General features: G+C 38.2%; 9 protein-coding genes, 2 long non-coding RNA genes and 5 other non-coding genes across 28 annotated transcripts; 10 read left to right on the forward strand and 6 right to left on the reverse strand.

Moving 5' to 3' along the window:
- The first annotated feature begins 13,667 nt into the window (after window positions 1–13,667).
- LOC141620877 (uncharacterized) lies at window positions 13,668–15,140 on the forward strand. Its single transcript, XM_074437633.1, has 3 exons — window positions 13,668–14,029; window positions 14,129–14,598; window positions 14,686–15,140. Exons 1-3 carry the CDS (start codon window positions 13,668–13,670, stop codon window positions 15,138–15,140), a joined length of 1,287 nt encoding a protein of 428 aa, XP_074293734.1.
- Window positions 15,141–21,709: 6,569 nt separating this feature from the next.
- Window positions 21,710–23,598, forward strand: LOC141620878 (uncharacterized). Its single transcript, XM_074437634.1, has 3 exons — window positions 21,710–22,940; window positions 23,135–23,196; window positions 23,344–23,598. The coding sequence occupies exons 1-3, from the start codon at window positions 21,710–21,712 to the stop codon at window positions 23,596–23,598; spliced, it is 1,548 nt and encodes a 515-aa protein (XP_074293735.1).
- A 2,562-nt stretch (window positions 23,599–26,160) lies between these two features.
- LOC141618701 (protein ABA AND ROS SENSITIVE 1) lies at window positions 26,161–32,233 on the forward strand. Of its 2 annotated transcripts, none has more exons than XM_074435785.1 (8): window positions 26,161–26,362; window positions 27,064–27,200; window positions 29,132–29,231; window positions 29,356–29,572; window positions 30,329–30,626; window positions 30,970–31,045; window positions 31,529–31,575; window positions 31,774–32,233. In XM_074435785.1, exons 2-8 carry the CDS (start codon window positions 27,112–27,114, stop codon window positions 31,961–31,963), a joined length of 1,017 nt encoding a protein of 338 aa, XP_074291886.1. In that variant the 5' UTR covers window positions 26,161–26,362; window positions 27,064–27,111; the 3' UTR covers window positions 31,964–32,233. The 2 variants fall into 2 exon arrangements, with proteins under 2 accessions (XP_074291886.1, XP_074291887.1); XM_074435786.1 differs by having other exon boundaries at window positions 26,255–26,362; window positions 30,335–30,626.
- Window positions 32,234–32,763: 530 nt separating this feature from the next.
- Window positions 32,764–34,414, forward strand: LOC141622250 (putative enoyl-CoA hydratase 1, peroxisomal). The gene is made up of 3 exons (XM_074438297.1): window positions 32,764–33,183; window positions 33,826–34,108; window positions 34,201–34,414. The coding sequence occupies exons 1-3, from the start codon at window positions 32,777–32,779 to the stop codon at window positions 34,297–34,299; spliced, it is 789 nt and encodes a 262-aa protein (XP_074294398.1). The 5' UTR covers window positions 32,764–32,776; the 3' UTR covers window positions 34,300–34,414.
- A 1,300-nt stretch (window positions 34,415–35,714) lies between these two features.
- Window positions 35,715–38,704, forward strand: LOC141618702 (putative ubiquitin-conjugating enzyme E2 38). Its single transcript, XM_074435787.1, has 2 exons — window positions 35,715–36,293; window positions 37,879–38,704. The coding sequence occupies exons 1-2, from the start codon at window positions 35,835–35,837 to the stop codon at window positions 38,458–38,460; spliced, it is 1,041 nt and encodes a 346-aa protein (XP_074291888.1). The 5' UTR covers window positions 35,715–35,834; the 3' UTR covers window positions 38,461–38,704.
- Window positions 38,705–40,022: 1,318 nt separating this feature from the next.
- LOC141618703 (serine/threonine-protein phosphatase 7 long form homolog) lies at window positions 40,023–45,356 on the reverse strand. 3 transcript variants are annotated; one of them, XM_074435788.1, is made up of 5 exons: window positions 45,111–45,356; window positions 43,350–43,432; window positions 41,015–42,331; window positions 40,308–40,693; window positions 40,023–40,252 (listed from the first exon to the last, which is right to left on the reverse strand). In XM_074435788.1, the coding sequence occupies exons 2-4, from the start codon at window positions 43,425–43,427 to the stop codon at window positions 40,394–40,396; spliced, it is 1,695 nt and encodes a 564-aa protein (XP_074291889.1). In that variant the 5' UTR covers window positions 43,428–43,432; window positions 45,111–45,356; the 3' UTR covers window positions 40,023–40,252; window positions 40,308–40,393. The 3 variants fall into 3 exon arrangements, with proteins under 3 accessions (XP_074291889.1, XP_074291891.1, XP_074291890.1); XM_074435790.1 differs by lacking the exon at window positions 40,023–40,252 and having other exon boundaries at window positions 40,325–40,693; window positions 41,015–41,713; XM_074435789.1 differs by lacking the exon at window positions 40,023–40,252 and having other exon boundaries at window positions 40,325–40,693; window positions 41,015–41,856.
- An 11,661-nt stretch (window positions 45,357–57,017) lies between these two features.
- Window positions 57,018–57,113, reverse strand: LOC141625735 (small nucleolar RNA Z103). Its single transcript, XR_012535499.1, has one exon. It is a non-coding gene; the product is annotated as a small nucleolar RNA Z103 (small nucleolar RNA).
- Window positions 57,114–57,160: 47 nt separating this feature from the next.
- Window positions 57,161–57,309, reverse strand: LOC141625771 (small nucleolar RNA snoR135). Its single transcript, XR_012535531.1, has one exon. It is a non-coding gene; the product is annotated as a small nucleolar RNA snoR135 (small nucleolar RNA).
- A 75-nt stretch (window positions 57,310–57,384) lies between these two features.
- Window positions 57,385–57,467, reverse strand: LOC141625774 (small nucleolar RNA SNOR75). The gene has a single exon (XR_012535534.1). It is a non-coding gene; the product is annotated as a small nucleolar RNA SNOR75 (small nucleolar RNA).
- Window positions 57,468–57,712: 245 nt separating this feature from the next.
- LOC141625770 (small nucleolar RNA snoR118) lies at window positions 57,713–57,784 on the reverse strand. Its single transcript, XR_012535530.1, has one exon. It is a non-coding gene; the product is annotated as a small nucleolar RNA snoR118 (small nucleolar RNA).
- Window positions 57,785–57,900: 116 nt separating this feature from the next.
- On the reverse strand, window positions 57,901–57,978 carry LOC141625736 (small nucleolar RNA R66). The gene has a single exon (XR_012535500.1). It is a non-coding gene; the product is annotated as a small nucleolar RNA R66 (small nucleolar RNA).
- A 3,259-nt stretch (window positions 57,979–61,237) lies between these two features.
- On the forward strand, window positions 61,238–64,303 carry LOC141620880 (uncharacterized). The gene is made up of 4 exons (XM_074437635.1): window positions 61,238–61,609; window positions 61,706–61,837; window positions 62,187–62,367; window positions 62,616–64,303. Exons 1-4 carry the CDS (start codon window positions 61,238–61,240, stop codon window positions 64,301–64,303), a joined length of 2,373 nt encoding a protein of 790 aa, XP_074293736.1.
- Window positions 64,304–64,764: 461 nt separating this feature from the next.
- On the forward strand, window positions 64,765–66,309 carry LOC141622251 (uncharacterized). Its single transcript, XM_074438298.1, has 2 exons — window positions 64,765–65,774; window positions 66,062–66,309. Exons 1-2 carry the CDS (start codon window positions 64,796–64,798, stop codon window positions 66,091–66,093), a joined length of 1,011 nt encoding a protein of 336 aa, XP_074294399.1. The 5' UTR covers window positions 64,765–64,795; the 3' UTR covers window positions 66,094–66,309.
- A 17,673-nt stretch (window positions 66,310–83,982) lies between these two features.
- On the forward strand, window positions 83,983–85,412 carry LOC141618706 (transcription factor bHLH148). The gene is made up of 2 exons (XM_074435792.1): window positions 83,983–84,095; window positions 84,514–85,412. Exon 2 carries the CDS (start codon window positions 84,566–84,568, stop codon window positions 85,235–85,237), a length of 672 nt encoding a protein of 223 aa, XP_074291893.1. The 5' UTR covers window positions 83,983–84,095; window positions 84,514–84,565; the 3' UTR covers window positions 85,238–85,412.
- A 16,103-nt stretch (window positions 85,413–101,515) lies between these two features.
- LOC141618712 (uncharacterized) lies at window positions 101,516–118,684 on the forward strand. Of its 9 annotated transcripts, none has more exons than XR_012531471.1 (7): window positions 101,516–101,773; window positions 103,093–103,150; window positions 105,394–105,443; window positions 112,740–112,975; window positions 113,139–113,266; window positions 113,352–113,452; window positions 115,276–115,656. It is a non-coding gene; the product is annotated as an uncharacterized LOC141618712 (long non-coding RNA). The 9 variants fall into 9 exon arrangements; XR_012531472.1 differs by having other exon boundaries at window positions 101,517–101,773; window positions 112,780–112,975; XR_012531469.1 differs by lacking the exon at window positions 112,740–112,975 and adding an exon at window positions 115,043–115,190 and having other exon boundaries at window positions 101,519–101,773.
- Window positions 118,685–122,066: 3,382 nt separating this feature from the next.
- Window positions 122,067–124,296, forward strand: LOC141622257 (uncharacterized). Of its 2 annotated transcripts, XR_012532915.1 has the most exons (4): window positions 122,067–122,299; window positions 122,588–122,671; window positions 122,842–122,876; window positions 124,214–124,296. It is a non-coding gene; the product is annotated as an uncharacterized LOC141622257 (long non-coding RNA). The 2 variants fall into 2 exon arrangements; XR_012532914.1 differs by lacking the exon at window positions 122,067–122,299 and having other exon boundaries at window positions 122,333–122,671.
- The last annotated feature ends 19,329 nt before the right edge of the window (window positions 124,297–143,625 follow it).

The following is a 143,625-nucleotide window of genomic DNA, read 5'->3' on the forward strand; positions in this document are numbered from 1 at the left end:
CATGAATGTTAGAGGACTTGTTAGAAAAGAAAGTCATCGAGTTGCCCGAATCCAAGCATCCTAGTGAAGCAGGCCGGACCACGGATCCCAAATACTGCAAATACCACAGGGTTGTTAGTCACCCGTTGGAGAAGTGCATCACACTCAAAGAGAAAATCATGCAGCTCGCTGAAAAGGGGAAAATTCTCTTAGACTTGGACGGTGCCACCGAGTCTAATTTAATTGTGGCTACGGCCAACACTGTTTCCGTCGATGAAGGAGAAGTCCATGGAGAGATGCCATCATCCTCAGTTTGAGAAGTAGAAAACAAGCTCAATGTGATCCTTGATATACTACCAGCAGGTGCAGGATGGCAGAGAATATTTCTCTTGCCAGAGGAAGCACGTCAACAGTTGTCCATTACGATTCAACAACCAGAATTGTATGCAGAAAAATTAGAAGAATCAAATGAACCAGTGGACCAACTGTCCAAATGCGTAGCTTGTAACACCGTTCTAGCCTTCACCGATGAAGATTTGTTGCTGGGATCAAAGCCACACAACCGACCGTTGTTTGTCACAGGATACATCCGTCAACAAAAAGTCAGTCGAATCTTGGTGGATGGAGGTTCAGCCGTTAATATAATGCCCAAGTCAACCATGCTTGAAACTGGAATAACAACGAATGAACTTTCTAAAAGTCGCTTGTTAATTCAAGGCTTCAATCTCGATGGTCAAAGATCAATCGACATGATCCGTGTAGAGCTTGTCATGGGGGAACTATCGACATCCACGCTTTTTCAAGTAATCGATGCAAAAACGTCATACAAACTGTTACTCGGACGACCTTGGTTGCACGAGAATGGCGTGGTCGCATCAACTTTGCATCAATGTCTCAAATACTACCGAAATGGCGAGAATGAAGGTAAATGGAGACGTAAAGCCATTTGCAGAGGCGGAATCTTATTTTGTCGATGCCAAGTTTTACGGTGAACATAAAACTCCAAGCGAGATACTGCCTCCCACAATTGCCTCGACCGGTACAAAGAAAGCACAAGAAATGAATGGTGATAAGACAATTCAATTGGAAGGCCCTGCAGCAAATAAAGATGAAAGGGATGAAACCTCACATACTGGTAAGTCAAATTCACCCATATCCTCGCAAGACGTTCCGTCGTCTTCACCAAAACAAAAGGTTGTTTTAAGATATGTGCCTAAGTCGCGTCGAAAGGAAGGAGAGTCACCATTCACAGAGTGTAAAACACAACACGGAAAAAATGTGTCGCACGGAGGTGAAGATATTCTTCAAGCCTTAAAAATGCATGTTGTTGTTCCATTAACAAGAGGAAAACACCATGTTGTTAGTAAACCACCCCTTCCAGGATTCGTAGTCTCTTCAGGAAAGGAAGAAAAAAGGGCATGTGATGAGTCAACCAAAAGACGATTTGACCCAAATGCATACAAGATTATGTCCAAATCTGGATACGACTTCAAAAATCCAACTCCATTGGGGCAAGTGATAGAAGTAGCTCCGCACGGTCTTAATCAAACTCAGAGGAGGCTACACAAACAAGGAAAGAAGTATGAAATGACAAGAGCTGGAATCGGATTTTCCCCTCCAGAGCCAGTAAGGATTGTTGCACGTCAAAAGGAGAAGCAAGTAGTGTCGCAGCATGTCACCGCAGACCTGGCAGAAAAAGAAGGAAGAGATGCTTCGACACCTTCACAACAAGTGTCTGTTTTTGAAAGATTGAACTCACCTAGTTCCTTATCAAGGCCTTCGGTTTTCAGCAGAGTCGAAGACCGCATAAATGATACCGTGACATCAGTCTTTAGCCGCCTTGGTGCGAAAGGATTAAAGGGGTCAGTTTTCACTCGCGTCACCTTCAATACGTCAAAGGGATCAGTCTTCGATCGCATTGTTGACCCAAAGGAGAAAAGATATGTGCTTAGCCGCATTCATGATGATGTGCAAAGAAATAATAAAGAAAAACTGAATAAGTTGACCAAACTTTCGTTTAAAGGAAATCGAAAGAAAGACATTTAGAGTAATGTTCCGTCTCGCATGAAACGGAGACAAGAGCTAAAAATTACCATGAATGGGTCGCTAAAGGTGAAAGAACACATAGTGGTTGTCACTAGTCGCATCAGAGCATGGAACCTATGGATTTCGCTGCTTCTAACCATGTGACAACTGAGGAATGTCAAGATTTAGTCCTCGACGTAGAGCTAAGCGAGACTCCAAAAACTTTGGAGGATGGGGACCAAGCTACAGTCGATGAGTTGAAAGAAATAAATCTAGGAACAACTGAAGAGCCACGACCAGTCTACATAAGTGCACTTCTGACTAGTGTTGAGCAGGAAGAGTACACGAAACTCCTCATAGAATACAAAGACATCTTTGCATGGAGTTACAAATAAATGCCTGATTTGAGTCCAAATATTGCGGTGCACCGACTGGCCATCGAAAAGGGAGTGTCTCCGAAAAAACAGCCACGGAGACGACTCCGATCAGAAATGCTACCGGAAATTGAAGCAGAAGTAAACAAGCTCATCGATTCAGGGTTTATTCGTGAAGTACGGTATCTGACATGGATTGCCAACATCGTTCCGGTGAGGAAGAATAATGGCCAACTCCATATTTACGTAGATTTCAGAGACTTGAGTGACGCTTGCCCGAAGGATGATTTTCCATTACCAGTAACAGAGCTAATGATCGATGCAACAACGGGACATGAAGCTTTGTCATTTATGGATTGCACGGCTGGGTATAACCAAATTCAAATGGCACCGGAAGACGAGGAAACAACAGGATTCAGAACACCCAAGGGAATATTTTGCTACAAGGTGATGCCGTTTGGGTTGAAAAATGCAGGAGCAACTCATCAACGTGCCATGCAAAAGATTTTCGACGACATGATGCATGATATTGTTGAATGTTATGTAGATGATCTTGTGGTGAAGTCGAAGAAGAGGAGCAATCATGTGGAGGACTTACGAAGAGTTTTCGAAAGATTGCAAACTTGTGAGCTCAAAATGAACCCGTTAAAGTGCGATTTTGGCGTAAGTTCGGGCAAATTCCTAGGCTTCATTGTACGTCATAGGGGAATTGAGATTGACCAATCGAAGATCAAGGCAATTCAAAGCATGCCAGAACCATCAAGTCTCAAGGAGTTACGAGGTCTTCAGGGACGACTGGCCTACATATGCCGATTCATTTCAAATCTTGTGGGGCGATGCCAACCTTTCAGCCACTTTATGAAGAAAGATGCTCCTTTTATCTGGGATGAGTCATGTCGCAAAGCCGTTGAAAACATTAAGAAATATCTGACAACGCCGCATGTGCTGGGGGCACCGATCCAAGGGAAGCCAATCTTGCTGTATATATCGGCACGCTCTACGGGGGCATTATACGCACAACAAAATAAAGAGGGTAAAGAAACAACCTTGTATTACCTGAGTCACACCCTTGTTGGAGCAGAACTAAATTATTCCCGATAGAGAAGATGTGCTTGGCTCTCGTCTTCGCTATCCAAAAGTTGCGACACTACTTCCAAGCGCATACTCTGCATGTGATTTCCAAAGCAGATCCAATCAAGTACATTCTTTCTAGGCCAGTACTATCAGGACGACTAGCTAAATGGGCTGTGCTTCTGAGACAATATGACATCGTCTTCGTACCGGAAAAGGCTATCAAGAGACAAGTATTAGCACACTTTTTAGTAGACCATCCAATACCCTCTAACTGGGATTTTTCAGACGAGTTGCCAGGTGAAGAGGTGTTCAACATTGACATTCTACCACCATGGCAGATGTATTTTGACGCAGCGGCACGCCAAGATGGCGTCGGGGCCGGAGTTTTGTTCGTCTCACTGATAGGCTTATCGTGTACCTATGTAAAGATAATTTCCCTAGACACAAATTAATGTAGTAATAGGGGTCGTACACAAGAAAACGGGAATTACGTCGTGAATTGCTATGGGTAGATTCTTATCAAGGTCGATTTCGATTTTGATTTGATTGGTTTGTTTGATGATTAATAAAAGTTATGATGTAAATTATATAATTAAAAGGGAGTCTAAAGGGTTCGGGTCACACATGCAAAGGTAAACATATGATTATGATAAGTTTGGTACTAATAATTTTGTTAATTGTTTAGGCTTAGAGATACCCACCTTACGGCATTAGTATCAACCATAGACCGGGTCCTAGAGAATCTCTCGTCCATGACTAGGTCGTCCTACCACACATGCTTAGTCTAATTCAATTCCGTGCCTCTCGACTTTAGAATGAATGAACAAACTTAATCTACGATTACGGCCGATAACCAAAGATTAAAGGTAACAATGCAAACATGTGATGGAAACTGATGGGGCATATTCTGCACCCGCTGACCAAGTCAACATACTGAGCAAGGTCAAGGATATTTACAGCAAGTCAACGACTTAGAAACTGACTAACAAGCCCACGCACTGTCGGCTGTCTCTTGTGCCTCGGCTGGGGACAACTAGGCACCGGGGCACATATCCGCGAACTCATATCCAAGACCCCTCGGCGGCGAGTCAACAGGGCCCGCCGGCCTGCCATGGGTCCCTCGGCCGAGGGCAGATCAGTCTTTCCACCTGCTAGCCACTTGGCCACTTGGCCACTACGTGACAAAAGGTGAAAGTCTATAAATACTCCTCAACCCTCATTGAGGAGAGGATCCACAATTTAACCTAAGAATCACTATTCATCTGGTAATATCTTCCTTATCTCTCTACAATATATACTTCGCCAAGTAACAACAACTTACCTCTCTAAGTTACTGACTTGAGCGTCGGAGTGAGTTCGCTCGGTCCAAAGCCGAGCCCTCAGTTTGTTCACTGTTTCAGGAGACCGAAAGGAGAAGTCAACCAAAGACGTCATTCTACAAGCACGGGTGGTAACAAATAACTGCTCTGGAATTACACCCGGAACAATTGGCGCCGTCTGTGGGGAAGAGATACTAGAAGCTAGTCATATTCATTCCCAAACAAAACAAAAACCCACCCAAAAAGCTAAGAAGATGTCGAAACAACAAGAGATATTCGTAACTGACGAAACCGAATTCTGCCAAGATGATACCGTCCAAAATCCTGGGGTTGCGCAGCCCTCCACCGGCCGGGTAACTCAGCCCGAGTACGGGATGGCAATAATACCAGATACGCCGCTGCCTGCCAACCAGGTCACCATCATGGGACATGTGGTTGATGCAGCGAAACTGAAGCTACTCCTGGATATAATTGGTAGTACGCCGGCTCACACTGTCACACCGACAAGAGCGGCGGAACCCGTCCGAGAGACCGGGGCCCGAGAATGTGACTCCAAGAGACTTGAACGGAGCACCGGAGGAAGCGGCCTGTCAAGACGCGGGGAGCCCAAAGCGCTAGTGGTAGACCTTAGTCCTTCCCGCACTCGCGGGAGGACGGCGTCGCCAGCGGCCGACGAGGCACCACCCGGAGGAGTGAAAGAAGTCCGACTCACCGAGTCGGAGAAGAAGCCCGACTCACCGTAGTCGGAGAAGAAGCCCTTCCCGCCACGGGGAGAGGAGCAGGACTAGGGATGTGAGGAGCCGATCGCCGCGTGTCGTTCTACACGTGGTCGACGGCCCCTCGGCGCCACGCCCTAGAGACCCGGTGCCGACTAAGCTAAAGTTGCCACCCATAGCATACAAAGGAGAAGGCGACCCAACCGACCACGTTGAGGCTTACGAGTCTCACATGTCGGTATGGGAGCAACCCGATGAGGTTTGGTGCCGAGTCTTCCCAACGACGCTGCATGGGATGGCACAAAGTTGGTACAAGGGGCTACCCGACGGGTCGGTATCTTTGTTACGCCGACCTAAAGGACACATTCCTAGTGATATTCTTGCAACAAGAGGAGGGCCGTTGAGACCTCGGACCTCGACTATCGACGGGGAGGGAGGCGAGTCTCTCCGAAGTTATGTGAAGAGGTTCGACGCCTTGAGGTTCAGCAGATTCGTGAGTGAGCAATGAACCGCGGCCTTGCGGCGATGAAAGGCCTCCCAAGGGGGGACCTAAAGAATGAGCTCATCAAGTGCGGCGGCTCGAACTCGGACTCCGCCAGAAGATGGCCGATCAGGCCATAAAGGTGGAGGACTACCACAAACCACGGGTAGGCCTCGGCCGAGGCCGAGCACTCGAAAGAAAAAGCCGCCGGGAGGACAACCGGATGAAAGACGCCGTGACAATAATAGGTCACGTCACTCCCAGGTCCACCAGGAAAAGAACTCGGCGGACGCCGGGGAGTTCGGGAACGAACCGCCGAAGCGGTTCAATGGCCACACCCCTTGGTCGTATCTGCGCGCCGAGGTCTTCGCCCGAGCAAGCACGAGGGCCGAAGTGGGAAAGGCCCCCAAGCCGAAGGGAGACGGTGACACGAGCCGATCGTGAGTACCACGGCCACACCGGTCACCTTATCGACAAGCGTCGGCATCCGAAGAATGCCATTGAAGAGCGATCGGAAGGGGAGCCTCGGCAAGTATGTTGCCAAAGGCCAAAAGCGATGCGGCGGCTCAAACAAGAAATCCGTCTTGAACGGATAGGAGTGATCCATGTTGTCATCGGGGCAACGAGAACGGCGAGTCCGCTCATGGGCACAAACGGCACTGAACGAGCCGTATCGGGCCATCAACTTTGTGCCCAAAACTGCGGTCCCCGCTTCCGACATCCCCGACATGACTATTGGGAAGAAGGACTACGAGGGAGTCATCGCCCCTCACAGTGACCCACTTGTAGTCCACTTGGACATATCCAACCACCTGGTCAAGAGGTGCACGATTGACACGGCGCCTACACGAACATCATGTTCGGGAGTGCTTTCTCAACCTCGGTCGAAGGTTGAAGACTTGAGCCCCCGCACCAATCCGTTTACGGTTTTTGGGTTTACTGGTACCCTGGGGTTGATCATATTGCCAGTGATGTTCGACGAGGGGCATGCGGCTAAGAATATCCTAGCTGAGTTCGTGGTCATCGACGGCTCGTCCGCCTACAACGTTCTCATAGGCCGAGTCACTCTGAGCGCGGCCGACGCGGTGATGTCCATCGGGCCCGACAACGATGTATGTCTCGGACCGGGGGGAAGCGCATAAGCTCGTCTCCAAGAACGAGAAGGACGAGGTGGTCAACACCCAGATATCCGCCAGAGGGTGCAACATGCAATCCCTCAAAGTGGCAAAGAAGTCATAGAAGGGGAAGAGCCCATCCTTGCAGCAGGAGGGCGATCCGATGAATACCAACGTCGACATGGTTGAAGGAACCCCGGCCGACCAAGAAGAACCGCATCCCGGCGTATGGGAAATAACTACTGACGGGTCCCCCACGGCGAACACTCGGGAGCCGGCATCCTTATCACCACCCAAACGGGACGTGTTTGAGCACGCCTTGAAATTTACTTTCTCGACCTCAAACAACGAATCCGAATACGAGGCGGTGATAAATGGAGTCGAGTTAGCTAGGACTGCCGGGGCGGAGCACGTCGTGGTGAAAACATGCTCACTATTGGTGGCCAGCCAAATCAGAGGAGAGTATGAGGCTCGAGACGACGGGATAGTAAGATACCTGGAAAGGGTAAAAGCCGACACCGCCAAATTGAAGTCCTTCCAGATACGAGTGCATTCCTGTGTCCGACGCTCTCTCAAGACACAGGGCGACGGACATGGAGGGTGCGCCTTTGATGAGCCTTTAGGACACTGACAATCTCGGAAAAATTTTGTATAGCGGCGGAGGTGCCCAAGACAACTGTGGGCACCCCGACGCATGTTTATATCTAATGAAGAATCGTCCAAGTCTTCCATCAAAGTGTTCATTTCCCCCCATAGTCACTATCAAGAAGCAGACGCCACGACAGTCACCCCAAGAAGTAGACGCTACGGCAGTCACCCCAAGAGGTAGACGCCGCAGCAGTCACTCCAAGAGGTAGACGCCATGGCAGTCACCATCAAGAAATAGGCGCCACGGCAGTCACCCCAAGAAGTAGACGCTACGGCGATCACCCCAAGAGGTAGACGCGCGGCAGAAAGTCACTCCAAGAGGTAGACGCCACGGCAGTCACCATCAAGAAATAGGTGCCACGGCAAACACCCCAAGAAGTAGACGCTACGGCAGTCACCCCAAGAGGTAGACGCCGCAGTAGTCACTCCAAGAGGTAGACGCCACGGCAGTCACTATAAAGAAGCAGGCGTCACGGCAGCCACTACCAGTGCAGTTGATACTCGCGAAAGCGATCAGCATGCCTTAGGAACGTTAAACACAGTTGAGATACGCATTCTAACTGCCTCGGCCAGACCGAGGTAGAAACAAAAGAAGCGCTCAATTAATAACGTAAGAAGACAACTCAGACAAGGACAAGAAAAGACCTCGGCCAAGCCAGAGGCAAAATAAGCAAACTCTTATTAAAAATGATGACAGGTTACAAGTGAGGATAATACAGACGACGGCCATCCCCATGGGGATAAGCCAAAACACAACCTACCAAAGTTGTACAAAATACAGGAAAAGAAAAGCAAAAGGTTACAGATATATCATTTAAGCGTCAAAAGATGGCAGGGAGGAAAGGCTTAATAATTGGCTCCCGAACAGCTGCAGCTATCCGAGACGCCGGGTGAGCCTGGTGACGACCGCCCGTCTCTCTATGCCTGTTGCTGCTTACCATCAGCAGCGTTGGCAGCATCATCTTCGATGGGCGACCCAGAAGCTGTCTTGGCAGCCTCAGCTTCAGCAGCCTCAGCCTCAGCTTTCTTGGCAGCCTCAGCCTCGGTGAGCCTGTTGCCTCATCCTCCTCGGCTTCCTCCTTGGCCGCCCTAGTCTTCTCAAAGAAGAGCGCCTTCTCCGGCCACCTCCTCCTCCCTTTTCACCCTTACCTCCTCCTTGGCTTTCTCCTCCGCGACTTTCTCTTTAGCTGCGAGCTTGTCATCAAACAGCTCGTCAAATTTGTCCCACGGAAAGGAACCATCAAGGGGGAAGAGCTCCTCAATCACTTCCCTGGCAGCTTCTTCGGCCAGGTCCCGGTATTGGGCGCACATGTTAGGAAGGATAACGGTTTGGAGCGTCTCAATGTCCTCCTCCCTTTGGGAGATGATAGCATCCTTGTTCCGAACCACCTTCCCCTGGGCCTGGAACAGACCCCTAAATTCGTCCCTCTGCGTACGGTAAAGGTCGGCGTGCTTCTGAACAAGGTCACGCCCCTCCAGCAGCTTAGCAACTTCAGCCGCCGCGGCCTCGGTCTTGGCTCTCTCAGCAAGGACCTCCTTTTCAAGATCCTCCCGAGTTTTCTCTCAAGACGGACGCCTCTTGACCTCGGCCTTGGCCCTCTTAGCCTCCTTGTTGGCCGCGTCGAGTTCAAGCCTTAGCCGCTCGAGCGTGGGCGGCTTCACCATGGTCTTCTCTTGCTCCACAATAAGAGCACCGGCCCGTATCGCCCACTTCGCCAGTAACTTGATCAAACTTAGGCCCTCCGACTTAATCTGGAGGGGGGTAGGCTTCGGGAAGGAGGTGACAACGGTGGCATCTCGACCACTTGCTTGCGCAGCTTTCCCCTCGGCACACCGTTCAACATTGTGTCCGGTGGACGGCAGCGGTTGATCTACAAAAAATTCAATCAAATCATCTATGTCAACATTCATGGACAAACCAGAGAGCCTGTCATCGAGGAACGCCCAATGAACAGAAGCTAAGTCCGAGCCATAGGATAGATCGGTACCAGGCTTGGGCTTCTTGGTCGGAGGGCCCATTTCCTTGCCGCCCTCGGTAGCGAGCAGCAGATAGCTTGACAGGGTAGACTTTTTCTCTTAAGGACAAGGGGAGACCCTCCGCATCGGAGTCCCCCCCATTGGTGATATCAACGATCACCACCGTCTCCTTCTGGACTGAAGGGATGGGAGGTGGAACTGATGTCGACGCCGTCGCCGCCGAAGACTTTGTTTTCCGCGTTCGGCGCGGCATGTTACTAGCAACCTTCGTCTGGGCCGCCTCCACATTCAGGCTTTTCAGCTGCTGATCCATGAGATCATTCGGCGACGTCCTGCGATCACGGGCCAGAGCCTTAGGGTGCAAGTCAGCAACAGTCTTATCCTTGTGCAGCCCCATTCTTCGGAGGATATCCTCAGACAGGTCCGGTCCAAAGTGATCTGCAAAGGAAACACAGCAAGAGTTAAGTATAAGAACTAAATCAAAATTCAAGAAACAGAAACATTGAGAGCAGAGATGGGCCTCACACCGACCCCACTCACCCTGTGCTAGGGCCGGTATGAGGCCGACATGGCAAAGCAGCTCATCCTGAAGAATGATCTGCGTCGGGGGAATCCATCTTTTCGGCACCCCACTCTTGTCCGCCTCAAAGAGCCTCATCGTGACCTCTCATCCTCATTAAGAGGGACCTTCTTTGGCGTCCATCTTAAGCTTATTCGGGTGACCCATTTGTCATGCTCCGCCTTTAGTCTCGCACCGCAAATTAACTTAGTCTTTGAAAGGACCGGGCGCGGATAGTCATCCGGCACCTCAACGTACACCCACCGATCTTTCCGTCTTTGCGGGAAGTAAGCTTATCAACGGAGACGTAACCCGGCTCCATTTGCCGTTGTACCATCCGACGCGACCAGAAATGAAGGCCGAAGGTGGTGAAGCCGACGGAATAAATTAACCGTTGGGACCTCCCCCTTGAAAAGACAGAGCCAGACAAAGCCGACTATGGTCCTAATAGCCAAGGGGTGCAGTTGGGCCACAGCGACGTTCATGGCTCTAATGATGGCCATAACGTAGTCGTTCAGTGGAAACCGGAGCCTGTACTCCAGGTGCCGGATGTATATGCCAGTGCAACCCTGGGGAGGGCAACAAACGGCCTGACCCTCCTCAGGGACAACAATTTTATATCCCCTGCCAAAGTAGAAATGGCCCTCGAAAAATGTCTCACCGGAACAACTGGCGAACTTATGGGTCCAAGAACGATCAGGGCCGACCTTACAAGGTTCGCCGTGATCCATGACATACTGCCTCCCCTCATTAGGACGAGCCCTTTCAGCATCCTCGCCGACATCATCAAAGTCCTCATCAGTTTCGGCATCATCCTCCCAATCCTCCAAAGCTTTTGGGTCAACTTCGGGAGAAGGAGACCTAGGACCCCCGGACCTTAGCGGGACGGCGGCCAGTGCCTCCTCTTCATCAAGACGCGATGGGGAACCCCCCGGCGCACGGTTACTAGGACCGGCATCAGCAGAAGACATGTTTCACAACGAAAACTTAATGAAAAAATTAAAAATTTGTTTGTTTACCTTGAAGAAAAGTGCTACGCCGGAGTAACAATTCTGAAAGCTAGAGAGAAGTTTCGTCAAAGAGGGCTAGAAAGAAGAGAATTTTAGAGAAAAATGAAATTGGTGGCCAATTTCAGGGACTAACTGCCCTATTTATAGGGGAAAGCCCATGAAGAAGGACCAATCAGGGCACTGACCCATGAAACGTCACCAATCGGCGACGCAGACACGTGTCGGACATGCGACCCACGGAATGTCAATCGTTGCAACAGTTGAACGTCAATCAATGCAATAGTGACCAAGCGTCTTCAACACGCCCCTTCAAATCTCTCTGCCTATTCATCTTCCTCAACAAATTCCTAAGTATCCGTTTCTCCGCCGGCCACATGATCAACCAAGCTTGTCGGACCAGGGTGGGGCAATCAAAAGCACACGTCGCTCACAACCTCGGTCTCGGCCAACACCACTTTCTTTTCCACATCTGATGTCCATTACACATCCATGTGGAGGGGGATATGGTACGGCCTAAGCAGAGCCATGCCGGGGTAGAAGAAGCCTAGGCGGAAAAATTTTGTCTTACGCAGAATATACGATCAAGCATACATCGGAGCCCATACCACGGCATAGACTACGCTGGGGGCAAATTGATGGGGCATATTGCACCCGCGACCAAGTCAACATACCGAGCAAGGTCAAGGATATCTCTGACAAGTCAACGACTTAGACAAACCTGACTACCAAGACGACTGTCGGCTTTGTCTCTTGTGCCTCGGCTGGGACAACTAGCCATCCGGGGCACATATCCGCGAACTCATATCCAAGACCCCTCGGCGGCGAGTCAACAGGGCCCGCCGGCCTGCCATGGGTCCCTCGGCCGAGGGCAGATCAGTCTTTCCACCTGCTAGCCACTTGGCCACTTGGCCACTACGTGACAAAAGGTGAAAGTCTATAAATACTCCTCAACCCTCATTGAGGAGAGGATCCACAATTTAACCTAAGAATCACTATTCATCTGGTAATATCTTCCTTATCTCTCTACAATATATACTTCGCCAAGTAACAACAACTTACCTCTCTAAGTTACTGACTTGAGCGTCGGAGTGAGTTCGCTCGGTCCAAAGCCGAGCCCTCAGTTTGTTCACTGTTTCAGGAGACCGAAAGGAGAAGCCAACCAAAGACGTCATTCTACAAGCACGGGTGGTAATAAATAACTGCTCTGGAATTACACCCGGAACAGAAACAATTGAACAACATTATTATCAACCTATTTAAACATGTTATATATTTGATTTTGCATGGCTCCCCTAGCCTTTAGACTAAGAAATTTAGCTACTCATATTAAAATGCAAATTGTAAACTAAATTATAAGGAATGCTAAACATGGTTGTATGATTTATATGGATTAGATGATATAACATGTAAAAGGAAAAATGCTAATGTAAAATGAAGTACTTAATTATAAACTATGTGGTAACTAAATTAGTAATTAATGTGAAATTGCAAACTTAGAATTAGAAATACCTTATTGGAAGAGAACTTATATGGAAGAACAAATAACAATAACCAAATGCTTGAATAATAGTTTGTAGTACAAATGTTGAAAGATTAACTAATGGAATGCTTAACAACTTGTAAATTAAAATGAGAAAACTAATGAGAGAAAATATAATGCTTTAGGCTATTGTAAGTAAACTTAGACGTGAAAAATGATATGCATAAGCCTTGGAATACCTCTCCTGTTTATAGGAGAGGAGAAGGAAAACGTAAACAATCAATGAGCATGCGGCCCCGATCGGGGTTGGGCGGCCCGGATCGGGGTCGTGGTTATCCGGGTATTTTGGCTTAAATTCTTGTTTAATGCTTGAAGGAATCCAATGTTTCCGATAAATGATCCTTAATGCACCCGGGTAAATGCTTCATCTATCATGTTTAGAGCTCCCAAAAAGTATCCTAAGCATGTTGGAATCTTATGCTTTCCACCTTGACTTGGACTTGAACATTGGGCTTTGACTTTTGCATTAGGCTTCAATTGTAATTCTCACTTCAATCCAACAAATCTTCATGCAAACACCCATTCAAACACTTCCATGCCAGTCCAATATTAGGTCTTGTTTAGCTTAGTGGACTTAGTATACAAAATGATAGGAAAAAGCCTCTAAATGCTTAGATTCCTACAAAAACATGTTAAGACAAGCAAATACACTAGAACAACAAATATTAGCTTATGACACTATGATAAGTGCTAAATAACAAATAAAACGGAGCTAATATAGGGGATGAAAGTATATAAAATATGCACTTATCACTCACCGAAAAAACATATCCTGCCCTACTTTTTCGTACTCTCAGAGTTGTGCTCAAGCAACGTGCCTGAATATCAAGCTCTACTTCTAGGATTGAAAATGGCCGTTGGAATGGGCCTTAAAGACCTGGATATTTATGGAGATTCTGAACTGGTGATTAATCAACTAACAGATGAGTATAAAGTGAAGAAAGAAAATCTCATACCACTCCATAATTTAGCACGTCTGTTGCTGGAAAGGCTGGACTCTATAATTTTAGAGCATGTACCTAGAAGTGACAACAAGATGGCAGACGCTCTCGCAAATCTCGCTGCCACTTTGGCACTGGAGGCAAACATCCCATCTCCAGTCCCAATTTGCGAATGGGTAGTGTCTCTAAAAGATCACAAATCGATGGAAGAGTTTAATGCAATTTTTGTGCACGAAATTGACAAGGAGGATTGGCGCCAACCCATCATCGAGTATTTAGAACATAATAGGTTGCCTGACGATCCGAAGCATAAAACGGAGATTTGACGTCGTTCTGCTCGTTTCATCTGTTATCAAGGCACCTTGTACAGAAGGTCGTTCAATGAACTTTGGCCCCGATGTTTGGACGAAGAAAAGGGACTTCAGGCCATGGAAGAAGCTCATGCTGGAGTATGCGGTGCTCACCAGTCAGGACCAAAACTATGTGACCGGATCAAGAGGATGGGTTATTATTGGCCCACCATGGTCAATGACTATATGAAATATGCAAGAAGATGTGATGCATGTCAATTTCATGGTACTTTCATACACTCGCCACCGGAACCGCTTCATCTTACTGTGACATCTTGGCCATTTGAAGCTTGGAGTCTTGATGTGGTCGGACCAATCATCCCAAAATCATCAGCTGGACATGCCTACATTTTAGCAGGAACAGATTATTTCTCAAAATGGGCAGAAGTTGTCGTCCTTAAAGAAGTAAAAAAAGAAAATGTTGCGGACTTCATCCGTAACTACATCATTTATTGTTATGGTATTCCAAAGTTTATTACCACTGATAACGGTAAGCCTTTCTTTAACAAACTCACAAGGGCGCTTTGAGAGAAATTCAAGTTTGCACATTACAAATCGTCAATGTACAACGCCCCAGCTAACGGCCTCGCTGAAGCTTTTAATAAGACTTTGTCCAACCTACTGAAGAAAGTGGTGTCAAAGAACAAACTAGATTGGCACGAAAGACTAGGCGAAGCAATGTGGGCATACCGAACAACGTGTAGGACCGCTACCCAAGCAACACCATATGCTTTGGTGTATGGAGTTGAAGTTGTTCTCCCTCTCGAGCTGGAAATTCCTTCCCTTCACATCGCGATGCAGATGGAACTGACTGAAGAAGAAAATGACAAACTCCGTCTCGCAGAATTGGAAACTTTAGACGAAAAGAGGCTTGATGCACAACAAAAACTCGAGTGTTATCATGCACGCATGTCAAGAGCTTTCAACAAAAAGGTCCGTCCTCGGGCATTTCAAGTGGGAGATCTTGTATTAGCGGTACGTAGACCCATCATCACAACACACAAGACCGGAAACAAATTTACTTCCAAGTAGGATGGACCGTACGGGGTACATGAAGTTTATACCAACGGCGCATACAAAGTAGTAGACAACGAAGGAGTGCGGGTTGGACCAATAAATGGCAAATTCTTGAAACGTTACTACGCTTGATGTAATTGTTAGTGTCAAAAAAAAAACGTCCAAAAAAAAAGTGTAAAAAAAAAAAGAAAAAAAAACGTCCAAAAAAAAGTGTAAAAAAAAAAAAAACGTCCAAAAAAAAAGTGTCTTTCTTCCAAATAAAAAAGAAGTGTCGAACTACGTTAGCTTGATCTTGTAAGCTGTTATTTAACACTTTATGGGTACGTAGGCAACTTGAGTGAACATGTAGCTCGAGTGCAGCCACACCAAAAAAAAAATCATCATTGCCTTTCGTCAAACTACGTTGGCTTGATCCTGTAAGCTGTTATTTAACACTTTATGGGTACGTAGACAACTTGAGTGAATATGTAGCTCGAGTGCAGCCACAAAAAAAAAATAATTGGTCTCCCTTGTGACGGGTTACCATTTGTGACGGATATTTTATGAGATAAAATGGTAACAAAATGGGTTAGTGGAGAAAGGGGACCACATGAATAGTGTTGCAGAGAGAGAAAAAATGGGTACATTATGAGGTAAAATGGTATCCGTCTTCAGCTTGTGACGGATATGTGATGTCTTCAATGAGAATTTGTGAAAAAAAAAATCATTTCCTTTTGTCGAACTACGTTGGCTTGATCCTGTAAGCTGTTATTTAACACTTCATGGGTACGTAGGCAACTTGAGTGAATATGTAGCTCGAGTGCAGCTACACCAAAAAAAAAAACCGGCCATACCAAAAATGAACAAACAGAGATTCTTGCGGATTAATTTATTAATAGTAATCAAATATCGAATGCTATTAAGATAATTCGAGAGTTGTGATATTTGGAAATCTGGCGTAAAAAAAATTCATGGAAAATATGTTTAAATGTATTACGAAGACCATGCTAAATCTCTAAGTATAGCTTACTCTTCTGTAAATGTTTTCTCAAGGCACGTAAGCTTCTTCAATTCTTCATAAGAGGCAACAAGGGAACCTTCCAAGTAAAATTGTTCACTCGACAAATCTTTCACAACAGCAACGTGATTGGAGAGTTTACTTTCAATAGCGGTTAGAGAGGCACTTAAATCTGTCTGTTCGACCCTTAGCTCCGCTAATTCCTTGGCAAGTTGCTCCATTTCCGACGCAATGTTTCGCAATCTTTCGAGAAGGGACTCTGTCTCGTCACATACTTGTTTGGATGTCGAATGTTTTTCCTTGATTAGGGAAATTTGCTCATGGTACTGTGAAATAGAAGGCTTGTCTAAAGAGCTACGACGGACGGACTGCAACTCTAAACCCAAGGCAAGATATATCTTTACTTGAGCTTGTAACACAAAGACTTCAATGCCTTTGGTGACGACATATTTGAAACATTGTTCCGCCTCTTCTGCGCAATTTGGGAGATCGGACACGAGAGATTTCACGAGCTTTTCCCTCATTGAATTCAGCACAAAAATAGCTGCATGTCTATCGGCCTGACGGATAATGTCTTGGGCATCACAAGAGGACGTCTGTGCTGACAAAGGCCCCGCTTCATCAACTACTTCATTAAGCATAAGGGAGGCAGCGGGTGAAAAATGATCGGGTCGTTGATAGCATCAATCAAGTCTTGGTCAATAACATCAGTCGAAGATAGATTAGAGGCTGCAATTTCAGCATCAACATCCACGTCGTCTTTCAAAGACTGTCAATCAAAAAAAAAAAAAAAACGTGACTCACTACAATATAAGCAGAATCGTCAACGTCAGGTATGTCGTCCTCGAATATACCGAGAATACTTTCTTCTGCGGATTTATCCTTCAAAGTCTGGACGCTAGAGGGCATGCCGGAAGGAGTCGTAGAGCGGCGTTTATTATGCTTGGATCGACTCTCTGAAGGATAGAGGTTCTTATCAGGTGAAAGCCGTGAAGGCTCCACAGACGGTCGAATTTTAAACTTCATAGGGCGTTAAGCTTGAGGGATCTCGGTTACACCATGTGCATCGGAAAACAAAGCTCTTGTATTTTCTGATTTCCTCTTCTCACTCGCTAACGGGCTCTTCTCAACATGGTGGTCATCCATAGATGGCAAGGTTTTGGCACCAAAAAGAGTGGGTGTTACCTTCTTCAACCAAGTATCAAAGGATAAACTAATCCGAGAGCTTCCAGATGGACCGTCGCGTGGAATAATAAATTTCAATTTTGTGCCCAAACCAATTGAAGATTCAAAAAAATGAAACATACGTTCAAGACCGCTGTCACGAACATCGCACTCTAGCTCACCCAGTATGTCTTGGAGAAAGCCAAATTGGCGCACAAACCGATGGGGACTGTAAGGCTCGATCACATGATTGTTTTCATTTCTCAGTGTCAAGTAACACGGCCGTATCACTGTAAAAAACTCACCTGACTGACGAGAAAGACGAGGATCATCATTATGCTTCTCATCCTTCGAGACATCCAATGAAGTGCACCACCATTCTATCTTGCGACTGGAGTAAATAAATCCTTTAGCATCACGGGCATCCAAAGGTAAAAGAGAGTTCTGACCACGAAATGAAGTCATCGAAGCACCAGCAAGCCCAGGTTCTATAACTTTATGAGAACGGTAATACGACGCAAGCCAAGCATATACATAATGTGCAGCAAAGAACGCGGGATTTCTCCCCGGTGAGACGGAGGTAGAAATATCATTCAATCCTTTATAAATACTTGCTAAAGCAGGGATTACGAGCGAAATAGTTTGACCACTGGCAAGTAGTGAAGCGGCTTTGAAGACAGTGACTCGAATATACCCCAAATAGTCAACAGGTAGGGCGAAAGTGCACAACCAGCAAGAAAGGAAAGCGGCCAAGTAAGTTTGTCGGCGATCCGCCTCTGGAATATCTAGAGTTTGAAAGGCGGCATGAATGTCGTCATTCCATGTCTGTACTTTCCCATAGCAGGAAAAGTCTTCTTCGGAATTGGAAGGCGAGGATCCTTTCCAGAGATGGAGTAAATATGTTTCCCTCTGAACCAAAATCGACACCAATCTTCAAACGTAACCTTCACTTTTCCTCTTGTCTTGGATATGATCCTGTGAAAAGCAGTGAACAAATATCTACAACTTGGGGGCAAATGCAGTTTTCCTCCTTTGTCGGAATGTAAAAGCTCAGCATAGGAAGGAACAACTTCATCATAAAACAATCCAGTCACAGGCAAGCCAGTGATAGAACGCATGTCCCAAAGACTAATAGAAACTTCACCCCATACAGACGAGGGTATTTGTTTTCGGACACCAGTGTTCACAAAGGGATTCCATAAGAGGGGTACTGCACTCGTACAAAAATAACAACGTATACACCGCGTCAAGGAGGTGCACAACTCTGAGGGAGGTGCGATAGTTACGAATGATATCCTCCAACCACTCCCAATAATGCGGAATATATGGGAATTCAAACCCAAAGCGTGGGTTCACGCTCCATTTCACTTCTCCGCTAGCAAGACGAGCACGTAGTTTAGGGAATGAAGGCACATCCGTTGTGTCCTTGTGATGAGAAGACCGCAATATTAACTCACGAACTTTAGCACCAGAAGAGTTGTTCTCATAGTCCTGCCACCAGTAGTCCAGAAAAGGGACAAACATTGATGGCCATTTCTCAGCAAAGGAGCCGGTCATAGGACGAAAAACAGCGTGCTTGATGCCACTGTCCACTGCGTCGTTGGCATTACTAAGAGTCACCAAGAACTCTTTCTTGTCTGCCTTTAGATATTTGAAGACCACCATGTTTACATGCGACATGGGCGTCTTAAAACAAATGGAGACCCGGTGCACCGAAAAAAATGAGGCCCCAAATATGAATGAATAAGATACTATACTTCGATTTTTGTACTGAATTTAATCAATATGGCTTATAAATTCGGTGTTAAAAACCGTAGGCCCAGTTCCTCCGCCCACCGCTGTTATAATTTTTTCTTTCACTACTCCCATTGCTGCTAGTATGACTTTCACTATTCTGGTTGCTATTATTGTCGCTTTTACTACTCACATGGGTGGTTACTATCATATCATAGTAATTGATTATCTAATTATATTAGAGTTATATATTTAAATAAATCTGAAATATTATACTAGAATATTATTTAAGAGCAATTATTATTATTTACTAATTAAATTACAATTTTAATGAATTTTGGAATATTATATTTTTTGGAAATCTAAATTGATTTAATTTCCTTTTAATAGTTTCCAAAATATAAAATATTTATATTATATTATATTATATTATATTATATTATATTATATTATATTATATTATATTATATTATATTATATTATATTATATTATATTATATTATATTATATTATATTATATTATATTATATTATATTATATTCATGTATGCTAAATAATTAATTTAAAATAACATATCAGAGACATCGTTTGGAAGATTAGGTATTTTGATTCTTGTATTTACTCGCATGTAAACGGGAAAGTAAACACGTTATTCCTTTGGAGTAACATCAACGTATGTACATGATGATAGACTTGAAATCAACCAAGATGCAGCTGAAATTAATCATTACGCACCTTTTTGGCGTAAAAATACCACTTGAGCAATATAATAAGTCAAACTTCAATCGTAATAACCGTAGATCTTACGTAACCATTAGCTCCATAACTTTTTTCCCAAAGAAACGCATCGGATCAAATTTTAAGAGGAGAAAAAAAAATTTAGACAAAAATCCTAGACCATTTTTCATTCAGGATCTGTGAATTTTGGTTAGATATCTTTAACAGTTAGCCTTTAATTTAACTATGACATCCCGATCAAGAAATAGATGAGTTTGATCAAACGTTTATTAGGTAAAAAGGACTATCTCACTACATTATTTATTAGGCCGATTGATTCAGTCGTATCAAACAAAAACTCGTATAGTGGAGATAGTCCTTTTTACTTAATAAACGTTTGATCAAACTCGCCAATTTCTAGATAGTGGAGTTTGATCAAACGTTTATTAGGTAAAAAGAACTATCTAACTATATTATTTATTAGGCGACTCGTGAATAACTCTAATTCATTGGCGGTGATAAAGTGGAGAGTCAACCATGTAATTTTCTAGGTTGTGTCTTAAACTCTAAGCTTCTACGTAAACAATACTTGAGTCCGTTTTTGAAATAATGCTCAAAAATAAAAGAATTGTCGCTTTGGGTCGGTTTTGAAAATATTTATCGAAATGGTGTCCACGTAGGCTCGGTTTTGACGAGCATGTATGGGGTTTAAACACGCCATACGTATTGGCGTGTTTATTTCAGAAAACACGCCATATCCAATGGCGTGTTTAATCAGTCTAATTAGGGTGAACGATTTATATATTTTAATTGTTGTTTAGGTATGTATTTTAGGGAAATTAGGTTATAGGTAGTTGATTTATACTAAATTTGTTCAATTTTTTTGTATAGAATGGAAATTTGTGATTTTCCTCTTATTTGTTATTGGGATGGAGAAGTGTTGGAGCAAAATGGATGTGTAACTTATAGAGGAGGGAATCAATGTTTTATTATAGCTAGGACATATCTTGAATTAGTTGAAGAGATATATAAGGGAATCGGCGTTCAAAGTTTGGGTACTCAATTGAAGGTAATGATGAAATTTCCAAGTGTCGGGTGTTTCGAAATTGTACCTCTTAATAATCAGGGAGCCTTTAAAGCGTTATGGGCAAGTATTCGTCATTCACATGCTCCTTCAATCGACATATTTGTAGAAGTTTCCACTAGTCAAATTGTCACTCCTACACCAAGTATTAGGCTAGATGATGTTGCTCAATTTGTTTCACTTGAAACTAATGACGTAAATGATGGGGAATTTTATGGTAACTTAGAAGGTGATGAGATTGATGAGGAATTGGCAATACTTGATGAGATTTTGTTGGCAAATGAAAAAGATGGTGATGATGATCTTGTCTTTGCTAGTGCTCCCATTGTTGAGTTTAATAAGATTGATCAATTAGATGAGGATGAATTGAATAGCTGGAAAACTTGGGAAAATATGGTAAGATATGAACATGGGAAAGAGTTTGCGGTTGGACAAGCGTTCCCAAACAAAGCTTCACTTAGCGATGAGGTGACATCATTTTGTGTTAAAGCAAATCAATTTTTCAAAGTTGCCGAATCAAAGCCTAATACTATTACCTTCAAATGTGGCCGGTCTCCTACACCATGTAATTGGCGGTTAAGGGCTACACAAAAAGACTTTCATTCTGAAGTTTTTACCATTGTCACATACAAAGGTCCTCATGATGAGTCTTGTGTTTGTGACATGGTACCTCAAGACCACATGAATTTGAAACGAGCATTCATAAGTCATGAGATTCGTAACCTTGTTGAGGGAGATTGGGGATATAAAGTAAACTCTGTTGTTACTTATATTTTAGATAAGTATGGTTGCACAATTTCATACACCAAAGCTTGGAATGCAAAACAAAGAGAAATTGAGGAAATATTTGGAGATTGAGATAAATCATATGAGTTGCTACCTCGTTTCATGCAAGGCTTAAAAGAATCTAATCCTGGCACTATTGTTCAATTTTATACAACACCAACAACGAACCCAAATGTGCAAAAATTCAAGCGTGTTTTTTGGGTATTTAAACCATGTATTGATGGCTTTGAACATTGTCGGCCAGTTTTAAGCATTGATAGAACTCACTTATATGGAAAGTTCAAGGGAACTATTTTGACAGCTATGTCAATTGATGCTAATAATCAAATTTTCCCGGTTGCTTTTGCTATTGTTGAAGCCGAAAATACCGATAGTTGGCCTTGGTTTATGTCTTGCATAAGAGTATTTGTTACTAAAAGAAGTGGGTTGTGTGTCATTTCCGATAGACACAAAGGGATTATGAAAGCAATGAGTGAAGTTGGTAGTGGGTGGGAGGAGTCGTATGCTTATCATAGAGTTTGCATTCGTCATTTGGCTTCAAATGTTAATACACAATTTAGAAATAATGCAGTTAAAGAAATGTTTGGGTCAACGGCAATGCAATTACAAAACAAGAAGTTTGACATAGGATTTCATCGCCTAGGTGAGTTGAATAGAGAGGCACAACAATATGTTGTTGAAATTGGAATAGAGAAGTGGTCAATTTGCCATGATGGTGGACATAGATATGGAATATTGACTACTAACTTGGCGGAGGCATTTAATAATGTTCTTAAAGGAGCACGTTTTCTACCCGTAACGGCACTCGTAAAGTATGTATTTTTTAGAGTTAATGCATACTTTGTTGAGCGACGTGAGTTTGCAAGGAAACGATTGATGAAGGGGCTTCATTATAGTCCGAAGATTACAACCTTGTTGGAGGAAAATTGCAAAAAAGGAGCATACCATAAGGTTGTGGCTTTTGACCATGTCGGAGGGGTGTACCAAGTCACAACACGTAGAGGTTCACGACCCATGTCACATGGTAACCATTTGCACACCGTTGATTTATCCAAGAGGACATGTACTTGTAACAAGTTCCAAACATACAAGTATCCATGTTCACATGTGTATGCCGTTTGTAAAAAGAAGGGTTTAAATGCTACTCAATTTGTGGACATCGCCTACACTACCGGAGAACACTTAGCTTCATATGCTTCTAAATTTCACCCTTTGAAAGATGAGGCTTATTGGGGTCCTTACAATGGGCCTAAAATAGTGTGCGATGAGCAAAATAAACGGGAAAAAGGAAGACGGAAGAATAAAAGATTTCTTAATGAAATGGATGAGAAGAGTAAGAACAAGGTCACATGTAGTTTGTGCCGTGGTTTAGGCCACAATAAAAAAACTTGTACCATGAGAGTTAACAATTCACAAGGGTATTCTACTACTTACACTTGTCTTTAATTTTTTTTTTTCCATAATTTTTTGTAATTATTTCAACATTTATTTTTATGCTAATCTAATAATCTTCTTTTAAATGTATAGGAATAATGGAACAACATCAACAACAAGGCCCGGTGAACCCGGAAGTTCTCACACAACAAGAGGTACACAGGAGCAAGGCAATATTGGGAGAGGGGGGGGAACGTTGGTTCCCTCCGATGTAGGTCACACTTAGTTTCGCACAAGGGATTTTTGGTAAGTGGTCATGTAGTTAATTTCATTAGGGACACTCAGTTTTTTTTATTCATAAGTTAGTGGGGTTGAAGTTTAATGTGGAATTAATAAGTGCTTTGGTTGAGCGATGGAGGCCGGAAACCCATTCATTTCACTTGACTATTGGCGAGGCTAAAGTGACCTTGCAAGATGTTCAAGTGTTGTTAGGGCTACGGATTAGAGGGGATATTGTTAGTGGAACAACCGCTTATAATTGGCCCTTGTTAGTAACTGAACTCTTAGGCAAAACACCGGGTGTTGGAGACCTTAAGGAGTTAAGGGGACTTCTTTGAGGATTGGTTGGTTGTTAGAACAATTTAGTGGTCTTCCGGAAGATGCAAATGAAGATGTTCTACATCAATATGTGAGGGCATATTTGCTTATCTTAATGGCAACTATCATGTTTCCGAATAAGAGTGGTAATGACATTCAAGTTGTTTATTTGCCTTTGTTGAGGGATTTGACCAACTTAGATAATTACTCTTGGGGAAGTGCCGTACTTGCTACTTTATATCGCAATTTATGTAGAGCAAGCAACGTCAAGTCCAAAGACATTGGAGGTCCCCTTATTCTATTGCAATTGTGGGCATGGGAGAGGATTAGTATTGGTCGACCTACCTCATGGGACCCGTTAATGCTACTCATCATGGACCGAACCCATTAGGTTCTCAACATCAAATAAGGATTGACTCATTGGGTCGTAGGTGGGTAAGTGTGAATCGTAAGAGGCCAAGGGGTGACCACACTAATTGGGTATAAGGATGCTTTCGATTCAATGCGACATGATCAGTTTACATGGCAATCTTACACCCGACAGATTTTGTCTTTTTTGCCCGAGTTTTGTTATGATGACTCCGACGATTGGACAGTGATGGCACTTATGATTTGTTTCGACATTGTTGAGTGACATTTTCCTAATAGGGTAGCTCGTCAATTTGGGTGGAAACAATATATCCCTTTAAATTCTAATACCGAACCTAACTTGCACAAAGTTGACAAAAGGGGTGCCTCTTCACGGAATTGGATAGAAAAACATCAACCCTACATATCAAATTGGGTTAGGAGGGGTGATTTTCGGTTCCGTGGTGTAGAGGATGATAATGAAATGAGCTACTACGACCCTTACATGGTTTGGTACCAGGATCACACTATTCTTCGCTTAAACTCTTTCCCCCAACAAGCTACTTATCAAGCACCATTTGGAGCCATACAATATCTTGTAAGTACACTTAATATACTTGTCTTTTAATTCTTAACCAATATATCATAAAATGTGATTTGCATATACTACTTATTTTGTTTTAGGCGCATGGTTTCGTCAATGTCCATGATACATGTGATAAAGAGCTTCAACAAATGCCTCTTGAGGTGCCTCCTCATTTCCGCTCAATGGTTTCACACCTCCGGGACTACTCCTCTCAATCTCTTGAACATGTAGGCTATTCCCATTTGGTCTGTATTTCGTTTTAATTTGGTATTATTAAGTAATTAATTATGATAGTAAATTTCTACCAAAATATGTCTTGAGTTATCTTTCACCATAGACTTGAAATTAACCAAGGTGCAACTGAAATTAATTAATACGCATCGCTTTTTTAACGTAAAAAAACCACTGGACCAATATCAATACTATATATTAATTCTAGGAACCAAGGGACTTCAATGTAATTAAATAAATTTATACAAATTAATTATACTATATAGTTTTAAATCAATAGCACTGTGCGATGGACCTGAATAAGGGACTTCAATGTAAATATTATATAATTTTGGTTGAAGTATAAATTTAGAGAACATGGAATATGGTAATTTTCCTTAAAATAAACATGGCCCACTTATGGTATTAATTAGTATAAAGATGTTAGTTATTTTAACATAAACAAATATAATATAAGTATATTATATTTTGGAAACTATTAAAAAGTAAATAAATCAAGCTAGATTTCCAAAAAATATAATATTCCATAATTCTTTCGACTTAATTAATTTAATGCATATATGTAATATATTTAATGCATATATGTAATAATATATTTATTTCGAGTAGTGAGAGTAACAAAAGTAACCTTAATTGGATATAGTAATCACTCATTGGATACTTAAAGAGTAAAAGTAATTCTGTTAGTAGTGAAAAGAATTGTAGTAACATTGGATATAGTAATATAATAGTAATCACTCATTTGAATAATCAAAGAAACAATATTAGCAGCGAGCGGGAGTAGTGAAAATAACAGAAGTAACAACGGGAGTAGTGAAATTATCAATATTAATGTACAAGTAGTGAAAGTAACAATAATTACGGCGGGCGTAGTGAAAGTAAAAGTAATAATAACGAACGTAATAAAAGTAACAATAATACTAAGAACAAAAGGAAGTATATATGAAAAATTAGCTAAGCAATCGATTTAAGTAAAATATTAATAGCGGGAGTAGTGAATTTGTCTCATAATTTATTTCACTGTAATTTTAAGATATACTCCGTATCATAGAAAAATATATTAATGATATTTATGAGTTATGCAACTTTAAAATAATTTTAATTAATTAAAAATATATTTTAATGCTAAATACAGGTAGCCCGGGCGAAGCCGGGCACCCATACTAGTAATAAATCAAACCTAGATCGTAATAACCGTAGATCTGTCGTAAACATTAGCTCCAGAACTTTTTTCCCAAAGAAAAATTAGCTACTTTATAGATGAAAATGAGTTAAGGATTAAAATTGGGTCAATCAAAACCCACGCATCGGATTAAATGTTAAAAGTGAAAAAAGAGAACAAAAATATAATTATAAATCGAGCTCGACTCGAGTCGAGTTTCAATTTTTCAAGCTTGACGATTTCCAAATCGGACTCAAACCCAAACTCATAATTCCGAGGGCCAGGCTCAGATTGGTCCAAACACCCCCTCACGCTAATTTTGTTTTGTTTTTGGTTTTGTTTTTTCATACTCAAGAGTACAAAAATACCAAGTTTATCCTCCGTTGTGCAAAATCGTCTTCATCATTCTCCGACGTCGTTCTTTATCTTCATCATCCTCCGCCGTCAATTGCATTTGGTCTGTATTTCGTTTTAATTTGGTATTATTAAGTAATTAATTAACTTTTCGCTGAATTTAATTTCCTGATTTTTTTTACAATTCTTCGAATTTTCCCTATTTCATGTAACAATGATTTTGTCAAATTGATGCACATTTAGGTTTAGTACTTTTTAAATTTTTATTTCTGTTAATTTTTATGCGTTTAATTTGCTGCACATATGATAGGGTTTCGAAGCGCGAGGGTTTGAAATTCAACGATGAATTTTGTACTCCATTCATTTCATTTTGATGCGATTGCTGAAAATATGTGAGGAGAATTGTGAATAAGCGTATGGAAATAAAATGAATAGACGGAGGAACTAGTTTCTGCTTTAACAGTTATTTAGCTGAGTTTAGGCGTTTTGTGGGGGTGAGCTGTGGTAGAAGTTTACCCTATATGACTATTTAGCTGAGTTTATGCGCTCCGTTTTTGTGGGGGTGAGCTGTAGTGGAAGTTTACTCTATGTAACTATTTTCATACGATTGTTCAAAATATGTGAGGAGTATTTTGAGAAACGTATGGAAATGAAATGAATAGACGGAGTAGTTAGATTCTGCTCTAATGGCTTTTTAAGCTGAATTTGGGCACTTCATATTGTGTGCGTGAACAGAGGTGGAAGTTTACTCTTTGATTCTGTATTTTGTGATGTCTGATTGTTATGCTTTTTATTTTGATGCAGAGGGATTAGTTGATTAATTAGCTAGTGTGGGGTTTGTTATCGTATCATATGGCTGATCGAGACAGGAAAAAGGCACTATTTCGCGCTAAATTGAACGAACGACAACAGCAAAAACGCATTGACTCGCCTCTTGTCAGGTAATTTACTAAATTCCTGCAAATTAACCCTAATTCCGGGGTTAGAAGAACCTCCAGATAATACTTTACTGCATAGTTCCTGTTTGAATTTGAATGAAGCATTCTGGTTTAGTATTATTGAATTTTAGTACAACATGGAATTTTTGCGTGCTTGGGAACCATTACATCTGAGACTATTTTCTGTGGGTGGATGCTGCCAGAATTTCTGCTTAGTGGTAGTTTGTGTTTACTTTCTGTTCGGTAGTTTATTACGAATTTTAGGAAGTATGTGCTTCCGAGTTATGGGCATTGGTCTATTAGATGGTTAGGCTGTGTTTTAGTTGCTTTCTTCATAATTAGGTCACATAACCTTGTAGTTTGTCTTCTTTGAAGAATCGTGTAAGTGCTCCTTTTTGCTAGTTATGGCCTTTTTAATAGGCTTGATGGAGGGAATTGAGTAATTGACAGAAAAGGGAGGGGAGGGGGAGAGAGATATTTCTTAATTTGGCTTCACAAATAGGATTGGAAGGAAATATAAGAGAAATGGAGGAATTCATTTCCCCCCTCCATGACAAATAAATTCTTCACAACATAAAATAAATTTGGAGTGGAAACTCTCTTGCTGCATTACCGCTCCCCTCCCTTTTCCTTCCTATCCATCCCCATCTCTCCTTCCCTACTCAAATAGTATCCAAATACACCCTTACATTCTTCTGTCGGTCACAAAATTACTTGGCTGTATAGTAAATTTTGTGCTCACGTGTCATGGATCTTGATAGCAAACATAGTAGGGAATTGTGCTCAAGCTCAATACTATGGCTAAAATGAAAACGTGGTTAATTTTATGGAGAATGACATGATAATATGGAGAAGAAGGCGTTTAGAGATAGTTTTCTGGATAGATGAGTTGGATTAGTTTGTCCCTAATCTTGCTCAACAGATCACGCTTTAAAGTGTGATTTAACTCAGTAACGACATTGATGGGAGGGGAGAGAAAGTGTGAGGTTCCATATCCCTTTCAAGTTTCAAATATTTCCCGCCTTGAAGGAATTAGGCTTATTAAAAACAGAGGGAAATGGGAATCCCCTCTTTCCTTTCCTTTAGTGGTATTCTGTTCTGTTGGTTTAGTACTAGTATTATACATTTGTTCTAACGTCATCATCATTGTGTTAGTAACGACATTGATGGGAAGGGGAGAGAAAGTGTGAGGTTCCATATCCTTTTAAAATCTTTCCAGCCTTGAAGGAATTAGGTATATTAAAGACCGAGGGAAATGGGAATTCCCTCGTCACTTTCCTTTAGGACTTTATTCTGTTCTGTTGGTTTAATACTAGTATTTATAGCTTTATGGCCTTGTGGGGTGGTTTCAGTTAAATAATTAATCAGGGTTCTTTGGTCAGGGGAGGAGAGAATAGTTCATGGGATGAGCTGTGATTTGATATGTAGCCATGTAGGGATGTGTCAAAGGTATGGTTTTGGTCATTTTGCCTGGCACGTCTCTTTGGTGGAACATTGTCATGGCTTTTTTCTTCAGAAATAGATCCCCTTCAACCAATGTTAGTCAAAGCTTGAGGGCGCATTGAGGAATCAATATAAGACATGGCCTAATGTTGTGCTGAAGCTTTGAAGTTTGAGCTCTAGCCCTCACACGTTACTTCGGAGCCGTCTCTTGTCTACTCCATGGTCAAGTAGATGGTGGACATTATTGGGAAGTGGAGGAAGTCTACTTTTGAGAGAAGTTTTACCCTAGGGCAACTTATTTCTATCATTTTCCTATATAAGTTGCCGACTTTACCCCCTCCCTCCTCTTTTGAAAGATATCAGTGTGTCACATGTTGAACGGTTCTTGAATTTTTGTTTTATTTGTCTTATGTTGTCCTGGAAGACTCTAAATTCAGCATATGGTTAATATTTTCTTGTGGTATTTATTTCATTACTATTCTGATATGCAGGTACAATGAACAAGATAAGCCTGTTTGTCGAGTGTGTGAATTCGTATTAAAATCTGATTCTGATTGGATACCCCACCAAGCTTCCCGTAAGCATCGCGAGGTAATGTTTTAAATTCCATTGAGATATGTTTCGACTTAATCATTGTCCTTTTCTGGACCTCTTGCACACACATCTGGTTGTATCATCTCTTCTGGACAGCTAATATATTAGGGTTGTTTTTCAGGCAGTAAATAATATTAAAGCAATTGCTTCAAGGAAAACAGCAGAAAACAGTACAAAATCTGAGACCCCCAGTGAATTGCCTAAACCCCGAGGAGATGATTATCAAAAGTACAATGGTGATAAAACAAGCATGTCCTCAGAGGTAAAGATGTCTCGACCAGCATCTGCACTTCCTGCTGGATTTTTCGACAATCAGGACACAAAGAGGCAAAAAGTTGGTGAGTACCTGTGAATCTTGATGGAACTTGTTGGGTAATGATTTTTAAATAGATCCCTCAATGTATATTACTCTCTCCGTCGTATAGTTAGGTTCTTACTCTCATTTTGAAGGCATACCTTATCAGGGTTCTTGCCTACTTTTTTTTTGTGAATGTCATTTCATTTCTTCCCTAAAATTATTTCTCCCACTACTCATCCTTTAAGTTTCCGTGCAAAAGAAAAGTAGAATCCTTACCATGGGATGATTGGTATTATTTATCTCTGAAACTTGCTACTGCTCCTCCCTCTTCTGAATAGTTAATGCAAACGAATTGTACTGAAAGAGAAGGGAATAGATTTGTGTCTCTTGGGCACTGGGGTAGTCCTATTACCTTGATCACTTGATGATTTGATGCATGTGTGAATGTCTTTCGATTATTGCATGCAATTTCTTCCATGCATACATTGAAGTTTTCAATCTGCACAACTCCCAAGAGCCAGCTCATTTTTGGCTTGGGGGAAGGGATTAGAATGCGACTTAAAACACTAAGGTGATGATTGACTGTCGAGGGATAAATCCAGGAGTCACGGTGAATCGGTGATCCATATTCTGGTGCCTGCCCCCATGGCCATTGAGTTACCTTATACTAATAATGTGAATAATTGCAGCACTATATGATTTACGGTCTTTAAGTTTGCCAGATAGGGTTTTTTCTGATGATCGGCTGATTAAAAAGAAGAAAAAAGAAAACTAATTTTTCTGGGTATATTGTTAGGGTCAGCTCAAGTAGAGCAGGTTAGTGCTTCCAGAACTGCTGTGTCATCTAAACTTTCAAGTATTAATCAAACTCAGCCCACAAGTACTACAGAGAATGTGACTGCTGACACAAGAATTAAGGAGACAAAGGTAGCTCTACCTCCAGCTGAAGGTTCCCTTGGTAACAAAGCTACTGATATACCCACTCCTGACTCAGAAACTAAGCAGACAAAGGGAGCTATACCTGAAGGGTTCTTTGATAACAAAGATGCTGATTTACGGGCACGTGGCATTGAACCTGTGAAACCTAATGTCAAGTGAGTTCCATTTATCCAACTTGTAACTCACAATCTTAGTTTAAGTGGAGATATATATGCTACTCGTTAACGTTTTGGTCAAATTCTTTGGAATAATCTTGACATGCTTATTAATTATTTAGTTCTTATGTACTTGAAAGGCAAGTTAAGTTTTTTGGCTTAAAAATTTATTGATACTTTTCAGGTTCAAAATAAATGTTTTCGTGGTGAGAAGTGATGTTTGTATTTCAGTTTGTAATTTTATCCAATAGGCTGTGCTTTCTTTTTTGCTTTTTAATGGATGCTTCTTCATTTACCTAATTGTCATTATGTTGTTGACTGATAATCTAATAACCATTATCAGAGATGAGTACAAAGAATTTGAGAAATTGATCCAAGAGGACTTGATGGAGGTCGACAACCGTTTTGAAGAAGAGGAGGTTAGCATCTTCACTTGCCTTCGCCATTTTCGTTCATGCTATCTGTTTAGTTCTTTGTCTGTATTGTTTTTGTTGGGTTCACCTACCAACCCGTACATCCTCATCAAGGACCTTAACAACTTCACTCTAATGCCTCCTCGTGTTGGCAGCGCAAGGGGGTTAGATGTATACAACCTTTCTCGTGTATTGAGAACACAAAGAGGTTATTTCCCAATGACATTATTGCAGATTGTATCACTTCGTAGTATATAGTACATGAAGCACTGGTAATCTACCGAGTCATTTTGCTTTTCTTATCATATTTCAAAGCCAAAGAATCCTCTTTGGTTTATTGGAATGGAAACACCATTCTTTCAACACCATTGAGGAAATTAGTTTTGCGGTTTTGCCAACTGTTGGGCTTGACTGCTTGAGTCTACAGCGTGTGGATTTCTTCTTAATCATTTCTTACTTGCCTTCTGTGACATATCTGTATGCTTGCAGATTGATGCAGCAGAGCAAATAGAGGAAGAAGAAACTAGAGAGCAAAGGTAGGTGAATGTTTGAACCTCGTCCCTCCATCTCAGTAAATAATCCCTTTGAGGTTGTTTTTTTTTTTTTTTTTTATCATTTTCTTTTGTATAAAATGGTCAAATGAGGCTTAATGAAATGGAGGAAGTATTACATAAGACTCCGTAAATGTTAAGTTCCTTAAAACTGTTTCTCATCCTTTTGTTCTTTCACTCCAGAGCCTTAATAGAGAGACTGGAGAAGTACAAGAGCATTAAAATGGAATTAATTGCTGCTAGATCTAGAAAAGCTGATAGAGCGTCTGATATTTCACAATCGAAATCCGTCCAAGAAGATGAATCCTCAAGTGAAGACGACGATGAAGATGATAGGAGTTTTGCAGTTGACTGGAGAGCAAAACATATCTGAAAGATTTATATCTACTGAAGGATCTTGAAACGGACAAATTAAGCCATTTGATGCGGCAAGACAAGGGTAATGTTCAACACAGAAATTGCAAGCAATTCATCAATGAGTCCTTTCTTTTAAAGGGAGCCATAATCATAATAGAATTTTGTTGATGGCCGGTTTTTAACTCGAGTCATATGTACGACCACTTTTGACTTTACTAACCGAACTAGAGGACATGTACGGCTTATTGATGAGTTAAGAGTATATATTGGCAGGTTCTTTATTGACATCTCTGGTTGTTTCTGAGGCAGAAAATATTGCTTCCGCTGGAAAAGTAGATCGACAGTCAAGTTTACATTGTACTTTCAAAGTTGTCCCACTTCATCCATTAAAAACAGCTCTTTGTTGTCATCCCACTTCATTTTCGTCGTTGTGGATAACTGTGGTCCATCATTTGTGTTTTCTTCTTGTCATCTCAAAAGATTACCACCGTTGTAGGTGGCCTAAGGCACCCGTCAAGCCATACCATCATTTATCCGTAACTTAAGTCAAGCTATGTTCAACGACGAGCTAGTTGCGTCTGTCTTTGGAAACCGTATAAACATTCCAAAGAAAAAGATACTGGTAACATAACCAAATACATTCCTGTATGCTGATTATATTTGTTGTGATTGCTTTCTATAAACACACATCTTGATTGCTTTCTATAAACATATGAGATTATGAGATTTTAATTGTTTGGTAAAAAAGATTACAGTATGCACACAATCAATAGATCACAGGCAGAAACATCCTGATTCCTATCTAGATCACCCATTTCCGAGCCAGAAAATGAATCCACCATCTGAAAACATCATCCTGGTAACCCGAGAATCCACCGGAATAGCACACATAACCTTAAACAGGCCTAATTCCCTAAATGCACTAAACAAACCCATGTTGACTCGCTTGGCACAAGCCTTCAGGTCACTTGACGCAGATGACACAGTTATGGTCATAATACTGTCGGGTTCAGGGCGAGCCTTCTGCTCAGGGATTGATCTGACAGCTGCTGAGGAAGTGTTCAAGGGAGCGGTTAAGGATACAGAGGTTGACGCCATTGTTCAGATGGAGCGGTGTAGGAAGCCTATTGTAGGGGCTGTCTCTGGTTTCGCTGCCACTGCTGGATTTGAGCTTGCTCTTGGCTGTGACATTCTTGTTGCTTCAATAGGAACTATTTTCATTGATTCTCATGCAAGGTAATATTTTAATTAATTTGGCATTTTGATTGATTTTAACATTCCATAATTTGGCATTTTGATTGATTTGAGCTTGCTCTTGGCTGTGACATTCTTTGGTTATGAATTATAATGAAATAAATCAAAATGGCTCACTAAAGGGGCCGTGTTTCTTTCTTTTGTGAAGTAGCGGTCCTTCGATGCAATTCTCGACGCAATTTTCATCTTGGGTCATTCGGAAACAGCCTCTTTGTGTTGCTAACACAAGGGTAAGGCTGCGTACATCCGACCCCCTCTTACCCCGCAATTTGCAGGAACCATTGAGGCACTAGGGTAATGTTGTTGTTGTTGGCATTTTGATTTTAAGTTATGTTGATCAGGGTTGAAATTTTATGTTAAAATTAAGAAATCAATTGCCTTTCTTATCGATTAAATAAATAAGTTGGACTTTATTGACTGTCAGTCTTGCTGAATGTTGTTAAAGAATATATCGACTGATTGTTGGTCGAGTAAAAAAGGTAATTGACCCTTTAACTTTGTTTAATTTTATACAAAATTGTTGTTATTCACCTCTTTAACTAAATTTCATATTTGAAGTTTGTAATTTGTATTCCGTGTTTGATATCAATGAATTTCATACTATCGCGTATATATCTCCTGCAGACTTGGTATATTCCCATCATGGGGACTGTCACAAAAGCTTTCTCAGATCATAGGACCGAATAAAGCTCGTGAACTCGCGTTTACTGGGGTTCCTTTGACTGCCGAAGAAGGTGAAAAGTTAGGACTTGTAAATCATCTAGTCGAAGCAGGGGAACTAATGACTAAAGCACAAGAAATCGCGGAGGCTATCATAAAGAATAATAAAGACCTTGTCTTAGGATACAAAGCCATCATCAATGACGGTTTGAAGCTCAGTTTAGGCGATGGATTAGCACTCGAAAAGGTATTTAACTCGTCTTTAGCCGATCATTTGCTTAAAGCATGGCGGAATTTAGATGCCTATTCATTCTTTCTTTTTATTTTCGTTTGTAACAGGGAATAGCTCATAAGCATTACCAGGAAATGCCATCGGAAAAGTTCAGGAAATTGCAGGAATTCATAGCAGGCCGAAAAGTAGGCAACTCTAAGCTGTAAACCTTGATTTGGACCGGGTCATGTAGTACCTTTTCGGCCTGTAAACGACCCGGAAAAACTAGATTAGTTATGATGGTTAGTAATTAAGCTGATAAAGATAGTATGCTGAAATTGGTTTGGGACCATTACTCAATTATATAATAATCAAAGTGTTGTAGTTCTTCTCTTACAGTTTTCTGTTTGTGTCCAATTTTGAGTAATCAATCAAAAGACAAAATATAGGAGAAAGGGCCAAATTATAGTTGAGGTATAGTTGTATAAACCTACTTTTTTTTTCTTAGATGACGGGGGAACCCGTTACTGTAACATTTGGTACAAACTCCCTACAAGGCTGCAAACGTCGTATACTAGGTCAACCACCTTTTTATCAAGTGACAATTGACAACCGAGAACTCATAGTCTAGAAGAAATAGTCTCAATTCTCAAACCATGAAGTACCTTATTTTTACAACTCGTATTAAACAGTTTTAACATAATAATTATTTAAACCAAAATAAATAAAAAGTGCGTCATGTTATTTATTTATGTTTGTTGGTGTTGACCAGACGACAGTTGGAGCAATCTCCTTTGGGGTACTGAATCGAACCACTGACCACTTGTTTAAGAGATGAGAGACTTTACCAGTCATATCAGTATTACCAATATTTATTTATGTTTGTAAAGGGGCTTAAGAGAGATTCTACACAACAATTTTTCAAATAGGAGTACGATAATCATAATTTAACAACTTTATTAGCCAACTTAACTATCACTTACAAAAATGAATTAATTCAATGCCTTAAAACAAATTTTCTTGTTTTGCCTTAGTAATTATCTCACACGGTAAAACGATCTATTTGTAAAAAAATCACTCTTATATTCGATAATAATAAATGAATAACTTTTTCTTAAAAAAAAAGACAACCCGGCGGTGTTAGATCGTCTTATTCCACCTTTTACTTTCTTCTATTCAATTTTATTTTTCTTTCGAAATTCACCCTTTTTCCAAATTTTCTATTTTTCCAAAATTTATAATTTACCCTTTAATTTAATTTAATAAGAGTTTTTCTATAAATAAATGAGTTTCTAGTAAAGAAAAGCAAGAGTGGTAGGATATTGCAATTTTCCATAAAAATATTATCTAATTCTTTTTTATTTTGGTTTCTTATCTATGCCTACTTGTCTAGTGGATATAGGTTAGAAAAAACCGATTTAATAATTCAGCTAGTCTTGCTATAGACGGATAACTAAAGACGAGTCAAAAGCTTGAAAGTGGTGATATTTTTGGGCCCTACCATCTCACTTGTTGTTTGTCCTATTAGGAATGTGGTATATTTGTTCCGTTTTTAGTTATAGATGGATATGTGTCGTCTATAATGAGATTTTGTGTTAATAATTACTCTAATCTCTTTAATTTAATAATCTCTATAATCATTTGTTTGACTCCCAACTCTCCTCTAATTCCTCACTCAACAAACTCACCCATAACAACTCCTCCATATAACAATCTCCCTCACTTTCTGATTCTCCCTTCCTCCTTCCCCTTCCAACAAAAAATGACCACAGAAATTACCCCAGAAGTAATTACCGTCGAAAAATTCCCACAATTCGACGTAGTTACCGACGCTTCCGACCACCACTTCTACAGTAACAAAGCAAAATCAACCCTCTCTAAAACTGGGCCGGCCCAACAGAAGATAATGCAAGAATGGAAGTTACTTTCTAAGGATTTACCCGACTCGATTTACGTCCGGGTTTACGAAACCCGGGTCGATTTAATCCGGGCAGCGATTATTGGTGCCCGGGGTACTCCTTACCATGATGGATTGTTTTTCTTTGATATTGCTTTTCCTTCGGATTACCCGGCTCGACCGCCTTCGGTTTATTATTGGAGTTTCGGGTTTCGGATTAACCCGAATTTGTATAGTAGTGGGACGGTTTGTCTTAGTTTGATTCATACTTGGTCTGGTGATAAGTCTGAGAGGTGGGATTCTAATAATTCTACTATTCTTCAGGTATATGCATAATCAATCTCATTTTAGATCGTTTTAAGTTTGAGACGGACTCCTTTTATGCTATGTGGATTATATATTTGTTATAACGCGGTCTATATTTCTAATTATAGTTATTTTTGTGAAAATAAAGTTAATGTCCTTCCTTTTCAGAAAGTTTGCCCCGGACTATAACCTGGTAGACCTGTGCTTAACCCCGTTGCCTGGACGTTACCCCCTCTTATATATAAAACCGTTTTACATAAGCATTATCGTAACATCAATTGATTATTTACCTAAAAACTTCGACAAAAATAATTTTCACCAATCGCCACCGTTATAATAAGGGCATTAAAGTCTTTGTTATATGATTTTACAATGTAGTTTTACAGAAGACTTAACGTGCCAAAGGTTTAATATATTTGTTGTGACACAAATATTGTGTGACGAACTAACTTAACCTTGGAAAAGTACGTTTTACATTATAAAACCGTCTTGTTAAATTTATTTGATTGAAGCATGGAGTTGGAGGACTTCAAATCTTGTGGTCAACCGTAAATTCCTAGATTATTGGTAAAGTAGATGATTAAATCTTGTGGTGAACATTAAAATCCTAGAATCTTGGTAGATTTGTTGATTAAAATTTGGTGTAAGTCATGGGTTTACCACTTTACCGCAATGTCACATGTTAGACAAACTCATACGGCATAAATTTTTCCTTCTTTAGCAGGCAGCAGCTATAGCCTATATGGCTACATGGTCAATTTATCAGTCTTTAACATTTAAAAAATTGGATCATTTAAGTTTTTGGGTGAAATTTTAATTCACAAAATCTCACGACAAATATCCGTCTATAACTAAAGACGGGCCAAATACAATACCACATTTCTAATAGGACGAGCAACTGCAACAAGTGGGTTATTGGGGGCCAAAAATGTCACCACTTTCAAGCTATTTGACCCGTCTTTAGCTATAGACGGATATATCCGTCTATAGCAAGACTAGCTGATTTTAATTATTGTCCGTTATGTATTGTCGATTAGAATACTCTTTACAAAGAATGAAACGTAATCAATTGAGTCGGAGGAGGTATAATATTATCTAAACAAGAATTGGAGGTATATTTTAATTCTACTAATTAAAAATTACAAAGTGGATTTTCTCAAAGTGAAATTGTTTAAGACATTGTATCGTCTTCGTCAATTTAGTGAGACATTATACTCTACGCACTCGATATCAAAGGAGTCTATGGAGAAGGGACCAAACAATAAAAGAGCAAAAGAGGTGGTGGTAGTGTGGTACTGAAGTAGGAGATTAGGTTAATTATAAAGGAATTCATTACCTTAAATTAAATCTCCTATCGTCTTCGTCGCCTTTCACAACACGCCACACGTTGATCGCTTTGATTTTGGCCTATATTACCCTATTAATAATTGCTATATTAGTTTTGTGATTGATAGTGATATATGACCAACTTATTAGTCAAAAGTTTGATGCTAAGCTAACCTTGAACAGAAATTATTGTGTAAGACAGTTTGACAATTTTACTAGAATCGTGTTAGGAACAGACTCGTAAACCACATTGCTAATCCGGTGACTGTTAACGCAGGTACTCCTATCAATCCAGGCATTGGTCTTAAACGAGAGGCCGTACTTTAATGAGCCGGGTTATGGATCATTGTCCGGGACTAAGTTATGGGACAATAAATCCTTAGCGTACAGCGAAGACGCATTTGTCCTTAGTTGCAAGACAATGCTGTGGGTACTCTGGAAGCCACTAAAGAACTTCGAACCCTTGGTTAAACAACATTTCATTGATCGCGCTGAGTTTATACTAAACGCTTGTGACATGTACCGAAAAGGGTTAGTAAAAGTTGGAATGTTTGATGGTGTTGTAAAGGAAGGTAAAGGCGTTGTTTCAAAGAAGTTTGAGCGTTCAATTGATAAGTTGTTTGGGGATTTGGTTGGGGCGTTTGCGAGAAATGGGGCTCCGATTGGGGATTTTGTGGAGCGGGTTAGGAAGAAGGAGGATAATGCGAAGGAGGAAGCCGAAAAGGGAAGGAAAAAGAGTCAAAAGCCGGGTTTAGTGAAGAAGCTCATGGGTATTTTTGCCAGGGTGGTGATGAAGAAGAAATCTAAGACAAGTCCAGTTGTAGTTGTTCCTCAAGACTCAGGTCAAGTTAGTCAATAGTCTAATGTTAGGAAGATAGATTTGACACGGGTTTTCTAACGTGTGTTCTAAGGACACATATTAATAAGTTGGATATGGAAAGATTCAAATGATATTATCATTAACTAGGACTATGCCTATCATTAACTAGGACTATGCCTGCTATGCAATTAGTAAATTATACAACTGGTTGTATGTAGTTTATGTACAACCTTTTTAATGTTGTCGAGTTTTGTTATAAATTTGTCGAGCTTTACTAACAAAATTGTCGAGTTACAATACAAAGTTATTGAGCTTAAGAGGAATAATTATTAAACTCAATAACTTTTTAAACTAGCTCAATAACTTATAAAATAGCTCGACAACTTTGTGTAAAGAACTCAACAACTTTGAGGCGGTTGTACAATGCTAATATACAACTGGTTGTAAGATAGTATTTGTGCCTGCCATGGTAAAAATGAGTTTATAGAAAAACCATCGATTTTTTTATCTAATACTCCCTCCATACCAAACCAATGGTAACATTGAAAATCTTGACACTATTTATGGTCGTAGGGAATTATCGATATTATTCTTAATCGATAAGACAAAATATAGTCATGTGAGATCTTGTTTGATTTATCGACATGAATGTTGTAAGAATATCAAATTTATATAATTTTTAATAATGTGTAACTAAAGATATTCACGTTGCAAAACGTGTCTTGACAAATGTGAAAAAGTCAATGTTACCATTGGTGTGGTGTGGTATGGAGGGAGTAGTAAAATAGTTTGAAATTAGGAATCAATTTTACAAATGGTTTTCGGTTTAAAAAACCCGAATTGGTTTTTTTGCTCACCCTTAGGTGAATAACTGAATATGTATCTTCATCTTCAAGCTTGGTATTTATTTTGATTTGTCTACTGCCTAGAATGTCGTGGAAAAGCAGGTAGAGCAAAACAAAAAAAATGTACGGATCAAGTCGGCATGATAAGAAAATTAATTAGTCAGCTTAAGACGGGTCGGAGCAAGTGACGGATAATGCCACTCACAAAACGAATAAGGGGGGACATGGTGGGGGCACCCCCATGTGCTTCCCTCTCTCCTCTATTTGGGTCATTTGTGACGAAAAATGGTATCCATCACTCCAAAGTGACGGATACATGCCGCCACAAATGAGATTTTGTGTAAGAAAATAGGAAAAACTTTTTGGTACGGAGTATCCACTATCACAAAATTTCATTAGATACGGCACATATCCGTCTATAACTAAAGACGGGTCAAATACAATACCACATTTCTAATAGGACAAACAACAAGTGGGGTGGTGGGGTCAAAAATGTCACCACTTTTAAGCTATTTGACTCGTCTTTAATTATAGACGGATCCACTTTCAAGCTGACTAATCCACGTGACGTACCAAAAAGAGAGAAAGGAAGATGAAGACATGCACTATTTGTTCACCAACTTTTCTTAGTTTTAAGACAATTGTAAACTATAGGTTATACGTCCCTCTCTTGGTTAAGATATTAGCAAATATTCAGAACACCACTATTTTGATAATGTGTGACTTGTCAAATTTGGAAAACCTTGAGAGATACTCTAATAAAGACAACAGGAAGACGTTATAATTCTTTTGAAGACTTTTTTTACATTCGAAATCTTATGATCCCAACGAGCATACCATTCTGGTTTACGCGGTTTGGGAAAGCGACTAGTTATATTCTACTATAGACGGTTGTCTCAGACAGCAACTTGCTATGGTGCTACACAGGCAGACCATTATGTCCTGCTTTGCTTGTGAAATTCACACTAGTCGAGTAGTCATTGTCGCTAGGGTGGGAAAATCTGGAGAAAAAAAGGTAACCGCTCCTGTGAAGTTTAATACAAACCTAATTAAGTCTATTACGGAGTACAATACGATTCATAAGAACCCAAATCAACCACAATAGTCGTGTCTATTACAGTACAATTCTAACGTTCCCCACGACTTCTACCTTTCTTTTGTGGTCTTGAAGATGATTCTCGTCCTTCGCTCTCTTGGCTTGGGTTGTGTTGTTGACGGTGCTCTAATTGGCGGAAGTCATATCTTGGTGGGGTTGACTCTCTCGGCTCTTCATCTCCAATAAGGTGGCCTTGTCTTGTCTTGCGCAAAGCATTAAGCGACATAGTATGCATCTTTTCAATCATAGCGTAATAACCTAAAGGGACATCATCCGGCATGTTGTTGAGCATTGTTGTCGTTGTATTATAGTTGAATATGATACCTTCGGTCTGCAATACGTAAAACAATTTATTAGAAATATAAGCGTAAAAGCTACATAAGTAAATATACAATAAAGTAAATATACAATAAACGATTTGCCCGCACGGGTGGAGTCTAGTGGTTAAAACTTGGGTGAAATTTCCAGAAGACCCAGGTTCAAGCCTCCCCAAGAGCAAAATCTTGTGGAGCATTCTTGGCCTATGTCCATGCCTAATAGACTTCGAGCTTGTCACCCTCGGGTGGCTTGCACACCAAAGGACCAAAGGTAGCGGCTGCGGGTTCCCTCGTCACCCAAAAAAAAAAAAAAAAAAAAGTAAATGAAAACTTACAAGTGTCTGATAGTCGGCCGCAGTAGGGTAGTAGTTATGATGATTTTCGTAATCATCATAAACCATGCTGCTAAGGGGACTAATGAGGCGTCGGGTGATGGCATGGTACCATTTCAAGTACTCGTCGTCATGATCCATCAAACCTGAATATCGATTTCCAGGTTGAACCCTTTTGTTCATTCGATTATTCCATAACCCAATTGATTCTGTATGTATCACGGCATAATTTGTTGTATTATCCCCCTTCCGACTGATTTCATGCAATTCAACACGTGTGTTGCACGGTAAAGGAATTGCTTGATGCCAACCAAATTGGCGAACACACCTATTAGGTAAATGCCATTCAACCACCTCAAAACAAATAAGTGGCGTGATTACAAGCCATTCTTCCTGATTTTCACTACACCTAGGGGATAGATTTTGGAGGACGGTAGTAGTATACGGTACCCACACAAATTGCAACTCCACCATTTTGTCTAATAGGTCCCTTAACACATTAAGTCCAAGTCTATGATCCTTATAATATCGGTGTACCCGAAGCCATTTACACCCTAAAGGATCAACCCCAGCCCGCAGCTGAGACCCGAGTGGATAGTTAACTCCTTCCTCCTCAACGACATGTGACTTGCGGATAATCGGACGTCCAATTGATATTCTCTCCCAACTCCATAACTGTAGTAATAGTATAGGACCAGCAATCTGCCAAACCGATTTCTTGCTTGCCTTGCACATGTTACGATATAGACATGCAAGCACCCCACTTCCCCAACTGATTTCATCTATTTGGGTCAAATCCTCCAAAAGGGGTAAAAATAGCAAACTCACGGTATTTCCACTTTTATCTGGAAATAATACCGCTCCAATCAAGTAAAGCAAGTATGCTCTAACATGGCAATGCAACGTAGCCTCATTTGCATTGTTTGGTAAGTTTTGAAAATTGTCATGAAGCCATGTTAGTTTCAATTTTGAACCTTTCAAAGCCGCGGTACTTGGCCTAAGTCCTAACAATTCCTCACATAATGTGACCCAAACATGGTCACTACTACCCGTAACCGGTCTCCCGTTTACTCCTAACCCGAATAGTACTGCCACATCTTGCAATGTGATTGTTACCTCTCCAAAAGGCAAGTGGAATGTGTGGGTTTCCTCTCTCCACCGCTCAACTAATGCGGTGATTAAGTCATTGTCTATTGGCACGTAACAAAGTCTCTGAATTCCACTAAATTGCGTGTTACTAATGAAATTGGTGACAGGTTCAGGTACCGGAAATGTTGAGAGTATCCTTAAATGGCTTCTACATGTGAGGACACCATACTCCTTCGAGTACAATACAACAACAACAACATCAGAGCCTTAATCCCAAAATAATTTGGGGTCGGCTGACATGAATCATCCTTTCGAACCGTCCATGGGTGAACGCACGCCTCAAAATGCGAATAAAAAGGGGAAGGTAAAAAACAAAAGGGAGAACGAGAATGTAATGGAAAGTCAAGGTGAACTTAGGGGTTTTAAAATCGAATTCCGTCTTTCTTTTATAAAAACTTAAAATTTAAATCGAGAGAAAAGATTAAAACGATTTTTAAAAACCGAAATAGAGTTAAGGATCCGGAATGAACCAGGTAAAATCTATAAGAAAGTGGTTGTTGAAAAAGTGTGTAATAAAGGAGAGAAAAATAAATAAATTAATTTCTTTAAATTAAATAAATAAATAAAAACACTAAATCTGTCAAAAAACATCAAATACTAAAAATCCACATGTATCCTTTCCCTCCATTGTGCCCTCTCCGTCACCATACTCTCCTCAAGCCCCAGAACTCTCATATCGTGCTCTATCACTCTCAACCATGTCTGTCTCGGTCTTCCTCTCCCTCTAGGGACCTTTTTCTGTTTCTCCAAGTCTCCGGCCTCCCTAATCGGGTGCGTCCATAGGTCTCCTTCTCACATGGCCAAACCATCTTAGTCGGTTTTCCATCATCTTGTCCTCTATTGGCGCCACTTTAACCTTTTCCCTAATCACCTCATTCCTTAACCGATCTTTCCTTGTATGTCCGCACATCCACCTCAACATGCGCATCTCCGCCACACTCATCTTTTGAATGTGACAATGTTTCACGGCCCAACACTCAGAGCCGTAAAGTAGGGCAGGCCTAATTGCCGTGCGATAAAATTTTCCCTTTAATCTTTGGGGCATATCTTTATCGCATAGAAACCCTGAAGCACTCTTCCATTTCAACCATCCCGCTTTAAACTCCTTCGAGTACAATAAATGAAAATTTTTAGAGTAATTAAATTAAATGACACTAAAAGATAATTAGTATGACAATGTGATTGTTACCTCTCCTTTCCATATAGCCTCGCTTCTGTGACTTGATTGGAGAGTAAGAATTGTATCATCCTGTGGGCCCGGGTCCATTTAATCTTAAAAAAAAAAAACACAAATACGAATACGACAAACTTCAAAATTGGATGCAAAATCAAAATTTAAATGAAAACTTCAAACTTAAATACAAAATTCACACTTGATAAAAACTCCATAACTCAAATACGAAATCCAAACTTAAGCTAATCTGTTACAAATATATAGTTTACCACAAAGGACCCGAAGAACTTGCTTTTGATGAACAACTATGCTTGTTGTGAACCTTCACCACACAAACTACACATAAGCATTGAGCATGTATCCATTCCATGGTGGACTCTAGATGACTTTGGTCGCCCTCCACCCCTCTTAATATTAAGATTAATACTAGTTTTGGACCATCCCATGATATCCATTAGCCTCGTTCAGAGCTAAGTGGAAACTTAAACGATACTCCCTTTATCCCGCTCATTTGTTGTCCTTTTCCATATTTGGGTGTCTCAATGAGTTGTTATCCTTTCTATTTTAAGAATGAACTTGATGAACAATTTGATCATTCACACTCAATTTGTTCCACTTGTCATTTAGTAATTGGTCCCTTCTTCTTTCCTTGGTTTTTGTGCCAAAACCCAAGGACAAGAATTGACTCGGGACGGAGGGAGTATGAGACATAGAGCTCCACACAAGAGTAGAAGAGGTCAACATATTGGTCTGAACTTCTACTATATGGACGACAAACGCCATTACATGAGCAGCCTAGCAACTATGACGCCATTACATATTTGTGATGGTTGGTGTTCGTAGGGGGAGGAAATGGGTAATTGTTGGATTGTCTTATTCAGTTTGATTGAGGAACCAAACAAGTTAAATTTGGGCTAATCTCATTCCTTTCCCATTATTTTCTTTCTTGATTTTACCCTAGATGAATCAAACGGCAAACGCCCTCCTAATTAGCTTGGATTTTATTATTTGAACTCAATTTAAGCAGAAAAATTCTTCAATTTTTTTTGGGGGGTACATAAGAGGAGTGAAGCCCAAAAAAAAATGAACTAACTAGCGACAGTGTTTGGTACTCAGCAGATTATAACTAGTAGGTTAGATTGGTTAGTGATTAAAAATGACAGATTTGATTGGCATGTTTGACTAAAATATTATAATTAGCAGATTTAGCATAAGTGTTTGATAATTAGCGGGTTTAGGTAAATAGATTGTTGTATACATGTGTAAATTATAGACATTTTCATTTTTTTACAATCTACTAAAGTGAATCGGAAAACAGTAGATTGGAGCTCAATCTACTGTTTCAATATGCCATTTACCAAACATGTACTTTAGTGAATTGTTGAGTCAAACATACTAAAAGCTTGAATATGCTAAAATTTCACCAATCTACTACCCCCAATCTTCTTGGAGGATGGACTGTAGATCATTCGGGGGAGCGTTCAAGTATGAAGTAATCGGGGACGAAGTAACTACTTGATTGGCAAGCCAATCCGCAGCTCGATTAATTTAAGCAGACAAATTCTAATATACCGGCTTCACTCGCCAAACAACCTCCATTAAACCCAGCAAACCCAAGAAAAAAACGACGAACATCACTTAGAATAAAAAGAGTAATTCAATTTACTCAAAGGACAAACGAATATGGAGAAAATGAAGGGGGATTAATTACCGCGGTAATTTTCCATATTTTACCGTGTACAAAAAATGAAGAATTAGGAGAAGTGAGGATTTTACCAAGAGATGTGGCGAAATGGCGAAATGCTAGATACATTGATGAACTTCCTACCCCTTTGCTGGAAATCATTCATGGCTGATACCGTGAACGGTGGCGGTGGCGGCGGCGGTGGTGACGATCAAGGGGTCGTAAGGGATAGGTTGTTTTGGTTTCGAGACGGCGGCGAGAAATGTGCCACCGTATAATTCTCAATGGCTGTTGTTCAGGCTAATCAGATGTTGGAGGATTAGGGTCAGCTTGAGTGTGGGGGATTTGGTACTTATGTTGGTGGATATCATATGGAGTCGCTTGGTTTGAGAAGATTTAAGACGGGTTCGAGAATTTCAAGATATATACTATAACCTTTATCATCATGTGATTTGTTATGTACTCCTATTTGATTAAGTTTAAAATTAGGATAGGTCTCGTGCAAATGCATAGCATTTTAAGTTTTGACATATCTATAGAGTAAATTAAAATATAAAAGTTATATAATTGTATTTAACGCTAAGACATTGCTAAAGGAATTATTGCAGTTATAATGCGGAGAATTCAAATAATGATAGCTCGAGAGTAATATGAACAATAAAAGTTTAGAAAATTCATATTCTTCACACATTTATTTTTGCAACGCAACAAAACAGTACGAACAAATTATATTATTATTATAATTTTAAAGAGGGCAAACAAATATTTAAGGTGGTCGAAAGTTCGAATCTTTAATCATGAACAATAACGGTCTTAAAACAGACAACTTTCTTAAAACAAAAGGTATTGAATTTTTCAATCGAGCAAATAGAACTCTAGAAACGCAATATATTTAATTAGGGTTATAATCGTTATTATGTGATAAAGTTAAATTTTTTCAACTCCGTAATTAATATTCCAATTGAACGCATTTCATCTTCTCTGTTTGTGGGGAAATTGTAAAAGACACGGTTATTTTCAATGAGTAAAAAAAAAGAGAGAAAATTTGATAGTATAATAAAAATGAAAAGAAAAGAAAATGTTATTTGAGGTAGTTTTAAAGAGTAGGTCTCCTGAGAGACGGTCTATTAATAAGCTTTATTGAGAGACCATTGTACAATTTTAAGAAAAAAAGTGGTACTAAATATAATAAAATAGATACAAATCATGATTAATGATAAAATGGGTACATTTATTATGTAAATAGGTACGAAATTACTATGTTACGATCAACAACAAAAGGGGTACAAAATACAAATAAAAGGGTACGAAAGATTGGTCTCTCAATAACTTAGTGAGAGACCGTCTCTCCCAAGTTTTAAAATAGGGAAGGAAATATTATTTAAGATTGTCAATTTATAGCCCATTTGTCAAGGTAATTAGAGTATCTAAAAAAGGCCCAATTAAGAGGATATTTTATTTAGGCGGGAAAATTAAGAGAATTTTTATTCTCTTAGTAGTAGGGGGTGAGTAATGTCGGTGAAATGAAAATTTGTGTGATAGTATTTTAATTGTATTCCTTTTATCCAATTCATTTATTTGTTTAAATTGGTTTAGATCCCGGGCAATATATGCACAGTATTTAAAGTTTAATATTTTTATAAAATTATTTATATACTATTGATACCTTATTATTGTTTACATTTGTCATCATTATATTTTGCTTGAATAAATAAAAGTTAGAACTGAAAATTGGTTAAGAGAATTGAGTCATTAGTTGAAATATATTCTAATGGAGCATAAACTAATGAGTTTCAATTTATATATTTTTTTTTTTCAATTTTCTTTGTCACAAAAGTAATAACAACAATCGTCTTATACAAAATATAGGTCAACTCATCATCTAATAATAGGATTAATAAAAAAATTTAGAAATTTATAGTTTTATATCAAATTTTTTATTTTAATTAAAATAATACTCCCTCCCATAGTAGTCCCATCCATCCTTTTTTTCCCCTTTGAGGTGGGCACGAAGATTAAGGGTGGGGAGTATAATATTGATAAATATATGAGTGGGGTTTGGTAATTGGAGAGAGGTATGAATAATTATGATTAAATATTAATAAAGGAGATGAGTGGGGTTTGGTTATTGGAGAGAGGTAGGAATAATTAGAACTAAATATTAATAAAATATATAGTGAGGTTTGATGAGTGGAAAGAGGTAAGAGTATAATATTAATAAAAACTATCTCAAAAAGGAAAGGGGAAGAAAACCTGAATAATCCGTTTTAGGAAATAAGGAAGAAAAGAGTGGATAGGAGGGAGTATAATTTAGTTCGGGTTTTGACTTTTGAAGAATGTTAATTGAGGGTGAATGAGCCAAGCTCTGCCCCGAGCAGCAAGCTAATAATTCAAATAGGCCAAATGGCTTATAATTTGAAGTTTGAACTCACTTCGTTCGATTGGAATAAGAAATTAAAATCAATTCTCCTACTTTGTCACATTGGTAATTTAGAGCATTCGCAATAATGTGTTTCTCCATATTTCATCTCTTTTTTTCTTATTCGTCCAATCACATTTTTCACTAATTTTTCCATCTACCCTCCCCAATTTAAAACTATATTTATGTAATAATGAGGCTCCCCATTTACATATAAAATTTGGGAATCTCCTCAAAAGGAATACAATTTACCCTTACTTTTATTTGGGAACCTCCTCTAATGAGGGTGGAGCCTCAAATTAGGAGCGAAAAGGCTACATGTACACGGGGTGTACATGGGCCTTGGTACACAGGCCAATCAGCGCACGCCAAGTGGAGTTTGGTAGGGTCCATATGGAATCTTTTTCAAATAAGTTTTTAGAGGGATAAATTTGAAAATTTTGAATTTCAAATTCAAAAAGAGACAACTTATTAATTGCTACACTTTCCAAAGATCATTAGCAATATTAATCTAATTTTCTTATACTAATCTCTATACTAATTAATTTTTGTTTCTTATATTTATTTTATGTTGTTATTTATTTTAACCATCCATTATTCTTTTCTCTAACTAAAAAAAATCGTTTCTCTCACTTAAAAAAATCAGTATATTTTTTTTCCAAATCTAATAATCCATAAAAAAAATCGTTTCTCTCAATTTAAAAAAATCAGTATATTTTTTTTTCCCAAATCTAATAATTCATAAAAAAAAATTAGTATATTTTTTTTCCAAATCTAATAATCATATTTAATTATTAAAATCTCATACTATATTTCAATTGTATCCACACCACCATCATCTTTCAAATATGAGTTTTAGTCAATCTTGTTCTTGCGATTCACATTGTTATCATAACTTGGTTCCAATCCGTCAACTCGTGAAGAAAAATGGACCTAACAAAGGAAGGTTTTTTTATCGTTGTCCCTTATGGAAGGTATATTTATGTTTATAGCTCAAAATAATTTAATTAGTATAATATCTATGTTTATTGCTCTAATTAATTTTTAATGCATCTTTAGAATGAAGATTGTGATTACTTCGTATGAGATGAATGCGTGGAGGTTGATCGGAACATGAACAGGTTGACTGATCTAAACAACTCTCTGGAAGATAGGTTACGCCAATTGACATCGGAAAATATTAAATTGAAATCTCAGAAGTTACGTGCTACTAAATCAGAAAAGTTAGCTCGTCGGTTATTGTATTATTCATGGGTTGTATTTGTATTATTACTATCAATTTGTATTGTGATAATACTACATAAATAAGAGAAGAAGCTTTATTTCTTATTCATTGTTGATCTAAATTTGTATTGTGACGATAGTTGTCCAATATCCGTTGTCGATCAAAAATAATTTCGGTCTCGTTTTGTTATGCTTGATTATTTTGGTGTTAAAAACTTAAAATGAATTAATTGCAAGAAGGAAAAAATTTAATTTGTAATGTGTTAACTTTGCAAATTGCAAATGACATCTACTAACTGACGGCCCAAGTAAATCAATCGATGAAAATGGCCCAAATGAGGAAGTAAATGGGTCGACTAAAATGAATCGATGAAAATGGCCCAATTGAGGAAGTAATAATGGGTCTAGTTACCGAAGGCTCAAGTAAGTTAGTTGATAAATAGAATGACCCCAAATTGTTATATAAGACCTTTATTTTGATTGGGCTTTTCCCCTATTGGGGCCACATTCCTAATGGTCTGGTTTTTTTAACATAGAAACATGGTAAATGAATAATAATGGCCCAAGTGAATAATGGTCAGTCCTACCAAGTTAAATTGCATCATGATTTGTAGCAGCATAAGATCTTGTTGTGGCGTTTGTTACTCGTTTGGCCGTGTTCTACTCATGTACGGGATTGTTTTTGGATTAAATTTAGTCGTCACACATTGGTAAATTACGAGTATTTTTTTAACGAAGAACGTAAGATAGTAATTAAAAAAAATAACATGACTTTGAAAAAGGAAAATGGGTAGTTGATAATCATAGATCCATTGGAAAGTATAAACCAATCTTTTAATCCTTACAAAATACGTACTATATAAACCATATTTAACCTAACTAAAAACCAAGAAATTCAAGTTGATCAAACTCCAACTCAATTTTCCGGATTTCAATCACCACTTGTTCACGATTAGCTTTCACTTCATGTATAAGAGCTTCCATATTTTCCTGCACGTCCTTCATCCCTCTACTTATTGTCCGCTGCCTTATCACCTACGCTCGGTCTATTAGATCGGCCAACTGAGTGTCAATCTCTCGCAACTAGGGATGGCAATAGGTAGGGTCTGGGTAGGGTCCGCCTAGACCCGGACCCGACCCGATATTTTCCCTTTGGACCCGTACCCGACCCAGGCCCGTAAGGGTCTAAAATTTGAGGACCCATACCCGGACCCTATGGGTAAGGGTAGGGTCTGGGTCTACAGTGGTCCGAGTTTGACCACTTTAGTAACAAGATTATGCTATAGGGTCTATAATATAAAAAAAAAAAAAAAAAAATCATACTAATTTAACATTATAAGTTTATTAATCTGTCGTTAATGGTGGTTGTGGTGGCTATTAGAGAGGTGGTTGTCGATCGCGTATCAGTGCTGTTGTCGTGGTTTTCTTGTGTCAGTGATGGAGTGGTGATATTGTCAGAAGAGTTTGGTTGAGTTTTATCATTTTATGGGATGAGAGAAGAGAAATAGACTTTAGTTTTGTTTCTACAGTCTGCCAGTATGAATTCAGAAAAGAAGTAATTTTGAATTTTTTTTCTTTAATAAAGGGTCTAAGGGTCGGGTATGGGTCTCATAACTTAGACCCGGACCCGGACCCGAAATATTTTCTTAAGACCCATACCCGACCCATACCCATTGGGTCTGAAAAAATGAGACCCATACCCGACCCATTAGGATCCGACCCTCAGGGTCTGGGTCGGGTCCCCGACCCACTGCCATCCCTACTCGCTACCGAGCGAGTTTGTTTCTGCGATTGATAGTGTATTGTACTAATATAGGAATGAACTTTCTAACCATCTGAAATTCATACAATTAAAAATAAAACGTTATGTAAAAAGAAAATTGGATGACAACCATTCATATCCCATCGCCAATATGGACATAAACCGTTTATATTCAATTAAAAAATAATTATGATTGACGAGTTATTAAATTGATTGTCACATACATGCAAAAATCGTTTACGGTTTTAAACTTATACAAACGATTTTATTTAAAAGAAAGAATGGTTAAATACCTTAATGAAATGAGTAGTAAAAAAGAAAGAGTGATTAAAATACCTTGATGAATGATGAATGAATTAGTAACAAGGTTGGAGTCCTCCTTACAAGTATATATGAGATCTAGGGTTTGTGTTGTAAAGAGAGTTTTATTTTTGTAGATGAATGTAAAATAGTGCCATTTTTCTTTTATAATAGGGAGAAAGACAATTTTTTTGTTTCTAATTAGTGATGATGTGTTTAAATCCTGTCAACTGGAAGTCAAATCAACATGCATGCATGCTAGATTTCTGTCATTTAGTTGCTTGCTTACACGACACATACAATCAAATCAAATCAATTCTAATTCTAATTCTTTTTGTGTTGTGTTTAGTCAAATCAAAATAATTTATACGGAGTACTTAATAGGAAAATCAACCCACATTTTTAACTATTACTAATAGATATTCATATGTTATATCGAAACCAGAGAAAATCGATGTTAATAAAACTGTTTGAAATGGAAAATATTAAAAACCCAAATTTAATATTTACATACTTAATATAAGTGACATCATGCATGCCCACTAAATTAAATAGAATTGAAACGAGAAATAGAGGCTCTTAGGGAGGCATTCTCTTCCATGATTTTGATCTTCATCTCCCTTGCTAGTTTGAGGTCTTGTAAAGCAGATGCAATATCTGCCTGCATCTTCTCCAACTCCGGAATAAAGCCATGATCTTTGACCACCTTGAGTGGGATCTGAACATTAACAAGGAATAGGTTGTTCTTCCTCTCGATTTCCTCTAAGCGATTTATGAAACATTTGTTGTACTCGATTGTTATCAATGTTTTGGTAATGTTCCGATCCATTATTTTGAAGGAAGTTTTAAGTTTAGGTTTTAAAGGTTTGAGGTTTGGAAATACTGAAAGACAAATCAAATTAGATAATGGTTTGGGTAGTAGATGTGGTTAGGGTTTACTGAATATATGTAGTATATAAATAACAAGTGTAAGTCGTGTCGTTTCATATGCCACACAGGAGGTTTTTTAATTATAAATTAAAATTAACAAGTGGAAGTTGATTTAAAATTAATGTTTATAGGGAATGACAACTTGTCCTTAATTCTTCCGGTACAATGTATTGTATTTTAATAAATCTTACGTAATTAATATAATTCCGAGTATTTTTTGCTTTAATTTTTTTTTACTATGTACTCTATTTAAAACCGATATTTATTTATCAACTCTTGTTCAAGTACGAAATTAAAATGACGTCATATAGTTAACATTCAAAATCGAACAAAATATAAAAGGGGTAGAAGAGAAAACCCAACCATGATAGTACTAAATTGAAGTAATATTAAGATAAACTTAAATAAGAAAAGTACAACATAATAATATTATAAAAATAAAACATGCATAGATATTAATTGGAAATTAAATACATGAATATCTAATTAAGGACTTCTTTTAATCCTTACTAATTTAAGGATTTTAAAGCTTTTAGATCCTCCTCAAATTCTTTCCTAAGGTCGATGCATTTTCCATAAGAAACAAACAAGGATTGTATGAGATCATCCGCTTCCTTTTCAATCACCTTAACGCCCTGTACATAACAATAGTTCCGAGTTTCAATCGCACCAACAATCATCTTCATCGTTCTCAACTCTTGTTCAAGTACTGTTTGAATGTGTTTTTCCAAATTGGCGATCAAACCCATTGACATACCACTTAGGTTTGCCATTTGAAATCTTTTTCAATATGTGCCAAAGGCAGAGCCTGTGGTGAGTGTTGGAGAAGATTTTTTTAATTGCGTTACCAATTGTTCTTTCCTGGTCTGTCAATATAACTGATGGAGCTTTACCCATGCATTCTAAAAACTTGGCAAAAACCCACTCAAAACTTTCTTCATAATCACGCGTAACCAAAGCACAAGCAAAAACAATTGAATTCCCATGTTGATTCACCCCTATGAAAGGGGAAAAAGGCATGCGATACCTGTAACACCATGATTTATTCTATCAGATTAATGATATACTACAAAACTTATACTTACATAACCAAACAAATAAAATCACTAATCATAATAATTTCTATAGTACAATTAAATTGGTAATTTTAATTTTAATTTTATGAATTCTTGAAGCACCGTAAAACACTCCTACTCTTACATAACCAAACAAACAAATACGATTAATCAAAATAAAATTTTAACACAGATAAATTGAGATATAACGCCTTACACATTCGTCAAGAAAGTTGTATCGTACGTCACAGCGTCTCCGTATGATTTAAACATAGCTCGGCAGCGTGAATCACACCAAAAAACATTCATTGGAGCCTCAAAATCATCGAGCTCAATTGCATAGAAATAATTAGGATCCTCCTCTTTCATCTACTCAAAATATGCCTTCAATTCTTTAGCATCGCCATCTATGACGCTACGTCTTCGTTCTTGATTGATGGCGTTTCGACTATCACTAAACTTAAAGCCAAGGTTCTCATTACCTCCCCCCTCCAAGACCAACGACTTGTAAATATTGAAATACCGCATCATTGATCATCATCCTCTTTTTGAAGTAGTCATTTATATGTCTAAACCCAACAAAAAACCGGCTTTTCTTAGGATCCATCTCATGGTTGTGCTCTAAATGGCATTGCGTTATCTTCACTACGTCTTCATCGTCAAAATAACGGGACTCAATGTAAACATTGCAGACATCCGTGGTTTTAGCAGCATGACCACAACAAAGCCTTAATCTTTCATACATATGATACCGCGGTTCATTATTAAAGGAACCTTTTTTTGAAACACCGTCTTCCTTGTACTTTTTAAAGAGTTTATTAGTGCGAATGTACCATGAAAACCCCTTCTTATATGCGTATAAATGGGCGAAAGCTGCGAGTTCTTCAGATGACTTGTAAGCCAAACCTACAACAGATTCAACAATGTTGTCGTTCTCAGCAGCAGTACCGACGGTGTCATCATCATCCACTGGACCGTCGCCATACAACTGGACATACTCTCTCATTAAATCAACATCGCCATTATATTCTGCTTCACCGTTGCCTTTTGTTTCTGCTGCTCGTGAACATTCACCTTCTTCATACAAGTTATTGAGATCAAAATCAAGCGCCATTTAATCAAATGTTAAACGAGTTTTTTTTTGTGTAGATGTTGAACGAGTATTAAAAAATAAGGTTTCGAAAATTTTAATTTTACAATATTAATCATTGTATTTTTTTTGTTCTAGTATAAGTTACTGTATTTAATTTTAATTTTACAGTTGTTTAAGTAATGAAAATAATATGAGAGATAAAGTGTTAATTAAAAAGATTAGATTAAAATAAGTGTTGTTAATTATGGAGATTAGATTAAAATATGTGTTAATTAATATTGGGGTTATTCCCAATACTACTCCCGCCAAAACCGAAAAAATCCCTCCCATTTTTCCCTCCAAACAAAAAAAGAATCTTTGACTCACCTTTACACGTGGCGAGCGCTCATTGGCCCGTGTACCAAGGCCTGGTACACGCCGTGTATTCCTAGCATTTTTGAATTAGGGGGGTGGGGGTGGGTGGGTGGATGTGCGCGCGCTGATTGGTTATGTTCCCTATATAAGGAGAAAAAGTGCATATGTGAAGGTAATTCTACACCTTTGCGGATGCTCTAAAATGTTAGGTTATTTATCTTATCGAATTCAGATCATACGAGCCTACTAGACTTGAGACTCATGTTTTTGGTTACATTATTTTAAAAACATGGTAAGAAAAAAACAAATTATGGTAAAAAAAGCTAGTTGCTCGTGAGATTTTCGAACCGAACTTGAATATTAGTATTATTATAATACTTATTTATATACTCTATATTATTGTTATTATTATTAGTGAAAATTGTAAATTACCACCTACTATTTACCGTATTTTACAAACAACCACCTTGTATTGTGTTTATTACAATTTACCACCTACATTACATGATATATATCCAAACTACCACCGTATTTCATTCCCGATCATCAATTTACTTAAGTCCCGACTCGTTAAGTTAATAAGCTATAAAATGACTAAAATACCCTTACTTTAATTTACTTAAAACCCTTGCTACCCCTAAATTAAAAGATAAACTACTTTATCCATCACCAACACTCTATAATTCATTCATCATCAGTACCTTCATCCTCCAAAAAAGAAAAAAAAAAACCCATAAAAATGAGTTGTGAATTATTGAATTGCAACACAAAACCCCCAAAATTGAAAGAACTCTAAGAATTGGTTGCAACATAAACACAACTAATAGCACCATAAATTAGTATGGAAAACTCTTTCATCATCATCATAATCAACCTTATCCTACTCTCTTTTGTTAATTTCCACCAACCTTATCGACACTACTAAGGCTCAATCTTCGCTGTTCAAACTATAAGCCAAGAATATCACGACACATATTTGCTGAGGTAACTCATCAACCGCCATAAACGGCTAAGAATAGTGAAGATGAAGAAGATGGTAGGTCTGGAGAATATAGATGGCTGGATTGGGAATAAATTAACTCTTCATCTATCACCCGTCTTTGAAAGCGTCTCCACCACCCACTAAATTTGTAGATCTTGGGTTTTCGTGAGAGGGGAGGGGATTTTATGGGTTCGGGTGATGGCGGCGATAACTTGGAGGTCGTGGTGAGAAAGGCGGCAAATCTGGTGGTGCGATGAAATGGCATGTCTAGGATAGCGATGCGGAGGGTGGTGGTCAAGTGGCTACGGTGAAGAAGTTGTGGTGAGAATGTGAGGTGGTGGTGGGAAGGAGATGGTGGGAGGAATGATTGTTGGTTCTCCTAGCTGAAGGTGCTCACAATTTTGCCAGATTGATTTTGATTCTTCAAAATTAATTTGACTTAATTTGATTTTAATTGTATTTTGGGTTCAAAGACTGAGATTTTGTTTGTCTTTTAACTAGAGAGGGTAGCAAGGGTTTTAAGTAAATTAAAGTAAGGGTATTTTAGTCATTTTATAGCTTATTAACTTAACGAGTCGGGACTTAAGTAAATTGATGATCGGGAATAAAATACGGTGGTAGTTTGGATGTATGTCGTGTAATGTAGGTGGTAAGTTGTAATAAACACAATACAAGGTGATTGTTTGTAAAATACGGTAAATAGTAGGTGGTAATTTACAATTTTCACTTATTATTACAATCTTTCTATTATTTTTATTATTTTAGTTCAGCTCAGTTCAAACAATCAGTCTAAAAGAACATGATCATAATTGTATAACCTATATTACTTCTCATGTGTTGTTTTATACATTAAAACTTGTGATTATGTCTTGACTAACAGTGACAAATTAAATTGTTTAATTAGGGTGCAAAAAAATATGGGCATTAAAATAAGGAAAACTCAAAAAAATGAAAGTTTTTAACTAAAAAATTTATATTTTTCATGTTCGTGATTTGGAGAGTGGGAAGTGCTCTGCCAGCCCCCTGGCTCGACCACTGCTCGCTTACTGGTACATTAACAAGTTTTTTTGGCAATTATTTTGTATGTGTTGATTGTTCATATGGTTAGTATGGAGTACCAATTACAAATGTTAGGGTGTCTATTGTACGATTTTGTACGAGTATGCAGCTTTGTTCATATGGTTAGTATGGAGTACAAATTACAAGTGATTGAATTGTCCAATTGACAAGAACTAGTATTGGTGAAATTGCACATTTATTTAACAAATTGGTCTCCCTTGTGACGGATTACCATTTGTGGCGGATATTTTGTGAGTTAAAATGGTAACAAAATGGGTTAGTGGAGAAAGGGAACCACATGAATAGTGTTGCAGAGAAAGAAAAAGTGGATACTTTGTGAGGTAAAATGATATCCGTCACTCAAGAGTGATGGATATGTACCGTCACAAACAAGAATTTGTAGAATTTGTGTTATTTAACAGCCCTTCGAGAGCCAGTCTAGGCGCCAAGGCGAAAAGCACAATGTGGCGTTTGCAAAATTGTCTTTCCTTTGCCCAGTTTCCGATGAAGTAGCAAATAGCAACAGCAGAGTTAAAATATGAGAGAGAGATACATATACTGTGTTACGTATCATCTCTCTTATATTTTCACTCTATAACTATAGGTAATTCTACAGTTTTCCTAAGAATTAGACCAATAATCCGCAATTAGTCATGTAAGAAACAAGTTGCAGGTTAAATGGAAATTACGAATAATCCGCAATTAGTCATGTAGAATACAAGTTTTGTAGTAGATCTGAAGATAATTAGGTGACGAGGAAATTAGTTAAAAGAACAGTAAACATCAATAAAATTGAAATAATTAGTTAAAAAGAAAAAAGAATGGATCAGAATACTGGCTTGGTTCTCAAAAGAGAAACTAAAAATAGCACAGTTTAATCAACTTCGATCATCTGGGGAAATAATCATCATATCCATCTCTATAATTAAATTAAATTAAACATAATTTCAATAAAAAAAATTAAAAATTTGGGGAAGATGATTGTTGAAAAAATCAATTGAAAGAATGAAACACAACTGCCCATCTTCTCCTTAAACTTTAATATTGCAAGGAAATCTTTCGGCTAATTAGCGTATTATAAACCACCACGCCGATACACACAATCCTTGCTTTTATATTATATATAAAAACATAAATTACGAGCAATATTTGAAAAACATATACAATCAAATGTAAACATGTAGTGAATTCTCTCAGACAAATGCCTCGTTTTGTCCTCACGATTTTGAATGGATATCAGACTCGTCATCTTAGTTTAATCATCACCGAGAATTCACCGTTATAATTTACAAAAGGAAAATAAATTGGAATACAATGCAATAGAAGATCCTCAGCTAATGATATAATTTAAATTGTCATCAATTAGATTATCAGTTCTGATGATTCAATTATCACTGGATCGTCTATACATTAAATTAATAAAAGAGTTAGTCTTGTATAAAGCGGTTTCACGACAAATTTGTATAAAACCGCCTTACACAAGTATCTGTGAAATAATACTAACAAGGATAAGAAGAGATCAGAAGTAGCTTTCTAGGCTAGCAATTATGCATCAATAATCAGAGCCCAGTGCATATTCATCTTTTCAATTAATTCAGAAAGTAGAGTAAATAAGTTTAAATTAAAATTAATAAAATTGATATAAAACTCACTCCGTCTGATTGGAGTGGGGGAAGTTTTAATAAAAAAGATGAATTGAAGGGTGACCTCAGAAAACATGCTTGTAAGTTTGTCATCAAAGATTGACAAATCTCAGGTCTCAAAGATTAAAGCATCACAGGACCCTCATGAAAATCAAATCAATTAAACAAACGAATAATTTACGAATTAGAGAAAAACACATACAATAATTAAATTAAAAAGGAGGAAGAGAGGTAAATTTAAAACTCATCGATGAGGAGGCAAGGATGGAGTTGCTATATGACGGTCGCCTTACACTCTGTATATATAGTGAACGGTTTAGGGTTTATATGGAGGTGGAAGATCAAGGTTTGGATGATAGAAGATTTGGAGTTTGGACCTTCTTACTGATGGTGTCAAGTCCAAAACATTTTACTTGTTTGCTAGACAAGCCCAAAGTAGGACTTATTTGTACCAACAACTTTCTTTTAAAATCGTCTTAACTAGAGCATGACAGTGCCACGTGTCACTGAGGGTCGGGTTGGTCTAAACATGGGCTAGGCTTGGTCACCCTAGCCCAGACCGGTCTATGTGGAGAAGCGGGTTGGGTAATGCTAACAAGCGTGGCCCAAGTAGAGATGGACAAGAGTGTGGGTTGGCCCGGCCCACACTAACTCGGCTTGCCCAACGAGGCCAACAATTCCAAGGCCCACTGGCCCGCTCATGTGGCCCGCCCAATGCACTCCTATAATCGGGTCGATCCCGGGCTCCCTCTACCCCGACCCACACTACCCAAACCAGCCCAGCCCAGCCCACCTGAGCCGCCCCCTTTTCTGCCCATTTTTCCCAACCGGTACGGTTCAAAGTCATCACCTCCTAGCTCGCACCCTCACAGCCCGCATTGTGGGCTCGGGCTCCTCGCTTCCCAACCCGGCCCGGTATCAGCCCGGCCCGTACTGAACCGGCCCACAATCCAGCAATAGGCCCAGGCCAGCCCGTGGGGTCTGGGACGGATTAGGTAGGACATCGAGTGTGACTAGTTGTCTTATTTTTTTCTTGTTTTCACTGGCCAAGCCCAAGTGGACAGGGACATCAACATCGAAACAAGGGTCATTGAAAAGTGGGTCGGGGTTGGGCTAGCCCGTGTTACCTCAAGCTTGGTCAAGGTCATCTCATGGGGCCGGGCTGAGTAGGGCATGCAGGCTTAACAATTTGTTACATTTTTTCTTGTTTTTTCATTGGCCAAGCAGGTAGGAACATCAAAAATGAAACCCGAGCCAACTTGCGTGGTGAGAGTTCAAATTATTATTGTGATAAAGGTGATGATAATTAACATTATACCTTATATTTTTTTCTTTTTTTAAGTTGTATTTCTATTTTTGAACTAATAAACTTTGACTGTATATAGTTCTTGATCATGAACTCTGAAACGACGATTTTTTCAAATTAGAGATTTCGTGGTTAAAACGTGGGCACAAATTTCAACGAACTCAGGTTCAAAACTCCTTAATACCTTGTTTGGATTATTTGGTTACAAACGTTTGACCATAAAGAATTTAAAAAAAGTTGTGGACTTTGACTAACACAATTGGGCTAAAAAACTCGAGTCCATACACAAACGAGTCCAATAACACACATAAACATGACTAACCCCAAATCTCCCCATCGTCAATACCCGGTCCACAAACCCACCAGGCCACCACCGTCTTTCATCTATTCTTCACCATTCTTTCCTGCAATTAATCCCAAATTCTCCCGCCACAATTAGAAACACGGAAGAGAAAGAACAAAACGAACGAAACACGCTCAAACTCCTCGTAAACACCTCTCGCATCGCCGATCAAAAGATAACTTCGTCATCGGAATCGTCGATATCGGATCACTCGAACAAGTTTCAGAATGTAATCATTTCTCAACCTTAATTTCTCTCTTTTTTCAATCATCTCTATAAATTTCTCACCACAATTTTGTATTCAGATCGTCTAAAAGAACCTGAATTCCGTAACTGTATCCTACAATTTCGCTTCCGTTTCCGGCATTTTCAGCGATATCAACATCGGTCACAACGGAGAATCAATCAATCAATTGACGTAATTTTCGTAACTCACCTTTTGATTTAGCGATGTTTTTGCACTTTCAAGTTCAGTTTACGTTGTGAATTCAAAAGTGTAGCTTCTGTTTTGCGTTCGATTGTTTAGTTTCGTGCAATTTTAATGTTCTTATAGTGTTAAGTGTTTGTTGTACGTTGATGAACTTGATTACGTTCTTATCAATGCTAGCGAAGTAGCGATCAAATGTATGTATGTATGTATGTATGTATGTATGTATGTATGTATGTATGTATGTATGTATGTATGTATGTATGTATGTTAGTATATTATAGTACTTAGCATATTCCACCCTTTGTAGCTGCTTTCCAGCCATTGTATTTTACTTTCTAGCTATTGTATTTAGTATATAAACCAAGTTCCTATCAACAGCAATATACACAATTCATCACATTTCAATTATCTTCTTCCTATCATTTGTGTCAACATGGTATCATGAGCACAGGTTGCATTCCTGTTTTCATTTTTTTCGTTTTTTTTTCATTTTTCTTCCCCGTCTTCACCTATCTTTTATAGTCACCATGGTTGACGATAAGAAAGGTGCGGATACTCAAATAATTTCCTCTTCATCTACACAAAATCCTGTTTATGCACTTTCTCATCAGGACGGTACGGGGGCAAAAATTACTCACGTAATCCTCGTTGGACCGAACTATGAAGAATGGGCTAAAGGTTTCCGGGTTGCGTTAGGTGCTAAGAGAAAGTTGGGTTTTATCAATGGTACCCTTAAAGAGCCTTCTGATTCCATTGAATTGGAAGAATGGAAGGTCATGTGGAATTACTTGATTGTTGCTTGGATTTTTAATACGATCGAATCCCGGGTTCGATCTTCTATTTCTTATCGTGAAACACTCGCGAATGTGGGATGACATTCGTTTGCGTTTCCTTTGTTGCTAATGATATCAAAATTTATCGATTCAATGTGATTTATCCGAGTGTAAACAAAGACCGGAGAGACCATAATGGATTATTATGGTCGCATCAAGAAATTATGGGATGATATGGATGATTTTGATGCTTTACCTGTCTGTCAGTGCTCCGCTTGTCCTGCACGTTTGCGTAAACGGCGTGAGGCTGATCAGGCCCGTGGTTTTCTTATGGGGCTAGACTCGGGATATGCGGGTGTTCGTTCTCAACTTCTGGGCACTAAACCTTTTCCACAAATTGAATTGGTTTATTCAGCCGGTACAAGAGGAGGAAGTTCGTAATCGACTCGGGCTCGGGAAGAGAACGCCGCAATGGCCCTTTCTTGTTCGTGATGGAAACAATGGGAAGTCGCCACAACAATCCAATAATGGGCGTCCTCGTTTCACATGCACCTATTGCGGAAAAGATGGGCATACCGAAAAGGGTGCTACAAGAAACATGGATACCCGAATGATCGTGGTCCGGCTCGCACTCGCTCTGGTGATGGCTCGGCTTCATCTGCCTCGGCCAAGACCAATTTCGTGACTGGTGAGCCTTCGGTTGCCACTAATATGGTGCGCCTAAGTGGTGAGTCTTCTATTCGGTGGATCCTTGACACAGGTGCATCGACTCATGTTTGCGGTGACGCAAAGTTGTTTGATTATTGTTATCCTATTAGTCCTATTAATATTGGGTTGCCTAATGGTATGAATTTGGTTGCTCACAAAGCCGGAACAATAACACTCAATGCTCATCTTGCTCTATATAATGTTCTTCTGGTTCCGTCATTCCAATGCAATTTGTTATCCGTCTCGCAGCTTCTCGCTTCTCAATCTTTACATATTAATTTTACTAATTTGCAATGTGTGATACAGGACCGTGCGCTGACGACGATTGGTGTGGGTGAACTCGTGGATGGGCTCTATTACTTGACAATGAAGGAACCGGCTCGTGTTAATGTGGTTAATAGTCTTGCTCATCGTGGACCTTTGGCATCAGCGTATGGGGCATCCTGCTCATCGGGTTTTGAAGCATCTCTCTTCTATTTCTCGTTTTAATAGCAATTTTATTCCCGAACATTGTGATATTTGCTTGCGTGCCAAACAAACTCGTACTCCATTTCATTTGAGTGATAATAAAGCTGCTAGTTTATTTGAATTGATCCACTGTGATGTTTGGGGTCCCTATGCACCGAATCGTGCATGCAATTCCCGTTATTTTTTTACGATAGTCGATGATTTTTCCCGTTGTGTGTGGGTGTTTCTCATGAAAACCAAGGATGAAGTCCCTCGTCTCATGCTTGACTTTTTTGCCTTAATTGATCGTCAATTTAATGCTCGTGTAAAAAAATTACAGAGTGACAATGGGACCGAGTTACGGGGTCTGGTCTCGTATTTTAAAGAGCATGGGATAATACACCAAACCTCTATGGTCAAAACCCCTCAACAAAATGCTCGAGTTGAGCGCAAACATAGGCACATACTCAATGTCGCTCGAGCATTGCGTTTTCAGAGTTCCTTACCTGTCGATTTTTGGGGTGAGTGCGTTTTGATCGCCGCTTTTTCCGATTAATCGAACCCCACTCGGCTTTTGCAAAGCATAAAACTCCTTTTGAATTATTGTTTGGCCAAGTTCCCGACCTTAGCTTAATTCGGGTTTTTGGGTGTTTATGCTATGCCAAAAATGCTCATCCTTCCGATAAATTTGACTCTCGTAGTCGGAGATGTGTTTTTCTTGGGTATCCATTTGGTAAAAAGGGTTGGCATTTATATGATCTTGAAACAGGACAATATTTTCAGTCTCGTGATGTTCGTTTTGTTGAAAGTAATTTTCCGTTTGCTGAAACAATTGAGCTATCACAAGACGGCACGTTTTTTGATGATCCTAATGACATGGGTTTTGTGCCTCCGTCTTCTGTCGTGCCTAGCTCAACTTCTGACCCTGAATTCTCCTCTCCCGAACCTGCTGGTTCTCGCAGTGAGGGGGGGTGTGTTTCGATAAATGAGTCTAATGATGACCAAGCTGACGGTGATGGTCATTCCTCAATTGAACAAAATGATGTTCCTATTGTAATTGAACAGGATGTTATTTCTAGTGAGCTTTCAAAGGAGTTTTCAAATGAGCATGATATCCTTTTGGACACCACTGATCACGTGGATGAAATGGGACGCGGAAAGCGTATCAAATTCGACAATACTAATCACAAGGACTTTGTTCGATGGGAAGCACTACGTAACCACATTAACACCACATTTTTTCCGGTTTCTTCTGCTCCATCCGCGCCCACATCAATGCCCGTCTCAGGTACTCCGTATTCTATTGCTAATTACGTAAATTATGCTAAGTTTTCTGATGCCCATCAAAGATATCTTGCAGCTATCACTACCGACGTCGAACCAACTTCCTTTAAGGAAGCAATTCGTGATCCACGCTGGAAACAGGCTATGGAAGCGGAAATTGACGCGTTAGAGGCCAATCATACATGGACCATCGAAGAATTACCCGCAGATAAGAAGGCACTCGGGTGTATGTGGGTCTATAAAATAAAACGGAACTCTGACGGGGCCATTGAACGTTTTAAAGCTCGTCTTGTCACTTTTGGTAATCACCAAATTGAAGGGGTTGATTTTGTCGAAACTTTTGCTCCGACTGTTAAAATGGTCACTGTTCGAGCTTTTCTTACTATTGCTGCTATCAACAATTGGGAACTACATCAAATGGACGTACATAATGCGTTTCTTCATGGTGATTTGGTCGAGGAAGTTTACATGCGACTTCCTCCTGGTTTCGGTCACGGTTTACAAGGCAAGGTTTGTCGTCTTCGTAAATCTTTATATGGTCTTCGTCAAGCGCCTCGTTGTTGGTATGCTAAACTTGCTCAAGCCTTACATTCTTATGGTTTTGCCTATAGTCCATCTGATCATTCATTGTTTATTTATCGTAAAGGAGAAATTGTTATTAACATTCTCGTATATGTCGATGATTTGGTCATTGCTGGAAACGATGGTGAAGCCATTCATAAGTTTAAAGCTTATTTGAATACATGTTTTCGTATGAAGGATTTGGGTAAGCTCAAATATTTTTTGGGTCTTGAGGTCGCACGTAATTCGACTGGTATTTTTCTGTGTCAACGTAAATATACTCTTGATTTGATAAGTGAGACGGGTCTTCTCGGGTCAAAACCGGCCACTGTTCCTATGGACGAGAAGCATGATTTGGAGTCCTCTTTGACACCGCTATTTTCTGATCCTACTCAATACCGTCGCCTAGTGGGCAAGCTTATTTATCTTACCCTCACTCGACCCGAGATTAGCTATGCGGTTCATCTTCTCTCTCGGTTTATGAAAGCGCCTTCTCAAAGTCACTGGAATGCTGTTCTCCGTGTACTACGGTATTTAAAAGGACAACCGGGGCAAGGTATTCTTTTACGTGCTAATGCGCCTTTGGAATTGGAAGCTTATTGTGATCTTTGATTGGGGTGGTTGTAAAACTACTCGTCGATCGCCGATGACCTATTATATTTTTCTTGGTGGGTCTCCGATTTCTTGGAAGACAAAACAACAAGCCTTTGTGTCTCTATCTTCCGTGAATCCGAGTATCGTGCCATGGCGTCTGTTACTTGTGAAATTCTTTGGCTTAAAGGGCTTCTTCGCAGCTTAGGCATTGATCACTCAAAACCAGTTCCGCTGCATTGTGATAGCCATGTTAGTATATTATAGTACTTAGCATATTCCACCCTTTGTAGCTGCTTTCCAGCCATTGTATTTTACTTTCTAGCTATTGTATTTAGTATATAAACCAAGTTCCTATCAACAGCAATATACACAATTCATCACATTTCAATTATCTTCTTCCTATCATTTGTGTCAACATGGTATCATGAGCACAGGTTGCATTCCTGTTTTCATTTTTTTCGTTTTTTTTTCATTTTTCTTCCCCGTCTTCACCTATCTTTTATAGTCACCATGGTTGACGATAAGAAAGGTGCGGATACTCAAATAATTTCCTCTTCATCTACACAAAATCCTGTTTATGCACTTTCTCATCAGGACGGTACGGGGGCAAAAATTACTCACGTAATCCTCGTTGGACCGAACTATGAAGAATGGGCTAAAGGTTTCCGGGTTGCGTTAGGTGCTAAGAGAAAGTTGGGTTTTATCAATGGTACCCTTAAAGAGCCTTCTGATTCCATTGAATTGGAAGAATGGAAGGCTGTGAATTACTTGATTGTTGCTTGGATTTTTAATACGATCGAATCCCGGGTTCGATCTTCTATTTCTTATCGTGAAACAGCTCGCGAATTGTGGGATGACATTCGTTTGCGTTTCACTGTTGCTAATGATATCAAAATTTATCAGATTCAATGTGATTTATCCGAGTGTAAACAAAGACCCGGAGAGACCATAATGGATTATTATGGTCGCATCAAGAAATTATGGGATGATATGGATGATTTTGATGCTTTACCTGTCTGTCAGTGCTCCGCTTGTCCTGCACGTTTGCGTAAACGGCGTGAGGCTGATCAGGCCCGTGGTTTTCTTATGGGGCTAGACTCGGGATATGCGGGTGTTCGTTCTCAACTTCTGGGCACTAAACCTTTTCCACAAATTGAATTGGTTTATTCCAGGCTGGTACAAGAGGAGGAAGTTCGTAATCTGACTCGGGCTCGGGAAGAGAACGCTGCTGCAATGGCCCTTGCTGTTCGTGATGGAAACAATGGGAAGTCGCCACAACAATCCAATAATGGGCGTCCTCGTTTCACATGCACCTATTGCGGAAAAGATGGGCATACCGAAAGCAGGTGCTACAAGAAACATGGATACCCGAATGATCGTGGTCCGGCTCGCACTCGCTCTGGTGATGGCTCGGCTTCATCTGCCTCGGCCAAGACCAATTTCGTGACTGGTGAGCCTTCGGTTGCCACTAATATGGTGCGCCTAAGTGGTGAGTCTTCTATTCGGTGGATCCTTGACACAGGTGCATCGACTCATGTTTGCGGTGACGCAAAGTTGTTTGATTATTGTTATCCTATTAGTCCTATTAATATTGGGTTGCCTAATGGTATGAATTTGGTTGCTCACAAAGCCGGAACAATAACACTCAATGCTCATCTTGCTCTATATAATGTTCTTCTGGTTCCGTCATTCCAATGCAATTTGTTATCCGTCTCGCAGCTTCTCGCTTCTCAATCTTTACATATTAATTTTACTAATTTGCAATGTGTGATACAGGACCGTGCGCTGACGACGATTGGTGTGGGTGAACTCGTGGATGGGCTCTATTACTTGACAATGAAGGAACCGGCTCGTGTTAATGTGGTTAATAGTGCTGCTACTGTGGACCTTTGGCATCAGCGTATGGGGCATCCTGCTCATCGGGTTTTGAAGCATCTCTCTTCTATTTCTCGTTTTAATAGCAATTTTATTCCCGAACATTGTGATATTTGCTTGCGTGCCAAACAAACTCGTACTCCATTTCATTTGAGTGATAATAAAGTCGCTAGTTTATTTGAATTGATCCTTTGTGATGTTTGGGGTCCCTATGCACCGAATCGTGCATGCAATTCCGTTATTTTTTACGATAGTCGATGATTTTTCCCGTTGTGTGTGGGTGTTTCTCATGAAAACCAAGGATGAAGTCCCTCGTCTCATGCTTGACTTTTTTGCCTTAATTGATCGTCAATTTAATGCTCGTGTAAAAAATTAGGTGAGTGACAATGGGACCGAGTTACGGGGTCCGGTCTCGTATTTTAAAGAGCATGGGATAATACACCAAACCTCTATGGTCAAAACCCCTCAACAAAATGCTCGAGTTGAGCGCAAACATAGGCACATACTCAATGTCGCTCGAGCATTGCGTTTCGAGTTCCTTACCCGTCGATTTTTGGGGTGAGTGCGTTTTGATCTTGCCTTTTTCGATTAATCGAACCCCCACTCGGCTTTTGCAGCATAAAACTCCTTTTGAATTATTGTTTGGCCAAGTTCCCGACCTTAGCTTAATTCGGGTTTTTGGGTGTTTATGCTATGCCAAAAATGCTCATCCTTCCGATAAATTTGACTCTCGTAGTCGGAGATGTGTTTTTCTTGGGTATCCATTTGGTAAAAAGGGTTGGCATTTATATGATCTTGAAACAGGACAATATTTTCAGTCTCGTGATGTTCGTTTTGTTGAAAGTAATTTTCCGTTTGCTGAAACAATTGAGCTATCACAAGACGGCACGTTTTTTGATGATCCTAATGACATGGGTTTTGTGCCTCCGTCTTCTGTCGTGCCTAGCTCAACTTCTGACCCTGAATTCTCCTCTCCCGAACCTGCTGGTTCTCGCAGTGAGGGGGGGTGTGTTTCGATAAATGAGTCTAATGATGACCAAGCTGACGGTGATGGTCATTCCTCAATTGAACAAAATGATGTTCCTATTGTAATTGAACAGGATGTTATTTCTAGTGAGCTTTCAAAGGAGTTTTCAAATGAGCATGATATCCTTTTGGACACCACTGATCACGTGGATGAAATGGGACGCGGAAAGCGTATCAAATTCGACAATACTAATCACAAGGACTTTGTTCGATGGGAAGCACTACGTAACCACATTAACACCACATTTTTTCCGGTTTCTTCTGCTCCATCCGCGCCCACATCAATGCCCGTCTCAGGTACTCCGTATTCTATTGCTAATTACGTAAATTATGCTAAGTTTTCTGATGCCCATCAAAGATATCTTGCAGCTATCACTACCGACGTCGAACCAACTTCCTTTAAGGAAGCAATTCGTGATCCACGCTGGAAACAGGCTATGGAAGCGGAAATTGACGCGTTAGAGGCCAATCATACATGGACCATCGAAGAATTACCCGCAGATAAGAAGGCACTCGGGTGTATGTGGGTCTATAAAATAAAACGGAACTCTGACGGGGCCATTGAACGTTTTAAAGCTCGTCTTGTCACTTTTGGTAATCACCAAATTGAAGGGGTTGATTTTGTCGAAACTTTTGCTCCGACTGTTAAAATGGTCACTGTTCGAGCTTTTCTTACTATTCCGCTATCAACAATGGGAACTACATCAAATGGACGTACATAATGCGTTTCTTCATGGTGATTTGGTCGAGGAAGTTTACATGCGACTTCCTCCTGGTTTTTGATCACGGTTTACAAGGCAAGGTTTGTCGTCTTCGTAAATCTTTATATGGTCTTCGTCAAGCGCCTCGTTGTTGGTATGCTAAACTTGCTCAAGCCTTACATTCTTATGGTTTTGCCTATAGTCCATCTGATCATTCATTGTTTATTTATCGTAAAGGAGAAATTGTTATTAACATTCTCGTATATGTCGATGATTTGGTCATTGCTGGAAACGATGGTGAAGCCATTCATAAGTTTAAAGCTTATTTGAATACATGTTTTCGTATGAAGGATTTGGGTAAGCTCAAATATTTTTTGGGTCTTGAGGTCGCACGTAATTGATTGGTATTTTTTCGTGTCAACGTAAATATACTCTTGATTTGCTAAGTGAGACGGGTCTTCTCGGTCAAAACCGCCCACTTGTTCCTATGGACGAGAAGCATGATTTGGAGTCCTCTTTGACACCGCTATTTTTCGATCCTACTCAATACCGTCGCCTAGTGGGCAAGCTTATTTATCTTACCCTCACTCGACCCGAGATTAGCTATGCGGTTCATCTTCTCTCTCGGTTTATGAAAGCGCCTTCTCAAAGTCACGGAATCTTTGTTCTCCGTGTACTACGGTATTTAAAAGGACAACCGGGGCAAGGTATTCTTTTACGTGCTAATGCGCCTTTGGAATTGGAAGCTTATTGTGATGATCTTGATTGGGGTGGTTGTAAAACTACTCGTCGATCGATGACAGCCTATTATATTTTTCTTGGTGGGTCTCCGATTTCTTGGAAGACAAAACAACAAGCCACTGTGTCTCTATCTTCCGCTGAATCCGAGTATCGTGCCATGGCGTCTGTTACTTGTGAAATTCTTTGGCTTAAAGGGCTTCTTCGCAGCTTAGGCATTGATCACTCAAAACCAGTTCCATTTGCATTGTGATAGCAAGCTGCGTTGCATATCGCCAATAATCCGTCTTCCACGAACGTTTAAACATATTGAAATTGACTGTCATTTTGTTCGTGACGAAATTCTCAAAGGCACTCTTGATCCATTGTATATCAATACCACCTGTCAACTTGCCGATATTCTCACAAAGGCTCTTGGACGAACTCAATTTCATACAATTCTCGACAAGTTGGGCATCTCGAATCTCCATGCACCCACTTGAGGGGGGGTGTTAGTATATTATAGTACTTAGCATATTCCACCCTTTGTAGCTGCTTTCCAGCCATTGTATTTTACTTTCTAGCTATTGTATTTAGTATATAAACCAAGTTCCTATCAACAGCAATATACACAATTCATCACATTTCAATTATCTTCTTCCTATCATTTGTGTCAACATCATTTGTGTCAACAATGTATCTATAATCTCGCAGTAATTGTTAAGCGCAATTGTTTAACGTCAATCGAATTTTCTGTTCTCGTAGAGTGTCAGGCGTTGATTCACGAATTATATTAGGTTTCGACGTTTTACTGCTTGATTGTATGAACAGACTATTTTTTTTCTTTTACACAGTATTAATTTCATCAAAACTCGCATTATAGAGTTGTGAGTGCTTAATCACTGAAAAAGAGGCCTTAACGCCGCCAGATTCTTCAGCATTATCTAAGACTACAATTGTCGACGATGACTCGAACTTATTGGTCATGAATTATGGCAAAGTCGTATCAGACGGCAATGTAGTCGCAAAAGTGGTGCAGAGTTGAAGTTTTGAGCTCTAAAGACGTTTCTCCAGGTTTAAGATAGCTTGTGTATTCACTAATTAAGTTTTTTTGTGAGGAAATTTTGTGTTTTGCTTGAAATGAGCTTGTTAATTAGCTGATTTCAGACTGTTTTGCGGTGTGGCTGATTACAGCGACTATAATTCTAGTTGTTTTCCATAGTCTGAGTAATTGAGGCAGCTCGTCTTTCTATCTGCCACCTACCTGAATATACCGAGTTCTGTTTATACTCAAACCATCTAGTAGTTTCATATCTTGGAGACCTGGATGCTTAGGTTTAAATACGCGGTAACTATGTGTTGAGTCTTATGATATCGACTCTATAATGCATTATGTACTACATTATATTGTAAGAAGTACCTGACTTTGTATACTTGTGCAGTATGGTATTTTTTACAATAATTAGTACTCGTAGATGTTTATAATTCTTGTATTGCGTGGACTGTTATGTGAATTGACAAATTGTGTGCTGATTGCTGGAGTTTTGCCTTCCTTGATTCATCATTCCGTGTTACAGGAGTTACAGTTGCTGGTTTGGAAGTTTTTGCCGAATGCAGATTATCGTTATACTTCTAAGACCATATTCTTGTCGTTGCATAGATCATACGTTCTCTTCTGGATTCGTTAATTCATTAGCGCATGGAAATAAACTACGCCTTATGACAGGAAACTGTCTTAGTTAGGTGGTAGTTTAACTTGTCTCCTGTCAAATTCTGATTCGCATAACATCTAATCAAGCAATTACTTTTGACAATGTAGTTTTGTATCTGATTACACATACAGAAAACTTGCATGCATTGACCATGTTAAATATTAGCTACTCCGATTATAAGTTCAGTTGATATCCCATTCGCCTTCTTATTTAAATGCATTATTATGTTAGATTTATGTTTATCTACTCTTTCAGACTTACAATTAAGTTTACCTGTTGCAGAGCTGCATAACGTTCAACTCGCTGACAAAGATTTGCAGATCTGCGCAGCACTCAAAAGGTTTTCATATTCTGTTGGTGCTGCATCTGGATAACTATACAGTCCAGTGTAACGAGGTTTGTTACAACAACGATCTATTGGTTGGAAGTGTGATATGGATTTCCAGAAGTTGTTTACGAGTGACCCTTCTTCCGCGCATTATTTGTCATTTGGAGCTGAAGATTTATAATTTCTCACAGGTAAGGTCTTCAATCTCTTTATGCATTATTGGCTCTCTGTGTTTATACTCCGCATGAATTCTGATATAGAAATGTAAAATTCATAAAATGATCTTAGCAGCACTCACAAAGACACTTACATGTGACAATTATATAGGTTAAATTAGTTGAACCTCAATTAAAACCGTACATAGACGTCAATTTATTCCGATCAATGTTCTGCATCACAGCTATGACATGCTCCCCGCCTCCCTATCTGAGCTTTTGAGCTATGATACAGTTGATTGTCACATCATACACTTCCTGTTTCTCTGAATTTGCAAGCAGAATGCAAATGTACCAATTAAACTGTCATCCTTGTATATTACTCCCCTATCCCAATCAGTTGTTTACCTCTGATTAAAATACCCCTCAATGAATATAAAAGATAAACAAATGACTGAGACGGAAATGGCAATATGTCCATGACACTTGAAATAGCTGCCAGAAGTATACCAACAACCTAGGACTCTAGAAGGTTGCTTCTGGGCTTTAATTAGCTGAACCTGTCAATAGCATTGGATTGATGTTGACTTAATTCGCTCTAGAAGGTCATTTCCAACAATATAATTATCTGAACCCGTCATTAGCATTTGCTTATGAGTGTAATATTCACGTTTAATTCAAGGTACACATAATACTATAATACCACTAAGAGAATGCCTGTGCCTTTCTATTTCTTCCTTGAATTTTAAGTAATTTTTATTTAATCCTCTCCTACAATTACTGGCATGGATGATTTTCGAGTGAAGTTATCATTACCCTTAATTTAAGGCCCTAGTATTTTGATTGACTCCTAAAGGGGATTAGCTGATGATTCCATACTAGTGGTTCGTAAACCTCTACATCCCTCATGCGAATGTACATAGGCTACACAAAGCCTGTGGGCTTGAAGCGTAGATAGTACACACTACACAGGCTCACCATACCTTGTGCTGATTACATCCTAATAATTGTTCTTATACCTTAATACACTCCTCAGACGGAAGTGCATAGGCTGCGCAAAGTCTGTGGGCTTGAAGCGTGGATAATACACAAGTCCACCGTACCTTGTGCTAAAATTTCACGTGCAAGAATTTAGAGAATCTCAAGATTTTCAAACTGGTACTTGAGTGTTGGTCTCGGTCATTAAAGACTCGATACCATGTTGGAGAATGATCTCAACCAAAAACTAAAGTTAAACTGGTAGTTAATTAATACGGAGTACAATAAGTTACGAAATACTCCGAAGATCACAAGAATAGTAGAATGGTCCTGAAATTCAGAAGGAAACAAGAAACTGAAAGTTAAAATTGATAGAGCAAAAGACCAATAGAATCTAGTAGTTGGATGTTCTATTTTTAGTTGGTTCATCTGGTGAATTTAATACAAAATTGTTCTTCAATTCAGGAGATTTTTGTCGTTATTCCTGTGGAAGCATCTTCCAGAGTAACTGCAAATCATTGGAATTTAATGTAGGCATATATCATGGAATTGGCTTTATGTAGGCCGGCGTTACGGGTACCCCTCCTCCATTAAGGCATTAGGAAGAATCCTGTTTATCAAGATTCTATTAATCGAATAATGAACTACCCCAACCCAAGTTATTGGCTTAGATGAAGCAACTAAGCCAAGTAGCCAACTAATTAGTAGTTGGATAGTGATAGGGCGTCACCGGGTGACGCCCAAATTGGTTGTCACCCTCTCACAACCATTCTTTATTGAAGGGGTCCACACTCACCCCATGTGAGAGGGTGGCGCCCAAATTGGTGTCACCCGGTGACGCTCTTTCATTTTCCTTATTAGTTTGTCATATTAAGTACTCCGTACTGAAGTACGGGTTAATAGAGGCTACCGTCCCTTAAGAAAGAAAATTAATCTTTATACAAAGTTATTATGAGTATATATCATTACTCCCTCCATCTCAATTATTTATTTATCTTTTATTTTCTTTGTGAGAGTTTTAATCAAATGTTAATTCATACGTTAGCGTATTAATGTTTTTAAGATTTCTAAATGTATATATCTTAGCCTATAACTTTATAATCTAGCTTTTCCACTAGAGATATAAATGTAGTTAATATAATTAAACTCATGCGTAGTGACTGTAATCATACTTGAACCTATATTAGTCGTTTAAAGCACTCAATGTAGGGTGGGGGTGTCATTTGTTACTATGTAGACTTTGAATAATTATGCTATATGTTTAAATGAAAACTAAAAAATGCGAAAGTTCGGTTCGTTTTTGTAAACCTTATATTCACATTTTAAAGTATCATAGGATAGAGATGCACATTTACCAAATTATTGAAGAACAACTCTATTCGCGACTTTCTTGAGTTTTGTTACAAATTATGTTGTTTTTAACCTGGTTTCAGAACACTTATTTTTTCTTGAAGAGAATGAGCGTACTAATTCAACTATTGACGATAATTATTTTTATCACCAAATTGTTTTATACTATTAGTTGTTTTTATTTACTTTTGGTATACTTACTATAAAAATGTAAACTAATTTCACACCATACTTATATTGTAAAAGAGTTTATAGGTCCTCATTACGTGATCTAGTAAAATGAGTATCAATCATGGAGATAACCACCAACCTTTGTTTGAAATTAAAAACTTCACAAATTCTCATTGAAGACATTTACATATCCACACAGTTTCATGACGGATACCATTTTACCTCACAACGATATCCACTTTTTCTCTCTCTGCAACACTATTCATGTGGTCCCCTTTCTCCACTAACCCATTTTGTTACCATTTTATCTCACAAAATATCCGTCACAAATGGTAACCCGTCACAAGGGAGACCAATTGTAAAAACTTATACACCTCCAAGTCGATTATCTGTTTTTCTTTGATTTTGGCATAAAGATCAAGGAGAGGAGGAGACTATTTATGATGGTAGTTAATGGATAATAAGTGCATAATGACGGATGTGGACGAGCTAATGATTTCTAATATGAAAAGTTAAACAAATAAATTAGACACCAAAAAAATAGAATATGTAAACAAATCTCTGTAGTCAGTCCATGATTTTATCTTTCCTTTATAAGAAAAATATTTAATTTAAAAAACGATGTAGTGCATAACATCATGTTAAAAGATGAAAAAAAAACATTTATTAATGCATAATCATAATCATCTTGGTGATTAAGCCCAAACTGCCTCCGTTTTCCGTGCTTAGTTGACAATAATTAGTGTTTGTAAATCACCGGTGTTTCACACAAACGGGGCAAATGGGAAAGCAATCACTCTAGTCTGGACATTGGACAACATCATAATACGTTTTTGATTTCTTTTGTATTTTTTAAACATGTTTTGGTATGCTATGCTTATTTAATTAATAAGGTTTGCTATAAATCATTGATTTATTTTGTGGTTATAGGCAATTGGGGTTCCACTAATCCGCATGGTAGTACAATTATGGTTTAGACTCATCATTAAGATAAAGATTGATGTAATTTCTCCTCTACTACTTATCCGTTCAATTCGGCTCTATGCCAAAACGTCACGGTTTAGGGCTCTATGGTGGTGATTGACCTTGTTCACCAACCTATTCCAAATATCAACTCATCCAACTTAGTTTAGGAATTTAAGTATGCCCATAGGACAATAGTTTACTATTACATAGTCATTCAATGTAAGACCCTTTTCATTCTCGCTTAATTTCAACTCATTTCAGTTCAGCTCAATTCCATTCAGTTTAACTCTACTCACATTAGGGCTTGTCTGGAATTCATGGAATTATTAAGGGGGTAAGTTTTATTGGGCGATAATTACTGGGGAAATTAATTAGTGGGATAATGAGTTTCTTGATGATATGTTTGGCATAAAAGTAATGATTACTGAGTAGATCTTTTACTCTCTTAATCATTACCCAGAGGGGAGGGTGGGTAATGTATTACCACTTCACAAGGGTAATAATTCCAGGAGGTGAATAATTACCCGCATACCAAACATGGGAAATACACTTCACATATTACTCCCCTATTCATTCCCCTCCTATTAGCCTCAATCCAAACAAGTCCTAACTCTTATTTCAGCATCATTCTGTTAAGTTCAGCTCCTAACAGTAGTATTCATGATTTGAGTTCGAATTCTGTTAGTGATATATTTGTATATGTGGCCCCCTTTACACAAATAGTAGAGTCATGAAATCAAATGATTTTTATGACAAAAAACCATGGAAATTTAATAACTGGGATTTGAGACAACAATAAAGAGTCTACACCGACACGTTTAGGAGGTTATTTAAAATGACAGAATAGTTTAAGTGATTGGTTGTAGCCCAATTAATATTTTTTTAATTTTTTGACATTTATGAAATACAGAATCGTCGGTAGTTATTTGATTTATATAATTAGGAGTTTTAAAACTAACATGCGCTCCTATGAGGCTATGACACATGTTATTTAACCTCACAATCAAATTAAACATCATTGAGCATTTGTTATGTACTTGTATGTTATCTTACCTAATACCTATAAAGTTTTTAACAATAAGCCGTATTTTGTTTTTTAGTACTCTATATGTGCCATCGTTTTATTCTACAACCAACTTTGGTTACGTTTATTTTAAGCTGGCCTATAATACATGCTTTACAGAGGGATCAAGCAATAATAAGGCCACTTAAACTAAAGATGACCCATCGAAAACAAGTGCTTTGGAAGTTTAGAATATTTAATATATATAATTAAGCAATTTCCATTCTTAAAGAAAAATGTTTAGATAAATAGCCCAAACAAAAGTCTTCCTAGGGCGACAAGGCACATGGGAGTTCGTATGTTCAACAAACTTTTATTTCACCATGAAAACTATCATAATCATTGAATTGAAACAAGAAAACGGAGTAATGATATGTTTTATCTTTTCAATCTTCTCTGTCTATCAAGCTTTGTTACCCCGACTCTCCGACACGGGTGTTGTGTCTGATATGTGTCGAGTATCGGGTGCGGCTATTTTGTGTGAAATTTTCAATTTTTTGGTCTAAAATGAAGTGTCGAAGTGTCGTGTCAGTATCGACACAATAGGTGTCGGACACGCGACACGACAACTAAGTAAAGTGTCGGAGTAACATAGCTATCAAGTAGGTCTCTAAAGAGACAATGTCTCAATAAGCTTGTTAAGAGATTAATTAAAAATTAATGAAAAATGGTTCAATAAGAAATAAAATGGATACGTATACTATAAATTGGAGTACTAATTAAAATGGTTACAATATATGATTAAATTGGTACCATTATTATATGAAAACATGTTTCAAATGAAATAGACATTTTTAACTACAATCAATAATAAAAGGATATGATAAAATGATCTCTCAATAATTTACTAGATCTATTTTATCTTCTCTATCCTTTTTCTTTCATAGATCAATAATCTAATAGAAATTTTATCCACTTCTTATGGATTATGGGCTACAAATTATATGTCATCTTAGGTTTGTTATTAGGGGGAAGGTTTGAGAGATATACTCCTCTATTTTTTTATATATGATTTTCCCACATTTCGAGACATACACTTCTCTCTTCAATATCTCTCAAATTATATGCTTAAATATAGTGATATGTATACTCATATGAAAGAGTTTTTATAAGTAATTTAATGGTATAATTTTTATAATTTTTTACCAAATATTTTTTGTAAATATTAAAGTCAAAGGCTCGTCTCGAAAAAGCAAAACGTCATATATTAAAAAGTGGAGGGAGTAGTAAAGAACAATGAGGATTGATCCCAATGGTAAAAAATCCACCTTCTAACCTTAAAGTCAGGGGTTTTAATTCCCATGCATTGAGTTAAAATATAGCTATGTTAGTAGGCGATAGTAAACACCAAAGTCCTCAAATAATCTGTACCAAAAAAAAAAAGTCCTCAAATAAAGAGGCCGGTGAATTGCCATGACTTTTAACCGGATAAGTCCCACCCTTAAACCTAAACTAAAGAAAAACGAGATGAAAGCATTGCTCAAGCTAATGTAAAGAGATCTTAATCAGAGTAATCAACTACCATAATCTTTCAAATAAGGATGAACATCAATTTCTAACATGTTTGGTGCGTTTAGAACTACTCCGTACATTTTGTGACATCTTGTATGCATATTTGAACTCCAAATCAAGTTTTTTTAATATAGAGTATTTTTCTTAAACACAAATCATGCATCATTGAGGATATATAAAGCGACATCTAAGGCGTACAAATGTTTATAGCGACCTTCAAACTTCTTTTAATAGCGACCGTCAAACTTCTGGTTTTTGAATTTGGTTTTGATTTATATGATCATATGATACCTTATGTGAAGTGGAACATGGTTACGAAGTGATAGTCACTATAAATTCATCGGTCCGTTTTTCTTAAGACCATTGATTTTGATGCGAAATAAGGACGGAATACGTCATTAGTTTACTGATAAAATGTTGTTATTTTTGATAACATTACCATTATTTTCACATCATTTTCAGGGTAAAAAATGACATCTCTAGTCATAACATTTTGTGAATTAATTGGTTACATTTTCTTAAAAAATTGCAACATTTTATCCGTCTGACAAATAAGACCAAAAGTATCCGTCTGAAACAAGAATTTGTGTAAATTCATGATGATGAAGGTCGTAGTAACTATTGTAAGAGATTTGATCAATGAAAACTTGAAGTCTATTGGAAGAAAATGACCTATTTTACATATACTTCATTTTTGCTTCGATATCCCTAGAAAATGATCCACCATCATTAAAACTCTAGGAGTCTAGGCTTTTAACCATAACAATCTTATCTAAAACAAAGTTAAAATTATGTTTTTTTCGTTCCGGTTATTTGTTTACCTATTCTATTTTTTGGTGTCTCAATCAATTGTTTGTGTCATTTTATCTTAGGAATGTCTTTGATGGACAATTTGGTCATTCATCCTCAATTTATTGATTCACTTGTCATCTAATAATTAGGTCCTTCCTCTTTCCTTGAGAAATAGGAACATATATCGGATGTAGTACCTCATACCTTATTTGTTATTGAGTTTATGTGTATTTTTTCTAAGCTTTTTAAAGTTTATAATACATTTTAATTTTTTTTGCCGTCAAAATCAAATTTAACTTAGCTTATGTATAATGTTTTTTAGTTATATTGTAAATTTTTGAGCTTAATGTTTAAGTGAATAAACTCAGAAACTTTAAATAAAACTCGAAAACTTTATTATAATGCTAAAAAACTACAAAACTGGTGGTAGACTGGTAGTACATCGGATATATAATCCACTTAGTGTCCTTCCTTGGTCTTTGTGCCAAAACCAAAGTCAAACAAATGACATAGACGAGGTGAGTACTCTGTATAACTTTACCCGAATTCTAAGATGTGATAATAAATCACGAATTAAAATTCTCCTCACGAATTTTAACATTGTCGTATTTCTAATACTTGAACTCGAAACCTGTGGTTAAGTTAGAATAATCTTTTACCGGCTAATCTAAGTATTTATAACTTATAAGTACCCTATAATTAAAACACGAAAATAAATAAATAATAAACCATATATAACCGTATTGTTATGAATATTATTATAATATGGATGTCCATATCTTATAGGATTATAGAATATATCATCTTATGGAAACTCTACCCATTGCATGTGTATATATACCCCTTATAATGGAATAAGAATATAGTTTTGTCTGCCTTACTTTCTCTCTACCAATTCTCCCCTCTTTATTTCACAACACGTTATCAGCACGAGTCTTAACCAACTGAGCAAAACGAAACTAGTAATCTTAATAATTTGTTTATACTTCATATATTATTAAGATCTGATAATGATAATCTAAAGGTTCATATCAAATCTAATTACTACCCTAATTAAGTGGGTCTGTCGTCAATATCTGAATGTTGGGTTGTATTTCATTGATATGCTGGTTTTTGAAATAATTCAATGGTATTGAAAGAAGAACTAGTGGAGCATGTATTAATCACATTGTGTTCCACTTGAGGTTTGTTTAAATCTCAATCGTGTTCTCAAGTCTCAAGATCGGACCAGGTATGTCTACGTTCTTGCATTTATACGATGAAAACTACTTGTATTAACTATTAACTCACTCTCAAATTAAAATAATTAAGTTTTCAGACGTTAATTATCATCAAAAAAAAAATATTTATTTTTAATTACGTATTGGTTTTATTAATCGTTATTACATTCTCGTTGAGAAAGGACATATATATCATACAATATTTGGACCTGAAGTTCCAACAGATTTATTTTACAAAGATGAGGAGATATGTCCATATTACTTATAACTTTGGCCAGAAGTTCAAAGTTTTGAAGGTGTGTAATAATTTAACACCGTCTCATCAATACAATATATTCATATTGTATAAGTAAAAGTGGCCAGAAATCCACGTGTAAATGCTAGTATTAAGTCGAGTATATGAACCATTGTTTAGTTTAAAGCGGTCTTTATGAAAAGGCAAATTTATTTGCGAATTAGTTCTTGTTCACCTGAAGTTGAATAATATAATGAGATATGAAATTTGATTCTTTCTTTGAAGTGAATGTGACATCTCATAAAGACTCAAATCGTAGTATAGATCGAGAATATGGCGTTATGATAAGCCTAATGTTGCGGCCTTAATTGAGTCTAATGATGTGGCCTTATTGAGCCAAATTAGTTCATTGAAAGAAATGAAAATATCTCATGAAAAGTCATGTGAGAATATGAAACTCGTATATGCAAGAGTTTGATATGAGAAAGGAAAAATTATTTATGGGTTGAAATTTTGACATTCACACTATGGCTTGGAGTTCACAGTGTTTGCAAATAATGAAACTATGACTCGAAATTCATAGTATTTACATATACTGATTTATGATCCAAGTTCATAATATTTCTGAGATATTAAAAATATGGCCTAAAGTAAATATTGATACAAATTATGACATAGAGTCTCGAATTCTAACATTAGTAAGCATTCAAACTGTTACTATCTCGACTGGTACGGTCTACTTGAATTACTATTATACTCTATTGAGGTTCTATCAGCTCAATACTCTATGTATGTTATATCTATGTGGTAATGTGGTATGCTATCTCTATGTGATTGTTTATTAAAATTATCTTTGATAAAAATTATTACGTTTAAATATCAGTGTATCCGTATGTCCATATGCAATTTAAATTCTCTGATATTATTTCGTGATAATCTGTTTATAATTGGACACATACGGACTCCAAACCCTTTGCGTATAATTTAAATCATCATGTTTTTCGTAATTTTGGTGTACATGCCAAACAAAGACCCTAAAGCAACGTGACTATGCGGCCATAGGTTAGGTGCAATTTGATAACTTCAACTTTAACATATACTCCCTCCGTCCCGATCATTTGTTGTCCTTTCATTTTGGCACAAAGACCAAGGAAAGAGGAAATGACCAATTACTAAATGACATGTGGATGAAATTGAGTATGAATGATCAAATTGTTCATCAAATGCAATCCAAAAATAGAAAGGACAACAAATGATTGAGACACCCCAAAATGGAAAAGGACAACAAATGACCGGAACAGAGGGAGTAGTATATTTATGTAGCCATATGTTCTTGTACATTATAATACAGTAATATACCGCTTTTAAACATTTAATTGTGTTAGAGTTTGATAGTAGCAACTAGCAAGTAAGTAAATTTGATAGAATACACCATAGTATGTCAGTACATAGAGAAAGTTGTGGTATTTTGTTCATGTACTTTGTCAGTAAAGTATGTATGCATAGCCTATCTTAAATTTATCAATATTGATTTATAGTAATGACAAGTAGATTATTCCTCTTGAATTTATTAATATTGATTTATAGTAATGACAAGAAGATTTTTCCTATGATGGTATGAATTATAATTGCTGGCTTGGTTGAACAATAGTTACTCACAAATGTTTTTTTTTTATGGTTTAACGTAGATTCATATTTTGGTAATTATTAATCTCCATTATATATATTTATGAAACTATAATTATTGATCTTCTCATATAATAATATATGAAATTACTCAAAGAGTAATATAGTAATGTCCCCTAAAGGAACATTGATGAGTCTTGCCTACATATATGAGACACTTGTTGTGTCTATGTCACATCATTTGTCTAACCGGATAGACAAATCTTAAATTGAGTTTATATGATACATATATTGCTAACCAGAAGATTAGCATGAGAAATATAGTCAACTAAAATGTGGTATGTGATAAGTGATTGACACACATTCTATTCTCATGAAAGATTGCCATAACTGAGAAAGTTGACATGAAATGACTAAGATGTGATGATTCGGGCCATCCGGTTCTTATTACATACACCCGTTTTGATAAACCCGAAGTTTATCCTAAGGAAAATATAAGTCAGAACTCTCTCGTGTAAATTTATTAAAGGCAAGACATTACACGAAGACTGAGTATATTTAATATTGGAGATCACAGTTTGATTATTATATGGAATCGTTAGTCTCCGAATTGGGCATTGTGATTTAGCACACTTAAAATCCAACTGCATTATATGTTACTCCCCAAAAGATTTTGTTAATGTACAAAAATGCCCATATAAATTCTTATCGGTGATATGAGAAATTAAGGTCTAAGGTGGTTATGGTTTTTACCACCTTAGGGGGAGAATGATAAGGAAAAGTTGGTAAAAACAAACAAGTAAATTATCCTCAACTGAACCTGAAGTTCAGTGGTTTGTTTTCAATATGAAATACATCAAGTAGAGGTTCATGGAATTAGAAATGATGGTATTCATTTGGTTATGAAGATGTATTATGATACCACTTTTATCACCTTATCAAAATGTGATATGTTACATTAAAATCTATGGTTTAATTATAGACAGTTTAGCCCTATATGTGGTATAGCGAGCTATACATTAGTCATAGAAAAATATGTAATGAAAAATTACATTCTTGCCAAATTGAACAATAAAGCACACGTGAAATATAGTGTGAGAGTCATATCGGTTCACATATTTCTAGTAATAAGAAAATGACAAGTTTGGCAGTTGGTACTCCTATGGAGTAAATAAAGTTGGATGTCCCAGAAGTGGCATAGATATCTGAATGATAATAGATGGCCTATATAGAAAAGAAATGGTACCAAATATATTCAGATATCACTGATTCAGTACTGACAATATCACGAGATGTTGAAATTATATATCGATATATTTAAGGAACCGATATGCATTGCGCGCGGAATATAATGGACTAGATAATGGGGATCTTATAAATAAGTCCAATTTTATTGTCGACACATAATCAATGATTATGAATGAGCTCATGGACCCTGAAGTCCATCCATTGACATGAAGTCAATCGAAATTATGAATATTGGAAAGGAAACTGTATAGTTTGCATTATCGAGTCATTATCATGTGCATATAGAGAGTAAGTTTATCATTGCATATTAGTTTTAATATTTAATTTATTATTATTGCATATTTGTTAGCATATGTCACTTAGAACTTAATTTCATATCATATGCATGCACATGTTTCATAATATATAATTTTGAATGGATAATGATGGAAAGGAGAAATATATTTTACTCCTATGAAGATAGCTCCCTGTAGGAGCCTCTTATAAATGATCATCAATTTTTAATGGTTGATCAATTGAGTTATTGAAAACTCATGATACATAAACCTCTACTATACGATTGAAAGATATCGTGATTAATTCCAAAATGGAACATCAAAACTCCTATAGAGTTTATTTGAAAAGTTATTGTCTCAACTCGAAGTTTGAGATATTGAATGAGTTTTTGCTAAGCATGTGAAATTAGTTTATGGTCCGAAGTATCATAACGATTAGAATAATGTAGTGAAAATCTACAATGGAAAATGTTAATCCATACATATATGGTTTAGCAAAGAAAATCGCTCAAACATATTGGATGAATTATTCAATAATGATCGGATTGATTCTCTTGAAGACAATGAATTCAGGAATGAAAGCTACACTCTTTTTCCCTTCGACTAGGTTTTTTTTATCCCAATGGGTTTTTCCTAACAAGGTTTTTAACGAGGTAGCACTATAAGCGCATTATTACGCTATAGTTTAGTCATGTCATCATGATTGATTGAGATGACAAATTGTTTTAGACATATAATGTTATGTCGTTTATTGAGGAGAAGCTATATCACTATTGCGGAAGTATTAATTGAAATGAAGACCCAAGAGTTATTTCGAAATGACCATATCAGATTATGATATCCGAAGAAATATGATATTGAAGTTAACAAGAATTTCTATTAATTGAAGATGTCAAGTTTATCAATTACGATGAATTATAGTTTAATTCAACGATGGAGAAGTTACATCAAAGCATGAATCATTTCAAGTTATATCAAGTTATGTAATCATCAGGGGGAGTAGACACGTGTTTGACTCTTTTTCCTTATCCATGGTTTTGTCCCACCTGGTTTTCCATGGAAAGGTTTTAACGGCGCAATGAGCCTATTATTATGTGTGTTTGAAGATTATTATGTACTCTTTTCCTTTCTAGCGTTTTTCCCATCGGGTTTTCTAGTAAGGTTTTTAACGAGACATGTTCTTCAATGATGGACATCCAAGGGGGAGTGTTATGAATATTATTATAATATGGATGTCCATATCTTATAGGATTATAGAATATATCATCTTATGGAAACTCTACCCATTGCATGTGTATATATACCCCTTATAATGGAATAAGAATATAGTTTTGTCTGCCTTACTTTCTCTCTACCAATTCTCCCCTCTTTATTTCACAACACGTATCGATTATTCCCGTTATTCTCATGAATAATTTTGCTTTATTTTATAAGAAGTAAATGTAAACTATTGACTAAGACTGAATGGTTAATAATAATAAATCTAAAATTAAAAGTAGACACCTAGAATTAGCCACCTCTAAAATTCTAACCCGTTGGCAAAGCCATATAAGTTGTCTAAAGTCCCACCATTAGCTTTATGATTGGCCTTTTCTACTCATCCCGCACATGCATTCTCTTTCACGTTTCATTTCTCCACCTTCTTTCCACTTCTCTCTCTACATCACATACCATATAGACAGCAGCACACCATCTAACTAATAACATCACTTCTCATCATCTTCATCATCATCATATACTCTCTCTTATTCATCTTCCATTAAACTTTTATTCTCCTTTGATTGATCAACCATCATCTTATTTTCTCATCGTCTGATCAACCATCATCTTATTTTCTCTCTACCTTCTTTTCTTAATTAGGTAAAATTCTCTCCTCATCCATTTTTTCTTATCTATAAACTATAATCAAATAATCAATCTAATTTCAATTTCCCTTTTTTTTTATGGGGTTGGTTTGATGTTTTTGAGTTTACAATTCACATTTTTATGAAAAACAATTCTTAATCTAGTGATTAAAACTGAAGTATTGTGAGGATAATTCACTGGTTCGAATCCCTCTCCCCTATATTGTACGCCCTTCCCACCTTATTTGACACTAAAAAAACATTTTTTTGAGAAAAAAAAATTCAAAAATTCGAAACAGCCTCTTTATTTTGCATAGTGATAAGATTGCGTACATCTGACCCTTCTTACCGATAATATTCAGAAGCCGTTGAGGCACCGGACGAATAATATTCTCAACTAATCATCAATTCTCTCTGTTTTTTTCTTCCTGCAGAAATTCATCATCCAAGAATTCAATTTTTATTCCTTTTATTGATAATATTCAAATGGAACAATCAAGAACAATAACAAATCCACAAGCGAGCACATCTTCGTCTTCATCAATAAGAGAAATAATCCGAAGAAGAAAGCGAATCAAGACACAAATATCATCATCTTCAACAACAACAACAACAACAAACCCTAGCTCTTCTTCATGGAAATCCGAGAAAACACAACAATTATACTCATCAAAACTCCTAACAGCCCTCCGCAACGTACACATAACACCGCCATCACCGTCCGCGCCACGAAGAAGTCGCGCAGTAAGAGAAGCCGCGGACAAGGCGTTAGCAGTGGCGGCCAAAGGTCGGACGCGGTGGAGTCGCGCTATATTAACGAATAAGATCAAAATCAAGTACATGAACCAAAAACATAAACGACAAAAGATCAACGTGACCGGGCCTAGTAAGTTACCACAAGCGACAAGGTTGTTGAGTTTAAAGGGTAAAACGAAGGAGTTACCGGGTGTTGAACGTAAGGTGAAGACGTTAGGGAGGTTGGTGCCTGGTTGCGGAAAAGAGACGCTTCCGGTTATTTTAGAAGAAGCTACTGATTATATTCCTGCTCTTGAGATGCAAATTCGTGCTATGCGTGACCTTCTTTCGAGGTTAACTGCTGCTTCCGCCTCCACCTCCGCCTCTAGTCCTCTTCCGTCAGAGGACACTGAAATGAGTTAATGATACGGTGAGACTGTCTCATATAAGAATCTTTATCGTTGGTATCAATAGGGTGAGACTGTCTCATACAAGAATTATTCAGGGATCATGTATTCATGTGTGCATTGTGTATAAGGTGACAAATATTTCACTGTTGTCAGGTTAATTACTTGATGAAAACTTATTTTTATTATTCTTTTTCCTTTGTATTTCAATTTTTTTTTTTTGCTTTTTTCTCTTACTCCTTTTGTTGGTGAAATATGGAGTGAGATGAGATCATATTTGATGGTAAATATGAAAATGGAGGATTTAGATTAATTGTGATTATTAATCAAAAGATAAAAGACATATAATTAGTACCATTATATGTTTCTAAAAGCATGCTTCTATTTCATCAAGATAATTAGTATGATCTTTCTTGTACAACGCATTGATTTTATAATTTTCACTTATATGGATCATAATATTTTGGTGATTATATTAGTTTTACGCTATTATTTGTATAAAACCGTCTTAGAAGAGACTAACTATAAACCTTATTATACAAAACTGGTGTGTACTATTACTACTATAACATTTCTTTCCCCTTGAGTACCACCCGTTGACACTTTTTTTTTTTTTTTTTGCAAAATAAGACACATAGGGAATTTAGGGATATCTGTTACCTAAAGGGAAGGGTAAAAGTAAGGTTTAAAAACATATTTTTAATTACTTCCTCAGTCTCAATCACTTGTTTACTTTTTTTTTTTTTATTCTTTACAAGGGGTATTTACAAGTAAATAAATGATTGAGCCAAAGTGAATATGACATTGTTATACCACAAATTCTCATTGAAGACGGATACTATCCGTCACAAGCTGAAGACGGATAGTGCCATCTCATAATATGCAAGTGGCACTATCCATGGGGTGCTCCATTTCCCCACCAGTTGCTTTATTGTGAGAGGAGCACTATCCGTCTTCAGCTTGTGATGGATAATGTCCGTCACAAGTAAGACGCTTTGTTATTATACTCGGCGTTCGTTTCCGTTTGTAATTGCTTAGTACATAACTAGTATAGATCCCGCGCGAATGCGCGGTTTTTTAGATAAGAATATATTAAAGAAAATAACAATTATACAACTCATATTTAACGCAATTTAAAATTTAATTGTAAAATTTATTATTATTATGTTTTGTATTACTCCAGTTGTAGATATAATATAATGAAAGCTCAATTACAGATATGATATGATGAAAGTCCAATTACAGATATGCTATAATGAAAGCCCAATTACAGCAAAATTCATTTAGGCGGGAAAATTTTTAAGATCTCTTATTCTTTTAGTATAAGGGGGATTAAGTGTTTGGTTTATATTATTATATAATATATATTAAGGGAGCTAAAAAGAATAGTGAACATTCCTGCAAATAAAATGTAAACACCAATGTCGTACCATCATATTAATGTGTGATAAGTGAATAGGATGTGGTTAAGATACTGTAATTTTAGGGCATGGTTTGAGAAAATTTAGGGTTTGCTTGAATATACAAATCCAAGGGAACGAACAGAAGCAAAGGGAGGAGTGAGAGGGGGCAGTAAGCAATTGAGTTTCCGCTTAAAAACATTTAAAATATAAGAGGGTTTTACAATAAACTTATCGTAAAACCTTTTATGCAAAAGTTTATATCTACGTTATCTCATTTTCCATCTTAATGTAGGCGGTCTTTAAGAAAACTCACTCAAAATCTTAGGAAGGATTTTCATTTTCCCACTTCTCTACATTCTTCTAATAAAAAAAAAAATACAAGTGTTTCTCTTTTCCCCTTCATTTTCTTTAATTCTATCATTACCAAATTTTAAAGGTAGACGGCTGATAATTTTAGGTGTGATTCAAGCGAGCATTGAGGAGGGTTGATGAGTTTGTAACTAAAAAAAGGAGGGAGAATATATAAGGTTGTTGAAGAGTTAGAACCAATAAGGTTGTTGAATTAAGGCCATAGGAAATTGATTGCATCTAGATAGTAATACGGTACTCCCTACGTTCCAATCATTTGTTTACGTACTTCTCACAAAAAATAAAAAAAGGTAAACAAATGATTGAGACGAAGGAAGTATACTTACAAATGATGCAAATATTAGAAATGACAGGTATATTAAAGTGGTGGTATTAGGGGGTTAGTAGGGGCGGTCGCCCTCCCTGGCGGATAAAATTTTCGAAGGTTTTTAGTTAAATTTTTCGAAATTTTTTCAAGTGTACCTTATGAAATTAATCATTCGCCCCCTAAGTTCAAATCCTGGCTCCGCCTTTAAAGTTGGTTTGTGTGAGTCTAGTGAAATCCTTTTGTTCCCTAAATTAGTAAACTAATATCCACATGTTTGTTTTTCGACTCTTGTGAAAACTAAAATCAAAACTACAATGATATACACCTTTGATATCTTGGAATATGTCGGGATAATACCTAGTGTATGTATGTATGTATTATGACTTGATCTTAACCAAGTCATTGGGTTAAACTTTTAATTAAAATGATTCTGGACTTCTCGTATTTTGTATCAGTAGAGTCTAATAACCTTAAAATCCCGAGTTCAAATCCCGACAACTTCCAAAGTTCTTATACAATCCGTTGACAATAGCCTAATACAAGAACTCTCTGAGCCTTGAGTCTCCAAAAAAATCCTGCCAAGTGGTTTTTACGTCAGCAAGGATGAGGTATCCGGTGCATAAAATAATGGGATATGATTATTTAGGTTTAAGTCATCTCAACTTGGGCATTACACCTTTACGATTGATTTTTTTTTTTTTTTTTTTTTTTTTTTTTTTGCGAAAATGAGACATTAAATTAAAGAGAAATTATTCAATCATTTATTTACCTATTTTATTTTTAAGTGTCTTATATTTATTTACTTTTCGATATTTTATTGTATAATTTGGTCTTTCACATCCTTTAGCAACAATTGTAAATGACTCCTTACTCTTTTCTTATATTTGTGCAAAGATAAAGGTAAACAAATGACCCAAATATTATTATACAAGTGGTTGTGCTAGAGCATTGTACACTCATAATCAATTTAACTGAGCTTATGTGTAATTTTTTCGAGCTTGTATAATTTGATTTATATTTTAATTTTTTAATGTCAAAAATTAAAATCTAATTGAGCTCATATATATCATTTTTGAGTTTCATTATAACTTTTTAAGTTCAGTATTTTTATACTGAAGCTCAGATTCTTTCAAATAAAGTTCGTGATCTATAGATCTAAGGTTAAGTAAACACATTATAAAGCTCGAGTTTTTTTCTATGCAACTAATACAACTAATTATATAGTCTACTTACTGACAAATGACAAGACAAAGGGGTATTATTAATGTATTATATTATAGTATATGAGATTAAGAGGAATAAAGGGGGTGATATTGATAATATGAAAGATTGAAAAAAAGTAAGTAGGCACATGGCAATGCTTGTTATAATTGATTAAAGAGGTTTGATTAGGTACCCACTATAATTAGTAATTAATCTTGTATTGAAATGACAGCAAAGAAGTGCTCAATCTCCCACTCAATTCAATATAAACCATACATATTACATACGTAAATGATAATCTAAGTTTAATAAAGATGAAGGGTTTTAGAATAGTGACCCCACATAACAACAATTTGTTGGTGCTTACCATGTGGCCTTCCTTTAGTGGTTGGAAGCCGTTACATCTACGTCTAATACATTCCCTTGCTACTTACAGTTTTGTGAGAGGGTGTGAAGAAACTCAAAGTTCCCACATGTGAGGTTGTTCCACATTGATAAAAGAGGAGAAGAATTACCATCTTATAAGGTAAGGGGCTACTCCTTCTATCGCCAATTGGTTTTAGAGTGGAACCCTCTTGGGCCTACGTTGTGGACTCTTTCTCCTCCGTTTGGGTGCGGCCCAGGCCCGTTGTTAAATTTAACATGGTATGAGAGCCCATGGCTAAAGACCTGGGTTTCATGGGCCAAAGTTTGCAGTCGGACGAGCAAAAATTGTCCGGTCTGAGTTAATACTGGGCCATGTTTGCAGCTGGACGAGCAAAGTTGCAAAGTTGCTCAGTGGAATGAAAAGTTCCCACATGTGAGGTTGTCCCACATTGATAAAAGAGGAAAAGAATTACCACCTTATAAGGCAAGGGCCGTTGTTGAATTTAACAGAGGGACAATATTCGTCTTCAGCTTGTGACTGATAGTGTCCGTCTTCAACGAGAATTTGTGTGCTAGTTAACTCTTTTATTTTGTGCATAATACTTTTTCATGGCTTATGGAGTTTTGGATTTTTCCTTAATTTTATTTAGTTTTGAATTGATCATCGGAAAATTGTTTTAAGAGATGGCCGGTGTTATTAAAATTCAACAACGGATCTGGTCACACCCAAATAAAGGAGATAAAGTCCACAATATAAGCTCAAAAGGGTTCCATCTAAAACCAATTGACGATAGAAAGAGTATCCCCCTTGCATTATATAGTGAAATATTCTTCTTTAATTCTCCAATATGGGATCCTAACATGTAGAACTCATATGGGTCGGAGCTTTTTATTCTCAACAGTAAAACCATCTAAGAAACTCGATAAATGTATAAACATACGTACCGGTCCTAGTTCGTGTTGCCAACCTTTGCTATATAATTATGTATCATTTTGCTATTTAATTATTACAAAAACATGGTTACATATGGTTACATACTTACATGATTGTGGCTCATTTATTTGCCATATAAGAGCAATAACAATAGTAGATCTTTTTATAAAGTTTTTCACGTGCCATGTCATAATACACCAACTTTAATTTTTAAGAATTTTTGCTCACAATAGAAAACTTTATATAAATTTCTTAGATAGAAAAAATTATAAAATAAATAATGTTAAATGATTTCACACATTTTACAAAGCTATATTTATTTGGTGGTACATTTTCTAATATTTATAAACTTGGTTCTTATTTTAGAACTTGGTTCTTAAAAATAAGAACCAACTTTTAAATGAAATAAAAGAACTTTTAAATAAAGTTTCTGATAACAATCTCAATCCTAAGAACTACTGTAGCTATTGCTCTAACCCAACCCAATCAAAGATTAGTTAAATTTTATATAACAACTCAAGTTAGGAAATCATCTTTTATGGAGTAATTTGTTAAAGTTTTAGCAAAACAAATGCAGTTTATATGTGAAATATATAAAATGAGTTCTTACAAATTACAAGGTCAACTTAGGCTCTGTTTGGTAGCGCATTTCAGGTACCTTTTTTCATCGAAGAAGCTTTTTTGACAAAAATTTCAGGTAGCTTATTTTCTTGAACACGTTTGGCAAGTAGCATTTTATAGCAAAAAAGGTACCTGAAATAAAATGTTACCTAGGGTAGCATTTGGGATTTCAGGTACCTGATTATATTTTGCTTACCTTTTTTACCCTTCAACTTTTTATATATTACTCCAATATTATTATTTTATATATTATGATCCCAAATAAACCCAATTAAAGAGTTTCTACGGAAATGAAAAGCGTCCGTGATAATATCAATACTTTAATTCAGGGTGCAATTTAATTAACTATTTTTATGTATGGTTTAATATAAAACTTACTTCGTATCCATAAAATACATTTTTTTGTTGATATACTATTTGATTTTTTTTTTTACGTTATCGTGATATTTTAATTATTATTTCCGTCATTTTGAAACATGTTGAAGACTTCTGCAATTATAGTGAAAAAAATTACATTTTCTTCGAATTACTAACAATGCCAACGACAATAACACAACAATAATAATAAAAATATAAATGATAACAATAATAAGCTATGTCCTTTTACGTCATTTGACCAAATATCAGTTACCTTTTCAGCTAGTCTTCCAAACAGTTTTAATAAAAATCAGGTATCTTTTCAGGTCGTAATTTTCAGCTACCTTGTAAGGTTTCAGCTACTTTTCAGGTTTCACAGGTAGCTTTTCAGGTTTCAAGTAACTTTTCAAATAGTTTTACCAAACGGAGCCTTATGCTCATAAATTATGTGGTTTTAAGTTTGTATATTTAGAGACCTCAATTCAAACTTGATCACAGTACTTTGAGTTTGTGCCATCTCAATTATTTAATGTCTTGATATATATTTGAGCCAGGGTTAGAATCGTCAGCTCTAAGCCACTCGTTAGTTGTTTATAAAGCGATCAACACTACTCTTGTATGATGGGATCTCATGTGCATAAATTTATAAAGTCATATATTTAGGAAGATACATCATCCTATACCAGACCTAGTTAGGCATGCGATATTAAGAAAAGATTATTTCACAAACTCACTTAAATTATTTAATCAGTGAATCATTATCAGCTGGAGCATGTGGTTTACAAGGAGTCGAGAGTCGAGTGTGTGACCTAAACGTACTTACAAATCAACTGATTGAGTTGTAGTATTAAGATGTGCCCTATTTTTACGTACCAAATTAAATGCCACCAAAATAATACGACACGACACCACCTACAAGTAAAATAGTTAATTCGACAACAAAATCAGATTTCCCCTAAAGGTTACTGCTACAAACATGTACTTGGGATATTGAATAGCAAAAAAGAAAAAGAAAAAGAAAAAGATATGTTCATGCATGTTCATTCTTTAGAACTGTTAGTTTGTGACCAAAATGAAGCAAAGTGTAGGCCACAAAGCTAAGTAATAAGTTCCCCATGTGCTTACAACATAAAGTCTTAGTCATAAAAGAGTAACTATACACAAAAGACCAAAATACTTAGCACAAGATTGCGTAAAAGTCGGACTCGACCAATAGGGAGAGTGTCGTGGATAGATTTGACAAACGGATCAATCGGATGGGTTTATGTCGGGTTAGTTCGGGCAATATCGAAACATACGGGTCGGGTTATATTGGGTTGGTCAATACAAGTTCAGTTCAAGCTTAAGTCTTGAGTACATGTGTCAGGTCTAGTCTTTCGGACCGAGTTAATTTTGTCAAATCTTATGTCATGGATGATAATTGGGAAGAGAAACATAAATAATAAATAATAGAATAAAACAATCTCATACTATAAAACGGTTCATTTTTATAAAAAAAAGTTATTCATTTAATGCTACTAAATAAGCTGTTTTTTTATATAATAAGACCGTTTAACAGTGTGAGATCGACCGTCTCATACAAAAGACCAAAATACTTAGCACAAGATAACGTAGAAGTCGACCTGGACCACTAGGGAGAGTGTCATGGGTCATGGTCTCATGGACGCATAGGCGATAATCCGGAAAAGAAAAGCTATGAAATTGAAATGCAAGAAAAAAAAAATGGTGTCTTTAGGTTCACCACTCAACAACTATTGGTGGTATTAGTGCTCCTTTACTTTGGGTTGTCATTTGCCATATAGACAAAATCGGTCCGTTTTTCTTAAGATTATTATTTTTGGTCTGAAATAAAACGGGTAACATATCATCATTTTACAATAAAATGTTGTTATTTTTTGATAACATGTTACCATTATTGTTCACATCATTTTCAGGGTAAAAAATGACACCTCTAGTCATAACATTTTGTGAATTAATTGGTTACATTTTCTTAAAAAATGGCAACATTTTATCCGTCTGACAAATAAGACCAAAAATGTCCGTCTAAAACAAGAATTTGTGCAAAATGTATTATCCCACCTCGAATATTTTAGAGTAAATGTTGTGTAAAACAGTATTAATAGTATTGTAAATAACTTCATGAGAATAATTAACTGGTTAATCATAAAAATAATACGAAGTAAAAGTTGTTATTGTTATTAACTGAATTGGGCGTTGCATTTTAATAATAAGCCTCTCCAACTTGAGCTTACAATCTTACCTGCATTGACTAACAAAATTGTAGATATTAAACTAAATTAATTTATTTAATAAATTGGTTGACAAGTTTACGTGGCATAATATAATACTCCATATAAATTAACTCAGAATTTATGAATTTTTATTAACTGAAATTATAAATCTGATAAAAATTTATAGGATATTAATTTTCCGGAACTGAACTTATTGGATTTGGGCATTTTCGTGTGAACTTATATGATATGATGTGAACTGAACTTATAAGAGTTAAACTTTTCCGAATGTATATGATCTGAACTAACTTTATAAGATCTCTCTTCGTTTTTTAACCAAAATTATAGAATTTGAACTAAAATTAAAGAGATTGACTTTAAGCCCCTGTTCTTTTCGACTTAATCAACTCATTTCGTTTCAGTTCAGCTTCATTAAGTTCACTTCAATTCAGTTAATCTCTTCACAAATTATCTTATTTCAGTTCAGTTCAGCTCTATTTAATTGAATTCAATTTAATTTAACTCCTATCAACCGAAACAAATCAGGGAAGTGGTGATTGACCCCCATAACTTTGTGGAATTGTGAAATTAACCCCCACAACTTTCAAATAGAGTAATTTGGCCCCATAAGTTTCACATAAGGTGCAATCAAACTCAATACAAAATCTCACCAAGATCTCACCAAAATATCATTATTTACCAAAAACTATACCAACACGTATACGTATAACATACTAAAATCATACGTATTACATACTAAAACCATTTGTTTTACTTACGTATGTAAGTCGGTATGATTTAAAAACAAAAAAAACAATTAACAATTTTGTGTGAATTTTTTTTGAAATGTTTAAAAATAGAAAAAATTAATTTTTTTTTTACCCTTTTATTATATTTGTTGTCATGAAATTTTTTTTATTCCAACTTCTGATTTTAACATAACTACCTATCAACATATTTTGCAATTGAAATTTTTTTACAAAAATTGTAAAAAAAAAAAAAAGTTGAAAAATCTAAACTTTATATAAAAATAATACGGAGTAAATTGTTTGATTTTCGAAAAATATTTTAATTTTTTTATAACTAATTTATGCTATGTTTATTTGATTAATTTTTTAAAACTTTTATTTTGTATTTTTCATAAAACTATAAATTTTTTTATTTTTGTGATATGGTAAATTGAATTTCTCGTGAGATTTTGATAAAGAGGTTTAATTTCACTTATTATGTAAGTTATGAGGCCTAATCATTCCAATTGAAAGTTGTGAGATTAATTTTTACAACTGGACAAAATTGGAGGTCAATCACCACTATCTGGACCGAAAAAACATGACCTTATACTTTGCAGGATCTTCGTTGTCACTTCACAAAACCGGTTCGTAAACATCGACGACATTTTAGTAAACATCGACGACGTTTTCATTCCGAAAGACGTTTTTGCCCCTCACATCTCACTAACTTTACTCTTTTCTCTTGTCAAAGATAGAGATTGTATATAACTTGTATTGCATTGAATGAATAATCGTATCTTACATGTTTGAGGAATTAGCTATTTATACAAGATATGTAAGCTATGTAATCTATCCTATTTACGGCAAATATTCACAACAACTATAATATATCACAAAGTAGGAAATAATAGAATTTCCTTGATTGCATAATAAGAGCCAACGGCTCTATTGAGGTTGGTGGCAACAGCTAGTTGTTGCGGAATTTCCGAGTTGCTATGACCCCCCCTCAAGTTGGAGCGTGTAGGTTGGAAACGCCCAACTTGGATAGAAGCTCGTCAAAAGGAATGCGCCCGAGGGCCTTCGTAAATATGTCCGCGAGCTGGGATTTTGTATGCACATATTTGGTGGTGATTGTGCCTTTTTGTATTTTGTCTCGGATGTAATGACAATCAACCTCGATATGTTTTGTCCGTTCGTGGAAGACCGGATTGTTTGCTATATGGAGGGCGGATTGATTGTCGCAATGTAAGTGAATAGGCTCGGCGTGAGAGATACCCATGAAGTTGATTAAGCCCTTGAGCCATTTTAATTCACATGTCGTATATGCGATAGCGCGATATTCGGCTTCGGTGGATGACAGAGAGACGGTGGTTTGTTTTTTTGTTTTCCATGATATGGGTGAGGAGCCGAGAAAAACGATGTAGGCCGAGAGAGAGCGGGGGCTTGTTGGACATGCGGCGTAATCTGAATCACAATAGGCATTGAGTCGAAGATCGGAGTCGGAACGAAGTAAAATACCTTGACCCGGAGAACCCTTTTGATAGCGTACGACTTGGAGCGCAGCGGCCCAATGATCTTGCGTGGGGGTATGCATAAATTGGGCTAAAATATGAACGGAATAGATGAGTTCCGGCCGAGTAATAGATAAATAAACCAATCGGCCCACAAGGCGTCGATATGGCTGTGGATCATTCAAAGGAGCGGCCTTGGAGAGTCCCAATTGATGATTTGGTTCCATGGGGATATGAGCGGGTTTTGCCCCTAGGAGACTTGTTTCTGTAAGTATATCAAGTGCGTACTTGCGTTGAGACACAAAAATGCCCGAATTGTTTCTTGCAATTTCAAGACCAAGAAAATATTTGAGGAGTCCTAGGTCCTTCATATGAAAGCATCGGCGTAGATAATCTTTAAAGTTCGTAATTACCTCGTTATTGTTGCCACAAATGACGAGGTCGTCAACATAGACGAGGACATGAATTTCCGAGTTGGATGTTGTCATCGAAAAAAGAGAGTGATCGCTCGGACACTGTTTAAAGCCATATTTAATTAATGCGGAAGTAAGTTTAGCGTACCAGCAGCACCGTGGGGCTTGGCGGAGCCCATATAAGGATTTTTGGAGGCGACAAACCAAGCCATCTTTAGGTGCGGTGAGCCTCGGAGGTAATTTCATGTAAACTTCTTCGTTGAGATCACCGTGAAGGAATGCGTTGTGAACATCCATTTGATGGAGAGTCCATTGTTTGGCAGCAGCAATAGCAAGTACGGTCCGAACCGTAACAAGTTTGACTGTGGGAACAAATGTTTCGTTGTAATCGACCCCTTCAACTTGACGATTCCCCATAACAACCAATCGGGCTTTGTATCGTTCGATCGTACCATCGGCGTTATATTTAATCTTGTATACCCATTTGGAGCCTATTGCCTTTTTGTTGGGAGGCAACGGTTCTAGAGTCCAAGTGCGATTTTGTTCGAGAGCATTCAGTTCGAGTTGCATAGCTTGTTGCCATTCGGGAATCTGCGCTGCAGCTTTAAAAGAACTAGGCTCGTGATGTTTAGTCACGGCTGATAAAAAAGCTTGATGATTAGGAGAAAACTTAGCATAATTAATATAATGAGAAATATGATACTTAGTACCTGACGGTGTTGGTGACACGGTGAGCACATGAGAAGTTGGGCGTTTTGGTTGAACAAAATCTTTAAGATTGGAATTCGGAATTTTGAGTCGATGGCCACGGCCCATTATGGGTGGATTGGCGGTGATGGAAGCGTCGGTTTGGGGGATCGATGTGGAAGGTGTATGGGTGGTCGGACTAGAAGTAGGCAAAGGTGACGAAGGGGTGGTTGTCGAAGGTGGTTGGATAACGTTAGGTGATGGTTGGCTTATGATCACAACTTGATCAATGGGTTGAAGGGTGTCGTGAAGAAAAGAAGAGGTATGTTCGTTATCGTGAATGTCAAGAGCCTTGTATGGAAATTCATTTTCAATAAACACGACATCTCGAGACTCGAAATAAGATCTGGTGTCTAAGTCATAAAGATGCCATCCCTTCTTACCAAACGGGTATCCAATGAAAACACATTTTCGACTTTTAGAAGCAAACTTGTCGCGAGCACGATTTAAAGTTTTGGCATAACAAAGGCAACCGAAAATACGAAGATTCTCCATAGGTGGAGGTTTATTAAATAACATTTTGTATGGAGTTTTCCCGTTAAGAAGAGGAGTTGGGGTGCGATTAATTAAATGAACCGCAGTAAGAACACATTCACCCCAAAAATATAAAGGTAAACTCGCTTGAAATAAAAGGGTACGAGCAACGTTTAAAATGTGTCGATGTTTTCGTTCAACACGACCGTTCTGTTGTGGGGTGCCCACATTAGAACTTTGAAAAACTATACCATTATGATTGAAAATTTTTATAAGACATCGAAATTCACTCCCATTATCGCTGCGTAAAATTTTAATTTTCTTGTTAAATTGTCTTTCAGCCATAGCAAAAAAATTGAGAAGAGTTTGTTGAGTGTCAGCTTTGTTACGTAAAAGATAGACCCATGTGGATCGAGAAAAATCGTCTACAATTGTTAAAAAATAGGTGGAGCCACACGAAGCGTTTTCGGAGTATGGTCCCCATAGGTCACAATGAATAAGATCAAATATAGAGGAGGCTTTATTCGTGCTTAAATGAAATTGTTCCCGCGTTTGTTTCGCGCGAAGACAAATGTCGCAAGTTCAAGTATGAAAATCTTTACTAGAATTATTATCAATAAAATGTAAAAAACGAAAAATATGTGAGGAAGGGTGCCCCAACCTTCGGTGCCATAACTCGGAGGAGTTAGCCTTTCCCACCATACAAGCTTTGACCGACTCATTCCGAATTCCTGTCAAATAATAGAGCCCTTCTCGTTGCTCACCCGCACCAATCACTGTCTTCGAGGAACGGTCCTGAATGAGACATAATTGGTGAGGAAATTGTATGCTAAGAGTATCATCCTTTAGTAATTTTGAGACGGAAATTAAATTACAACTTAAATTTGTAGCGTAAAGAACATTTTTTAAAATTAAACGATTTGAGAATTTAATATCGCCACATTGAGTGGCGAGAGTAAGGTCACCGTTTGGTAACCCGACGGAAATAGGAGCAATAGTGCGAATATTAGAAAAGTGAGTTAGTGAACCTGACATGTGATTAGATGCTCCGATATCGATAATCCAAGATAAAAGCGGAGTGTTAGAAATATTACCGTGACTGGTAGAGGGAGTAGATTGGTGTTCCCGCCATAAACGAGTGATTGTGGCCAGGTCCGTGGGATTCAACGAGTTGAAATCTACGTTATCCATTACCGGCAGAGAGGATGAAGAAGAAGTAACAGGGGCCGAATTTCCTTGCTGACCAGAGACCATATGAACTCTCGGTTGAGCAAGGCCATTATTATTCTGACGATTTCTTTCATAGGCAGCCCGACCTTGAACATCCGGAATGAAAATTGCTCGACTAAGGTATGTGTCACCGGGGTTGACATAAACTCGGTCTCGGGGACGATCGCCCCACCAGTCGGGGAATTTTCCCGTTACCCGAAAACAAATTTGAAATTTATGACCATGTCGTTTACAAGCAATACAGTAAGGTCTCGGGTTTTCGGTTTGATTATTGGTCGAAGTAAAATTCATAGTAGTAGCATTAGGATTATTATGAGAATGACCAGAACCCCGTCCTCCCCCCATTGTGTCGGTCCGAGTTTCGGGTATAACTACGGTCAGAATTGCGATTGGAATCAGAGACACTAGTTGCAAATGCCATAACATCGGGATTGGACTCAGAATTAGAACGAGTTAAAGAACGTAAACCTTCTTCCTGCAAAAGTCTATTATATATAAGATCTAAAGTAGGAAGAGGGGTGATACCGATAATTTGTGATCGTGCGTTATCAAACCGTGAATCCAGACCCATGAGAAAATCCCGAGCCCGTTTCTTCTCCCGTTGAGCATCCATTTTGGTTACCCAATTGCAATGGCAGGGATTACAATCACATGTAGGTAGGGGATCAAACATGAGGATATCATCCCATATTTTGATCATTCGACCATAATACGACATTAAAGTTTCAGTCGGGCCTTGACGACACGCAATTAAATCGGCTTCTAATTGAAAAACGCGTGGATCATTGCCCTGACAGAAACGATTCTTGATATCGAGCCATATTTGCTTTGCTTCTGGTCGTGTCAAAATGGTGCGTCGTGTGTTTGCTTCGATAGAATTGAATATCCATCCTGTGACCAAAGCATTCGTGGCCCTCCAGGTGGAGAAATTAGCAGCGGATTCGGGAGGTTTAACGATGGTTCCGTCGATGTATCCCTCATTCCCTTTTGCGATGAGTGCAAGATGAAAAGAACGGGACCATTCATCGTAATTAGACCCATTGAAAGCGATTTGTGTGATATTTGAACCGGTATTTTCAACTTGAATGATTGAAAATTGTTGTAGGTGTTGAGCAGAATTGATAACTTCCGCTAATTCGGAGTTCGTCATTGTTTGAGAGAAAAAAAAAACGAGTTTTATTTTGGATTTGAATGAAGAGGCAGAGGAGAAAATTTCTAGCCTGATACCATGTCAAAGATAGAGATTGTATATAACTTGTATTGCATTGAATGAATAATCGTATCTTACATGTTTGAGGAATTAGCTATTTATACAAGATATGTAAGCTATGTAATCTATCCTATTTACGGCAAATATTCACAACAGCTATAATATATCACAAAGTAGGAAATAATAGAATTTCCTTGATTGCATAATAAGAGCCAACAACTCTATTGAGGTTGGTGGCAACAGCTAGTTGTTGCGGAATTTCCGAGTTGCTATGATCTCTCTAACTAAAAAATTCCCAAAATAATCTCAACCTCAAAAACCATCACCACCACCTATCCGACAACCACCACGTCGCCACCACCACAGTCACGTCACCACTGCCACGCCGCCACTGCCACCACCACTGCCGCAAACCCCCACCACCGCCAATCAATAAGGTTAGTAATTTTTTTTTAAAAAAAGTTAGCTTTGTAATTGAAATTAAATCGTTTATTGTTGTTGTTAATAGATTATATGACTTTATTTGTTAGTTTTAATTGATTATATGCTTCGATTTGACCAGTTAATTGAATTTGTTTTGATTAGTTTAGGTTTTATTAAACTTAATTGAATTAATTTTTGAAATAGGTTGTAATTGTATTGTTGTTTTTCTTGTGAATGTGTTACTAATTAGTTGTAATTGTATAGTTGTTTGTGTAAAATAGGTTTAATTATATGTCGATTAATGTTGTTGGTGTCGAATTTGAGTCGAAAAAATTGGGGAAGGGGGGAAACCATGGTGAAACGTTGGTTAACGTGGGAAACCAACGTTCAAGCATGGTGAACGTGATATCTCGACGTTTCATCCATGGAGAAACGTCCAATTCCTACGTTTCAACCATGGTGAACGTGGAAATGGGACGTTTGACCCATGGTGAACGATGGTTTTGCTCGTTTGGCCATGGACAAACGTTGGATCTCTTGGTTTGATCCATGGTAAAACGTTGAGTTTCAACTTTCGTCCATGGTCAAATGTGCATATTCCACTTTCGTCCATGGTCGTTGTTGAATGTGAACTTTTGACCATGGTACGTTCATTTTTTTAAAAACCGATTTTTTTATTTTATAAGTTTTGTAGACGATTAGTGTGTTTTCTAACAACTTTTATTTTAATAATGCAGACGGGAGATCGAAATGAGAGAGGAAAGACCATTATGCAACCTCCGCCTTCGCCACCCAGACACGTCCGTACCGTTGGTCGGATTGTTACGATGTCGAAGCGTCGTTTGCGTGTTAAGCAGGCCCAACCACAACCACCGCCACTTAGAGAGCCTTCTCGCATGGCTATGATGCTAACTCCTAGTCAGGTCCATAGTGCTTTGGAGGAGGCAATGAAAACGATACATAACATGAATAAATTGCGTAAAACGAAAGCAAAACAAGATAAAACGAGTAATCCATGGCTAAACCACGAGAATCAACAATCGACCATGGCCAAACATTGTGTCTCAACGTTCAACCATCGCCAAACATTTTCTCCCATTGTTTAACCATGGCCAAACATGGAAATCCAATGTTCAACCATGGCCAAACGTTGGAATCTTACGTTTGGACCATGGCAAAAAACAAAATCCAACGTTTGGACCATGGCCAAACGTTAGATTCCCACGTTTGGACCATGACCAATGTTGGACCAACGTTTGGACCATGGCAAACGTTGGTTTCCCACGTTTGGTCCATGGCTGACGTTGGATTCCCACGTTTGGTCCATGGTTGAACGTTGAGTCTCAATGTTTGGTCCATGGCTGAACCTTGGGTGCGCAAATTTCAAATTTACGCAGAAAAATCGCAATGTACTAAGTCAATACGTGACGTAAATCAACTATCGAATAGATTTAACGATGCGCAAAAAAATAAAAATTAACCAAATAATGAAGAGATTAAGTTGTTTACGTACCGGTGATTCGGGATCCATCATGTTAATTAATCTTGTTTATTGTTGTTGTTGGGTTTTTTTTTTTAATTTTGTTGATGTTTACTACAATTCGAGAGGAATTTTTTTAGAAAGAGAAAGTAGTGTGTGAGTGCAAGGACAATTATCGTTTTTTTTTTTTTTTTTAAAAACGTCATCGATAGTTATTAAAACGTCGTCATGAAAATCAGCACCCATTCACATAACCCAACATTCACAGCCCAAACTAGTTAGTATTCATAAAATCACTCAAAAACCCATACAAAAGACCAACCAATAGAAGCCCGCACAAAAACGACGTCGTTAGTCCGACCCAGTCCTTCCTCACTCTACTCCCTTTCTTCAACCGCAGCAAAACCGCGACACAATCTAACTCTCTCCTCCGGCAGCGTTAATGGTGGAAGTTATGGCGGCGATCACGGCGGAGAGAGAAATGTGAGAAATTACGACAGCGGCGTTCGTCGAATTTTTTCAAATTTATCTCGATCAATTAGGTATTGATGCTAATTCTACTCTCGCTTTTCTCCATTAACCAATTTCTCTATATTCTGGATCATTATTTTGTATGAGTTCATGCAATTTATTGTTGAATTTGTTGAAATTTTGTTCTACGTTAATCCCGTATTATGTTATGATTATCAGCTCATTATTTTTGTTTCCAGTGATTTTAGTGTATGAGAAGTTTTTATGTTATGATTTGATATTTTGATTTAATGTGTTGAACTTTCCGTCTGCTGTAATTTCGTGTTAAATTTTGATTATCCGCTGTATCAATGATTTAATCGCAGTTGTTATGCTATGTTTTGATGTGATTGTTGATTGATTATGTTAAATTTTTCGTTTGTGATAATTTCTAATAATGTTTTGATTAACAGTTCATTATGTTATTTCCAGTGATTTTATCGTAGTTGTTATGTTATGATTTGATATGATCGTTGATTGAATGTGACAAACTTTCCTTCGTCCCAGTCATTTGTTGTCCTATTATGTTTTGGGGTGTCTCAGTCAATTGTTCGTAATGCATTTGCTGAGCAATTTGATCATTCACATTCAATTTGGTCTACTTGTCATCTAACAATTGGCTCCCTCCTCTTTCCTTGGTCTTTGTGCCAAAACCGAAGGAAAACAATTGACAGGGACGGAGGGAGTAGCTCATTATTTTGTTTCCAGTGAATTTATGGTAGTTGTTATGTTATGATTGATACTGTTCGACTTTACTTCTTCGTTGATTTCATATTAAGTTTTGACTATCAGCTCATTGTACTATTTTCAGCGATTTTATTGTAGTTCTAATGTTATGAGATACAGCAGTCTCTCTGAATGAGTTTAAACTTATTCAACTGTTAGTTAAGATATTTAGCTTAGTTGATCTTAGTTTTAGGAATTTAATGGTGCGAAGAACGTAGAACATTTTTTTATCTGTATTTGAATGTATCGCATTAATTCCAGGATAATTGACTTAATTTTAAAGCTAAAAGAGTTATAAATATGTGAGGCTTCGAATTTCACTTATGTGCATTAGTGGACAGTGTGCATGCTTGTGCAGAGTTTAGGTGTTTTGATACATGAAGAATTTTGTATATCCTATAGCTTCTCATTTTCAGTTGATTTTATTTTCGAAAATACGAACGCCTTTTGACCGTGTCATTCTCTAGCACTTAGTTAAGACTGTAAGTCTGTAACTATCTAGAGTGAAATGGATAATGTTTGTGGGAGTGGCTCATTTTAGGCAGTAGAATCCATTTGTCTTTGTAATAACATGCAATTTATTTGCGATTGGTCATTGATTTCTGCAATTGTTTTCACTTTTCAGGCTTCGGCAATACAAGTTAGCTAAGGTGAAGCTTCTTGCACAACAGAGAGAGCTTCAGGTACTAAAATTATGCTCATACTTGAATCCCCCACCACCGAAAAAAGAAACCCCTAAATTCAGCTCGGTTCTTTGAGACATCTGACAATTGAGTATGTAATTTGATGGGTAAACATGTTGGAGTCATATGTTGCCTCAAGTTTCGGTTACTTCCATGCAATTCAGTTACTCCGCCTGAGATTTATTGCAAAGTTTCAATATATCAATGTGTAACACTCTGTATTTACATAATTATATATAATCAGAAAAGTACCACGCACTATGTTAAAACCTACTCCTATTCTATTTTACAAGACTTGGAGCTTGTTGCATGCTCCCTCCCATTCACTTGAATCATACCATTTGAATAAAATACTCTCACATATCTTCAATTAATGATATGATTCCAGTGAATGGGAGGGACTATTTTTTAAATGGCCAGTCATAAGGATAATAGTATTTTCTTCTGTTTTGGTGTCTTTTTACACTTTAAAGCACTATACATTGCTAATTGTTAGCTAACTGTCTAAATTTTCAAGTTGGAGCGCCAATAGTATATAATATGTTTTGAGTTGATACTTCATCTGGGAATTTTTAAGATAGTGAGAGGTGTCTTCTGAGTGGATTAAGTAGATCAAATGGTATCTATTTCACTTCGCACATGGTACCATTTCTTATTGGTGATAGCTAATATGCGAAAATGCTCTTGGGTTATACTTGCAATCGAATGCTATGGAATATGTGTTTAGTCTGTTGTATTTTCGATTGCAGTTGCAGTTAACAGAAACAAAAGAATCTTATTTGTGAATGTGAATAAAGGCGGCTAGCAGGAAGCGATAGTGCTGCGAGATTTGACATTTGAGTGATCAATCATGAAATATTTAGACTTCTAAGATGTATACGGTTTCATTGGTCAAAGTCTGGAGAAATGAATATCAATTCAGAATAAAAGGTAGAATATTTGACAGCTATATCAATCAGATTCTGCTGTAGTGTCAGTCGTGTCTGTGTGTTGGACTGTTAGACAACTACAATGTGAAATGTAGGAGAAAGGAGACGTACTTTGTGAAAAAATAATCTTCGGCCTAAAATGAAGTGCATGAGAGTCTTGGCACTTGGCAAATCATGTCATGCAACGGAAGTCAAGTAGCAAAGTAATTGTAGAGTGGCAATGGCCATGTCTGTTGCACAGCATGTCTGCGCAGTTGATACTTTGTTTGCATCAGTTGTAAGTTTTAATGCTTGATTAGTTTTATGATGCGGAAGACTGATTGACCCTTAAATCACAGTCTTGTTGCAAATTAAGAATGTAGTATATCACTCAATAAATTAGAAAGCGAATGTATTAGATTATCAGTAATAATCAGTTATGTTGGTTTATCAGATTGTTAATTTTTGTGCAAGTAGCTACGATTATATAGACCCCATAAAGATAGCTAATGTGCAGGAACATGGAAATGAGTAGATGTAGGTTTTGGCGAGCTTAGAAATTGTTGGATATGTAGCTACTCCCTCCATGCAAGTCCCTTCATTAGGTTTTTGGAAATCCCCAACACATATTTTGGATCGTGTAGTGAATTGTCTTAAATAGAGGAAGTATGATTTTCAGATAAGGTCCTGCATAAAATTGAGGCATCTTGAGAAATGATGTTGGAACTACCTTTCAGACAAGTGTTCATTTTTATGAATAATTCCAATTACTTGCAGCTCTGTTCTTTTTAGGTTCCTTTGATATTAAGCCATCTCAAAGTTAGAATGACAACATTACCTGTGTGTTTTCCATCTCAAAGTTAGAATGACAACATTACCTGTGTGTCTTAAAGGCAGCTTGTCTAAGGAAACATACGAGGGGTCAGATATATGCAATTATGCAACCTTTCCCATGTTTATAGAGGATGGGTTTTATGATTTTCAATGAAAATTGTGTTGATCTATTGCTACTTCACTATTCTGATCATCTGTATTTAATTTGAAATCTTAATAACAAGCGTAAAATTTGCTTTTTGGTTAACGTTGTAGGCTTGTAGGTTTCTGTAAATCTTTGCTTGAGAGTCTTGTGGTAGATAGAATTGTTGAGTTCTTCTATGGCGACAAGTTACTGAAGTTTTTCTGGAATGTATGCTATCCTTTTCTTGCTAGTTTTTGGAAAGTGAAGATGTAGTTAATTACAGTACTTTCGATTGGACATAAAGGAAATATTTTAATTAAATGGAGAATAGAAGTCTTCAATATTTTGATTCATTCCTCTGTCCTTTTGTTACTCAGGCACAGTTCCCTGATATTGAGAAGTGCTTGGACATTGTCGCGACATACTGGTGAGGTTTGCTATTTGTGTTTTTTTTGTGCCGTTCTCCCATTGTGCATTGCTCTAGCCTCTAGATAGTAAATTTGTGGCTTTAGTCAACTTTAGGATAACCATTTACCTATAGTGTACATGGACCATGGCTAATATATACTCCCTTTGAATTTCAATCTACTCTAACTCTTGCATGAGAGGGTGGGAGGCGTTTGGACTTTGCGATCACCTTTTTACTAGGAACATGACGATATGTGTTTGTGAACATTTATCAAGTGTGACCAAAGGATGGGGGCATTATTTGAAGCTTTCACAATTTTTACCCCTTTTAGAAGGATAACATCACGAAAAAGAAATTAACTAGCTAGTTTCTCTATTTTCTTTCCTGCTTTTGTAGAGGGTATAGAGTAATGTTAAGGATAACGTCTACTTATACATGCAATAATGTGTGCATTTTTTATTTTTATGCTTCACAAGTCTAAAAAGGATGTTCTGGATGGACAATTGCATTTGCTTACATGTTAAAATTATACATACATGTGTGATGTATATTATATTTCCTGTGATGTTAAACTAAAACATTGTTAAAAACTTAAAACTTAGCTCTAATGACCTGCTTTGTTGTTAAAGTCAGATGTGCTTTATCAATCTAGTGAGTGATGTCGAATTTTTGTATAAGTATCTAGTGCCCCATTGAGAATGCTCAATGTGCTTTACACTTTTAAACGTCTAAATGTAAAGATGTGGCGTTAGTGGAAAACTAGTTTAGATCTTGCGCAAATGCGCGGTTTTTTAGAAAGAGATATTATAGAATTTAACAATTATACTATTAGTATTTTACTCCATTTGAAATTCAGATACAAAGTATTAAGAGGTAGAAAAGAGAAGTTTCAACACTTTTACTCCGAATCTACTCCGAATAAGATTACCGGTTTTACTTAAACTATTTTGTTATCTTTGGTTTAAAAAAATATTGTTATTTTATCATTATATCCACTAAAGGCGTAATATAAACGTGAAGTAATGACTGCGATAATACAATCAAATAAGATAATGTGTGTGTTGTAATAAATGATGATGTTTTAAAACCTCGCAAGTGAACGAGAGTACGTCGCACTAATTGAGGGTCGAATCCACAAGGAGTGAGTACTAATTGTTCTCATTTGTGTGTTTAGCTAAGTCAAGCAATAATTGAGTGGTTGATTATCTATTAAACTAAGCTAATAACAAGTAATAAGAAATAACTAATGCAATTGCTAAAGAACTAAAACAAGCTAGATTAATGTGGTTTAACTCGATTAATAAAAGGCCTAGGGCACGATTAGACTACAAACATTTATAATTACTTTTTTAGTTATGTCAATTAGTCATCTAGGGGTAAATAAGTAGGGGAAAACGCCTATAATTCTTCTACTAACTCCCTTCCGGGCTCATAATAAGACAGTAGTATTTCCGACTCACACTCACCTCCCTCCCGGGTTCGTCACTCGGACTCCCCTAATACAACACTTTAAGGCCCGAGAACGCGCATCATCCCCAAGGTACCCAAATCATTGCTAGGAGACACTCAGTACGCGATAAATCCCCGGTCTTTCCAACCCTTTTCCCAAAGGTGAAGGTCAAACCGGTTCCAAAAGGCACCCTTTTTAGATTCTCCCTTCCAGGTTCAACCCAAATTGACAAGGAATCTAATTGGGTGGTCAATTGTAAACCTAATCAACTTCCATTGATGGACAAGGGTCTACAATCAACCAAATTCCCAATTAAAACATTAACAAGTTAACCCTTTGGTAAACCCAACTAATTTCTCCTTAACTAATTTAAGTGGAACTAATTAGGTAAATTACTCATGTTAGTGCCTAATCGCACCCTAGTGAAGGGACTACTCATTAATCAAGGTTCTTAAACTCATATTAGCAAATAATTTTCTGAAACGTTATAATTTAACATGGTGAAATTGGAACTCTTACTATTTGTCATGCAATTAACAACTTAAAGATGATGGAACACTTCTTCATAAAGGTGGAATTATTGGAGGGGTTGGTGTTGATGATGGTTTCCTTGATGTGGTTGGGCATAAGGTGGGGAAGCATCGTCATCCTCGGGCTCATCCTCGTCGTGAGCCATGATTGTCTCATAATGAATGGTGGATGGATCAAGGCCATAAGTCAACTCAAGGATTCCCTCTCGTATTAGCTCCCCGTCCCTTAAAGGCATCGCCCAAATCTCCTTTTTGAAGATCGTGTTGTGGGCCTAGTTAGGAAGGGCGGATCGCCCTCAATTGGGTTATAAGGAAGTAGAGGTTACGCTCCCCGTTCACTATCCTATACATAACACTCTTTTCAAGTAGGTCATGTCTCCTCGGGTTCTCCTACCATTCCCTCCTCACGATGAAGGTCACTAATCTACCCCCACATGATCTTTGAATCTTTGATGGCGGCCTTGATGCGATCTTTTGAAGTTGTAAGACCGCCGCCTTGGTAGGGTCAATTGTTAGGGGTTTGTTTTCAATTATCTCCATTAGCTTTGACAAGCTATGGGAAACATAAAACATGATGATAGGACTCGGGGATCGCAACAATGATGTTTGAGTAGATCCGCAAAAAGAAGCGGAACACGGGATTGCGCATATCATAATTAGAGGCGGTTCGGGCCTCATATCGCTCCTCTCTTGCAATTTTCTCCCAAAATGCATCTTGCTCTCTGCACAGCCTTTCATTTTCCTTAAGCTTTTGTGTTCTAAAATACCAATTGGTATTTTAGAAATACAATATTTTCCAATAAGAATGTGCAACTCATTACTTGTTTAAATCAATATGCGGCCTTTTTTATTGGCCAACCAGCTACCCCCGAGGCGATGTTATTGGGAATCGTCGACGCATGCTGAATGTCACACAATGCTTGGAAACTCTATTTCAGAAAATTGACGGATATGGGAATACAATAAAACACGTGTCTTGACCAATCTTGTAGACATGGGCACGACTCATTTTGTAAAATATTAAAACTATTCCATATCATTTCTGATATAGGATTTATGTTGATACTAACTAGTCATCTAGTTTTGCATAAGGAAGGAAAACCAATTAATAAAGTTCCAATAAGTTTAATGCTACTTTCACTTGGACTACCCATGCTCCATACAACAACAAAAAAAGGAAATTTAACTCTCCTCTTGTTTTTTTTCCTTTTTAACCGATCCCTTCCTCGCTCATGTCTCTGTAGTCTCTACTCTATTCTTTTTCAGGGTATTTTTTATTACAATATTTTCCAATAAGAACGTGCAACTCATTACCTGTATTAAATCAATATGCGGCCTTTTTTATTGGCCAACCAGCTACCCCCGAGGCGATTTAGTGAGATGGACTACTTAAGAAAAAGTTGGAAGAGGGGAGACCTAGGACACTTGTGCGTTTCAAGCCCACTCCCCTCACTCAACAATAAAAGAGTTCTCTTTATCAAGTACTCCATTTAAGTCTTACATGTTGACCTTTACACATACCGACATACTGATATTCAAACAAGATGCTTAGATACAATGCTATGCAAAATTAATGCTAATTCAAGAAAAAAATGGTTCACCTTTGTTACTGTCATTTGATCCATTAAAATTGTAGGTCACCAACCAAAGACCCCTAAAGTAGCTTTCCCATTTTCCAGATTCTTATGCAATAGAGAAGGCGCTGCGGATGAGTAAGACATATATGAGTTTCACACGGAAATCGAAAGGTAGTAATAAGAAAATTCTTAGAATTATATGGCCACCTCTTCACATGAATACTCTAGCATAACATTCGCCTCCAGCCATAAGCAAACTGAATCTGAGCCCTCGATACAATCACATGAAGTCGTGAATATATGCCTTTAAAAGACAAAAAAAAAACGACTAACGGGGCTGCAGAGCACAAGATTACAAAGACTTCATTACAAATTTGCACACATATAGGTAAAATGCATTCACAATGACCACCACATAACTTGAATATATGACAAGAATTATTCTAGACTGTTCTACTTATCAGAATATTTCAACAAAGAGGTCTCTTAAACACCCAGCACCTTTTGTACTTCTTGAAACGCCACTGAATAGAAAACTATCCTGGAACATGTTTTCCCAAAGCCTCACGTGAGTCCGTGCGTATCCACAACAATTTTGAAGGCTTTTGGCGGTCGGACTAACAACTTCTTCATTATTTTGTATCTTCGCAACTCCCAGAACTTCTTCGTAATGGCTCCCTTCCAAGGACCATGAAGACTAAATGGAAAGCTCATGAATTAGCCAATCTCTTTCAAGGCTACATTTCAAAATACAGAATAGTATTCAGCAAAACTAAAATTTGGAAAAACTGGAATCACATGGCTTTTGGAGTTTTGGGTTAGCTTATGCTTTTTCACTTGCTCCAAAACTACTGAAACATATTATTAATCAAATGCAATGTTATTTGGAATCGTCGACGCATGCTGAATGTCACACAATGCTTGGAAACTCTATTTCAAAAAATTGACGGATATGGGAATACAATAAAACACGTGTCTTGACTAATCTTGTAGACATGGGCACGACTCATTTTGTAAAATATTAAAACTATTCCATATCATTTCTGATATAGGATTTATGTTGATACTAACTAGTCACTAGTTTTGCATAAGGAAGGAAAACCAATTAATAAAGTTCCAATAAGTTTAATGCTACTTTCACTTGGACTACCCATGCTCCATACAACAACAAAAAGAGGAAATTTAACTCTCCTCTTGTTTTTTTTTTCTTTTTTAACCGATCCCTTCCTCGCTCATGTCTCTGTAGTCTCTACTCTCTATTCTTTTTCAGGGTATTTTTTATTACATAATTTTGCCTTTTCCCTACTCTTCTTTCTCGTATTTGACACTGCAGGCATTCAACTTGAGGATATTAATCAAGTGTCGGCATTGTGTCTAATTTTGGCTTGTGGACACGATTTCTATATCGTGTCACACATCCAGCACGACAACGAAATGAAATGAGATAGATCCAAGGTTGAGATGTCAGGGATTGAACTCTCCCCCACAGGGGAATATAGTCTGCCCACAAGATTGACTTATCAAACTCAAACCATTTCGTCAATATCCATTGAATGCTTTCATTTTGGGTTTATTTGATAAGTGATCTTTTACGGATCATTTTCAACAGGATGACAGGGAAATGCCCAAGCAATGTTATTCATACCGAGTTACTGACAGATTTAACAATTTACAATAACTATTAACTACTAGCTCCCATACAGTTTAAGCAAGTCAAGAGTATGATGCTGGCTTTTATAATAAAGTCAACTTGACAACGATAGGTTTAAATGAAAAGGCAGAGACTGCCACATGGCCCTTACTAACAAATTTTTATTCTCACCGCAACCACTTCCCATTAATTGAGCTTCTGGAGCCAACATGAGTAACATCTGCCAAAACCTTATCAAATGGGGAGACCATCTTAGCTATTGTGAACTAGAGAGTAGACTCTTCTGAAAAGATGGCAAAATCTTTTACACCGTCCGTAAACTCCAACACCCATTCTAAGCATTTGCCAGGCTGCATATGACCATTAATATGCATTTGCTACCAAATCCCCCTTATACTAAAAGAATAAGAGATCTCCAAAATTTTCCCGCCTAAATGAATTACTCGATAATTGGGCTTTTATTACGTAATATCTAGAACTGGGCCATACTATTGCATACAATAAATAATTATATTCCATTTAAAAAGGGTATACTCCCTCTATTCAACTCCACACACAACATTTCCGATTTACACGTTTGTCAATGCACGATTAGTAACGTAAATATCTTTAGTCATTATGAAAAATATAAGAATTTCTTGTTCTTATTGTCCTCTTAAAGATGAATCAAACAAGATCCCACATGACCATATTTTTTCTTATAGATCGCAAGGAATCGTAAAAATTCTCTTCATTTATGAATAGTGTCAAAAAAAAATGTTGTATTTGGAGTTGTATGGAGGGAGTAATATTTTTTCAAATTGCATAGACAATTAGACATATTAATAGAATATTCTGATTTTGTTACATAAATGAATTTGCACTAATTATATGTTTGATGTGATAGAAATATTTTAATATTATTATTTTTAAAACTAAACATAAGGACCATGAACACTTTTTTCGACAACACTTTCTAGGTAATTCTATTATTCTCTCTTTTGATACAAACGTACTACAAGTTGAAAGTCTTCATAGATTGTTTTTACTTCTACAATTTGTTAGTAAGGGCCATGTGGCAGTCTCTGCCTTTTCATTTAAACCTATCATTGTCAAGTTGACTTTATTATAAAGTCAGCATCATACTCTTGACTTGCTTAAACTGTATGGGAGCTAGTAGTTAATAGTTATTGTAAATTGTTAAATCTGTCAGTAACTCGGTATGAATAACATTGCTTGGGCATTTCCCTGTCATCCTGTTGAAAATGATCCGTAAAAGGTCACTTATCAAATAAGCCCAAAATGAAAACATTCAATGGATATTGACGAAATGGTTTGAGTTTGATAAGTCAATCTTGTGGGCAGACTATATTCCCTTGTGGGGGAGAGTTCAATCCTGACATCTCAACCTTGGATCTATCTCATTTCATTTCGTTGTCGTGCTGGATGTGTGACACGATATAGAAATCGTGTCCACAAGCCAAAATTAGACACAATGCCGACACTTGATTAATATCCTCAAGTTGAATGCCTGCAGTGTCAAATACGAGAAAGAAGAGTAGGGAAAAGGCAAAATTATGTAATAAAAAATACCCTGAAAAAGAATAGAGAGTAGAGACTACAGAGACATGAGCGAGGAAGGGATCGGTTAAAAAAGAAAAAAAAAACAAGAGGAGAGTTAAATTTCCTCTTTTTGTTGTTGTATGGAGCATGGGTAGTCCAAGTGAAAGTAGCATTAAACTTATTGGAACTTTATTAATTGGTTTTCCTTCCTTATGCAAAACTAGTGACTAGTTAGTATCAACATAAATCCTATATCAGAAATGATATGGAATAGTTTTAATATTTTACAAAATGAGTCGTGCCCATGTCTACAAGATTAGTCAAGACACGTGTTTTATTGTATTCCCATATCCGTCAATTTTTTGAAATAGAGTTTCCAAGCATTGTGTGACATTCAGCATGCGTCGACGATTCCAAATAACATTGCATTTGATTAATAATATGTTTCAGTAGTTTTGGAGCAAGTGAAAAAGCATAAGCTAACCCAAAACTCCAAAAGCCATGTGATTCCAGTTTTTCCAAATTTTAGTTTTGCTGAATACTATTCTGTATTTTGAAATGTAGCCTTGAAAGAGATTGGCTAATTCATGAGCTTTCCATTTAGTCTTCATGGTCCTTGGAAGGGAGCCATTACGAAGAAGTTCTGGGAGTTGCGAAGATACAAAATAATGAAGAAGTTGTTAGTCTGACCGCCAAAAGCCTTCAAAATTGTTGTGGATACGCACAGACTCATGTGAGGCTTTGGGAAAACATGTTCCAGGATAGTTTTCTATTCAGTGGCGTTTCAAGAAGTACAAAAGGTGCTGGGTGTTTAAGAGACCTCTTTGTTGAAATATTCTGATAAGTAGAACAGTCTAGAATAATTCTTGTCATATATTCAAGTTATGTGGTGGTCATTGTGAATGCATTTTACCTATATGTGTGCAAATTTGTAATGAAGTGCTGTAATCTTGTGCTCTGCAGGCCCTGTTAGCTGTTTTTGTCTTTTCTGAAGGCATATATTCACGACTTCATGTGATTGTATCGAGGGCTCAGATTCAGTTTGCTTATGGCTGGAGGCGAATGTTATGCTAGAGTATTCATGTGAAGAGGTGGCCATATAATTCTAAGAATTTTCTTATTACTACCTTTCAGATTTCCGTGTGAAACTCATATATGTCTGCTACTCATCTGCAGGCCAGTTCTCTATTGCATAAGAATCTGGAAAATGGGAAAGCTACTTTAGGGGTGCTGGTTGGTGACCTACAATTTTAATGGATCAAATGACAGTAACAAAGGTGAACCATTTTTTTCTTGAATTAGCATTAATTTTGCATAGCATTGTATCTAAGCATCTTGTTTGAATATCAGTATGTCGGTATGTGTAAAGGTCAACATGTAAGACTTAAATGGAGTACTTGATAAAGAGAACTCTTTTATTGTTGAGTGAGGGGAGTGGGCTTGAAACGCACAAGTGTCCTAGGTCTCCCCTCTTCCAACTTTTTCTTAAGTAGTCCATCTCACTAAATCGCCTCGGGGGTAGCTGGTTGGCCAATAAAAAAGGCCGCATATTGATTTAATACAGGTAATGAGTTGCACGTTCTTATTGGAAAATATTGTATTTCTAAAATACCAATTGTCATCTAACCTGGCATTATATTTTGGGATCAAACTAAGATTATATTTTTAAATGTGGGATAGGAGGCATGGAAGTAAACAACAACAACATCAGAGCCTTAATCCCAAAATGATTTGGGGTTGGCTGACATGAATCATCCTTTAGAACCGTCCATGGGTGAACGCACACCTCAAAATGCGAATAGAAAAGGGAAATGGAAAACAAAAGGGAGAGCGAAAATGTAATGGAAAGTCAAGGTAAACTTAGAGGTTTTAGAATCGAATTCCGGATTTCTTTTATAAAACTTAAAATTTAAATCGAGAGAAAAGATTAAAACGATTTTAAAAACTTAGAGGCATGGAAGTAAAATATAAAAAAAATAAGAACACAAAAGCGTAAGGAAAATGAAAGGCTGTGCAGAAGAGTCATCCTTGTACTTTTTAGTTTTTAATACCCCACTTTTGAACTACTCCCTCATACAGAGTGCATTTTTATAATTTCCTTTTTTTTTTTTTTTTTTTTTTTTTTGCAAAACACTCGTTTGAAACACTGTTTATCACTACGCATGACAACACCCACTCTTTGCAAAAAAGTTAACTGTCCCGCATTGATCACTCGAGGCTCAGGATTTTTTTCTCTCTGTATTTTTTTTTAATTTTTTTTTTCTTTTGGATAATTTGTTTTGTACTACTCTCTGAACTCTGAAGGACAATTTTTCCCTTTTGTTATTGCAAATAACCTGCACCATGTGTCGAGAAAGCCATAAAAATGAGAGAGTAGTGAAACCCCGTAATAGTTTAAGTAAAATAGGGAGAATGAAAGGGAAGCAAAAACATTAGAATGGAAATTAGAAAGGGAGGAAAAAAAGTTTTGCATGAAACTCCAGTTGTCAACGCTGAAAAGTTGATGTTTTTCACCCGGAAGTGAATTTGGGGAATGCTAGACGTAAAAGTTGCTCACTGACAGTTCTAAATGACGATTCATGTCATCCAACCCTAAATCAATTTGTGATTATGGCTCTGATGATGTTGTTTAGACTCCAGACATAAAAATTGCTTTAAATTGGAGTGTGGCAAAAAAAATAAAAATGAAAGGGAGTAATTCACAAAGTGAATTATTTAGAGGTTGACAATTGATTCTTGATTTCTTTCTTTTATAAGTTGTGGCTTAGTAAAACTATACTAGCTGTGTTCGACTGTTCGCTGCTGCGAATTGTACTATTAGATTTATCTTCTAGACGTGAGGTACTTACGCCTTGCTCTATTCACAGATTCACTAGATTTGCTTTTAGACCAAAGTAATTAATGCAGCGCACATTCACATCACATGGGAGTGTTTGCGGTAAATTTGTTACTGTGCCATTGCGCTCGAAATCTAACAAGGCTATCGCCAGAGGAGTTTCAAGCCTCCTGGTTGATGTATGTCGAATTGTCGAGTTAAGATATCAAAGCTGTTTGTGGTTCTATACTGCTATCCATTTATTAATGAACCGTCAGGTTACAGTTGCCAGGGTTTACAATTGAGAGGTCCATCATCGTAGAGAACAAGCTGTTGTTGGTGCTTCTGGTTCTGTCAAAGACTCATGAAAGGATTTCAGCTTGTCTTAGAAGGTAGCTTGCCAGGTTCTCTTGATCTTTTTTATTGGGAGTTCACCTGGAACATAATATCTGATGTTGGCTTGTCATATCTTCTCACTTGGTTTTAGGAGTTATTTATCTAATTTTCTCTGTGTTTTTTTCTTGACTTTGCCTTCATCATTTTAGCTTCATCTTTAGGAGCTATCGCAAAACAGTAGGGTATTTTTATTTTTCTTGTCTTGTTGTTGGAATTTTGCCTGGATTTGTTTTAAGATCAATACTAAATTCTGAATGGAATTTTGCGTTTTATCTGTGCATTATACTCCCTCCATACCAGACCAATGGTAACATTGACCGTTTTGCCACTATTCATGGTCGTAGGTAATCTTCGATATTATTCTTAATCTATAAGACAAAATATAGTCATGTGAGATCTTGTTTGATTTATCGTCATGAATGCTATAAGAATATCAAATTTTTATAATTTTTAATAATGCGTAACGAAAGATATTTACGTTGCAAAACGTGTCTCGACAAGTGTGAGAAAGTCAATGTTACCATTGGTGTGGTATGGAGGGAGTACTTGGCTATTTATGAAAACCACTTTTTTTTTTCTGGTTTGAGTAATTGAGTGTCATACAATGTTTCATTGTTGAATAGGGGCACCTAAGATAATATGAAGTGTCATGATAGTTAGTAAGATTATTAATATGGATGTTTGGACTTTAAACCCTTTGATTAGGTCTAAGACACCTTTGGCCTTGTAGTTAGAAGATGATGTTGACTCTGGTGGTCGGTTTCCTATGATTTTGTTCTATCTTGTAAAAATAGGGACCTTGATCTAACAACTACGTCAGGCAGATGTCAGCAAGACCCTATAGGGGTAGCAGATTAAATTAGCAGTTTTATAATAACAGTGTCATTTTCTTGTCTCAAACTGACCTCTACAGGCCTTGTAATAACTTAATAGATCATAGGTTATGATCCCAAAGAACCTACTACTTTCAAGTCTCACTTGATCTCTTTTAGAATCCGTGACGGGTGGGCCAGTTACTTCTTTTGATTCAACAACATCAGAGCCTTAATCCCAAAATAATTTGGAGTCGGTTGACAATCGGACATAAATCATTTCAAAATGCGAATGAGAAGTGAAATATAATACAAAGTCAAGCTAAGATATAATAAAAAAAATCAAAAACTCCGTTTTCTTTTATACGAAGTAGAAACTTAGATATAAAATATAAATTAATAACAATAATTTTTGAAATAGAAGTAAAAATTAAAGTTTGAAAAAATCTTAAAAGTAAACAAGGCATTGTTATATTAATATACTCGGCATACCTTCTTTTGCTAATTGTTAAATATCTTCACTTATTTTGCTAACTATTACTCCGTATTATATATAAACTCGGTATTCCTCATTTAAATATAGGGTTAATTGTTTGGTTTCACATATAAGATCGTCTCTTAAACGTTTTTGCGGATATTTTTAGGTATACATAGTGTGTACTAAAGAGTTCTCTTCAACATTTTCGGTTAAGTTTAGAAAAGTCGTATATTTTCAGAAAAATAAATAACAAATATATTTAAGCTCAGAAAAAATTAACTTAGAAAATTAGACTTAAGACTGAAGATACCAAACTGATGATTGTTATTGACAAATGACATGAAGTTTATTACGGAGTATTATGGTGATTAGAACTTGTTTTTTATTAAATTTGGGAAAGTGTATGATCAAAAGTCAAAGCTTAGGTGTGTTTTTTTCTTGTGCTTTCAAATTATTCTTTCTGAATTCTGACATCTCGATCCCTACAAGCTCATGATCCATGCCTTTTTTGTATGCTCTCATATTATAAAAGCTTAGTATTAGTGAAGGATGCAATTTTAATTAGCCCATGCATTTTATATGTGAAGATGTGATGCTGAACACTAAGTTATCAAAAGTCAAAATCTTATTCATATCATATGATTTTTTTTTTTTTTTTCTACTTTTAGTTATTGGTTATCCAACTTATTCCCTCATGCACATCTATCTAGGTTACTTTGCGGTGGTTGGTTTGTCGTTAATTCACGCTTTTTAAGTTACCGTATTGCTAGTGTTTCAATCATATTATGCGTATTGTCCCATCTAATCTACGCGAGGATAACATAAATGGAATGAAAAAGATAATGTCTATTTGTACGTTAATAAGGCTTGGAATTAGGGATGTCAGTAGGGCGGGTTTTGGCGGGTCTCGCCCCGCACCCGCCCCACTTGGGGCGGGCGCGGGTAATGATTTGACGGGTCATGGGGCGGGGATGGGTTTCAAAAGTATCATTCGTCGCAGGTCGTGGGGCGGGGATGGGTATCACATGAAACCCACCCCATACCCACACCGCCCCACACCCACCCCGCCCGCCCCGCTCCGCATGTCCTCGCTCCGCTTATACCCGCCTCACTCATCTCCAAATCACCAACCCACCTATAATAAGTAATAGTAATTATACTATAATAATAAAAGAAAATTATAACAAGAGGATAAAAAGCCCAAACCAATGATACTTGGTAAGAATGCTAACGGAGCTTTAGATGATTTGAGGGAACAATGAGTGAAGCTCTGTTAATTTGATCAAGTAGCTTTGTTTACTTTGGACATACATTTCATTGTTTGTAAAACTCTTTCATGGTTTGAAACTTGTGTACTAGTTAATTGAATGTATATTTTGCGAAAACTTATTTGTATAAGTAGTACGACTAGTATATTTTAGATTTTAGATTTATATTTTTAAAAATTGTTTATGAGATAGGTAATTTGACGGGTCAACGGGTCCCCGCGGGGCGGGGACGGGTTTGAAAAGTTCAACCCACCGCGGGTCACGGGGCGGGTGTGGGTACACATTATAGACTCGCGGGGCGGGTGCGGGTTACCCCTCCTCCGCACCCACCCCGCCCCATTGACATCCCTACTTGGAATGGTCGGTAACTTGCGATTTTCTAATCAGAAGATAATTGAGCATGCCTCCTGCCGAAGTTATGAAATCAGTTTGCCTAGTTCAATTTACACAACTCTCTCAAGTCAAGCACCTTGGTACTTACTCACTGGTGTCAGTTTTGGGGCATTCCAATTCGAAGTGTTGTGGACGATGACAACAGTCGCAACACTCAGCAAGTCGCAACTATGGTAAGAAGGAAGCAGTTTGTTCAATTAATTGTTCATGAAAATTTGCCAGAGCTGATTTACTGTCCCACATGTTATTTCTTAGACAAGAATGTAAAAATGATTTACCCTTTATTTACAGATGTCAAAAAAAAAAAGAAAAAAAAAAAGATTTTCAGTAGTATGAAAAGCATTGCCTGAAAACGTGTTGTTGAGTGTTGACTCATCTTTCAGATGGTTCTCATAACTGTGATCTGCTTAACTGTATTTGATGTTTTCTGAATAATTGTTGCTGGACTTGGGACCGTTGTCACGTATATAGGAGCAGGCTGCAATTATCTGCCATCACATTCCTCCTTGACGACGACTTTTTTTTGATGAAAAGGGTTGACAAAACGTTCAATGATAGTAGTATCAATTAGAGACCCGGTCCCTTAAAATATGAGATGGTCTATACCGTCTATTTTACTCATTTGTCGCTTGCTCCAGAGAATAGCTACCGTAACTCCTCATTCACTTCCGAGATGGGCCAAGTGTTCTCGTATAATGTATGGTCGTCATAGTGTACATTTGGACAACCTTGAGGGCTGTTAAGCCTGTTATTGTATCATTTGTGACAATGGCGGAGTGAGAGTAAACCGATGTTTATAACATACGGCTTACGAAGTTTACGAATATTCAATTTTTTTTTTTGACAGCCGCAAAGAAAGAGTCTTACATTATAGTGGTACGGCTCACTAGACGGTGTATACAATTAATGATTAAGACGGTGTATATAATGTTCTTTTTTTCGTGTCAGTTTCACTAAATATATGTGAAGGCTTTGATTTGCTGCCGAGTTTATTGCAAAAAGTCTTGTTAAATGTTGTATTTCCTGTCCCGATCAACAACAAAAGGGTCATAAAATACAAATAAAAATATACGAAAGACTGATCTCTTAATAGCTTATTAAAAGATTGTCTTTCCTAAGTTTTACCTGTTCATTGAAATGAAAAGAGTAAATTATCAAGACATGCCTTCTCTCTCTCAAAAAAAGGAATAGTTATCTGGGCAAGTCTTGCTGCCCGGTTGAACTGAGTTGAAAGAAGTTGGAACTTAACTGAAAGAAGTCGAACTAAAAATTAACGAGTGGTGCTTAGCTGAAATAAGTTAAAATTAAGCCTGAAAGAATGAGTGGGGATCCTCTGTCCCATTTGGTGTCCCAATTGGTGTGCCACTCCAATCATCTTCTAACACATCAACAAATTAATATAATTATTGCAATATTTTATTTTGTAACAAGTGATGTGTAAAAAGATGAGTGGAGTGGCACACACAATGGGACACAAAAATGGAATATAGGATCCTTACTGTGAAAGAATAGGGTCTCGCTAATATAACAACCGGCAAATACTAAGTTCAAAGTCCTTTGAAACATTCATTCTTTTACCTAAGTTTGGTTTAGAAGAGGGGAGCCAATATCTACATCATCTACATGAATACATGATTAGATTGATTATACACTTCTACCTTTAAATGACATAAGAAATTAGGAAAGAATATTTAATATTCTCATTTTCTTTTTTTTTATACTTGTTTTTATGATTTTTTCAGTTTAAATTTGGATAGTATTGTAAATTTGTAAGACGTGCACGCTAAACGAGGCTGATTTGTCTTCACTCTAATGGAAGTATATAATGCTTTATTGTCAATAATTTGTCTGTAACTATGTTTGACGCGTTAAAACCATTGCTTTATTAACTTTAATCTGATTGTTAATATAATAATATTCCTAATTACAAATTTAAAAATGTCGTAGCCTGCAAGTTATGCTTTGACTTTGACTTATCATAAAGTAGAGTATATTCTTTAGTTTAGCTTATATGGTCCATAAGTGGCCCAAAGTAGGTTCCCATACGATCCAACATGGGTCTTTCTTCTTTTGTACAGAAAAAGTGGAAATAATTTAGTACTCGTATGAACTACGAAGTATTTAATTATTTTAGACCAACAATTATTATTATTATCATTAATATTGTCATTATTATATTTGTTTTTCTAACTTGTATGTATCATAAGAGCAGACATTTAAAAATCTAATTAAATAGAAAATTGAAAGAATTTTTCACTTTTTTTGGTACATAATTATTCACTAAAATAGTACGGAGTATACTAAATGAGGAGTTGTTTGGTTGCCTGCGTGAATTTGTACGGAGTATACTAAAAAAAACACATGATTTTAGAATTTATGTGAATTACAAAATATTGTTTAGTGGTCAAGAAGGAAGTGTAATTCATGTAGGCATTCTCACCTACCTAAAGGGCCCTAGGTAAGAAACTTACTCCATTACGGAGGAATTAGAATTCATGAGAACTTTCAATTCATGGAAATTAGGGTAACCAAACAATCTACTCAGTTTGTTATTCACATGAATTTAAATTCATGTGTTTTTTAATGGGTAGCCAAATAACCCATGAGTATATATTTACATTTCTCATGATACGTTTAGGCTCTTAACGTGCACGTTAGACAAATCGTTATTATATCTATTATACTTTCTCTGTCCCGATCATTATTGTCCTATTCTATTGTTGAGTGTCTCAGTCAATTGTTATCCTTTTTATTTTAAGATTGCATTTGATGAACAATTTGATCTTTCACAATCAGTTTAGTCCACTTATCATTTAATAATTGACCCCCTCTTCTTTATTTAATCTTTGTACTAAAATTAAAGGACAATAATTGATCCAAACGTAGGGATTAGTTATTGTGGTCATAGATAAGGAGGGATCTTTAGCTGCCGTGATCATCGGGTGATGTTATGGTATTATATTAGGTCAAACATCTAGAAATGGAGAAAGTGTCAATGGGTTAAGAACCAAGTAACTTTAGTTGCAACATGGACTTGAACAAGAACATGTCAATCACTCCCCACTCTCACTTAACATAATACTAGTAATTGATAGAATTATTGTTACGTAAACTATTAACTCACAAATTCTTGTTTATGACGGCATATATCCGTCACTCTTGAGTGACGGATACCATTTTACCTCACAAAGTACCCACTTTTTCTCTCTCTGTAACACTATTCATGTGGTCCCCTTTCTCCACTAACCCATTTTGTTACCATTTTAACTCACAAAATATCCGCCACAAATGGTAAACCGTCACAAGGGAGACCAATTGCTATTAACTACATGTAACAATTTTATGTCTTGATTGATTTGACAAAATAAAAACGCATCATATTATTCGGTTTTTTTTAACATAGATATATACATCATCATTTCTTAAACAAGTGGTCAGCCAGGCAAGGTTCGATTCATGATTCTTGCGAATGAAAAAGTCAAACTTAGCAGATGTCAACCCATTAACACTACTAGAATAAGGAGAAAAGGAATCATCAATAAATAACCATGTAAGTATTGAGATGGTTTGTTTTGTATAAAAAACCAGTTTTTAAAGATAGATGATTTCTTAGAAAATATCAAAGAAACCACTCTACTTGAAAAATGGTTCCATATAGAAAAAAGAAAAAAAAAAGAAAAAAAAGAAAAAAGAAAAATCAAAACAGCTATCAATAATTGACCTAGAGACTTCATTTTCCAAATCCTCGCTACTTCTCCCATACTCCATTTCTCCCAACCCCCTTTTCTCTCACTACTTACTTCTCCGGATCTCCCTCACACCAGGCGCCTCCTCTCCGGCCAACGACCCGTGATACGCCGCCAACACTAGGCACCTCCACCACACGCGATACGCTATCGTCGACTTTTGTGAGCAGTCACAATGTCCTCAACTCCGTGGTACTGCGAGTTCGCAATTGCAAGGTTTGTTTCCCCTCAAATTTCAATTTTATTTAGGTTATAGGATCCTTTTATTGAATTATATAATTTCTTTTAGACTAATTACTCTTATATTTTTGGTTTATTTCCCTAATTTTAAGTTTCCTGGGTTGATTTTTTTGTTTAGGTAAATTAAAATTATTAATTACTCGAACCCTAACTCAGTAATTAATTTCAGTTTCATTTTCATTTTGGATAATTGGACATTAAGTAATTTGTACTAAGACTGTGTCTAATTTGGATTGGTTTGATTTTATGGGAGAGGAAGAACAGGTTGTGTGTTACTTGATTGGCACTAACCCATATGCCGCTTCAGGCTCAAGGACGTGTTACTTACTCAGCGGCAAGTGTAGGAAGGTAATTCATTTAGCTTTTGCATTTTAGTGAACATCTTAGTTAATGAGGTTCCGAAGGGAGTTTATTAATTGGGAATGTGAATTCATATAGTTTTTGGAATTTAACCATGTTTAGATATTTTAGTTTTAGCATCAGTTACTAGTGATGTTCAACTATTATGTTTTATGCAGGATGATTGATCAACCCAGTTACCCCTACAGTTGAGGTAATTCTATGATTTTGATACACTCGCACCCCTGTGATGTATTTTTGAACAATCGGAAAATGCTATTCAATGTTGGAGTCTTTGGGTAGTCTAAGTATGTAGGTTGGTATTCCCAAAGAACCTTTGTCACTTCAAAACGTCCCTCACATATCTTCTATCTCCTTGACATTGGTCCAACGTAAATATTTGAATCAATGTAGGTAGTATTTTTTATTTTCATTTGTCTGCTCTTAAGGAGTATTGTACAAATAGCAGCGGGAGAAGTTGCTTCTACTTATTTTCTGTCCATAATAACCCAACATGTGATGTAATGAGCGAAGATGAAAAGAGATTAATTGAGGATGCAATTGAGTAGACAATGGGATGGTTAGATTGGAATTATCTATGTGGAAATGTGTCTTTGTTTGAGCAAAAGAAGGCTGACCTTCAGAGTGTTTGTGATCATGTTTTGGGTAAGAAAAATTTGAAGCATAAGTTCACTGAGTTAAATGATGTTGATTGAGACGGTTGCTGTTTTTTTCGTCCTAATTTTGTTTTGTGTTCTAGAGTAACAAGTCATTTGGAACTTGAAAGGCATTCTGTTCTCCTGTTTGTTCTTGCATTTCTATTTGTTTGTGAACAAACTCTTGGGAGAGACCATCTTACTTTTTTAAAGTAACAATTTCCAAAAAATCCTAAATTTTCCTAGGCTGATATCCAATTACGCTGCGTTATTTATGGTGGTACCGATCACCTTTTTTATCACATATTTGCTTGTAATCTGTTATGATCAAGTTTCGTTTGCTATATTTTTTTAACACGGTTTATTTGCTTGTAACTGTCTGTTTTGATGTAGCCTCAAATGCATTTTCTCTTCTTTGCATAGCATATGAATGGTTACGTGTCGTGAGCTATGTGATTTATTTTACTTCCAATTTTTTACAAGTTTTACATTTGATGTCAGGTTGCACTCCTTTTCATCTTATTACTACTTTATTACACGCCTTTTTTGGGTTGTTACATCTTCGATTACTACTGCTGCCTTTTTTTTTGTTTTCTTTTCTTGATTTATTGTGTCGTTTTTGAGGTTGCTCGGGTTTCTTGGTGATTTGCCAGTCGAGAATCACATTGAGCGCATGAAATATGTCAACACTTTTGAATCTACGATGCCATGTTTTTACATGTAACAATTTCCAGGTACTATAGTGCGCTTTGGAGGGACAACGATATATTGTACCGGATGACTTATTGGCTTATTGGTGCGACTTGGTGTTACTTTGTTAAACATGATTAGTCTAGTAAGTTGAAATTCATCTATTAGTATTGTTTTTCAGTTATGATTTTTTTTTGTTGGTTAGGAAAATGTGGATTTCATTTGTTCTGAGACGCAAGGAAGTAGAGGAGGAAGAAGATGGACCAAAGCTGATCAATGGGAGTTAGATTTTTATTTTTACGTACTTTTTAGGAAAATATTGTCATCTTTTTTGTATTTGTCCACCAAATATTACTTGCTTCAAGTGATTGTAAAAAAGAATACACTTTATTTTATATATATGAAATCTTTTTATGGTATGTGTGTTTTGTTGCGTGGAACATGAGTATGCACACAATCGACTTATTGTGGCAATCATATGTAATACTCGTATAACAACAACGCAATAGGTCGAGCGAAAAATAATAATAAAAAAATCAAAGAGATCATTCTTCTCTAATCCTTGGTTTGGGTAAAGAAACCATTTTTCTCTATTCCATGGTTTTTAATCTTGAGTTAAGAAACCATTTTTTTGACTTTAGTGGTCTCTTTTTTAATGGACAAAGAAACCATTTATCTAGGATGAATGCTTTCTAACTTTTATTCAAAGAAACCATTTTTATTTACATGGTCTCTTACCCTAAGAGACCTTTGAGCTTGAGACCATCTCTATGTTGGTTTCTTAGGTCAATTTGCAATGGTTTCTTTGGCCTTTTTTCTAGTAGTGTAAATTGCCTTCCGTACTTAGAAAGAGATAGTTCTGGCTAGGGGTGAGCAAGTTTAGGTCCGGACCGGAAAAATGGACCGGACCGGACCATTTGGTCTGGACCAAACCCGGACCGAATATTTTAGGTCCGGACCAAATGGACCGAATTTTATGTTTCTAATGACTATCATTAGAATATTATAAACTAAATTACCATTTTATCTTCACAAGACATTATAAATTAATATTGAGTATTTTTTTCTCAAAAACAATCGTCTAATTATTCATCGACATTTAATTTAGTGAAACTTAAATGTAATTATCATACACGAAATAGTGAAAGAATTAGTTCTAGGTCCATTTCGGTCTAAGATCGGACCGGACCAAATATTTTGGGTTTGGTCCGGTCAAATACCGAAAGTTTTAGGTCCGGTCTTCGGTCCACAAAAATTTTATTTTCGGTCTTCGGTCCGGTCCGGTTTGGTCCGGTCCAGACAGATGCTCAGCCCTAGCTCCTGCTGTCGGTAGAGGATACTCCTAATCAACACCAAAAAAAAATACATAGATATTATACATTATCATAGACTTTCTCGTGAGAATTGAAAAGGTTAGTTAGTATTCCAATTTTTAACGTGTATGCAGTGGATATATGTATAATTTTAAATCATTAACATGTGTTCACTGAATACGTACCCGTTTAAATCGTCCTGGCCTAGATAAATGAATACATTGTCAACAATAAACAAGATTCGCCGGCAGGACGATTAACAATATAGGAAGAATGCAATGAAAGGGATTAGAAAGATAGACGAGCAATTAACAAACTTAAACATTATATAGAGAAGTAGAGAATAGAGATAACGTACTTAGCTTGGAATTATTATCATTAAATAATGTGAATATGTTAATAATAATTCAGACAAAAATCTGGATAGGATCTTTAATATTCTGTTTAATACGAGATGAAATGAAACATTTAGCCGTCACAAAGAATCTAGCCCCAAGTTTTTAGCTGATGAATGATGATGTCAGTGATGAGGTACCAATTATTTGAAAATGGATCCTCTCCTTTTTTTTTTCTCCATTTCCTCTCTTAAACACATTTAATAATATTTTCCCCATCAAACCTTATTATCCCTTTATTTTTACACATAATTTAATGGGCCACTACATTTTTATTTAATATTACTCAAATACATTGGAGGAGTATTTCACTATTCAGTATTCACTCTTTCACAACTTGAATGTCGTTAGTAAATTAACGGTAGAGAATTTATTATTACCCGATTTATATATATGGATTATTCATTGTCGATAGTACATACCTAAAATTCGTTTTATGTCATTCTGTAACGAGGCTTTTGATAGCTATTTAAAAATACAATTACAGTCTGATATTTTATCTGCCCTAGTCAATAGATAATTGTATATACCTATGTTTTATTAGTAAACTTGATTATACAAAATTGTAAGCGTATTTATGAAAAATTTAAGTTAATTTACATCTTAGTAAGTTAATTGACTATGAACAGTCTATACAAAAACGTTACATCTAGGGAAAAAAAAAGGATACTACCTCCGATCCAATGGTAATACTATAACCGACTCAAGTTTAACTAGACTTATATAACCATATCTCTGAGTTAAAAATTTAAAATACGGCTTAAGTGTATTGTTCATGGGTTTTATTGTAGTTTTTTAGTTCGGGATTTTTGTGAAAGATGTAGAAACTTTTTTTTTTTTTTTTTGGATAAAAGGAACTTGCATTAAACGAAAATAAAAGAGTTAGAGTACATCAAGGGGGCGGGTCGGGGGAAAGAGGCACAGAGGCCAACACAGAGTCGCTAGTACAAAGATCAACAACAAAAGATAGCTGGAGCTCATTCACGAGTTCTATCAAAACAGCCTAAGAAAGAACTAGTATCATGGACGGAGTGATGAGCAAGGGCATCCGCAACACGGTTAGCAGTTCTCTTCTCAAAAACCAGCTTCAAATGGGGTGAATCCTGCAAGAGGGCCCTACACTCAAGAATGATGTTAGTATAGGGGCCGCAAGGGGCAGTAGACAACAAAATAGAGCTAACAGCATCGAGGCAATCGGAGGCAACCAAGACATTGTTCACAAGGACTCTAGAGCGACGGATCCCAAAAGATGTAGAAACTTTATCAGAGATAAACTTTACAACAAAGCTCATATTATAAACTCGGAGATACAAAACCACTTATATATAACGGAGGATATAATTCACCGAGTGGAGTACTACGATCTTAATTGTTTTATTCCTCAATTAGTGACATAAGTAAATTATTGCAACAACTAAGACGTAATTAAATTTGCAACTTAGGCACCAATTGACGTATACCTCAAGTTTTATTTTCTATTAAAACACTAAGGACTAGAAATAATACTGGTGCTTATACGTAATATTTAACTCGTCTTAAAGTCTTAAAGTTAAGATAGATATATTCATCTTTGATGAAAATTTGTGCTTAATTATATGATGCTCGTTCAATAGTACTCCGTACATGAAAGCTTATGTGAATGCAAGGTAATTCCATGCAATGATCCATTGATGCACATGCTCATTCATAGGATAGGATGGAAACCGCGTCAAAGTGTCCCCCCTTTATTTGGCACTCATTAAAACCGGATTATGATCCTCTTCATTTCCTTCTCTTAATTCTATTTAATAATAATTTACACAAACTTTTATTTTTTCTTTATTTTTATGGATAAATTTAGAACCGTTAGATATAGGCAGAATACGATCTCAACCGTTGTAAGGAAATGAATTCTCCATTTCTTTTCAGAAAATGGAGAGGATATGGACTCATTAAAACCTCCCTTTTATATACTACTCCTAAGTCCTAATATATATGGTAATATGTAATTTCCTTCAAAAAAACATTTTTATGACAAATATAAATATTTTATTATTATGTTACTCCTCCATTTCAGTTAATAGTTTACATTTGTTTTATTTCCCTCTCCCAAATATAAATTATTCAGTGGAACAAAGGGAGTATAAATTTTGGGATAATGAAGAGTCTGTAAATTATACTAGTAGCTATAATAATTACTTTTTGAGTTTAAGCAACTTTTAAGCAAGACTAGCTAGCAAATGTTAGATTAATTAGTGTATAAGTTTATAATAATAAATTTTATTTTCTGAATTTGAATACTTACTCTTTAAATGCCCTAAAAGACTCTACTTTTGGAGGCTCATATATTGGAGCCCACCAATCAGCAAGTGATGTTACCTTAATAAACATGAAAAAAAAAATTGACTATTTCTTCAAATTCATCATCACTATTAAGTAAGTTTGGTGGTGGCCAGAAAGAGATACCGATCACAAATTCACGTTATAGATGAAAGATATCCGTCTATAGTTATAAACGGATTAAATATTCACCCACTTTAAGCATAAGAAAAGCAACAAGTAAAAAGTGAGACTAATTGGATACAAATTTAAACATAGTGAGACTAAAAATGTCACCACTTTAAACATATTTGATCCGTTTTTTACTTTAGACAGATATACTCGTCTATAGTAAGACTAATTGGATACAAATTAACTGTAATTGTGACCAAGTCAATAGATCAAGGATCAAATTAACCCCTACAATGCTATCCATACAGGTAAAAAGTAATCGTCTTAATTTACGACTCTCTCTCACACTTGATTAAAATAAAGATGTAAGCAAAAGAAGGTATTTTTTTTTTTTTGAAAAGAGGATTTTATAAATAAATAGAGTTATAAGTCAGATTACATCGGTTACAAAAGGAGGTGCTAAGCTCCAGCTAAAAACACCCGCAAAAGTAGAATTGTCTTTCACCGATAATTTTGTCATGGAATCAACAATTGCATTGGTGGACCTATTCTCGTAAGTTATCGTTAAAGATGGTAAGCTCCTTAATAGTTCCCTGTAATCAATTATAATGTTAGTTAGAGAGCAACCAGTAAGTGGATTATACATCTGATGTAGTACATCAGATGGTATAGTTTTTGAGCATTACGATAAAGTTTTTGAGTTTTAATCTAAAATTTTTGAGTTTTATTTTGAAGTTTTTGAGTTTATTTACTTAAACTTTAATCTCAAAAAATTACATTATAACTCAAAAAAACTACTACATATAAGCTCAAAAAAATTTCATTTTTGACATCATAAACCTAAAATGTAATTTATAAACTCTATAGTACTCAGAAAAAAATATACAAAAACTCAAAAAGTTATTAAGTATGATGTAGTACATCCGATGTACAATCCTTTTTCTCGATGACAATAAGGTAACATATTTCCCAAAACCAATCGCACCACGTTCAAGCAATCTGAACTAATTAAGATCAAAGATAAAAGGAGGTTGATGTTGGATATCTAATGAAATAATTAAGACAAAGATAATAATAGTTGTTAATTGCTACATTGAGGAACTTTGATGGGTTAGTTAATTAACTGTTTAGGCCATTTAAAACCCTAAGGTGAGAGAGGCGCCTAGCTATACATGCATGCAACCAAAAAGACTAATTTGCAACGTAGTTTCTCCCCTGATCACCAATTAAGAATCTTTTATTCTATTTATTTATGGAAAATTAATTAATCATATACATGCACTTTAACTCAAACTCTCAAAGTTTCCACTTTATATTGCTATCCACCAAAATATCATAATTTTCTTAATTGTAAGCCGAAAATACAATCAAATTAAAAGCCACTTTGATTATACATGCATGGTAGCACACAAAAAAAAAAATGCTTATTCCCGAGCTCAAATTCTACTAATTCTCGTGTGAGACAGTCTCTCAATATTTTGTTCGTGATATCTAATCTTATTGAACATGCATATATGATTGCTCTCCTTTATCCACGGCATTTTAAAACTATTTTTACATCGTATTAAATAAGTATTTGCTTTTGTGATTAATTAAGAATATTCATATCCTACTCTTTCAAGGTGAACTAACTATATGACAATGATTTTCACTTTCTCTGTAATAGATGCGATAAGCTTAGATGATTATATTTAAGATGATTAACCAAGTTTTTTATGAACTCAAACAGTTTTATGAACTCAAACATTTTTTTTTCTTAACCATATAAAGGACACTATCATAAATAACCAAAATAACATTATTATATTTGTACTATGGATGACACCGTTTATTATTGACTTTGACCGGTGCATAAGCCCATAATACCGTTGAAATGTCTACTAAAAATGACAATAAATTGCTGTATTTTTGGCCGGATTTACAAGTGAGTACGACCAGAGTCAAAAAGCTAAATTAGGGCAATGTTTGGCTTGTATTAGAAGATAATGTACTACGAGTAATACCAATGTTACCAATCGACATCCCCTTATTTACTTTCTCCTTAATCTATGCTTACATTCATCGAGGAACTATGACCAATTCAAGTATGTTTGTATAAAGTATCTACTAACTTGTTTTATAAGCTTAATTAGTGGTTAGTAGGGGCGCTCGTCTCTGCCGACGGTTAAAAATTTCCATTTTTTAGTTAAAAATTTTCAACTTTTTTCGAATCTGTATTAAATCAGTACTCGTTCGCCCTTGCTGTAATTTTTCGCCTCCACTGAGTTCAATTTCTGACTCCGCCACTGCCTACAATTATAATGCATCAATATGATAATTTTATGTTAATCCTTTAACAAAGCATACATTGTCGTTTTACCAATCGACGAAGCTTGGTTCAAATTCAAACCAAGGACGAAATATTAATCATACCTGGGTGGAATATATTTTTAGTCATAATATTTTTTTCGGATAATTCACGCGGTACCCCCAAGGTTTGCCACTTTGCACGAAATACCCAAATTTTTGATCCGGAAATCTTAAAGAGATCATAACTCGTGTTTACGAGTTCCAAAAGTGACGAATTTTTTTTCCAAATCGTTCATCTTTCCGAGAACTACAATTTGGAAAAAAAAAATGTTGCATTTGGATTACGCTACTAGGAATTATTGTGCGTCAAAGTTTTTTCGACCGAACAAACTTTGAGTGAGCATATCTCCTGGCCACGAGTTCCAAACTCGTCATTTTTTTTCAAATCGTAGCACTCGAAAATATGATCGATTTGAAAAAAAAAATCTTCAATTTCTAAGTTAGTAAACACGAGTTATGGCCTCTTTAAGATTTTTGGATAAAAAAATTTGGGTATTTTGTGCAAAGTGACCAACTTCAGGGATACCACGTAAATTATCCGTATTTTTTTCCAAAAACCTCGCCCACACCAAATTCTAATCGGCCTGTAAGACTGTACTTAGCTCCGTCCCGGACCATCCAAGGTGACTAGATTTCAAAGGAAATTCTATATCTCCACGTAGATAAAGCATTCAAGGATTTTATGATGATTATATCAAAAACGCGTAAGATGTAAATTTGGGAATATATAAAGGCTGTAAAATTGTCTGAGCCGTATAATCCAACACGTGCCTTACAAACTCGTCGTTTTATATAATTATACGTGATGGGGCGATATTCTCGCGCTACCACGATTGCTCAACATATCAACGTATTGAGCAAAGATATCCACAAAGAATATCAACGATTGAGACATCCCAGACGACGATGCATCCTTTCGCCGCCACTGGGCATCTCCAGATCGGCATGGCAACCTACCCCCGGGGCCCATACCGCGACTCATATCCAAGAACCCTCGGCATGGAGTCAACCGGGCTCGCGGCCGCCATAGGTCCCTCGGCCGAGGGTAGATCGATCTTTCCACCGCTATGCCACTTGGCCCACTTGGCCACTACGTGACAAAAGGTGAAAGTCTATAAATACTCCTCAATCCTCATTGAGGAGGGGATCCGAAATCTAACCTAAGAACCACTTAAATTGATATTATCTCTCTCATCTCTCTACAATACACGTCATCGAGCTACATACTACTTAATCACAATAAGTTCACTGACTTGAGCGTCGGAGTGAGTACGCTTGGCACAAAGCCAAGCCCTCGCCCGCTCATCGTCGTTGCGGGAGAGGCCGAGGAGAGCATCAAGGCTAGAAGAGGCATTATTCGACAAAGCTAGCGTGGTAAACAAACCTACTTCGGAATCCGTGCATCCGGAACAATTGGCGCGTCGTGGGGAAAAGAGATACTAGAAGCTAGTCATTCCCAAACAAAAAAAAAACCCACCCAAAAAGCTAAGAAGATGTCAAAAGAACAAGAGGTGTTCGAATCGAGGAGCCCCTCCACCCGAGAGGATACCGTCCACATTGAGTTGTGCGACCCTCCACCAGTAGGATAATTCAACCGGAGTTCGGGATGCCAATAATGCCAGATACGCGCCGCCCGCCGACCAGGTCACCGTCATGGGGCGTGTGGTTGATGCAACAAAGCCGGCGACTCCCGGACCGATTGTCGGCGCGCCGGCTCACACCGTCACACCGACAAGAGCGGCGGGACCCGTCCAGGAAGCTAGGGCCCAAAAGGTGACTCGAGAAACCCGAACGAAGCACTAAGAGAGGCCGAGCCTACCAAGACGCGGGGAGCCCAGAGTGTCGGTGGTAGAACTAAGCCCTTCCCGCACTCGCGGAAGGACGATGTCGCCGCGACGCCCACGAGGCATGCCCCGGACGAGCGAAGGAGTCCGACTCACCGAGTCGGAGAAGGAGTCCGACTCACGAGTCGAAGAAGGAGTCCGACTCACCGAGTCGAAGAAGGAGTCCGACTCACCGAGTCGGAGAAGAAGCCCTTCCCGCCACGGGGAGAGGGGCCGGACTAGGGATGCGAGGAGCCGATCGCCGCGTGTCATTAGACACGTGGTCGACTGACCCCTCGGTGCCTACGTCCTAGAGACCCAGTGCCGCCAAAGCTAAAGCTACCGTCTATATCATACAAAGGAGAGGGCGACCCAACCGATCATGCCGAGGCTTTCGAGTCTCACATGTCGGTGTGGGAGCAACCCGACGAGGTGGGTGCCGAGTTTTCCCAACGACCTTGGTTGGAATGGCGCAAAGCCGGTACAAGGGGCTACCCGATGGGTCGGTATACTCCTATTCCGACCTAAGAGACGCGTTTTGGCCCAAGATACTCTACCAATAAAAGGAGAGCCGTTGAGACATCGGATCTCGACCATCAGCAGGAAGGAGGCGAGTCACTCCGAAGCTATGTGAAGAGGTTCGATGCCGGGTTCGGCAGATTAGGGAGCCGAGCAATGAACTAGCGGCCTTCGCACCGATGAAAGGCCTCCCGGAGGGGACTTGAAAACGAGCTCATCAAATGCGGTGGCTCGAGCCTTGAGTCCGCCAGAAATGGCCGACCAGGCCATCAAGGTCGAAGACTATCACAAAATATGGATAGGCCACGGCGAGGCGGTCACTCGAAAGAAAGAGCCACCGGGAGGACAAGCCGGATGAAGCGCGCCGTGACAATAATAGGTCGCGGACCGACAGCCGCCAGAAGCGGAGAACCCGGCGGACGGGGAGTTCAGTCCGTACTACCATAAGAAGTACAAGGATCACACCCCCCGGTCGTATCGGCCGCCGAGGTCTTCTCCCGAGCGTAAACGAGGGCGAGAAGTGGGAAAGGCCCCCAAACCTAGGGGGACGGTGACACGAGCTTTATCTTCGTGAGTACCACGGCCACACCGGTCACTTAACCAACATCGCCGGCATTTGAAGAATGCCATTGAAGAGCGATCCGAAAAGGGAGCCTCGGCAAGTATATTCACGGAGGCCAAAAGACTAACACCGGTGGCTCGGACAAAAAATCCGTCTTTCAACGAATAGGAACAATTCATGTTGTCATCGGGGGAAACGAGAACGGCGGATCCGCTCATGGGCACAAGCGGCACTCGAACGAATCAGATCGGGCCGTCAACTTCGTGCCCACTGCAGCGCCCGCGCTTCCAACATCCCGAACATAACTATTGGGAAGAAGGACTACGAAGGAGTCATCGCCCCACATAGCGACCCACTCGTAGTCCACTTAGACATAGCTAACCACCTGGTCATGAGATGCCTGATTGACACGGGTGCTTACACGAACATCATGTTCGGGGAGTGCTTTCGGGGCTCGGCCTGAAAATTGCGGACCTTAGCCCATGTACCAACCCATTGTACGACTTCTCCGGGCAGGCTTGGTCCCCCCTGGGACTATCAAGTTACCAGTGATGTTCGGCCGATCCGACGCGGCCAAGAATGTGATGTCCGAGTTCGTGGTCATCGACGGCTCATCCGCATACAACGTTCTCATCGGTCGTGTCACCCTGAGTGAGGTCGATCTTTGTAATGTCCATCCGGGCCCCCGACACGATGTATGTCTCGGACCGCGGGGAGGTTCATAAACTCGTCTCAAAGAACGAAAAAGACGAGGTGGTCAACGTCCAAATATCGGCCAGAGGATGCAACATGCAATCCTTCAAAGTGGCAAAGAAAGAGGAAAAAGGGAAGAACCCATCTTTAAGACAGGAGGACGAACCGATGAGCACCAACCACGTCGCCATGGTCGAAGGGGCTGAGACCGAACAGATAGAGATTGATCCAGGACGCACCGTGATCGTCCGGTGTCGGCCCGGAACCAAAATTCGGGCCGATCTCCTAGACCTGCCGAGAAGGAACAAAGATGTCTTTGCATACTCGGCCGCCGAGATGCCAGTGTAAGTCGGGAGGTCATCGTTCACAAGTGAACGTACTCCCAGCGCCCGCCCTGTGAAGCAGAGGGTGAGAAACTCCTCGGCCGAAAAGGAAGATGCCATCAAGGCCGAGGTTGATAAGTTGTTAGATGCAGGCTTTATAATCCCTTGTACATACCCTGAATGGCTAGCTAATGTTGTAATGGTTAGAAAGTCATCAGGGGGGTGGAGGATGTGTGTTGATTTTACGCAACTTAATAAAGCGTGCCCGAAAGATTGCTACCCCTTGCCTCGGATAGATAGCCTAATAGACGCAACGGCAGGCTACACAATCGAGCACGCTTTCGACGCCTTTTCAGGATACCATCAGGTATTCATGGCAGAGGAAGACATGCCTAAATGCGCATTCATCACCATACACGGCACCTACATGTACAAAATGATGCCATTTGGTTTGAAAAATGCCGGCGCGACTTACACAAGACTGGTGGACAAAGTATTCCAAAATCAAAAAGGGCGAAACATTGAGGCCTACGTCGACGATGCTATTGTCAAAAGCAAGTCTGACGGCGAACACTTAGCCGATTTACACGAGACATTTTGTTCACTAAGGAAGTACAAGATGAAGCTTAACCCTACAAAATGCAACAACGGTGTCGGGCGGCAAATTCCTCGGCGTGCTTGTTAGCGCCAGGGGAATTGATGCCAATCCAGAGAAAGTGCGAGCAATTCTAGACCTGCCGGAGCCGAGGAATCGCAAAGAGGTCATGATACTGACCGGGAGGATGGCGGCCCTTGCCCGTTTTATCTCTCGGTCAGCCGACAAGAGCACCCCATTCTTCAAAGTGCTAAAGGGGAATAAGGACTTCTGCTGGGGGGAGGAACAGAGCACAGCCTTCAAACAACTGAAAGCTCATCTGCAAACTCTCCCGACCCTGTCCAGACCGACGCTGGGGGAAACACTATATCTATATCTAGCAGTAACCTCGGCCACGGTCAGTGCCGTAATCGTCAGAGAAGAAAACAAGCAAAGAAAGCACCCAATCTACTTTATCACCCATACACTATTTGTTGCCGCCGAGAGAAACTACCCGCCGATTGAAAAAGCAGCCTTTGCCGTGGTTGTTGCCGCAAGGAAGTTGAAACCCTACTTCGACGCACATCCCATGACGGTCTTAACCGACCAGCCGTTGGAAAAAGCATTGAAAAATTGAACGATCGAGCAGACTTATCAAATGGGCGGTGGAGCTATCTCGCCGGCATTCAATACAAACCGAGGCCTTCGATAAAGGGGCGGCGGCGCGGACTTCTTGGCCGAGTGCACGTATCGGGAAGAATCGTGTCCCGGCATGTGGGAGGTATATACCGATGGATCCTCCACAACGAACGGCTCGGGAGCCGGCATCCTTATCATCAGCCCAAACGGGGACGAGTTCGAGTACGCTTTGAAGTTTACCTTCTCGACCTCAAACAACGAATCCGAATATGAGGCGGTGATAACCGGAGTTGAGTTAGCCGAGCCGAAAGGCGTAACACATCATTTTGAAAACAGACTCTCTCTTAATGACTAACCAATACGAAGGAGAGTACGAAGCTCGGGACGATGGGATGGTAAGATACCTGGAAAAGGTAAAAGCCGAGACCTCAAAATTGAAGTCATTCAAAATGCGACACATCCCTGTGTCCGAGAACAACCGGGCCGACGCTCTCTCAAAGCGCGGTTCAACCATAAAGAATATCACCAACCGTGCTAGTGGACATCAGAACGCTAAAAGCATTGACGAAACCATCGGCATGGTGTGCGACGTGGAAGCCGAGACGACATGGATGACTCCGATAAAGAGGTATAAACTGTCAAATGAATTACCAGGGGACCGCAACCTCTCGCAAAAGATAAAGAGGATCGCAGCAAGGTATTTGGTGTTTGAAGGAGAGTTATACAGGAGGTCCGTGACAAGGCCACTCCTGAAATGTGTCGATCCAGCCGATGCAGAGCTAATACTGACAGAGATACACGAAGGCATCTGTGGTCATCACATGGGGGCAAGAACACTAGCCCACAAAGCTCTCCGAGCCGGCTACTTCTGGCCCACCATGCTCGAAGATTCCGAAACAAAACCGAAAAGTGCAACAATCGCCGATGCACGCTCGGTGATACACGCACCTTCCCGAGACCGCAACGGTGCTTAATCCCCTTCCCTTTGCACAGTGGGGAATGGATCTACTAGGGCCATTTCCAACGGCATCCGGAGGAAGAAAGTTCCTAATCGTTGCCGTCGACTACTTCACAAAATGGGTTGAGGCCGTAGCACCGCTCGCGAAGAGGCGGCGGCCGTAAGAAAGGTGATGCGGGAAAATGTCATAACTCGCTTTGGGTTACCCCAAGTCATGGTGTTCGACCATGGCCGAGAATTTTGGAGTGACACAATAATGAGCTGGTTGGAAGAACTCGGCATCAAATTTGCATACTCCTCCGTCTCGCCACCCCGAGCAACGGACAAAGTGAGGCGACCAATAAAACGATCCTCAACGGCTTGAAGAAGACAGTTGAAGACCTCAAGGGAAGATGGGCCGATGAGCTACCTGGCGTTCTATGGTCCCTCCGGACCACGGAGAAAGAAGCAACGGGCAGCATCCTTTTCACCTCGTCTACGGTCCAAGCGATCCCGCCGATTGAAGCAACGGTGCCAACATTCGAACGGCCACTTTTAACCCGGATGAAAACGAGGAAGGCCTAAGAACCTCCCTGGACCTGGTCGAAGAAAGCCGAGATACGGCACGCCTCAACTTAGCAAAGATATCGAGCCGAATGAAAAGGGCCTACAACCGAAGAGTCCACAAAAGGGACTTAAAAGTAGGAGATCTGGTCCTAAGGAAGTCAGCCGCCACCAACAAAGGAAACATCCATGGCAAGTTGACGGCCAACTGGGAGGGTCCCTACAAGGTAGTTGAAGAAATGAGGCCGGGTACATACCGGCCGACGGACATGGGAGATGTACCTTTGATGAGCCATTGGAACACCGACAATCTCGTAAAATACTTTGTATAACAATGAGTTGCCCAAAAACAATTGTTGGCACCCCAATACATATTCATATCTAATGAGGAGTCATCCAAGTTTTTCATCAAAGTGTTAATCCACCCCAATCAGAAGGCGTACTAACATATGTACACAGCAGACAAAGCCAAAACCTCGATCATCCCGGCCTTTAACGGGAGTGACGGGGGGACGAGCCGATATGCTAACATATGTTCAACGGCGGTCAAAACGTAAACTCCGTTGCCCGTGAATGGCCGGGAAGAGACGAGTGAAACGCGATCGCCTCGGCAAATTAAGACCGAGTTTAAAGACGTTAAACACAGTTGAGATACGCATTCTAACCGCCTCGGCCAGGCCGAAGGTAAAAACGAAAAAGCGCTCAATTAATTAACGCAATCGCTCGGCGAATTAAGACCGAGTTTAAAGACGTTAAACACAGTTGAGATACGCATCCTAAAGCGCTCGGCTAAAGCCGAAGGTAAAACGAAAAAGCGCTCAATTAATTAACGAATCGCCTCGGCAAATTAAGACCGAGTTTAAAGACGTTAAACACAGTTGAGATACGCATTCTAACCGCCTCGGCCAGGCCGAAGGTAAAAACGAAAAAGCGCTCAATTAATTAACGCAATCGCCTCGGCGAATTAAGACCGAGTTTAAAGACGTTAAACACAGTTGAGATACGCATCCTAAATCGCTCGGCTAAAGCCAAAGGTAAAACGAAAAGCGCTCAATTAATTAACGCAAGAAGACAAGTGAAGGAATAAATCAAAAGGCCTCGGCCAAGCCAGAGGCAAAGCAAGCAAAATCTCATTAAGGAAAATATAACGAGTTACAAGAAGGAGAAACACAGACGACGGCCGTCCCCTTTGGGATAAGCCAAGACTCTACCTACCAAGGTCTTACAAAATACAAGGAAAAGAAAAAGCAAAAGGTTTCGGACTGGTTCTTTGAAGCGCCAAAAGGATGGCAGGGAGAAAAAGCTTAATAGTTGGCCCCCGAATAGTCAAGCTATCCGAGACGCCGGGTGAGCTCGGTGACGACCGCCCGTCTCCCTATGCCCGCTGCTTGCCCTTACCGCCATCAGCAGCGTTACCCTCGGTGAGCGACTTAGATGCAATCTGGGCAGCCTTAGCATCATCAGCTTTCTTGGCAGCCTTAGCATCCTCAGCTGCCTTATCCGCCGCAGCTTTCTTAGCATCCTCAGCAGCCTTCAGTCTGGCGGACTCCTCCTTGGCCGCCCTCGTCTTCTCTGCAAAGGCCGCCTTTGCAGCGGTCGCCTCCTCCTCCTTCTTGGCCCTCGCATCCTCGGCAGCCTTATCCGCCGCAGCCTTCTCTTTAGCTTCGAGCCTGTCGTCGAACAGCTCGTCAAATTTTGTCCACAGAAAGGAGCCATCCGGATAGACCTCATCTATCACCTCCCTGAAAGCTTCTTCGGTCAGGTCCCTATACTGAGCACACATGCGAGGGAGAATCGTGCTTTGAAGCGTCTCAATATCCTTCTCCCTTTGAGCAAGGATAGCACTAGTCTCCCTATGCGACTCCGCTTGGAGCCGATACGCCCTTTTCGACTCCTCCCTTTGGGCGACAACAACGTCGTAGCCGCCCTTGTACCTGTCCCGTTCCTCCTTCAACTTGGCGGCGGCAGAATCAGCAGCCTCTACCTTGGCCTTCTCGGCCGACGCTAGCTTCTCAATTTCCTCGACCCGCGCTTGTGCAGGCAAGAAAGAGGTCAAGCTTAGCCTTCCCGGCCACCCCCTTTGCGGCAACAACATCGAGCCTCAGCTGCTCTATCAACGGTCCCGTCTCGGCCAAGGCCTTTTCTTGCTCCCTAATACGAGAGCCGACCAGTTCGGACCAAATCCCAACCTTCTTGCTCAGCTTTGTACCCTCCGCTATGAGCCGGTCGTTGGATATCGACGCGAGTACGGAGTCGGCATTTTTTCCCGCCGTCCGCATAGGCCTCTTCTCAACTCGCCGCTCGATGGAATTGGGAACAGATCTCGCGCGGTTGATCTACAAAAATTCAACCAAAGAGTCCACGTCAACGTTCATGGACATACCAGAGAGCCGGTCATCGGGTATATCTAATGAGCCGGCTAAACCGAGCCGCAAGTTAGACCTGACCGGAGGGCTTGCTCTTCTTGGCCGGTTGACCCGTTTCTCGGCTACCGGCATTAACATGAGCGACGAAGCATCGGTGGCCTGGGTAGATCTTTTCCTCTTACGCCTAAGCGGAGATCCCTCAGCATCGGAATCCTCTCCATCGACAATATCAACGACCTCCACCTCTGGTGGAGGCGGAACTGAGGTTGACACCGTCGCCGCCGTAGACTTGGCTTTTCGGACCCGGCGAGGCAAAGCAGCAGCTACCTTGGCCTGGGCCGCCGCCTCGTCCAAGCCCTTCAAGAGGTCAGTAGGCGACGGACGGCGGTCATGCACATCGACCTTCGGATTCTTCTCCTTAACGTTTCCGTCTTTGTCCAGCCCCATCTTCTCGAGGAGTTGCTCGGACGATTCGGGACCAAAGTGCTCAGAAAAAGAAACAAAGTAAAACTTAGACAAAGGGACATGTCAAGAAACAAACAACGAAAAACATTAAAGCAGAAATGGGCCTCACACCGACCCCACTCACCCTGTGCTAGGGCCGGTATGAGGCCGACATAGCAAAGCGGCTCGTCCATCAAGATGACTTGCGTCGGGGGCAACCAAACCTTCGGCGCCCCATCATCATCGACCTCGAAAAGCTTCAGTGCCTGCTTCTCGTCCTCATTAAGATAGACATTCCCGGCGTCCATCTTATTCTTGCCCTTGGGGATCATCTTCTCACGCTCCCCTTTGCTCTCGCACCGCAAGTTAACGTGGTGCTCAAAAGACCGAGGCAACGGATAATCATCTGGGACCTCGACATACACCCACCGTTCCTTCCAGCCCTTGCAAGAGGTGAGCTTAGGCACGGTGAGATAGCCCGGCTCGGTCGGGACGCTATACCATCCCCCGCCACCTTGAACATTCATTCGAAGAAAATGAATTCGGCGGAATAAGTTTACCGTTGGGATCACCCCCCGGCGACACACCACACGAAGCCGACTATAGTCCTAACGGCCAAAGGGTGAAGGCGCGCCGCCGCAACGTTCATCGCCTTTGAATTATGGAAGAGACGTACATGTTGAGAGGAAACAGGAGACCATACTCCAAGTGCCTCATATATACGCCGATGTGACCTGGGGGAGGGCAACAGACGGCCTGGCCCTCTCCAGGGATGACAATGTTGTACCCCTTGCCAAAAAGAAGTGCTCTTGAAAAATTCGAGCCGAGCGCGGGCGAGCCCATCGGTCCAAGCACGATTGGGGCCAATGGTGCAGGCATCGTAATGATGCAAGATGCCGCCCTCTCCGCACCGGAAGGATTCCTTTCCTCATCATCAACATCATCTTCCCCCTTGCTCCCGAACTCTGCGGTCAACTTCGGGGAAGGAGACCTAGGGCCCCTCGACCTTAACGGAATTGCGGCTACCACCTCCTCCTCATCAAAACGCGACGGGAAACCCCCCGGCGCACGGCACGGGACCGGCATCGTAGAAGACATGGTTCACAACAATTACTTAAACAAAACAAAAAGTTGAAAAGGTTTTTCGGTTTACCTTGAAGAAAAATGCTACGCCGACGTAAAAATTTCGAAGATCGGAAAAGAGGGAAAGACTTGGAATTTTGGAAAGAAGAAAATTTTTAGAATGAATGAAATTATTAACCAATTTCATTCATTGATCCGGGTATTTATAGGCAAAGGCCCATAAAGGAGGACCAATCAAAACGCAGCCCATAAAGCGTCAGCCAATCAACGAAGAGACACATGTCAGGCATGCGTACACGGAATGTCAATCGACGTGATTGAATGTCAATCAAAACAACAAGTAAACAAGCGTCTTCAACACGCCCCTTCATATCCCTTTGCCTATTCATCTTCCTCAGCAAAACTCCTAAAGTATCTATTCTCCGCCGGCAACACGACTAACCAAGCTAGGCAAAGCACGGCCGGGGCAATCAAAAATAAACCGGCACTCTCAACCTTGGGTCCGCCGGCCAGAAGAAGACCTTCTCTTCCACATTTTGATGTCCATTACACATCCATGTGGAGGGGGATACGGTACGGCCGTACGTAAGTAAGCCGAGGGAGAAAAAGCGGGGCGAGAAAATTTTCACTTGCACGGAATATACACTCAAAGATACATCGGAGCCCATACCACGGCATAGACTACGCTGGGGGCAAATTGATGGGGCATATTCTGTGCCCGCTGACCAAGTCAACATATTGAACGAGGTCAAAGATATCCACAGCAATTCAATGACTTAGACATCCCAGCCGATGCATCCTTTCGGCCTGCCGCCACTGGGTATCGGCATGGCAACCTACAGTAGGGGCCCATACCCGCGTACTCATATCCAAGAACCCTCGGCATGGAGTCAACCGGCTCACGGCTGCCATAGGTCCCTCGGCCGAGGGTAGATCACTCTTTCCACCTGCTATGCCACTTGGCCCACTTGGCCACTACGTGACAAAAGGTGAAAGTCTATAAATACTCCTCAATCCTCATTGAGGAGGGGATCCAGAATCTAACCTAAGAACCACTTAAATCGGTATTATCTCTCTCATCTCTCTACAATACACGTCATCGAGCTACATACTACTTAATCACAATAAGTTCACTGACTTGAGCGTCGGAGTGAATACGCTTGGCACAAAGCCAAGCCCTCAGTTCGCTCATCGTTGCAGGAGAGGCCGAGGAGAGCAGTCAAGGCTAGAAGAGGCATTATTCGACAAAGCTAGCGTGGTAAACAAACCTACTTCGGAATCCGTACCCGGAACAATACGATCGTCACAACAACATGCGTTTCGTTTCGACATATTATGAGCTACGATCTTCGACAGTAAGATAGTTGTATAATAATACGTATAGAATAATATTACAAAAATTACGTATGCATGCATGGAATTTGGAGTACTCGCTATTTTGCTTCTGCAGATATATTCCAATTTAGTGAATACTCTTCCTTCCGTAGGAATATTTCTGGCGTATAACATTTGTATCAAGATTTGAGATCTTTTTACCTCCTTGATCACTCATATATATTCCAATGCTATAGTACTATTACAAATCATGATACTTTCTAACTATAATTTTCGATATTTATATATCGTCTCTCTTGTTAAAAATTTAGGTATCTAAATTTTTCTTACACAAAACTGAATCTTAATATACCAGTTGGTCATTCATTTTTAAGACCGGTATATTCATTTTAAGTTTAAAAAAAATTAAATTGTACCCATTTAGATAGATACAATCATGCAACATACTTTTTCCTAGTCCCTTACCTCCTTCTTTTGTTTCATTTATTTATCTGACACGTATTAAGTTCAAAACGGATATACATGTTTTAAATAAAAAATTGTTAAATATTAGTCCGTATACTTTCTATATATGATAATTATTTATAATTTTTTACTTATGGTCAAAGTTTTACAATTAACGCTAAGAGTTGAATGAGGAAGATATTAAAGAGGTAGAGAGAAATTTAGGGCTGTAAATGAATTGAGCCTGCTCGACAAGCTTTTAGGATCGGCTCGGTAAAAGCTCGGCTCAAGATCAGTCAAACTGAGCTTGAGCTCGGGCTTGAACTAAGCTGATCTCAAACCGAGCCGAGCTCGAGCACACTAAGGCTCGGCTCGGGAGCTCGTTTCAGCTAGTTATTTTTAAAATTACTTAATGTTTTTCAATATATTTACTTAAATTGTATCAATTTTAAAATAAATAAATTAAAATATTAGTTTATAAGATAAAATTACATAATAATAATTATTATTATTATAAGCTAACAAAAAGATAATATTCTCCTTTGAATTTGAATTTTAAATCAAAAATTACGTTTGATGGGGCATATTCTGCACCGCTGACCAAGTCAACATATTGAGCAAGGTCAAAGATATCCACAGCAAGTCAACGACTCATGCAGCCTAGCCGATGCAGCCCATCGGCCTGTCAGCCTGGGTCTCGGCATGACAACTTGCCAGCCGGGACACATATCCGCGTACTCACATCCAAGACCCCTCGGCGGTGAGTCAACAGGGCCTGCCGGCCTGCCATAGGTCCCTCGGCCGAGGGGTAGATCAGTCTTTCC

This window comes from Silene latifolia, chromosome X (assembly GCF_048544455.1).
Source record: "Silene latifolia isolate original U9 population chromosome X, ASM4854445v1, whole genome shotgun sequence".
NCBI classification, from domain to species: domain Eukaryota; kingdom Viridiplantae; phylum Streptophyta; class Magnoliopsida; order Caryophyllales; family Caryophyllaceae; genus Silene; species Silene latifolia.

Excerpts from the sequence above, each read along its gene's own strand:
- LOC141620877 (XM_074437633.1), top strand. The coding sequence starts at position 13,668 with ATGGCCGTTGGAATGGGCCTTAAAGACCTGGATATTTATGGAGATTCT. Across the intron at positions 14,030-14,128 it reads TGGCGCCAACCCATCATCGA|AAGGTCGTTCAATGAACTTT; the intron begins GTATTTAGAACA and ends CACCTTGTACAG. Across the intron at positions 14,599-14,685 it reads GTTTATTACCACTGATAACG|CTAACGGCCTCGCTGAAGCT; the intron begins GTAAGCCTTTCT and ends ACAACGCCCCAG.
- LOC141620878 (XM_074437634.1), top strand. The coding sequence starts at position 21,710 with ATGCAAGGCTTAAAAGAATCTAATCCTGGCACTATTGTTCAATTTTAT. Across the intron at positions 22,941-23,134 it reads TAATGAAATGGATGAGAAGA|GAATAATGGAACAACATCAA; the intron begins GTAAGAACAAGG and ends TTAAATGTATAG. Across the intron at positions 23,197-23,343 it reads AAGTTCTCACACAACAAGAG|TTAGTGGGGTTGAAGTTTAA; the intron begins GTACACAGGAGC and ends TTTATTCATAAG.
- LOC141618701 (XM_074435785.1), top strand. The coding sequence starts at position 27,112 with ATGGCTGATCGAGACAGGAAAAAGGCACTATTTCGCGCTAAATTGAAC. Across the intron at positions 30,627-30,969 it reads CCTGTGAAACCTAATGTCAA|AGATGAGTACAAAGAATTTG; the intron begins GTGAGTTCCATT and ends AACCATTATCAG. Across the intron at positions 31,046-31,528 it reads ACCGTTTTGAAGAAGAGGAG|ATTGATGCAGCAGAGCAAAT; the intron begins GTTAGCATCTTC and ends GTATGCTTGCAG.
- LOC141622250 (XM_074438297.1), top strand. The coding sequence starts at position 32,777 with ATGAATCCACCATCTGAAAACATCATCCTGGTAACCCGAGAATCCACC. Across the intron at positions 33,184-33,825 it reads TTCATTGATTCTCATGCAAG|ACTTGGTATATTCCCATCAT; the intron begins GTAATATTTTAA and ends TATCTCCTGCAG. Across the intron at positions 34,109-34,200 it reads ATGGATTAGCACTCGAAAAG|GGAATAGCTCATAAGCATTA; the intron begins GTATTTAACTCG and ends CGTTTGTAACAG.
- LOC141618702 (XM_074435787.1), top strand. The coding sequence starts at position 35,835 with ATGACCACAGAAATTACCCCAGAAGTAATTACCGTCGAAAAATTCCCA. Across the intron at positions 36,294-37,878 it reads ATAATTCTACTATTCTTCAG|GTACTCCTATCAATCCAGGC; the intron begins GTATATGCATAA and ends CTGTTAACGCAG.
- LOC141618703 (XM_074435788.1), bottom strand. The coding sequence starts at position 43,427 with ATGGACCCGGGCCCACAGGATGATACAATTCTTACTCTCCAATCAAGT. Across the intron at positions 42,332-43,349 it reads AGGCTATATGGAAAGGAGAG|GAGTATGGTGTCCTCACATG; the intron begins GTAACAATCACA and ends TTGTACTCGAAG. Across the intron at positions 40,694-41,014 it reads CGGCCGACTATCAGACACTT|ACCGAAGGTATCATATTCAA; the intron begins GTAAGTTTTCAT and ends TACGTATTGCAG.
- LOC141620880 (XM_074437635.1), top strand. The coding sequence starts at position 61,238 with ATGCACCTATTGCGGAAAAGATGGGCATACCGAAAAGGGTGCTACAAG. Across the intron at positions 61,838-62,186 it reads CTTTGGCATCAGCGTATGGG|AGTGACAATGGGACCGAGTT; the intron begins GCATCCTGCTCA and ends AAAAAATTACAG. Across the intron at positions 62,368-62,615 it reads CTTACCTGTCGATTTTTGGG|GACAATATTTTCAGTCTCGT; the intron begins GTGAGTGCGTTT and ends ATCTTGAAACAG.
- LOC141622251 (XM_074438298.1), top strand. The coding sequence starts at position 64,796 with ATGGTTGACGATAAGAAAGGTGCGGATACTCAAATAATTTCCTCTTCA. Across the intron at positions 65,775-66,061 it reads TAATATGGTGCGCCTAAGTG|GACCGTGCGCTGACGACGAT; the intron begins GTGAGTCTTCTA and ends TGTGTGATACAG.
- LOC141618706 (XM_074435792.1), top strand. The coding sequence starts at position 84,566 with ATGGAACAATCAAGAACAATAACAAATCCACAAGCGAGCACATCTTCG.